Source organism: Bufo gargarizans, chromosome 5 (genome assembly GCF_014858855.1).
Source record: "Bufo gargarizans isolate SCDJY-AF-19 chromosome 5, ASM1485885v1, whole genome shotgun sequence".
Lineage (NCBI taxonomy): Eukaryota > Metazoa > Chordata > Amphibia > Anura > Bufonidae > Bufo > Bufo gargarizans.
This window is the reverse complement of record NC_058084.1, coordinates 33,945,157-34,089,335: the sequence shown is the minus strand read 5'-3', so window position 1 is coordinate 34,089,335 and position 144,179 is coordinate 33,945,157. Positions and strand designations below refer to the sequence as shown.

At 43.8% G+C, this 144,179-nt stretch overlaps 1 protein-coding gene across 1 annotated transcript; it reads right to left on the bottom strand.

Moving 5' to 3' along the window:
- Nucleotides 1-46,254: 46,254 nt before the first annotated feature.
- On the bottom strand, nucleotides 46,255-137,118 carry CDH17 (cadherin 17). Its single transcript, XM_044294564.1, has 18 exons — nucleotides 137,004-137,118; nucleotides 113,087-113,152; nucleotides 100,662-100,745; nucleotides 94,285-94,422; nucleotides 92,110-92,248; nucleotides 89,153-89,311; nucleotides 82,139-82,326; nucleotides 70,823-70,954; nucleotides 69,453-69,603; nucleotides 63,974-64,192; nucleotides 62,959-63,035; nucleotides 59,653-59,844; nucleotides 59,327-59,571; nucleotides 59,077-59,207; nucleotides 56,650-56,886; nucleotides 52,844-52,960; nucleotides 49,592-49,708; nucleotides 46,255-46,510 (listed from the first exon to the last, which is right to left on the bottom strand). Exons 2-18 carry the CDS (start codon nucleotides 113,129-113,131, stop codon nucleotides 46,407-46,409), a joined length of 2,475 nt encoding a protein of 824 aa, XP_044150499.1. The 5' UTR covers nucleotides 113,132-113,152; nucleotides 137,004-137,118; the 3' UTR covers nucleotides 46,255-46,406.
- Between the last annotated feature and the right edge of the window lie 7,061 nt (nucleotides 137,119-144,179).

Sequence of the window (144,179 nt, the reverse complement as noted above, 5' to 3'; positions counted from 1 at the left end):
TTGACAGACAAGGACCAGAAGTCCAGTGAAGATAGCCCAAGGGCCATGGAGCTGAAACAAAGTCAGATTAACCATAGCTTGCAAGTCAGATCGACCTTCCCTCTACTGTTGTTGAACTCCAAAATTGTAAAGATGTGTGGCTGGTAATTAAGGCTCCATTGTTGGTAATTGGTCATTGTGGTTGAAAATTGGGGCAAAAGGAGTCATGAGGCAGTAAGTGACACTGGTTCAGGGACACTAATGCTAGCACTTATGTGTCCACCAACAATAGCGGACTACAAAGGTGTTAGGGCATTTGGTATGGAACCACTGTGTCAACCAATAGATTTGGGCTAATCCTAAGGACATTTGTGGCGAAACCAACCTCGCCACTGGGTTTTGGAGAGGGCTGTTTAAAAGCCTCTTGCCTCAGGATTATGGCCCATAGTAACTTTAGAGGAGAAAACAGACCGGCCGCACAGCTTAAATCTGTCTGTAGAATTGTATTTTATGTTATTATGCGTTCGGTTAAATTGTATGTTATGTGAGGGCACCCAGATAGCTAATATTATTGTATTCGTGTATTCTGAGTGCCATTCACCTAATGATATGCACTCAGACTTGAGCTATCTGGGGATATGTTAAATGTCTGTGTTTGCTGTGGGGGTGTGCCATTGTGTGTTTAAATGGTGATGTCTGTCCTTTTGTCTCCACATGTGTATTGGTGATCTCCCTTTGTCCTGAGAGATAATTGGATTGCCTTTGGTTGTCTCTGGGACAGAGAGGAGGAAACCATGATGCATTGTGGGGATGTGTTGTATCTGTTCTGTATTTGCAAAACTGTAATAAAAACCAGGCTGGGTGTGCCAGCACATCAGACCACTGCTGACCCTCAAGACGGAGCCTTGTCTCGTTATTGGGGGGATTCCCTATATGCTGTTAGAGACTGATTGCCAGGAGTGTAAGCTGACTGTACGCTTTTCCTGTTCGTCTGCCGGCAGCTATTCACGAGGTTCCAGTTTGGAGTGCTATTTTGTATCCAGTTCGGGAGGTTGGTGTTCTGCAGTAGCTGTGCCTGTCTCTCAGAAAGGGGCATATTGCCTAAACGGATTTTAACCCCTTGTCTGCTGAAACGGTCCGTTACACCATTATTCTGGCAGTCCCCTGGCATTCACCCTTTAACTTCAATACAAGGATCTGGACTTCCCTGCAGGGAACCACCAATCTGTTATCTCCTTAAGTAGAGTCTGTGTGATTGACAGCTCACCCACAGGGGGTCAAAAGACACCGAATGGTCAGGCAAAACCATATTCAGGGACAGGCCAAGGTCAGAGCAGGCATCAGAGTGTCAATGCATAGGTCAGGCCAGGCAACAGAGGGTCATAAGATGGTAAAAGGGCAGAAAGTCAGTACAGAGGCAGACAATAAGAAACAGCACACCTTTGCAGGCACTTGCAAGCTATGAAAGCTATTATTCAGGCACCCTGCCACAGGGGAAGGTGCCTTAAAGGGGTTGTCTCACCTTCTGCCTTCCCAGCATCTCTGCTGGCTTTGTTCTGAGCTGGAGCGGGGCTTCTCCTCCTGACAGTAACCCTTGCCTCTCCATGTGCGCTCACACAGGCAGCCCTCCTAGCTCACTTCATACTGTTATCGCTATATATTTGCATATAGAGATAACAGTGGGTCCCAGCAAGGGTGATGTCTGTCTCCTGATAAGGCTACCAGGAGACAGATAGGATCGCTCTGCCAGCCGCTATAGGAAACTTTCAGGTTAGACCTGAAGCTTTCCTACAGTCATCTTTCACAAGATGACAGCTGGCACTTGCGATCTGTATATTACAGGTTTGGGGCTATTTGTGCAAGCCCCAAACCTGTTATTAAGGTTGCCACCCGTACGGGATTGACTCGGACAGTCTGGGTTTGTAATCCTGTGTCCGGGTACAAGCCTGTCTCAGACACGGACACAGGATTAATTTCAAACTGCAGTGCAGACTGTCTGACTTGCTCACTCACAGTCCTGACAGCTGGCGGTGAGTGAGCAGCGGCGAGCTGTAAGCGGCCAGCACTCCGGGACCGGCTCGAACCTGAAGAGGACGAGGTCGCCGGTCAGGATGGATTGGAAGCCGGAGAGATGGGGGCTGCGAGTGGTCAGAAGCAGGAGCACAAAGACACTGCTGAAAGAGAGCAGCAAACCCTCGCCCCACAGCATGGCGGCTGCGCCAGGACTGAGCTGCTCTCACTCACAGATGAGGCGGTATAACAATGAGACGAGCCGCGGGCCTGCACTCCTCCCGTCCCCGGATCTTCTGCTGTGCTCCTTTTCTATCACGACACCTCCCCTCTCCCCCGGTGTCCGTTACCTAGCCCAGGAAAGCTGCCAGACTCTCACACAAAACTCTACAGTCAGTGTGCCGGCCCCAAGTGACGGTTCCCGGGGGATGAGGGTCACATTACTCTAACTGGGGGTCACTAATGGGGGCATTATTCTTAATGAGTGGCACTAATGGGGGCATTATTCTTAATTGGTGGCACTAATGGGGGCATTATTCTTACTGGGGGGCACTAATAGGGGGCATTATTCATTCTGGGGCACACTAAACACCACAGGGTCAGGAAATCCCGAACCCCTTCCCCCCCCCACGTCGACACATATGGAATCCAACACAGAGGCACCAGCATACACGACAGCACGACTACAATTTAAGACACCGTCAAGTGACGCACGAGAGATGGCAATTATCAGGGTCAAATCACTCATTGGAACAGGTCACCGTTGAATCAAATGTCCCAACATTACAGCACACAAAAAAGACACGGAGAGGGAGACATTCACGGAAAAAGGCACAATCCCTATGCACACAGGACATATTGAGTATAATCAATATTAGTAAAATTCAACTCACGGAGGCACAGATTTCATTGTTAAATAAGGGATTAAAATTTGCTCCCACTAAGCCAATTGACAAATTTTCCACCTACATCGGGATAGAAAAGTTCATTAGGAAACTATGCCTAAAGAAATATTTTCTAAAGAACCCTGGGTTCCCACACAAGCCAGTGGACACTAGACTTGAAAGATACCCTCACACTACCCTAAGAGAGAGATCGAAAAAATACCCTAGGCAGGAAACAAGTGGCAAAATGATGGCCTTAAGGGCAAATGGGAGTTGAGACAAATAAAACCAAGGAATAAAAACAATCTGAGCAGAAAGGAGATTGAAGCGATTCAACAACTGCAGAAGACAAACGACATCACCATACGCCCAGCAGATAAGGGTGGAGCTGTAGTGATCCTTGATACAGAGGCATACAGAGATGAGTGTCTTCGACAATTGAATGAAGACTCCACATATAAGAGATTGAGAAGGGACCCGACGGATGATTTTTTCCAAGTATTAACTGAGCTAAGCCGGAAGAGCCTAGAGGGAGGCTTTCTATTGGAACATGAGGCCCGTTTTATCGTGTTTACTGACAAAAGGATTCCTGCCTTTTATTGCATCCCCAAGATCCATAAGGATTTGAAATCCCCACCAGGTAGGCCGATTGTATCAGGGATTGAATCTATCTCTGCCAATTTGTCGCAATACATAGATGAATGGCTACAACCAGTGGTCAAAAAAGTCCCGTCGTATATCAAAGATACGACTGATATAATTAAGACTATAGAATTGTTAAAATGGGAGGAACATTGGATTATGGGGACTCTTGATGTCAGTTCGTTGTATACGATAATTGAACACACCAAGGCCTCGAGGCCCTGAATAGTCAACTCAGAAGGAACAGTGGACTGGAGGAAGCGCAGATTGGGCTCATTTTGGAAGCAGTTCAGTTCATTTTGTCACATAATTACTTCATGTTTGAGGTTTTTTCTGCAGCTAACCGGTACCGCCATGGGCACCAGATTCGCCCCCAGCTATGCCAATATTTTTTTTGCCCAGTGGGAGGATGACATCATCCGTCCCAAGCTGGGGACGAGTCTGGTGCTCTAGCGCCGGTACATCGACAATGTGTTTTTTATTTGGCAGGGTGACGAGGAATCGTTAAATATGTTTTTAATTGATATTAATCAGAATGATAGGAATTTGAAATTTACCCCCGATATTAGACATGGAGAGGCCACATTTCTGGATGTCAATTTAAAGGTTGAGGGGCAAAAAATCATTTGCAGTACCCACTTCAAAACGGTTGCTTAAAACAGCTATATTAGATTCTCTAGCTGCCATCTGCCTAGATGGCTCACCAATATACCGGTCAGCCAGTTTAGGCAATGAGGCGCAGCTGTACTCATAGGGGTCAATTTGAAGTGGAGGCCTCAGTACTAAGGGACCAGTTTCTGGAGAAAGAATATCCGCCGACAATTATCACGGAAGCCTTGGAGAAAGTAAGGGGAATGGAGAGGGATTCTTTTTTTCACACCAAAAGAGGCCACAGAACAAAATGAAATCTTGAGACTCACACAACACAAACAGGTAGACAGGATTGTCAGAAAATATTGGCATTTCTAATTAGAGGATAAACTTTTGGGCCCTTTTTTTTATCAGGGTTCCCACAAATAACATACACCAGAGCCAATAGTTTGGCCCCGAAAGTAGCCCCCACTATTAAACAACAACAGACCACAACCGGCTCCCTGTGGATCAAACCAAAGGGGTTCTTTAGATGTGGGCAATGTCTAAATTGCAAGAATACTTCCTTCCCTAAAAAGACTATAAAAGTAAAATCTTCACAAAATGATTTTGAGATTGAGATCAGGGAAACATTAACATGTGAATCCCAAATGTCATTTACCTCCTTGAATGTCCATGCCGTAAACAGTATGTAGGCAGAACCAAAAGGCCCCTGAAAAAGAGGGTGAGGAAACACATTTTGAAAATTATAAAGGGAGACGAATTACATTCGCTCTCCAAACATTATAAAATCTTTCATAATTGTTACCCATCCTCTCTTCGCTTTACAGCCATTGAAAAAGTACATCAATCAAAAAGAGGAGGAAATCAGATCATTCGTATGTGCAGACAGGAATCCCGTAGGATATTTGAGTTTAACACGGTCCCAAAGGGGTTAAACGCAGAAATGAAGTTGTTTGGGTTCTTGTGATCGAACCAAATATATATAAAAAAGGGTGGTTGTCTGGTGGGGACATGGGATACAAGTCAGGCTGTTGTTTCCAGCACTTGGATGCCCTATCCCTGCCGGACCACCCCTCAAGATTACCTCCATTCTGGAACCCACCTCTCTAGCAATATTCTTAGAGTCCCGTCAATTTTGAGGTCATTTACATGGTTTTTTAATGTATTTTAATGTTTTGTAGGCCATTTTTATGTTTTTTGGCAACAGTCTGTGATCTAGCATTATGGCTCCAATAAACGCACCTGGGCATTAGAAAGCGCACCGATACCGCATGTGCGTCTTTCAAATTCAGGAGGCGCATTCATGCCACATGTGCATTTTTTGGGGGCAACTAAATTTGTATGGGGGCAACAAAATTTAGCTATGTAATGAGGTCACAGGTTGTCTGTGATGTCATTTCAATGTATGGGCGCAGCAAGCAGTTTTATTTTATATGATATATACGTTTGCAAAAATTGACCCAATGAGACAGAAAAAGTAGGAATACCGCATTTGCGGTTGTGAAAAATAAGAACATTGCCCGTAGAAGTGATCCATATCGGGATTTCAATGCAATTGAGGTCCCAGAATCCCTCGTTGAAGGAATGGAGGGCAAATAGAATGTAGATGCTGCCATTACCGCTGAGGATTGATCCCCGAAACGCGCCCGGTATACGACAGCAAAGCTCTCGCTTAAGTCCTTGAGGTGCCGACATCTAAAGGCAGCCCCCTGGACCCCGGCTGAGTGGATTTATGCGTTATTAACATCGCACAGTCCGGACTCTAGGAACCAACATACTTATCTGTTCTTCAAGGAGCCGCGTGGATCACGTGGTGTGCCGCTAGGTCACGTGGGACAACGCGTATGAGACCTTGAGACCACACGGGACGCCGATGTGAGTCCAAGCGGCGGAGCAAGGACACCTTCTTATCTTCATCCAGCCTAAGAAGAGGGGTAACGTACTCTGCCCCACAGGGCTGCATCTATCTATACATTGTCTATACGCCTTACACGGCGATTAAGTGCGGTCCTACATTCGGACCAATATCATCCTATACCTCCTTAGGATAGTATAGCTGGACTCGGACTGCCCACATCGGGATCGGGTCCACAGCCTGCATCTGCGGTCATACTGTGCATTTGCACCATACAGGTTTTAGGTTCTATTGGGTGCATGTTGCACTTTTTTATGTATGTATAGTTTTTTATGTATAGTAAATAAGGTTATTGACACCCTATATTGATGTTTTACAGGTAATTGAGTGCCCTCCAACAATCTATACATTTTGCATTTTTCATTCCGGATTTGGGTGAATCCGTGGAGTGAGCACCGGGTCCTTTGGGAGGGTTTGGGGTGAGCCGCTGAATACCTATACACTAATGGGGGCATTATTCTTACTGGAGGGCACTAATAGGGGGCATTATTCATTCTGGGGCACACTAATAGGGCCATTACTCTTACTGGGGCACACTAATGGGGCATTACTATTACTGAGGGGGCATTACTATTACTGGGTGCATTACTATTACTGGGGGCGCTAATGGGAGCTTTAATATTCCTGGGGAGCCACAGTATGACAGCGACTTCACACCCTGTGTTAGGCCACGCCCCCACAACCACACCTCCGTTGGGGTGTGGCTTAACTTGCCCAGTATTTTTTGTTGGGAAAGGTGGCAACCCTACCTGTTATACTATTTACCCTCCTAGCATAACTGTAGAGAACAGGGCTGCAGCGCATGCCCTGAAGATGCTCTATAGCAAGAACGAGGTGGCCGGGTGCAGGAGCTAATCCAAGAATACATAGGTGGCCGGGGACGGGAGCGAATGCACATACACTGGCCTCTATGTGCGCTCGCCCCCGCGATTCCCAGCCACCAGAAAGGCCGGATATTTCTCTACAAGTGCGCAAGCGCAGCCACCGCAAGTTCATTCCAGCACTACAGCGGTGGCCGTAACCCCTAGAGACCAGCATGATCTAAAGGAAGATATAATGAAAGGAAACGGGGAAGAGAAGCCATATAGAAAATAGAAGTACATTACAAAGTGACTGAAAATAACATCATATACACAATAACTATGACTTTATCAGGTGAGACAACCCCTTTAAAGGGGTTGTCCAGGTTCAGAGCTGAACCTGGACATACCTCCATTTTCACCCCGGCAGCCCCCCTGACATGAGCATCGGAGCAGTTCATGCTCCGATGCTCTCCTTTGCCCTGTGCTAAATCGCGCAGGGCAAAGGCATTTTTCTGAGTTCCGGTGACGAACCGGGCTCACCATGGGGCTGACAGGCAGCCCGGTGACGTCACCGGCACTGATGGGCGGGATTTGGCTCTGCCCTAGCCAGTAAAACGGCTAGGGCAGAGCTAAAGCCCGCCCCTCAGAGCCGGTGACGTCACCGAACACACTGCTGGGCGGAAGTTACCGCCCGGCAGTGTGTTATTGAAAACACAAGAGCCTGTGCCCTGCGCGATCTAGCGCAAGGCACGGGAGCGCATCGGAGCATGAGATGCTCCGATGCCAGGCTCAGGAGGGCTGCCGGGGTGAAAATAAGGGTATGTCCGGGTTCAGCTCTGAACCCGGACAACCCCTTTAAGTACCCCAGGCTTGCCAGCCATTGGCTGGTGAAAATTAGGGTACGTGTGCACCGGCCATTTAAGGGACAGAGGGAGGAGATGCATTTCTGGCTAGCAGGCTGAAGTCTATGTGGAGGGACAGAGCAGGCCTGGCGGCTGGACCCACTGAGAAGAAGACAATAGGAGGCAAACTCGTGCGGCCAGGCTAGGTACGCGGGACAGTGGCAGATCTCAGCCGCCCCTGTAACAAGGCTGAGGACATAAGCACTATAATACTGTCAACACATACAAGAATGTCTTGGATCTTCTGGTCTCCTTGGAAATAGATGATTCACTGTTGAGATCCCCGAGCTGTCAACAAGTTATTAGACTGTTGTGACATTAGAGAACATGTCCTTCTAGAGGTTTTCTTACACTTGCAGTCCAGTCACTTGGCATTCATTGTGGATTAAAAGTAAGTTACTTTTCATCATGGATTAGAGCAATATTCCTGCAGCAGTTTCTTGCATCTAAAATAGTTTATACCAGCTAAACCAGGCATCCTCAAACTGCAGCCCTCCAGCTGTTGCAAAATTACAACTCCCAGCATGCCCGAACAGCCTACAGGTATCAGCCTACAGCAGGGCATGGTGGGAGTTGTAGTTTTACAACAGCTGGAGGGCCGCAGTTTGAGAATGCATGAGCTAAACTATAGACACCCATCTGCAGACAGCACTGTTTTCGGAGTTCTTGCCTCTTATCAGTACATACGGAGTACTGGCCGGCCAGGTGAGATGCCTTTGATGCCTTCAGCTCAGGTGGGGGTACTGTTTCTCATTGAAGTTGCACAGTACAGTGTGAAGAAAAAAGCCCCTATATATAGGTTCCTGTATACCAGAAAACTGGCACCAAAACGTCCAAAAAATGGGCTGAGCAGGGCGAGGAGTGAGCAGCATATTTATTAGAAATCCAGGAAACTGGTATAAATTGTATCTGAAATCTATGCCTGCTCCCTTCCTTGCATAGATTTCAATTTTGGTGCACAGAACTGTAGAGATGCATAGTACCCCAGAGAGCTACTGCAAATGGTTAATTTGGGTTAAAGTTCATTGCTAATGTTAATGCACTTTTTCTATGTGATATTTGTAAGATTTGAAATAGGAGCACTTACATAGTTAGTTTCATAGTTAATACGGTTTAAAAAAGACATAAGTCCATCAAGTTCAGTCAAGGGATAGGTCGGGACGCGAATCCCAGAAGGAAGTGAGACTCAGATTTCTACACGTTTTCATAAGCATTAGGGTCCATTCACACGTCAGTATTTTTCTATATCCCGAATTTCGGTCCGTTTTTTGCGGATCCGTTGTTCCTGAAAATGTCATTCGTATGTCATCAATTTTTTGCGGATCCATTGACTTTGTATTGTACCAGGATCCGATTTTGCGGATAATAATAGGACAAGTTTTATATTTTTTCGGACATGCGGAACGGAACAACGGAAATGGACAGCACACATTGTGCTGTCCGATTTTTTTCAGGACCTATTGAAAATGAATGGGTACGCAACTGGTCCAGATCTGTTCTGCAAAAAACGGAACAGATCAGGAAAGAAACAACGGACGTGTGAATGGACCCTTAAAGTTGTTTACTTTTAAGAATTCACTTAAACCCTTTTTAAAAATGTCCACTGTTCCTGCTGTGACCACGTCCTGAGGAAGTCTATTCCACAGATTCACAGATCTTACAGTAAAGAAGTTTTGACGCTTCCGGACACTAAACTTTATTTTTTTTTTGTCTTTTAAGCGCATTTTACATGGAACAGTTTTTCACCATATTTTGTGTATGGCCCATTTATAGATTTGTATGGGTTAATCATGTCCCCCCTTAGACGTCTCTTCTCAAGACTAAATAAATTAAATTCTTTTAATCTTTTTTCATAACAAGACCCTCCATGCCCCTTATCAGTCTAGTCACTCTCCTCTGTACTTTTTTTCATCTGCAGAGCGTCTTTTCTATGTACTGGTGTCCAGAACTGGACTGCATATTCCAGATGAGGCCGCACCAACGCTTTGTAAAGTGGTAATATTACATCCCTGGCCCGCGAGTCCATGCCTCGTTTAATGCATGACAACATCCTGGTGGCCTTAGAAGCAGATGATTGACATTTTCTGCTGTAATTTAATCTACCATACACAAGGACACCCAAATCTTTCTCTATAAGTGACTCCCCCAGTGTTTCATCCCCTAGGACAGCAGTCCCCAACTGCTGGGCCACGGCCCAGGACCTGGCCCTAGAACATTGTTTGCTGGGCCGCAGCAATACAGAAGAGCGGAGACGCCAGGCACATGCGCACGATGCGGACATCACACACAGCGGGGCACTGTACAGCGGGAAGGAATCAGAGCGTTCCTTCCTTCCAACTGTGATGCCGGCCAGCCACTGCCACCAATGAGGAGAGAGTGGGCGGAGGAGGGGAGGGACTGTGGCCACTGTGCCACCAATGATAATTAACCAGAGGACCTTTCATGGGTCTGGACTTTATTAACTAAGTAGCAGGACATGTAGAGTGGTGCCCAGGGATCTCCCTGCACTTACTATTATTTCTGGGCGCAGCTCCGTTTTCCCGCTGTGGCCCCCATTACCATCTCCCGCGCTGTATGCTAAATGCTACTATTGGAACACCAGGGAGGAGACATCAGCTTCTCTCCCTGGGCGTCTCCTTCTCTCTGGCTGTAGCACTGTCCAATCGCAGCGTGTCACAGCCAGGGAGAAGGTGAGCTATTTTATTTCTCCCTGGCTGTGACGCTCTGCGCAGTGATTGGACAATGCTACAGCCAGAGAGAAGGTATGCCCAGGGAGAGAAGCTGATGTCTCCTCCCAGTAGGCGGGTGCGGCACCTGAGGGGTTAACTGCCGCTGATCACAGCTCCCTGTCAGAGGTCGGGTGTCGGCTATGTGATTCTGCCGCACCCGCCTCCTGTATTAAAGGTTAATTATCATTGGTGGTGCAGTGCACCCCCCAGTATTAAAAACATTAGTGGCACAGTGCACCCCCCCAGTATTAAAATCATTGGTGGCAGTGGCCACAGGGTCGCTTCTCCCCTACTCCTCATTTGTGGCAGTGGCAGCTTCTGATCGGAGCCCCAGGTCACGGCTGAGGATGGGGGAAACCCTCAGCCGTGCGATGACAGAAGATGTTGGTCGCTGCTAGGCAAGGACAGGAATCAGGGAGCAGGTCACCTCCTAATACATCCCTAATTCTGACCCTGACTCCTAGCTGTATGAGCCAACCCTGATGGTAGGAGGGCTCATACTCTGGAACCTAGGGTCGCTACTAGCCCTCAGGGTAGCCCTGGATTAGGAGCAGGGTAAGACGACCTGTTCCTCCTAGACAAGGACGAACAGGAGTCTCACTGGCCAAGCTGCAAGGAAAGGGGGACATATACAGCATATAGAAATGGCAGGTAAGTGAAACAAGAACCACACCTACCTGCCACAGACACACAGCCTGGAACACATGTACAAGATCTGCTGTCCCTAACAACACAAACGGACACAGCACACACCACACATCACACAGGAACCCAGGAAACCATAGCTGCAATAAACAGAAAGACCAAAGAAACATCTTCATAACATCAAACTGAACTTTTATGACCACAAGGGTGGCCCTCACTGGCAGATGGTATATAAACCAGGAGGATGACTCCAGCATAAACATGGCAGGAGTACCCCTCAGCTACAGGCATCCAGCAGAGGCTAAGTAGCCACACCCACACACAGACACACACTGGAAAGGGAATTAACCCTTCCAACACCAGACAGGGTAGTGAAGCCACTTAAAGGGGAATACACACACTCACACAATAATCCCCGTGCACACCAAACAGGGAAAGTGCACACATATAAACACACACGTTGCCAGAGGCAACCGCATGCCGTGACAGCGAGCCGCCTAGCCAACAGCTCCAGCTGCTACACTGCCAACAACCATATGTTGCCAACGGCAACCACACGTGAGGCAACAAACCCAAAGCCCTCACCTGTGGTTGACAACATAGAACAAACCGCTGACAACTGCATGCAGGTCAAGGAGTCACGACCATAACCATGGTCGTGACACCCCAGCAGTGTAATCCCGGGGCTCAGATCGGTTACCATGGCAGCCAGGATGCTACTGAAGTCCTGGCTGCCATGGTAAGCTCCCTGCTGTTGTGTGTACTATGCACAGCTCAGCAGGGACAGTGTAAAGTCCTTTTTACCCTGATAGAGCTCTATCAGGGTGAATAGGACAAGGGATGAAAAGATCACAGGTTTTAGCCCCTAAGTGGGGAGATAGTTATTAAATTAAAAGTTTAAAAAAAAACAAAATATTAAGTATAAATCACACCCTTTCCCAATTTTACATATAAAATATATAAACAATAAATAAATAAACATTACATGTAGCCACGTCTGAAAAGTCTAAACTATTAAAATATCAAAAAATCTCCTATGTGGTGAGCGCTGTAACAGAAAAATAAAAACCCTAAGCCCCACCCACCCCTAAGCACCCCCTGAATTTTGGGGTACACCACTTATAACCCGGGACCATTCTGAATAGGAATCATTGACCGCAGCTCTCTGGACACAGTCCTTCAGCCAGTTTTCAATCCAATTACAAACTATACTTTCCAAGCCAATAGACCTTACTTTACCTATTAAACATCTATGAGGGACAGTATCAAAAGCCTTTGCAAAATCCAGAAACACTACATCCACAGCCGCCCCTCTGTCCAGGCTACTACTCACCTCCTCATAAAAACAAATCAGGTTAGCCTGACAACTTCTGTCCTTGGTAACCCCATGTTGGTTATCACTTATAATTTTATTTACAGTCACACACTCCTGTATATAGTCCCTTAAGAGTCCGTCAAACATTTTTCCCACAACAGAAGTAAAACTAACTGGTCTATAATTACCTGCAATCACTTGGTACTGTACCAGTACCTAGAGAATCTTTAAAAATTATAAACAGGGGCACAGCAATAACTGAACTGAGCTCTTTAACCTCTTCAGGACACATGACGTACCGGTACGGCATGTTATCCTGATACTTAAGGACACATGACGTACCGGTACGTCATGTATAGTTTCGATCACCGCCGCCTTGGCTAAATGCACCAGGGGGTCCTGTGACCCCCCCATGTCGGTGATCGCCGCAAACCGAAGGTCAATTCAGACCTGCGGTTTGCTGCAGTTTCGGAAGTTTCTGATCCCCGCTGTCTGTGACGGTGCGGGCAGTGCTTGGGAGGCGGGCAGGCATGCGATCATCCGCCCGCCCCTTCTCTCAGGATAGCCCAGCGGTTTGCAGAGTGTCAGCACATTGCTGACACTCTGCTTGAAACGCCTGACATCTGTGCTGGCACAGATGCCCTGTGTATAACTGCTTCCATGCCGTGGTCCGTAGGGACTGCTGTATAGAAAAGGTTAAGAGGGAGGAAGCTCCCTCCCTCTCCCATCGGGCTGCTGTGCCTTTTCAGCCCCCGATGGGAGAGGGAGGGAGCCCCCCTCCCTCCCCATCACCCACTGCTCTGCTGTGGCAGCGAGTGATGGGTACCATGGCAACCGGACGCCTTCACAGGCGTCCGGCTGTCCATGGTACTGATCAGAGGCTGTCCATGGTGCTGATTAGACTTCTGCTAAAGGCAGAAGTCTAATCAGACTTTGTAAAGTGAAAAAACAGTACAGTACACTATATAGTGTACTGTACTGTATTATACAGACATCAGACCCACTGGATCGTCAAGAACCAAGTGGGTCTGGGTAAAAAAAGGTGAAAAAAAGTGAACAAAAAAGTGAAAATCAAAAAATACATTTATCACTGATTAAAAATGAAAAAGCCACAGCAGAAGCCACCCAGCGAAGTGAATATTGATGAGCTGGGCGGCGCTTCAAAACGGCGGTTGGGGCGCAAGGCGGCTGGCTGGGCGCAAGTGGAGCTGAAACGCCGCCCCTTGGGCAGAAAGAAAAGCGATTACTGCAGGTTATAAAACATGAGTTTTCTGTATTTATAAGGTGGACAGGGGTTATACTTATATGTTTTGAAAGCACATTAGAAGACCTGTGCATGCATATATATAGATAATTATGCTTATTGGGCCTGTCAGTGTCCCTTTAAACTACCTCAGTAAAGAAAATTGGATTTGTTACTCCTACACTGGCCTTGTTATTGCCTTGCACAACTGTTGCACCTCTGCTATGATTCAGCCCTGCACCTGCCCTACTGCTTTGCACCCTGCCAACCATTGACACCATCAAGGGCACCCTAACTACCACCAAGTGAGAGTCCCCAAATGGCCGAGAAAGTGCCCGAGGTAAGTAAATGTGTGCCCTCTATCAGTGGCGTAACTAGAGTGCTATGGATCCCAGGGCAAACTTTGGATCAGGCAGGCCCCCTTCCCTCTATGCAGTGCTTGGTTGCACCCTCTGTGACTTTGATTGTTACACCACTGATCCCCCAGTATAGCCTCTGGTAATGTCTCTCACTGCCCGCAGTAATGTTCTCCACTGCCCCTAGTAGTGTCCCCCACTGCCCCCCAGTAGTGTCCCCACTTCCCATCTGTAGTGTCCCCCATAGCCCCAAATTAGTGTCCCCCCGCTGCCCCAGTAGTGTTGCCCACTGCCCCAAGTAGTGTCGCCCACTGCCCTCCAGTAGTGTCCCCCGCTGCCCTCCAGTAGTGTCCCCCACTGCCCCCAGTAGTGTTGCCCACTGCCCCCAGTAGTGTCCCCTGCTGCCCTCCAGTAGTGTCCCCTGCTGCCCTCCAGTAGTGTCCCCCACTGCCCCCAGTAGTGTTGCCCACTGCCCCAAGTAGTGTCGCCCACTGCCCTCCAGTAGTGTCCCCGCTGCCCCCCAGTAGTGTCCTCCACTGCCCCCCAGTAGTGTCGCCCACTGCCCACCTGCTTAATTTGTGACTAGTTTTAGTAGGGCAGCGCCGAGGCCTGATGCTGGAGTCCTGGAGTGCACGATGCACATGAGCTGAACGTTCTGACGGGACGCATTAAGTACAGTGACAATGCTGGGCCCCGTTACATGTGAGCCTACTGGGCCCCTCCCCTCACCAGGCCTGGTCACGGTCGCAGAGAATCGTTATGCCCCTGCCCTCTATCCACTTCTACTCCTTTGTGTGTCATCACTGCAACTCCTTTCCTCCTCGTAGTACTCCCTGGCGCGTCCACTGTGCATAGCAAATATTAAAAGGCACACATGCGGCACATCTCATGCCAAATGCCAATGGGGCAGAGATTAAGACCGGCATACAAGACACTGATCTTAATAAATGCCCCGCTTAGTCTTCAGGCAATGCTCTATGCTTTTTCCTATAGAGTATTGCCTAAAAAATAAGTCTCCATACATCACTGTATCCCTTTAATGAGTGACAGTACCCCTCCCTGGGCAGTTTTTATATAATACGCGTATGGTTTGTTTTCTATGTATTTTGCCATTATGTGCTTTTTCATTAAAAACAATTTCATTACATGAACTGAGCACAGGTTATTACCCTCTGCTTAACCTTACTACAGCAAACTAATATGTCTCTAATCCTACTTCCAATGGGAGCATTGCCTTAAGCCATGTAATGTAATTTACTATTCTATTTTCATAAAATGTTATTTTTGCTCTGTTTTCTTTTCCATTAGATCTTCTGGTCTCCTCAGAAACAGATTATTCACTATTGAGATGCAGTAGTTGTTGACAAATTAGACTGCTGTGGTCATCTCACTGAAGCTGGTCATTGGCTGCAGAGGAGCATACAAGCATGCCCGTGTTGCACCAGAAGTAAACATAGCCGGAGACTGGAACATGGACAGAATGGGAGTGATTGGGAGCAGGTAAGTATGAATCTTCTTCTTAATGAAGTAAAAGCAAACACAATGCAACAGCACATTTTGATCAAAATTATTTGTGCCCATCCACTACAGCAAGGTGACCTCTTTCTGGATGGAAACCTACTCTACATGATACCTCTCACTGTGCCAACTAGCCTCAAATTAATTCAGGGAGAGAAGGCTCTACATGTATCCTGAATTTGCTCTTTTGCTTACTGAGGAAGGCTGTGAGCATTATTCCTGAACAACACCTTCAAAGGGTGTGACGAATACCGTACCCCGACTGACGTCGGATGTCAAATACATAGAGCCAGCGAGATACGGTATAGTCACTGGTTACCAAGGCGTGATGTTACGCCGTCCCTGAGGAACAGGTAAGATCAGCTTGGTACAGTGTTCACAGACTCCTCCTGTCTACACGGGCACAGAGAAGCAACAAGCTGAGGGAGCCCTTTTCACTACACCAGTGAAACAGCCTTTTCACAGCCCGGGAAGACTGTCGCCAGCTTCTTGTTTGATATAAGCTCACTAATGGGATTATATAGGGTAAGAAACCCTGGTACAACAGGGTTAAGCAGAACAAAAAGGTCAGTTTACCAGGTGTATGTGTCCTTTGGGTTGTGGTGAGTTCTTAGCTGTAGTCACATGGGGGGCAGTGATGTCAGCCAGTTGCAGGTCCCTCTAAACACATGGCACGATGTGACCTCCCTTCAGAGAAAATACCCGCCTGCTTGCTGGCACAAGCCTTTTGACCTGTAGCCGGCCCCTCCCCTCCCAGCCTCTGGGTTTCAGCTACAGTAGAGTCCAAGCATGGTATCATTATTTGGTTTCTGTGGGGAGATATGTATATCTCCCCTCCCTGGCATCCCACCACCAAACTACCTGTTTATTGTGGCCACAGGGACACAAATATGCATCTGGTTTATGTCTGTGATGGACAGGCGATTCATAATTTCTTATGAATCGCCGGTTCCATGATGTCTGATAATGTTAATTGAACTGGGGAATTGCCTAGACCCCCTGCAGGGAAGCTTTCCTGAAGGATTTGTGCTATCTGAATGAAGGTGAGAAATTGTAAACAAAGGTGGCCTGCTAGAAGTTCTCTGCCATTTGGCTGGGCTTTGAAGCAGGGCCCCCTGTGGAGTTCACTACCTCTGCTATCTGACAGCAGATGGCTGGCATATTCCTCACAGTCCCTTAACAAGTGGGAGGCACATATGCAAACTGTTGTAATTCCTACACCGTTCACCTGATTTCGATGTAAATACCCTTAAATTAAAACTGACAGACTGCAGTTAAAGCACATCTTGTTCGTTTCATTTCAAATCCATTGTGGTGGTGTATAGAGCCAAAAATTTTAGAATTGTGTCGATTTCCCAATATTTATTGACCTGACTGTATATCCTGTTCATTTGCACTGTATTTGCAAGGATCTGTGGAAAGGGTTAACGAATACTGAGAGACCTTTGGGACTTTTAATGAGGAGCTGGTAATTTTCCACAGCTACAATAGGGTTTAAAGACTTGTTTACCACCAAAACTAGACAGGCTGACCTTTTAAATGTCTGGTTTAGCTCTGTTGTTATGTCTGGAAACTTGTTTTTGTCTGGGAAAACTGTTGTGTGATTTCTATTGAGTATCATTGAAGCGCTAAGTTAAGTCTATGACAGACAGGAGTTGTAACTTTGTAATTGTGCTGAGTTTCTAAACTACACCACTCCCACTAGAAGGTTGTAGTTCAGCTAGAAATCGATATAAGGAGAGCAGTCAGAGCCCTAGTGTTATGTAGTTAGGGAACAATTTTCATATATTCCTTACATGTATTTTTATGTATCTTTATGTATTAACCCCATTGCCCTTGTATGTTAGCTGTTTTAATTATACTACAGTGTATACCAGTTGCCTATGTATACTAGTGGATCCACTAACTCATTTTCCACTATATCTTTTCGCACAATTTAATATTTATGTGCTTTTCCTTATGACTTTATATGTCCATATATATATATATATATATATATATATATATATGAGGATTCGCTCTCGTAGGCAGGGTAAGCCAAAAAGGCAAAAGAAACAGTTTGTAAAACAAAACTTCAGTGTTTATTCACACAGGAGAAAAAAAAAAAAAGCAACATTTTTCAGTCTTAGTGTTTTTTCACACAAAGGAAAGTCCAAAGCACAAAAACAGTCACCTTGTTAGCAGGTTCTTTTAGAGTCCACAACAGGCTTTAGGGGGCCTGTTTCCCCACATGCGGCTCTCAGCCCTCTGACTTAAGACAACCTATTATTCATTTATTTAGGACACACAAATAGCAATTATTTACAATTCAGACGCTGTATCCCTACAGAGCATGCGCAGCTTTCTCTAGAACCTATGGGCACTTGCCAGCACCTCGGCAACCTTTTCAATATCTAATTCGAATGCAGTGACTGGACATGCCGTCATACGCCGTCCGGCCAGTACAACTAAAGGCGGATAGCACATTCCAGTGATCGATAGCCATCCTCCTTAGGCCTCATGCACACAACCGTTCCGCAAAAATTGCAGATCCGCAAAACACAGAAGTCACCCGTGTGCTTTCCGCAATTTGCAGAATGGAACAGGCGGCCCATTGTAGAAATGCCGATTCTAGAATAGGACATGTTATTATTTTTTTGCGGGGCTACCTAACGGAGTGCTCTCCGCATCTTTTGCAGCCCCATTGAAGTGAATGTTTCCGCACCCGAGCCGCAAAAACTGCGGCTCGGATGCGGACCAGAACAACAGTCGTGTGCATGAGGCCTTACAATGATCCATATGCCGATACTATGGTAGGTACCCACTGTCCACCAATGCTGCTGCCAGCCTTTAGCTTATATTTACGCTTTATATTGTAATCCTTATAACAAACTGACCTATAGTTAGGTCAGAGTATACCATCCCACACATAGATTGCGCTACATGCATGGGGACCCTCACGCCTCCCATTACTTTTGGTTCCTTAACAAGTGGGAGGCACATATGCAAACTGTTGTAATTCCCATTTCATTTCAAATCCATTGTGGTGGTGTATAGAGCCAAAAATGTTAGAATTGTGTTGATGACCCAAAATTTATGGACCGTGACTGAAGTATTACTTTATATACAATCATGGACTAAGATATTATGCTATGTTATAAGGCTATTATATGATGCTATGGACTAATATATGATGCTACACTTGATGTTTTTCTTGTATAATGTGTATTTATTATATTCCCAGTATTCCTCACCACCATACCTGTAAAGTGACTCCTGGGATGACCATTAAATTTTGTTGAATTTAGTTGTACTATGGACTAATCTTCTATTATATATCACCTTATAACTATATTTTGTGATCTATGCAACTTATGCATTATGGACCTTAATTATGCACCATCATTTATAATTTACTTATATATATCCAATAGGCAATGAACAAGGTCTAGGTTAGACCAAAACATTGGCCAATGGCTCCTTATTAATTTTGGATGGAATAAAGAACCCTCAATACTTATTGCTACAATTGAGTGCCGTGGTTTACTCTATTTGATTTTAGTCTGCATGAGTGACCAAAAGAAGATGCTGAGAGTGAGAGAGGGACAGCTAGCTCAGGCCTTTCCCTTACTTCTGCCAGGGAGGAGACTGGAGAAGCCAGCCCTTAGATTGTTTTGCTCTTGAATTCCTCCAGTAAAGGAGCTCACTGGTTTACTGCAGATCCTGACTCTCTGGACTTATTTCCCATTGGGGGTGCACCTTACCACCCCCTTTGGAGAGCAGCTAAACATGGTGACACCTCAACGGTGTCTGGGGGACCCAGTGACCCCAAACCAGGCCACTGCACCAGCTCCTGGGGACTCGTATTCAACTGCAGAAACCAGTCTTAGCCCATGGACAAGAGTGGTGCTGTTTCTAGAATCTTTTTCTACAATCCAAGAAGTGGTATGGATTTCTATATGGACTACACAGGTACTTTTATGGGTACAGCCACACGGTCAGGTTTTCTGATACAGTTTTGGAGGCCAAAATCAGGAGGGGATCATAAAGGGAGAGAAACTATAAAGGACAGATACAACTTCTCCTCTTTTTTGAATTCACTCCTGGTTATGGTTTCCAAAACTGCATCAGAAAACTTGACTGTGTGGCCATATCTTAACCCTACTGACCCGTGACTCACTGTGAGGGATGTTCCCTGAGTAAAAGATGCTGGTGAGTGTTTTCGGAATTCGTATCCTCGAGTTCATTGGGTTTTGTTGATACAAGACATTCTCTGATCTCACTTGCCAAATGAACCCGGTATAAACAGGGAGTGCAGACAAATTTAACTGTTACTGCTTGAGCCGGTCTGAACGTGATCATGTCTCTGTCAATGGATTATCTTGATGTCCCCTAATTGACTCATCTGATGTGGATAAACATGTCAGGTGGACAGAGGGGCCACAGGGACCGATGTAAAAAAATCCATATATACTTGGATATTAATAACTGCTGTTTTCCCATTAACAGAGAGCGTTGCATTCTGGGATCTCAGCTGCTAGTCACATAGAGTTAAAGAGGACCTGGGCGCCCTCCTGACATGTGAATACATTGACAACTGGGTGTTACCAGTTGGGGTGTGTCCCTGTATTCTCCAGTATTATCCAATCAGTGCTGACAGTGTCAGACTGTGTAGGAAACACAACAATCTGTGGGATGTGGGAGGGGCATAAAAACCAGATTAAATGAAAAGTTTTTTAGTTACATGTATCCTTAAAAATCGTCTCAAGTCGTGTGGGATGACTGTGCAATATTTCCTGTTCGTTGAAGTGCCAGTTATCAACACTTGCTCAAACCGAGAGGGACCTAATCCTTGAACTGAGAGGCCTTGTTTATCACTCCAGCAGATTGCTAAGCATCTAGGCCGGGGATGGCCAACCTGAGGCTCTCCAGCTGTTGCAAACCTACAACTCCCAGCACCTACAAGACTGCCTACAGCTATCAGCCTACAGCAGGGCATGGTGGGAGTTGTAGTTTTACAACAGCTGGAGAGTCGCAGTTTTGCCACCCCTGATCTGGGCCGAGATGTCAGCGCTAGTCAACGTTGCATGACCCATTGGTTGGGAGAACAATGATTTACTGGAGTGACAGCAAGAGGAGAACCTTTGCCTGGATGGATCCTCTGATTAGAAGAATAGCACGTAGTGATCAATTCTGTCGAGCAAGTGAAATTGGACGTCACATCCCAAGCCTAAGGTGGCAAACAGTCTCTACACAAACCATCAGAAGGCATTTGCACAACATCGGGCTATGAGGCAGGCATCCAGCTACAGGTGTTCCATTGACCTTACATCACTGCTCTCAAAGGCTATCATGGTGCACAAGATAGAAATGAAGGTTGGAATGGAGTTCTATCCTCTACAGAGATGAATCCTGCTTTTGTCTCGTATGCAATAATAGTCAGAGATTGAACTTAAGACCATGTGGGCAACTCCCTGAAGAAGCCTTCACAAGGGAATGTCACACTGTCCTACTCCCAGGGTTATGGTGTGGGGTGGCATAATGTGTAGTAGTCAGACCTCCTAGTCTTCATTTCAGGTACACTAACAGCCACCTGTGTGGTGTATATGTGCTACCATGGTCGGCAGCATCTCCGGACTTGTCTTCCATCAAGCACATCTGGGATTTCACTGGTTGTCAATTGCAAAGGGATCTGCCAGCAATGGATCTTGATGATTTGAGTGCCTAAGTGCCTTCAGCATGTGCAGCGAGCTGCAGCCACAGTTATGATGCTCCCTGGGCCGTGCAGCATCTGTTTCTCCCTTCGTGGCACTCCCTGATGTCGGGGTTCTGATGTATAGAAGTGCCCTTGGTGTTAGCGATTTCCTGAAACCTGGGTCAATAATAAAGCCAGGTTTCAAATAGCAACCAAGTTTCAATAGGTGATTCACATAATGCGGTCTTTACAGAAAGCATATGCAATTCGCAAGGCTGTGTATGAGAGTCTGGTCTCTCCTTTCTTCAAACAGTACAATCTTTCCTTTCCTGGTCTAAGAGGTACACTTGCTCTATATTAATTTAGCTTTCCAGTATCCTCAGATTATCAGTTGGATACAGTCTCTGAACAGAGGGCGATTTCTGTCCTTTTTATATGATGGGGAACCTGAAGCTTGCTCCCACCACGTGCAGTGATATCTGTAGCCGCAGTGCAAATATATTAGCCCTTCTGTGACAAAATGCTCTGTAATCCTCTTTTGCGGCTGCTCAATTGCCGCCTTCTGTAACTCTTTCCGTCAAGAGTTGGCACGTATCCTGTCGCTTTAGCTTTGGTAATCCACAGGGTAAGGTGATTTCCCTGTCAGCACTGCTCCTTAGTTGTTTACTCATCTGCAGCTCACACTAGGCTGAAGTTCACTTCCTCCTAGAGAGGAAGGGGCGGAGCCACCCCTGTATAGCCACTAGGGAACCTCCCACCCTCTCCCTCCATACACAGCCTATAGGACATAAAATACAGGAATATAATGCATGATATACAGTGACATTAAAGGGGTTCTCTCACTTCAGCAAATGGCATTTATCACGTAGAGAACGTTAATGCAAGGCACTTACTAATGTATTGTGAGTGCATATTGCTGGCTTGATTCATTTTTCCATCACATTATATACGGCTCGCTTCCAAGGGTTATGGCCGCCGCTACGAGGTAGTGGAACGGGAGCTGCTGCGCATGTGTGCCTATGTGCACTCCCACGGTTGTATATTCTTGGATGTTGTAACGTGTCCTTTTTTTCCCTCATCATAAGCCATGAACATGCATATTATCTGTGCTGCACATTGCATGTATGCTATTGTTTTTTATGTTTATCTTAGGAAATTGAATACAAGGAATTATGTCTAATGGATTCAGCAAACACGTAGAGTCCCAGCCCTGGAGACCTGTCCTTCCAATGAGAAATGTGTCATCAATAAACTATTCTGTATTTTAACAACTCTTTTTTCTTAAAACGCATTGAAATCGAGCCACAGACAATTAACTGTAAAGTAGAGCAAGACACTAAAAAGCAAGCGTGCCTTTTGTAATTATTACATCCTCGCTCATAACAGTAAAGAACTATTTCACAAAGTCTACTCAGAGTTATGGCTGCTATAACTGAACCCTAGATCTGGTCCTGGGTTCATAAAATGGTTCTACCTCTGTAGTCACACACTGTGTATAAATGTAATGCCCCAGAGGTGTATTATCACTTTTGCACCCCACTACTATTTCTAATGTGCTAACCTAATGTGATTCTATGTATTTATTACCAGGTGCTGCATAATGTGCATCCCCTATTTTGCAAATGTTTGTGTTTAAGTGTAATATGTCTGGTTTACCAGCAGGTGGCGGCATAAATGGCAGAGCTATCTCACAGAGAATGGAGCTTTTCCTTCCATTCTAACACCCTCCTCTGTGGTGTGGTAGGCGTGTCCCACTTGCTGCAGGGAGGGAGGAGTCCTTGTTAGAGTTAGTCTAGCTTACCCCCTGCTAGGGTAAGGTCTAGCTTACACCCTTCTAGGGGAAGGTTTAGCTTATCCCCTTCTAGGGGAAGGTTGCAGTGTAGCCCCTCCTAGGGGAAGGCAGCAGGAGCACATCCCTGTTGGACGAGCCCTGTCCAGACCAGCTGGAACACCTTCAGCCCAGATGGACATGGAGGCAGAAGCTGGAAGCCTCAGAAGCCAGGAGTAAAGTTCCCTGGAACAGTTTAGAGACTACGGAACAAAGTTACAGCACACAGCTAAAGTTAAAGAGGTTCTGCATTTTTTTTTCAAACTGATGATCTATCCTCTGGATAGATCATCAGCATCTGATTGGCGGGGGTCCAATACCGATCAGCTGTTTGAGAAGGCAGCGGCGCAGGCAGTAGTGCCACGGCCTTCTCGCTGTTTACTGCAGGCCCAGTGACGTCACGACTAGTATCAATGGCCTGGGCGGGGCTAAGCTCCATTCAAGTGAACAGAGCTTAGCCCCGCCCATTGATACTAGTCATGGCATCACTGGGTCTGCGGTAGACAGCGAGAAGGCCACGACGCTACTGCCAGCGCTGCTGCGTTCTCAAACAACTGATCAGCAGGGGTCCCGGGTGTCGGACCCCCGCCGATCAGATGCTGATGATCTATCCAGAGGATAGATCATCGGTTTAAAAAACTGCAGAACCCCTTTAAGCTATATAGCTATCCTGTCAGCACAGCAGAGCTAGAGAGCAGAAGACACAGCAGAGAGTAGTTTGCCTGCCACAGTCAATGATAAGCCTGCTGGAAACCAAGGCAAAGCCTGTAAATCGTTTGAAGAAAAGTTTATTCAAGTAAAGCTGTTATCAGCTTCACTGCAACTGGCGTCACGACAAACATGTACTTTAAGGGACCCCAAGTAGTGCGCCGACGACTGCATAAAGTTCATAAAAAGAGCATACAATGAATTTATTATTACTTTACATGTTCCATGAGATACCAAAAGCCTGCCACATGAGATCTTACTTTTATGGCCACCCTACTCTGTATTCATTAATAATACTCAGTTTGGGTAACGAGAAGATCATTCGTCCCCAGTGCAAAATTCTTAATGGTACCCAAGTATAACATGGCTTTTAGAGTACTCAAAATGGAGCAAAAAGGGCCCCATAAAGCTCCAAGGCCCACCTGGAAGTAACATCTGCACGTCTTATTGTTACACCACTGATTACATTGAATTGCAGATCATCAGTAGCCTTGAGCTAACCGAGCTTTGGACCATAGATCCGAAGTCGATTCGTTCAAACACTTTGTTTTAATACTGTCCGGAGACCTGTCTCCGTACAGCATTAAAATGTATTGCCTCTGTGGAGGCAAAATTTGTTTCAGCCAAAGTCGCATAAGACTTCGGTGAATGAATTTGGTAATCATTTCTGCATCTTTAAAAACATTTTAAAATATCAAATACTAAACCAGACTTCAGATTAAACCAGTCATTCACCGAAGTCTTGTGCGACTTCGGCTGAAACAAATTTTGCCTCCACGGAGGCAATACATAGACAGGTTTCCGGACAGCATTAAAACGAAGGGGCACATTTATTAAGACTGGCATTTTAGACACCGTTCTTAATAAAGCCCTCTTCATAACTTTGGCGGATCCTGCGCCAGTTCTTAATGTAAGACAGCTTCTTTGCTCTCTCACATTTAGACTTTTTTCTATGCCTGAAACAGGCGTAGAAAATGGTGAATGAGACGGGCCTGATGGCCTATCTGCTTCCCCGCCCATGCCACGCCCACTTATTTATATTTGGCGTGAGCAGGGCAAAGTCGCAGATTGCAGCGCAACTAGCTGTTGCGCCCCAATCTGCATCTGAAATACGCCTAATATATGCCTAAGCTTCATAAATGACCTATAATCCGAAGCTCGATTCACTCAAGCCTAATCATCATTATAGTGAATACGACAAGATTAGTAAGCTTATCCTGTAAAATGAATGCATACAGTGCAACAGCACTCTGCAAACATAGATCATATAAACTAATGCTATATTCACTATATAAATCAATATGAGGTACTTAGCAAATAGTTTGATCAAAATTATTTTGGGCCCATCCACGACGGCAAGGTGACTTCATTCTGGATGTGAACCTATTCTATGTGATGGGGCAAATAAGTATTTGATACACTGGCGATTTTGCAAGTTTCCCCTTCTACAAAGAATGGAGAGGTCTGTATTTTTTATTGTAGGTACACTTCAACTGTGAGAGACAGAAACTAAAATAAAATCGAGAAAATTGGGACTGTGTTCTTGGGGTTTCCTCCAAACACAGCGAGTAGAGTTGATACGAAAAAGTTCTATTTTGGTCTCATCTGACAACATGACCTTCTCCCATGCCTCCTCTGGATCATCCAGATGGTCATTGGTGAACTTCAAACGGGCCTGGACATGTGCTGGCATGAGCAGGGGGACCTTTTGTGCCCTGCAGGATTTTGATCCATGATGGCGTAGTGTGTTACTAACGGTAATCTTTGAGACAGTCGTCCCAGCTCTCTTCACATGATTGACCAGGTGCTCCTGTGTAGTTCTGGGCTGATTCCTGACCTTTCTCAGAATCATCCTTACCCCACAAGGTGAGGTCTTGCATGGAGCCCCAGACCGAGGAAGATTGACAGTCATCTTGTGTTTCTTTCATTTTCTAATAATTGCGCCATCAGTCGTTGCCTTCTCACCAAGCTGCTTGCCTATTGTCCTGTAGCCCATCCCAGACTTAGGTGCAGGTCTACAGTTTTGTCCCTGGTGTCCTTAGACTGCTCTTTGGTCTTGGCCATGGTGAAGAGGTTGGAGTGTAATTGATTCAGTGAGTGGACAGGTGTCTTTTATACAGGTAACAAGTTCAAACAGGTGCAATTAATTACAGGTAATGAGTGCAGAGTAGGAGGGCTTCTTAAAGAAAAACTAACTGGTCTGTGCCAGAGCCAGAATTCTTGCTGGTTGGTAGGTAATCAAATACTATTTCATGCAATAAAATGCAAATTAATTATTTAAAAATCAAACAATGTGATTTTCTGGATTTCTTTTTTTGATTCTGTCTCTTACAGTTGAAGTGTACCTATGATAAAAGTGGGAAAACTTGCAAAATCGCCAGTGTATTAAATACTGTACTTACTTTTCCCACTGTATACTGCACGTCTTAAAAACGGCCTGTTGAAAGAATGGGTTAGTTAGGAGTGCACGACCAAGATGGAGGTAGCTGCATCTCCAAGTGCATGGGAATATATAAAGAAAAATTATATGCTATTACACATACAAAATAAAGACAATCAGTGACAACTGGATAGTTGATAAATATTGACCATGGCCTTCCTTATTGACAATTCAATTTATATAACCAAAACTTCAACTTGAATTACCTTCAAATACACCTTAGGCTACTTTCACACTCGCGTTTTGGGCGGATCCGTCATGGATACAACCGCATGCATCCTTCATGAACGCATCCATTTGTATTATCTATAAGGCTACTTTCACACTGGCGTTGTTTAAATCCGACGTTCAATTCCGACACCGGAACTGCCCGCCGGATCCGGAAAAATGTGTGAAAACGGATTACATTTGAATCCTGATCAGGATTTTGATCACAATGAAAAAATGCATTGGAAAAAACGGATCCGCCATTTATGGACTTTAACTTTTTTTTCACATTTTTCGGGTTTAACATGCAAAAGCCGGATCCGGTTTGACTGAACACACGGCGCCGGATCCGGCGTTAATGCAAGTCAATGGGAAAAAGACCGGATCCGGCGTTCAGTCAAAGTGTTCAGGATTTTTGGCCGGAGGTAAAAATACAACATGCTACGGTTTTCTGAAAAGCCTGATCAGTCAAAAAGACTGAACTGAAGACATCCTGATGCATCCTGAACGGATTACTCTCCATTCAGAATGCATTAGGATAAAACTGATCAGTTATTTTCCGAATTTGAGCCCCTAGGACGGAACTCAGTGCCGGAAAAGAAAAGCGCTAGTGTGAAAGTACCCTAACATAGCCAAGATGGATCCGTCATGAACTCCATTGTAAGTCAATGAGAGACGGATACGTTTTCTATTGTGCCAGGTTGTGTCCGAAAAAACTGATCCGTCCCCATTGACTTACATTGTGGAATGGTGACTGATCAGAGGCAAACTGATGCTTTCTGAGCAGATCCTTTTCCATTCAGAATGCATTAGGGAAAAACTGATCCGTTTTAGACCGTGTGTGAGAGCTCTGAACGGATCTCACAAACGGAAAGCTAAAACGCAAGTGTGAAAGTAGCCTTAAAGTCCAGCCATAAGCTTGAATTTCAATTAAAAATCCTTTTTGTCTAGTCCATTCAAGCATGGATGACAATTTACCACAAACAATAAAAAAAAAAATGTTACAAACTTTTTTAGGGCTGGGAGGGCGGGCGGAACAGCAGTAATTCCTTTGGGCTGAATATCGACATACACATCTGGTCGGTCCAAAATGCTCATCTTAAGAGGCTCTACCCTGACAGAACCTACCAATAACATGCTGTCACTGAACCAATACCTGTACTCCACCTTCCCCAGAAAATCTGCCTGGAGATGGTGGAGCAGAAATAGTGGCAACATTTTTCGCCCAAACTGTAAAAACTAAACCAGGGATGTCAATAATTCCACGGGGGTCCCTCCTTATGGATCCTCCATGCTGCAAAAACAAAAGACAAAGTCAGTCCCCACATCCTGTAAGATGAAGTAAATGCCCAGGTGCACGTCCTCATGGCTGAAAAGTTAGAAGCATTGCTCCTCCTGCTTCCTCTGCCATCCCCTACCTGTCCTTGATGAGATGACCATGTAGAACCTGGCCCTGACAATCAAGAAGGAGACAGGGGGCATTGTGACTTTTATTTTTTGCAGTGAATTTCCTGGTGACAGACACCCTTTAAATACAACACATACATGGCCCACATTTGTAATACAGATTTATGTCCTGGCAATAACACAATACAATAAGACAAAATACCAGGAATGTACCCAGAACAACTGTCTTCATAGTCTTGAGACACAATGAGCTCCTTCGTATTTCATGAAGTAAATCATATCCAGCTGAGAGTGAGTGCCGAGACATTTTGTTCTTGTTAAAAATGGTAAGAGACCTCAGCGGAGGATTCACCATATAATGGCCCCGTGTAAGAAATGTTCTCACTACCGTTGCAAAATACAATTTCCAAAGAAATTTCTTTCTAGAACGTACACATGAAGAAAATCTACTAAACCCACAATTTTACATTAGAGAATACTTGACGAACACATTCTACTGAATGAATCCAGGATTCAAAAATCATGTAATACACCGCTGAGCAACATGAAGAACGTATTATTATAGTCTTGGATGTGGTTATTCTGGTTTCGTTCGATTCCAGATAAACTATATGGACAAAAGTATTGGGACACCTACACAGTACACCTACAGGAGCTTTTATGACATCCTATTCTAAACCCATAGGCATTAATATGCAGGATGAGAGGGTCTGGCTCACAATCTCCATTCCAGTTCATTCTGAAGGTGTTCATTAGGGTTAAGATCAGGCCTCTGTGCAGCCAATCATGCCTATAAGGACCTTGCTTTGTGCAATGGGACACAGTCATGCTGGAACAGAAAAAGGCCTTCCCCAAATTGTTCCCATAAACGTGGAAGTATACAATTGTCTAAACTGTCTTGGTATGCTTAAAGGTTATGAACACCTTTGGAGGCCATTTTTTTTTTTAGGATTGCATTTTACTAATTTTTTGCTAAAAATCTTTTTTTCATTTGGCCTTTAATAAAAATATTGAGCGGTTCTGTCACAAAGGGTTAACTGTTTTTCCAGCTGTGTGATTGGTATGTTTATATTGTGCTGGTCATCCAATAAACCTTATCTCTAAACTACTAAGAGGTCATAAATACTTATTTAAGCCGCATTCTTATCAGTAAGATAATATCTGATCTATGAGTGTTTCTAATGTCAGAGAGCAGAGATAAGGAGCCCGTCAGCTCCTCTACTGACGGAAAAGAGAGAAAATCCTGAGGCTGCTACTAGAGCATCTCAGCTCTGTACAGAAAAAAGGGCTCCATATTTTTAATAAAGACCAATTGAAAAAAAGATTTTTAGCCCCAAATAAGTACAATGCAATAATTTAAAAAACTGGCCCCAAAGGTGTATATAGCCTTTAAGCTTTAAGATTTCCCTTCAATGAAACTAAGGAAATGAGGCCAACCACAAAAAAATGAAAAAATTATAGGATTATCCCTCCTCCACCAGACTTTACAGGTCAGTAATATTCTCCTGGTATTCACCAAACCCAGACTTGTCTATCAGACTGCCAGATAGCGAAGTGTGATTCCTCACTTGACAGAATATGTTTCCTGGTGATGTGCTTTACATCACTCCATCTGACGCTTGGCATTGTGCTTGGTGATGTAAGGCTTGCATGCAACTGCGTAGCCATGGAAATCCATGCCATAAAGCTCCCGATGCACTTTTTGTGCTGATGTTGAGTCCAGAAGACATTTCGACTCTGCAGTTATGGAGTCAGCAGAGTGTGTATTTTATGCACTATGTGCCTCATCGTTCAGCGACCCCTCTCTGTTTTGCAGTTCGTGGCTGAGTTGCTGTGGTTGCTTCCACTTTCAAAGTTATCCACAGTAGAAGTCTTATATATATATATTTTTTTTTTTAAGTAACTGGCTATACAGCTCTCATAGCTGTGTGGGTAAATGCCTTGCCTCTGATGTGAAAGACATGCTAAATGAGACTTAAATACACCAGGGTCTTGTAGCTCAGAGTGTGTGTTGCTGTTGCTGCTGCCTCAGCCTGTCAGCTGCGTGCCGCTCTGAAAGGGTAGGGGGCGGCCGGGCTGCTCGGCACACAGGCTCAGTCGCCGGCTTCCCCCCTTCTCTGCGCCCTCCAGCTGCCTTATGATAGAGCCGGCCCTGATAGCAATGTATTTTATGTCCATCCAAATATCTGTTTTGGGGGGGCTGGATATAGAATTTGGCCCACACTGCCAAAGCCTGGCCCCAGACTTCAGGTCACACTGTGTGTGTTCTGAATTCTGGGGCCTCACACCCATCTACTACATTATCTATACTCAGAGAGTTATCTGTGTGTTATCTGTGGTGTTACATAGGACTGCAGATGACATCTACTACATTATTTGTAAAAAAAAAGGGGCGTGGTCACAGGTTGGGGGGGGGCGCAATACTTGGCTTGCCTTGGGTGCTGGCAACCCACGCTACGCCACTGGTAAGGACTTCCTTTATCTGTCCTAGTTATGTGCCTATTTTTCTTAAATATTAATTTCCTCTTATTTTGGATGATATTTATGGGCTTTGGAACCAATTACTAATTTTCCATAAAGTTATGGACTCAAGTTACAATGGTTTCAACTTATGATGGTTGTCCTGGAACCAACTAGTACTGTAACTTGAGGGACCACTGTAATACTCTACATTGTCATCTGATGATGACATCTGACACAGGATGGTCAGTGGTTCATCTGTGAAGGATTCATGTTTTCTCTGTGTGTCTGTTTTTTGCCCTCTGTGTGTCATCCATATTTCACATACACTGCTAGACTGAAAATTAATTTCCAATGCATCTCTGACCGATAGACTGTAAAAATCATTGAGAGAATATGGATGCCATCCTTGTTGTGTCAGTGGTTTTCAGAGACCCTCATGCAGATAGAGTATTTGCAAATTGTTTGGTATATAATACTGTGGTAATGTTTTACTTATGTCATGTATGTCAGATGGCGTATAAGTGGTACTGGAAGTAAGTGGGGAGTACTACCACCATCATTGCCGCTGCCTAGACACAGCCATTGGGAAAACGCAAGCCATGTGTACCACCTCAGAACTGTGCCTGACTTATATGCTCTACTATGGTGCTCTGGAGCAGTGGTACTTTGAAGTCTGAACATTTGTGGATATTTGCCTGTTTCCCCTATGCAAAGTCATCAACTCCTTACTTTATTTCACTTTAAAGGGTCAACTTGCATTGAGTTATACTGTTTTATATGTTGTATTATATGTCCTGTTCATTTGCACTCTATTTGCACAGCACTGCAGAAAGGTTTAACGAATACTGAGAGACTTTTGGGACTTTATAGCTGATAATTAGAAGCTAGTAATTTTCCACTGCTGCCATAGGGTTTAAAGAAGAGCATGTTTTTTTTTTTTTGGGGGGGGGGGGGGGGGGCAGACTTTTTTACCACCAAAACCAGACAGACTGACCTTTTGAATGTCTTGTTTAGCTATGTTATTATGTCTGTAGACTTTTTTTTGTCTGGAAAAACTGCTATGTCATTGCTATTGAGTATTGCTGAAACTCTAATGTAAGTCTGATACAGACCAGAATTGTAACATTGTATCTGTTTAGGCTGTGCTTTTCAACTCCACCCCTCCCACTAGAAATTTCTAGTTCAGCTAGAAACTGTATTTAAAGGGGTTCTCCGTGAATTAAGAAAATGAAAATACTTAAATATTACTTTATAATAAATATATTCTCAAATACCTTTAATTATTTATAATGGCTCATTTTGTCTGGGGAGCAATCATCAGGGGAAACAAAATGGCCACTGTCCCATTAGTTCACACAAAACCTGTTATGATCACACAGGAGGACAAGTTACTTTACAACACTGAGGTAAAGAGCTGCTGTCACGTACCGGCAGGACAGGTAGTGGATCCTCTGGACCAGAGAGGCGATGGCGCGGGTTGTACTAAAGGACCGGTTCTAAGCAGTTACTGGTCTTCACCAGAGCCCGCCGCAAGGCGGGATGGATTTGCTGCGGCGGTAACTACCATGTCATGTCCCCTAGTAACAACTCGACCTCTCTGGCAGCTGATAAGGCGTGGTACACAGGGAGAAGGCAAGAGCGTAGTCGGACGTAGCAGAGGTCAGGGCAGGCGACAAGGTTCAAAGGTGAGTAGACGGTAGCAACGGGTTCGGCAACAGGCAAGGCAAACTAACACAGTGGAACGCTTTCTCTGAGGCACAAGGCACAAAGATCCGGCAGGAAGCTGTGGGAGGAGAAGGTATAAATGGGCAGTGCACAGGTGCAGCCTAATTAAGTCAGCACTGCCTCTCACAAACCTTAACCCTTAATAACCCCTTTGGACCAGGCACCAATCACTGGTGCACTGGCCCTTTGAATCTAAGAGTCCCGGCGTGGAGTGCTGGAGTGCTGCCTGGGGGCATACGCTGTGAGCGCTCCAAGGCCAGCAGGGGACCCGGAGCGCTCAGCGTAACAGCTGCCTCATCTTCCTCTCTACTTGTTAGGGATTTTGATCCTGAATACAGATGATAAGAACTTTAGCTGAATCTCTGGGGAATTTAGTTCATGAGGAGACATGAAGTACAGAGAGGACGGACAGGACAGACTGTGGTAATGTGTTGCTGTGGTAATGGAATGGAGACTGTAAACAAGTGCTGCTGCTCATTAGACACAACTCACCGTCCTCTCGCGTCTCCTCATCATCTCCATTCACAAAGATTCACCTGTATTCAAGATCATGATCCCTGACAAGCAGAGCAGAGAGGAGGATGAGGCAGCACTATGGCTCATTGTGGTGAAGTAACTTGTATATACTGATAGGACGGCGGCCATTTTATTTCTCCTAATGATTGCTCCCTGGACAAAACAAGCCATTCTAAGTAATAAAAGGTATTTTGGAATATATTTATTATAAAATAATATTTAAGTATTAAAAAAAAAAAAATTCCTGGAGAACACATTTAAGGAGAGCAGTCTGAGCCTCTAGTGTTCTGCAGTTAGGAAACAGTGCTCAGAAGAGGAGCCTCTGCCAGACTATTTGCATGACCAGAAGAAGACGCTGAGACTCTGCCACAGACCCTGGATCACCAGCTTTTGTCCAGTGTACCAGCCTTCTGAGAGAGAGAGGGACAGCTGCTCAGGTCTTTCCTCAGCATCAAACCCTTATATTGCCCAGGAGGAGACTGAAGAAGCCAACCCAGTGCCTTGCCTGCATTGTTTTGCACTTGGGTTCCACCAGTAAAGAAGCACTCTGATTTACTGCAGACACCTAACATTATTATTGGAGTGCAGTAACACGCGGACACACCTCAATTGTGTCCGGGGAACCCAGCATAGCGTTGGGGCCGCCTCAAACCCGGCCACTTCTGTACCGCCTCACGCATCCTCTTCAGTAAAGAGACTGCTGTTGGCCTAGCTTTTTCCTCGCTCCACTATTGCTCAGCACTACTGTATCACAACACTGTCAGCACCACGAGGGAGCCTTGCCTTGTGGTTCTTCACCTCACAACATCAAGGACATCCCAACTAACATCAGGCAAGGACCCTAAACATCAAGAAGTAACCCGAATGGAAAAAGGGTTGCACCCTTCATTCACTGCTGCACAGCCCCAGGGAGCGCCAGAGTGACAACAGCCACTGTGATTTGCTACTATGCCTATCACGCCACAACTACCTCTCCCACCCTACTTAACAGCACTCCTCCTGTGGGTCACTGCATGGGCATAGTAGAGAATTTTTTAGGAGCTCATTTGCATCCCTCCTATTATTTCAGTTGCACTTTCATACAACTGATAATACTATAATGAATCCCATAAGAGCTTATTTTTCCAGAAACAGCACCACTGTTGTCTATTGTCTATGTCTGGTATTGCATTTACTTGAAAGGGTCTAAGCTACAATACTAGACACCGCCTATGAGCAAGAGTGTTACATAAGTGTCACATAAAAAAAAAATGCCTAAAATGGTGGACAGGGCCTCATTTTGTAAAATATTGGACTTGGATGTGGTCTTGTCTTCTTGTTGCTCAGTGCAGTGCTGAGAATTCAATATCGTGAGCTGTGTACAGTACACCTTCATGATAATATCATTGCACTTACAAAAAAAAAAAAAAGAAAAAAAACAGGAACTTCTTAAGATTGAAATATTTCTTAAAGGAAATGGAAAATATTTCAGTAAAGTCCGGTTTAAACATCCCAAGGTTATCCAAAGGGCTGGATAATTTCCAAAACAATTCCGTCTTTTTTCCATCTGTAAGAGGGAAGTAAGTTTACTTTACAGAATGGGGATAGCTATATAATCATTATCCATTTCCTTCGTTCTCTATATAAATTATCTTCATATATTATCCTTCATTAAAGGGGTGTCATAAAACACTTTTATGGGAAACCCCTTTAAAGAATACTTTTCCCTACAGCAATATTTAAAGTATTTGACTTTTATGTGGTAGACACAGCGCCACTCTTGCTCATAGGCGGTGTCTAGTATTGTAGCTTAGACCCTTTCAAGTAAATGCAATACCAGACATAGACAATAGACAACAGTGGTGCTGTTTCTGGAAAAATAAGCTCTTATGGGATTCATTATAGTATTATCAGTTGTATGAAAGTGCAACTGAAATAATAGGAGGGCTGCAAATGAGCTCTTAACAAGCTCTGCCTCTAATGCCACCAGATGTAAGGCAGCTATCCTATAAGTCAATGTTCAGCTCTTAAAATAAGCCTTGAGACATGACTTGGATATTAAATAAGCCAGCACCTCATCTGCAGACAGCTGTTTCAGGGCCTCTCACCCAGTTAAGCCAGTACTCTCTACTCTGCACTGATGAGGGGCAATCACCCCGAAACAGCTGTCTGCAGATGAGGTGCTGGCTTATTTAATATCCAAGTCATGTCTCAAGGCTTATTTTAAGAGCTGAACATTGACTTATAGGATAGCTGCCTTACATCTGGTGGCATTAGAGGCGGAGCTTGTTAAGAGCTCATTTGCATCCCTTACCTCCCAGAATTCCAGAGGAGCATGTATGCCTATAAATCTCCTCACGCTGATTAAGGTGCTCTCTCCCTAAGGAGAGTTAGTTCCCCCCTGACTCAAATAATAAACACTGTCCGGGTGCCATCTGCATTGTTTTGTGGACTCATTGACTTTAATGGGTCTGTAGACTGCATTTTACAGGCCAATACACAATAGGAAATGTTCTATAATTTGCAGACTAGACATAAGGATGTATCCATATTTTTTAGATCCATGGTTTGTGGACTGCAAAAGAGATACAGTCATGCATGAGGCCTTATAGTCAGTGCGGTCCATCAGGGGATGTTCATTTCCATCATTTAATGGAGACAGCACTTCCATTATTTTAATTGTTCTCCTTCTATAATGGAAGGTTTTGTGATTATTGTAATTTAGTTTGTTTGTGATTGCTAAAAAAATATTAAATGTCCTGATATATATTGAAAAAACCATACAATGTCCTGGGATATATAGAGATATATCTGTATATTCCAGTACATTGTACTTCTGAATACATAATACATGGGAAAAATACTACTGAGATTTTTAGCCATAGAAAATCTTTCATTTACTAGCATTGAGCTCTATAGCTCACTGGTTAGTGCCTTTGCTTCCCAGTTAGAAGGTTGTTGGTTTGGGAGCTAGCAGAAATAATTTAAAAATAGAGACTGAATAAAAGTTAAAGGGGATTTCCCAGACTTTTTTTTTTTTTTACTGATGACCTATCCTCTGGGGTTGTCTGAAGGTTTAATACTGATGACTGACCTGCTGCGCTTTAGTGACATCACATTCCTCGGTCACATGGCCTAAGCGCAACTCAGTTCCAATAAAGTGAATGGGGCTGAGCTGCAATACCAAGCACAGCCGCTATGCAAAGGATGGCACTGTGCTTGGTAAGCTGCAGAGAGCCATGTCACCTGAACAGTTTAATAGCAGGGGTGTTGGGTGTCTGGCCCCCAACGATTAGATACTGATGACCTATCCTGAGGATAGGTCCTCAGTATTCAAGACTTGGACAACCTCTTTAATGCTTTATCAAAGTTAATGTTATTTCTAACCTATGACAATCAAAATTTACTTACCCATAAACAATTTACTTTTTTTGTGGCGTTTTTTTTTTTAGCTGGATCCAGTAGGAAGGAGAAGTTTAAGTCTTTCCTTTAGGTTTTTTAATTCTATTTTGGCTTTGGCAAAAAAAAAAAAGGCTGCCACAAAAACATAAATGTGAACCCACCTCTAGTGCAACCTGGTGCATGACCATAAAGTGCACTAGCCACATTACTAGAAATGCATCCATCATCTGCAACCTTCTGCACTTATTTCCCTTGTCTTTAGTACAAGTATATAGAAAATAAGAACTGAATTTCAGAATGTGAGAAAGGTCACAAATGCAATCTTCATACTTTCCATGGGCCTCATAATTTTAGCAGTTTGGCAGCATGTTTCTTGGCAGGCGTCCTCCAAGCAATAATTTGTGCAGCTAAAGAAAACTATCAGAGGTGTTTGAAAAGATACAGTTTCACATCCAGCTAATGAGCTGTAGCTCTGGTGGGAACTTTTTTCCACAACACATAGATACTGGGGTTTACTCTTGTCGCGTCGGGCAATGTGCGCGTGTGGGTGTGACGTTCCCGTAGTCATTATCTGGATACTAGAAATCCACATGGGTGAATGCCAAGTGCACTGCTACTGCTCTGAGCTAAACAAAAAAAGAGGTAAGAGGGCACAAACTACAGCAAAAAAAGAAATAAAAAATCGGGGAAGCTGGTAAAAAAAAAATCTAGATTTTTTTTGCAACAGGTAATGTTATTCACACATTCGTGCCCGAAACAGTGTGCATGAAAGGTTTGTTGTTGTCCCATGCCCTCCATGTGTTATCCGTGTTCCACGTGGACTGCTAGGCTGACAGGAAGATTTCCTGAGCATCTCCTTCCAATGGTCAATGAAAACCACTGACAGAACGCGGATGCCATCTATGTACCGTCAGAGGTATTCACGGACTTAAAGATTTCAATGGGTGTGTTTGGTCTGCAACACGTGCCTTGTTCTTCCACTAACAACGGTCAGTGGAAAGACAAGAATATATGAATAAACACATTAATATCAATGGATATGTGTGCTGTCCATGACAAACTCAGACAGCACTCAGGATTCACTCATGTGTTAACTTTTGTAACTATAATACAGTGACAGAGAGACCAAATACGTGTATCATTTTATGTTTTGAGACATTTATTTAATAATAATAATCGTTTCTTTAAAAAACAATTGTGTTAATTGTTTTTTTAAAGCATACCTGATTTTTCAAAAAAGTTTGCCTGACGGCTGTGCTTCTTTGTACAAACATAACTGTGAAGGAACAGTTATGTTTGGGCTTTCCTTATGTTTTCTTCAACCATATTATTCCCTGTTTCAGCTGCACAGCTAGGTACATTTCACTCAGAAGCAGAGGGTGTCTCCCTTCAGCTAGCATTGTACTGCTGTGACATCCTTTCCCTTATTTCCCATTATGTTTCTTTTCAGTTCTGGAGCTCACAGAACAGATAAGGAAGGATAAATCACAAGTTCAAACACATAGGAGGCTCCTGTCATATTCAGAAGTTGTGTAGAAGCAGTTGTATAATCAGCTTCAGGATCTGAGCTAGGCCTGACAGGCCCCCACTTCCTCTCTGCCATCTTCTGAGTCTCTGTCACCAGGGATGGATCTTGCCAGACAACAGGCAGTGCACTGAAACTTAGGTGGAAGTGAGACCCCTAGTGGCCATGACTTTACAGCTTTTTTTCAGGTGGATGTAGGCAGATTTAAATAAAGTAATTTAGAAATATTCTCTATTAAATGAAATGAAATTGTGTGAAAGTACAGTGATTCTTTAAGTTAAAGTGTAGTTGTCTGTTTGGTTTATTTTTAATATAGTGTATGAAAAGGGATGTTATATACTTTATTAGGGAAAGGTGTTTTTTTTTGTCCTAAAAACAAGGTATTAACGTGTGCTGTCCGCATCCATCTGTCCATTCTGTGGCGCCACAAAAAAGAACATGTCCTATTCTTGCCCTTATTTGTGGACAAGAATAGGCATTTCTATCATGGAGGAGGATGGTCTGTTCCGCAAAACGCGGAAAGCACACGGCTGGTATGTTTTGTGGATCTGCAATTTGCAGTCCACAAAAACTAATATGGCTGTGTGAATGAGCCCTAAAGTTGTCATGTCATTTGTAGCATGCAAAAATTTTTTCCCCCATTTTTCTACGCAACATATGGTAAATTAAATATAAAAATACAAATATCCTTATATAGCAATGTGAATGTAAAATGTAAAAAGTTGTGGCTCTAGGAAGGCAGTGAGGAAAAAAACTAAAACCCCAAAACATAAATTGTCCTGGTCCTTAAGGGGTTAAGACTCACCAAAAGATAGTATTCCTATATATAATACTTCATATTTTCCTCCATCTCAACCTCTTCACACATTGTCGTTACCATGTACCTGGACTAGTTCAGTTCACTCACCTGGCCAGTCTGTTGCATCAATCTTTCTTTTATTAGCATAGATACATGGAACAAAAATCAATGAAACAGAAATCCCCACCCACAGAAACCAACCCCCCTACTGTGAAGATACAGCTGCGGTCAACTCGGTATACTCAAGCATCATGAGATACCCTGAAATGCATCGGTCAGCAAGCCCACGGAGAGTTTAACAGTGGCTTTTTAGTCTATAATATAGTTACGCTGAGTTCCTAAGATGCCAGATCCCATACATACTAAAGGTATGCACACTGCAAGTACAGCAACCCATCAGCCCTTTCTGCGCCCAGAAGACCCCCTCGTATTCCCATGTGTAAAAGTCTCCCAACTACCGAACTTCAAGAATGCAACCAGGTATTAAGAAATGATTAGGAACATACAGCTGGCGCTGTCCCCACCCATACCATAAGACCTTGGGTGTGGACAAACTTTTTCTTTTCACATATATTTCCCTCTTAAAGGGGTTGTCCGGGTTCAGAGCTGAACCCGGACATACCCTTATTTTCACCCCGGCAGCCCTCCTGAGCCTGGCATCGGAGCATCTCATGCTCCGATGCGCTCCAGTGCCCTGCGCTAGATCGCGCAGGGCACAGGCTCTTGTGTTTTCAATAACACACTGCCGGGCGGTAACTTCCGCCCAGCAGTGTGTTCGGTGACGTCACCGGCTCTGAGGGGCGGGCTTTAGCTCTGCCCTAGCCGTTTTACTGGCTAGGGCAGAGCCAAATCCCGCCCATCAGTGCCGGTGACGTCACCGGGCTGCCTGTCAGCCCCATAGAGAGCCCGGTATGTCACCGGAACTCAGAAAAATGCCTTTGCCCTGCGCGATTTAGCGCAGGGCAAAGGAGAGCATCGGAGCATGAACTGCTCCGATGCTCATGTCAGGGGGGCTGCCGGGGTGAAAATGGAGGGATGTCCAGGTTCAGCTCTGAACCTGGACAACCCCTTTAACCACTTCAGCCCCGCTAGGTGAAACCCCCTTCATGACCAGGCCACTTTTTACACTTCGGCACTACACTACTTTCACCGTTTATCGCTCGGTCATGCAACTTACCACCCAAATGAATTTTACCTCCTTTTCTTCTCACTAATGGAGCTTTCATTTGGTGGTATTTTATTGCTGCTGACATCTTTACTTTTTTTGTTATTAATCAAAATATAACGATTTTTTTGCAAAAAAATGACATTTTTCACTTTCAGCTGTGAAATTTTGCAAAAAAAACAACATCCATATATAAATTTTTCGCTAAATTTATAGTTCTACACGTCTTTGATAAAAAAAATATGTTTGGGCAAAAAAAAAATGGTTTGGGTAAAAGTTATAGCATTTACAAACTATGGTACAAAAATGTGAATTTCCGCTTTTTGAAACGGCTCTGATTTTCTGAGCACCTGTCATGTTTCCTGAGGTTCTACAATGCCCAAACAGTATAACTACCCCACAAATGACCCCATTTCGGAAAGTAGACACCCTAAGGTATTCGCTGATGGGCATAGTGAGTTCATAGAACTTTTTATTTTTTGTCACAAGTTAGCGGAAAATGATGATGATTTTTTATTTTTATTTTTTTCTTACAAAGTCTCATTTTCCACTAACTTGCGACAAAAAATAAAAAATTCTAGGAACTCGCCATGCCCCTCACAGAATACCTTGGGGTGTCTTCTTTCCAAAATGGGGTCACTTGTGGGGTAGTTATACTGCCCTGGCAATTTAGGGGCCCAAATGTGTGAGAAGAACTTTGCAATCAAAATGTGTAAGAAATGACCGGTGAAATCCGAAAGGTGCACTTTGGAATATGCGCCCCTTTGCCCACCTTGGCAGCAAAAAAGTGTCACACATGTGGTATCGCCGTACTCAGGAGAAGTTGGGCAATGTGTTTTGGGGGGTCATTTTACATATACCCATGCTGGGTGAGAGAAATATCTTGGCAAACGACAACTTTTCCCATTTTTTTATACAAAGTTGGCATTTGACCAAGATATTTTTCTCACCCAGCATGGGTATATGTAAAATGACACCCCAAAACACATTCCCCAACTTCTCCTGAGTACGGCGATACCAGATGTGTCACACTTTTTTGCTGCCAAGGTGGGCAAAGGGGCACATATTCCAAAGTGCACCTTTCGGATTTTGCAGGGCATTTTTTACACATTTTGATTGCAAGGTACTTCTCACACATGTGGTCCCCTAAATTGCCAGGGCAGTATAACTACGCCACAAGTGACCCCATTTTGGAAAGAAGACACCCCAAGGTATTCCGTGAGGGGCACGGTGAGTTCCTAGAATTTTTTATTTTTTGTCACAAGTTAGCGGAAAATGATGATTTTTTTTTTTTTCTCTTTTTTCCTTACAAAGTCTCATATTCCACTAACTTGCGACAAAAAATAAAAAATTCTAGGAACTCGCCATGCCCCTCACGGAATACCTTGGGGTGTCTTCTTTCCAAAATGGGGTCACTTGTGGCGTAGTTATACTGCCCTGGCAATTTAGGGGCCCATATGTGTGAGAAGTACTTTGCAATCAAAATCTGTAAAAAATGACCGGTGAAATACGAAAGGTGCACTTTGGAATATGCGCCCCTTTGCCCACCTTGGCATCAAAAAAGTGTGACACATCTGGTATCGCCGTACTCAGGAGAAGTTGGGGAATGTGTTTTGGGGTGTCATTTTACATATAACCATGCTGGGTGAGAGAAATATCTTGGCAAACGACAACTTTTCCCATTTTTTTATACAAAGTTGGCATTTGACCAAGATATTTTTCTCACCCAGCATGGGTATATGTAAAATGACACCCCAAAACACATTCCCCAACTTCTTCTGAGTACGGCGATACCAGATGTGTCACACTTTTTTGCAGCCTAGATGCGCAAAGGGGCCCAAATTCCTTTTAGGAGGGCATTTTTAGACATTTGGATCCCAGACTTCTTCTCACGCTTTAGGGCCCCTAAAAAGCCAGGGCAGTATAAATACCCCACATGTGACCCCACTTTGGAAAGAAGACACCCCAAGGTATCCAATGAGGGGCCTGGCAAGTTCATAGAAATTTTTTTTTTTTCGCATAAGTTAGCGGAAATTGATTTTTTTTTGTTTTTTCTCACAAAGTCTCACTTTCCGCTAACTTAGGACAAAAATTTCAATCTTTCATGGACTCAATATGCCCCTCAGCAAATACCTTGGGGTGTCTTCTTTCCAAAATGGGGTCAGTTGTGGGGTGTTTGTACTGCCCTGGCATTTGAGGGTCTCCGCAATCATTACATGTATGGCCAGCATTAGGAGTTTCTGCTATTCTCCTTATATTGAGCATACAGGTAATGAGATTTTTTTTTCCGTTCAGCCTCTGGGCTGAAAGAAAAAAATGAACGGCACAGATTTCTTCATTCGCATCGATCAATGTGGATGAAAAAATCTCTGCCAAAAAAAAAAAATGGAGGGGAAAGGCGTCTGCCAGGACATAGGAGCTCCGCCCTACATCCATACCCACTTAGCTCGTATGCCCTGGCAAACCAGATTTCTCCATTCGCATCAATCGATGTGGATGAATAAATCATTGCCGGGATTTTTTTTTTTTTATATATATTTATATATACAAAATGCTTGCCAAAGCATAGGAACACCGCCTCCTCCTCAGCTCGTATGCCTCGGCAAACGTATCTGTCACTGCAGAGGAGAAAATCCCGTCTTGCAGCGCCGCATACACCGACTTGCGTGTAATCTGACAGCAGCGCAATGCTTCTGTCAGAATGCACATCGGTGCTGCAGCTAGTAGATCGGTTGGTCCACCTGGAAGGTAAAAAGACCAAAAAAAAAAAAAAAAGAAAAAACCAGGCCACAACGCAATAATTTTATTAACTTTGGAACAGAACATGTAACTTTAACTTTTGGAACTAAACATTAACCTGTTTGCTTACCTGTTTTTTTTTTTTGTTTTTTTTTTGTTTTTTTACCTTTATAGAACAAACCTCTCCTTCCCCATGGGTCAATGTGCAAAGCGCAAATCGCCCAAAGATGTGGCGAAGTGCGTTATGCACTTTGTCCCATGTGAAAGGAGACGTTTGCAGCAGCTGTGAGTGAATGGGCCCTAATAGCCCTGTGTGCCTATCCTGGTGAGATGTGATCCCTATGCTAGGTGTACCTGTGTGTGGTACTTTCGGAAACACTCCCCTAAGCATAGGGCAGGGTGGTCGGGACAGTCAGGACAGAAATAACGGGTGTCACGCCTTATTCCACTCCTGCTACAGACACGACATTTTTTTCGGGGTGGCGGTCGGTTTGAGGTACCAGCAACGACACTGGGGAAGTGTCGCTCGTGTAGACGGCTAACTACACTGGTGGATGGGGCCACGGAACCTCCTGGATACAGGAGGTTCGCGATGATCTCTTCCTGAAATTTGAGGAAGGATCCAGTTCTCCCAGCCTTACTGTAGAGAACAAAACTATTGTACAGAGCCAATTGAATTAAATATACAGACACCTTCTTATACCAGCGTCTGGTGCGTCGGGAAACTAAATACGGAGCCAACATCTGGTCATTGAAGTCGACCCCTCCCATGTGGAGGTTATAGTCGTGGACTGAGAGGGGCTTTTCAATGACACGGGTTGCTCGCTCAATTTGGATTGTCGTGTCTGCGTGAATGGAGGAGAGCATGTAAACGTCACGCTTGTCTCTCCATTTCACCGCGAGCAGTTCTTCGTTACACAGTGCGGCCCTCTGCCCCCTTGCAAGACGGGTGGTAACGAGCCGTTGGGGGAAGCCCGCGCGACTAGTTCGCGCGGTACCACAGGCGCCAATCCGTTCTAGAAACAAATGCCTAAAGAGGGCCACACTTGTGTAAAAATTGTCCACATAAAGATGGTACCCCTTGCCGAATAAGGGTGACACCAAGTCCCAAACTGTCTTCCCACTGCTCCCCAGGTAGTCAGGGCAACCGACCGGCTCCAGGGTCTGATCTTTTCCCTCATAGACCCGAAATTTGTGGGTATAGCCTGTGGCCCTTTCACAGAGCTTATACAATTTGACCCCATACCGGGCGCGCTTGCTTGGGATGTATTGTTTGAAGCCAAGGCGCCCGGTAAAATGTATTAGGGACTCGTCTATGCAGATGTTTTGCTCAGGGGTATACAAATCTGCAAATTTCTGGTTGAAATGGTCTATGAGGGGCCGAATTTTGTGGAGCCGGTCAAAAGCAGGGTGGCCCCTGGGACGGGAGGCGGTGTTGTCGCTAAAGTGCAGGAAACGCAGGATGACCTCAAATCGTGTCCTGGACATAGCAGCAGAGAACATGGGCATGTGATGAATTGGGTTTGTGGACCAATATGACCGCAATTCATGTTTTTTTGTCAGGCCCATGTTGAGGAGGAGGCCCAGAAAAGTTTTAAATTCGGAAACTTGGACTGGTTTCCACCGGAAAGGCTGGGCATAAAAGCTTTCCGGGTTAGCGGTGATAAATTGTGTGGCATACCGGTTTGTCTCTGCCACGACTAAGTCTAAAAGCTCCGCAGTCAAGAACAGCTCAAAAAATCCCAGGGCCGAACCGATCTGAGCCGTCTCAACCCGAACTCCAGACTGGGCGGTGAAAGGGAAAACTACGGGTGCGGCTGAAGTTGGGGACTGCCAATCAGGGTTTGCCAGCACCTCTGGGATTCTAGGGGCTCTACGGGCACGTCTTTGCGGTGGCTGCGACGGGGTCACTACTGCACGTGCCACCGTACCAGCTTCAACTGCCCTTCTGGTGCTCGCTACTTCACCAGGTTGTACGGCAGTGCTGGTACTAGGTCCAGGGAGGGCTGGGCTGCTGGTGTATGCCTCACCACGTAATCCGACAGCACCAGCCCCACTCTGCTGCTCTTGAAGCGGATCCTGCGCAACCTGTGGTCTAGCGACACGGGGCCGGGTACGCCTGGTGCTATCAGGGACCTCAGCCTCCTCGTCCGAACTTTGGGTCAGAGAGCCACTGCTTTCTACAGGTTCGTATTCTGACCCGCTGGATTCATCAGATGAGGGTTCCCACTCCTCATCCGACTGGGTCAGAAGCCTGTAGGCCTCTTCAGAGGAATACCCCCTGTTTGACATGTGGGCAACTAAATTTAGGGGTATTCCCTGAGACTACCCAAGAAAAAAAAAGCAAGCCTGTCTTACAAAGGGGAGGCTAGCGAAGTACCGGAGGCTGCTGCGGTTGATAAAAAATATCAAAACTGATTTTTTTATCGCCGCAGTGCGTGTAAAGTGAATGTGCAGTGATCAAAAAAAAAAAATTTTTTTGTCACTCCGGTGGGGCGGGTGTGGGCGACCGATCAGGCCTGATCGGGCAAACACTGCGTTTTGGGTGGAGGGCGAACTAAAGTGACACTAGTACTATTATAGATCTGACCGTGATCAGTTTTGATCACTTTCAGATACTATAAAAGTACAAATGCTGATTAGCGATACGCTAATCAGCGAATAACGGACTGCGGTGCGGTGGGCTGGGCGCTAACTGATCGCTAACTACCTAACCAAGGGACCTAAACTATACCTAAAACCTAACGGTCAATAACAGTGAAAAAAAAAAGTGACAGTTTGCACTGATCACTTTTTTCCTTTCACTAGTGATTGACAGGGGGGGATAAAAGGGGTGATCAAAGGGTTAATTGGGGTGATCTGGGGGCTAAATGTGGTGTGGTGGGTACTCACAGTAATGATGTGCTCCTCTGCTCCTCTGCTGGAACCAACCGACCAAAAGAAGGAGCAGAGGAGCACAGCAGCCATATAACCCCATCATATTTACTAATATGTGGGGTTATATGGCTGCTGATTGGATTTTTTAAAAATCAGCAGCCTGCCAGCCAATGATCGTGGCCAGCAGGCTGCTGACGAAATAGTCTGCTGCGAAATGCCGGCCCGCGATGCGCATGCGCGGGCCGGCTGTGACGTAATCTCGCGTCTCGCGAGAGGACGCGCCGATGCGTCCAGGAGGAACTAAACAACCACCTCCCGGACGCATCGGTGCGTACAGCGGTCGGGAGGTGGTTAAAGAGAACCTGTCACCGCTCCTGACAGGCCTGTTTTAATAGCTTCATGCATTCCTCATGTAATGACAATTCTGGAGCATCTATTCCTATGTCTGTATGCTGTGCCGTTCCTTTATTATTTCTACTAGATGGATAAATTGCTAGCAGTCTGCAGTAAGGGTACAGAGGAGTGGTAACCAGTTGGGGGGGGGGGGGGGTGTACCTGCACAGTCTAGCTCTATCCAATCAGTGCTGCCATTTTCAAACTGTGCAGGTACCCCCCCCCCCCCCCCCCCCAACTGGTCACCTCCCCTCGGTACCCTTACTGCAGACTGCTAGCAATTCATTCCTAACTTCTAGTAGAAATAATAAAGGAACAGCACAACATAGAGCCATAAGAATAGATGCTCCAGAATTGTTATTTCATGGGGGATGCGTGAAGCTATTAGAACAGGCCTGTCAGGAGCGGTGACAGGTCCTCTTTAAGTCTAATTATAACATTAATTTTATTAATGAAGTCTTGTTTAATGGGAGGGTATGGTTGGATCCAGTGTCAAGCAATGAATTTCCATGCCTGGAAAGCGTTCTTTGAATACCTAGCGTGAGCTGCGCATGCCCCACCTGAGTGTCAAAAATCCCCAAGATGCAAACTCAGGGATCCAGAGGGATAGATATTATGTAATAAAGAGCCATCACCCGTGCCACATCCGGGACACCTCATGTCACTCCTGACCACGATCTGATGTAAGAATACAGGAGTAGCTGTGACAATTGATCTTTCGATGTCAATCCATAAATTGTCCCTGCAATGGCACATTACGCAGCTGCCTACTCTGCCTGCCTCTTTTTCTGGCCCTATTGTTCTTCTTCTCACATCTGAATGTACTCAACAATTAACAATTTAACACGGTGGAAAAACTCAATATGTTCTAATTTTCCTCCAAAACAATTTTCCCTTTTATTGAAACAGTTTAATCTCTAATAAGTAAAAACATCCACAGTAACAAGCTGTCTTGTAGCGCACAGTTTAGGTTTTGGGAATTGAGGATGGAACTTTGGAATCTTCAAAAAATTCTAACATCTTCTCAGGTCCTCAGGTTTACAGTCTCTGCAGCATTGATCGCGTCGCCACCACTTGTCTTCTTCTTCTTCTTGTTGATTGATATGAAAACAGCCGCAATTATTATACCTGAAAAACATAACTAGTTGAATACTGGATCTCTTGATCTACACAGTGCCACACCAAAATGTATTAACTGTGCGCACCTCAGATGTTCTGTAATCTATAGTCTGTGATCCACACCAGCTAGGAGCTGGTATAGGATATCTGTGCAGGTCCCATTCCTTTTTACTACATTGCTTTTTAGCAAAGTGGCAAGCATGGCGTAAAGGAGGAAAAGTGGCAAAAGTTTTTGCCTGGGTTAACAAAATATCAACCTCCTTTTTCCCATGAATGTCTAAAGTGAGATTATAAATACAAGTGGGATGGACATGGACGAGTGAGCTGGTGGCTGCTGCTGGAGACAGATACAGTGTTATAATGTTTCAAATGACCCTCTGCACCCAGGAGGTCAAGTTTGATATTTCAATAGTCTGCGACTATAAATTCCTGTTTCTGGTCTTATCAGTTAAAATATAACTTTTATTCTTTCTTTATTAAACAATACATTGCCACGAAAACATAAAGTGAAAATGTTAAAAATACATATGGAGGGCTACTATATTTGGGGCTGAGGGTGCAATGTCTCTATTTTGTTGGTGAATCAGAGGGATATTACTCCATATCTTGCTGAAGCTACGTGCAGGCTAGTTAATGATGTAACCTATATCACTGTAATTTTATGTCTGCAATGTCGGCCAACACCAGGCATTCTGTCCCCTAGACTGCACTCTGTTGGCTGATCACCCTATAGAGGTTGCTTCTTTGATTAATATTATGTCTCTCGGTAGCTGTGCTAATTGCACTTTTCTATCTACACTGCCCCTATCTTATATTCAGGTGTATTCGGCGTCTGCAGATTGCCTTATTCCTATTCCGTTTTTTGCCCTGCCATAATTTTTAAAAGAATTGTTAAAGATGCAGCTCCCCCGACATGTTTCACCGCAAGATGCGGCGTCTTCAGGTAAAAGGAGCTACTATCAACACGAGCACTTCCTATAGGAGGTCCTTTATACCCTTAGGGCGGATCTCACCTTTTCAATCACCTGTAAGAGTTCGGTCTCGTGTTGAGTGATGTCCGTTCAGGCCAATCATCTCCATCCATTATCACAGTGTCGGCTATCTAGGCAAATCGGGTAAGGTATTTCGCGCCTGCGTTCGAAACTTAGATGTTTCTTCTACTTCGGTAGGTGAGTGTGCATACGTTAGAACTTATAATAAAATCGTGTCTGTATCCAAGGACTATATGCGCATGCGCTAAAACTTAGGATTTTCAGCGCTCTGATTCAGATCGATGTATATACATTCGAGGTGCATGCGCTAGAACTTAGGACTCTTCCCTTCAGGTCACATAGTTTCCACGCCTGCGCTCAAACTCTATCCCTACGATCAACCGTTCTCGGTATTTATAGATTCAGTCATTTAGCGCGCATGCGTTGGTAATTAGAAAAAATCGCATCTGTGTCTAGGGATTAGAAGCGCATGCGCTGAAACGTAGAAGATTTCAGTGTTCGGATTCTATCCGTGTCTATACATTCAAAGCGCATGCGTTAAGACTTCAATGATCGAGCACGCATGCGTTCGGACTTAGAGTACATTTGCGACTGTGTCCAGGAATAACAGGCACCAGAACTCAAAGATTTTTTTGGGGGTATTCAAATTCAGTCAGTATCTATAAGTTCCAGGAGCATGCGCTAAAACTTAGGTAATTTCAGCACTCCGGTCACTGCACTCGCTTTCAGACTTTATCTCAGAGGTCATGCACCCTCACTACGCGCAGGCGTTAGAACTTAGATATTAAAAGGGATTTATGTCCATTGTCTGTAAATTGTGGACGCATGCGCTGGGACTTAGAAAACCTGTTGCAGTGTAATCATCATGCTTATACTCAGACTTTTTTTTTCAAAAATAGGCACAGGTATAGACCAAGATGAAAATTGTTATACCTATACTCGAGAAGCCACATTCGCTTTTGCTCGGGCCTGGTGGGTTACAGCATCCCATCTGATTAATGCGTCTGCATTCGTGCCTGATATACACTCAAATCAGAGAGGTACTAAGAGTCCTGATTTTCCTGCAGTTAGTGAAGATTTGCATGTACATAGGAATTATATACCATATATATATTCACTAGCCTGATATTCATCTGTCTTTTTTATGAAATACCTCCACTTTTCTTAGTAGCAGTGCACAGTCACTGGCCCACTTTTAGCCTAGACTAAACACTGACTTAAAGTGGTATCTACCACCTAGGCTCGTTTTGCTTTCCGATTTTATTTTTTATTTTTTCAAAGCACTGTTTTCTCAACTATATGTCTATTCTTTACCGTTCCTAGGACCTGTATCCTAGACTATATGCCTATTCTTCACCGTACATCTGGATATTTGTGCCCTATGTTTCCCTGGACATATTGGCTTTTATAACTTATTAATAATATTTTATTTCCTTAAACTAAGAAGAGAGAGGGAAAATCAATTGTACTATAAGGTTATGGGGGATTCTTTGGACTCAACACCATTAGGTTGTCATCTCCTTCTTAAGTATCATATAAATGCTGTATAAGTAAAGCCTTCATTTAGGCCAATTGGACAAATAGAGACATTGCACCCTCAGCCCCAAATATAGTAGCCCTCCATATTTATTTTTAACATTTTCACTTTATGTTTTCGTGGCAATGTATTGTTTAATAAAGAAAGAATAAAAGTTATATTTTAAATGATAAGACCAGATACAGTGTTAAACACCTTTAAAGGGGTTATTCAGTTTTTTTTTTCATTTAACATACATGTTTTTTTATTAAATTGATATCCATAAGATAGCATAGGCCATCCAAATTAAATCTTTGTGTTTCCAACTCCTGTCACCCCCATCAATCAACTGAAGGGGCGGCCATGCTGAACCGCTGAAGCCTCATTAATGTTTTCTTTGAGGTTTACAATGGTTCTGCTAAGGATAAGCCATTAATGTAAGGATCCATGTGAAATGTCTATCTGCTCTGGGCCTATCCTATACTTTGGCGTGCCTTTGAATTTACACACCCAAACATTCTTTCCATGAGAAAAACTATTTCGATATGCTCCAATGTATGACAATTATGGAGGGAGACCAACCTATTACTGCCAGAGTTCCAAATAAAATTCCAAGAGCCATTCCAATAGATGTAAACCCAACGTGGTTTACTGCCTCGTTCTCACACTTGCCCTTAGAGTTACAAGTGCATATCCGAACTGCAAAATAAAACATGTTATCAATACAAGGTATTCATCTAAACAGATAGATAACCACCCCAATGCCTCATCTTGTATTAGACGCTTGATTCTAAACTTTATCTGACGGAGCCAGTAAATTGCAGGTGGGTAGACATCTCTGACTTGGCAACCAATTTTTGTTTGTTGTCCCAGTTAGAGATGAGAGAATCGATTCTAAATGAATCAAATTCAATCAAAATTTTTTTTTTTTTACTTTCAAGTTGCATCCAAAAGAGAGAGAGAGAGAGAGAACATAAAAAAATAAAATAAAAAAAGTTTGAAAAAGTGTTAGACAAGAGAGACCTCAGAGTGTCGTACACACATCTTCAGGCTAATTGGGGCACTTTCGATTCTGGTAGAATCGATTCGGAATGAAATTGGTCACCTGGTTCGGCTGAATCGAACCTGAATTGAATTTTAAGCGATTTGCTCACCTCTAGTTCTATATCCGAAATGAAAAATGAAACCAACTTTACAATTAGCCTTGATATCAAAAATGTCCTTCTGTTTTGTGTTTAAAGTTCCTATGTAGGTCAATGTGTCTCCATGGTAACAGACTACTAACTGTATAATCCGATCCTGTAGTCATAATCCATCCCTTTTAGCCCTACTTCTTTCTAAGGTACATCTGGTAGGTTGTCGAAAAGTAGTGGACCAATGACTGCCGAATGAGATTGTGTGCAAAGTGATTGGAGATTTTAAATCAAGACTATTTGCAAAATTTCTTTAGGTGCATTTGGACAAATAAAGATCTGACTACCCACAATTTACTGGGCATCCACACAGTATAGTGGGGCCTTACATATCTAAGCCTGTCCCCACAAACAGGTTTATTTAGGATTTTACTGGTTTATATTGAGCAAGGTCTCTGCCCTTTCGGTCACAGTTAGCATTATCATATAAGGTCATGTTCACATGATGCGTAAAAATCCATTTCCTTGCATTGTACTGAACCTTGTCGCAGATTTACATGAAATCTTCACCTCAAATATGCAGCAATAAACCACATGTGAACATACTGTTGCAACAGAGGATGGATGCTACATTTCTGTGTCTACGTGTGTGGGTTTATGTTTTTATTTTGGGTCCAGGCAGTAGAGGGAACCCCTGAAAGAACAGTATGTAGGTCCCCTGCACTCAAATGGCCACCATTCCCTGACTCCGGTGTGATCCATGAAACGCATTAGCCCTTGCATGCAATGTAACAGTAGGAAGCTGCTTTTAAGGTGACAGTGGGCCGCGTTACCCACTGTACCCATAGGCAACAGCACAGGTTAGGCAACTTTCACACCTGCGTTTTACTTTCCAGTATTGAGATACATCAAAGAATCTCAAAACCGGAGGAAAACGCTCCAGTTTTGTCTACATTCATTGTCAATGGGGACAAAACTGAATGGAACAAAGTGCACTAGAATGTATTCAGTTTCGTTGTGTTCCCATGCCGCAGAATTTATGTGTGCGTGAAACACAATGTTAGGCTACTTTCACACTAGCGGCAGGGGAGTCCGGCAGGCTGTTCCGGCGGGTAAACAGCCTGTTGGATCCATCCTGCCGCTAGTTCACGTGAGCCCCCAGACTGCCGCTCCGTCCCCATTGACTATAATGGGGGCTGGGCGGAGTTCCGGCGGCAGCACGGCAGCACACTGCGTAGTTTTAGTCCGGCTGCCTCTCGTCGTGCGCTGCCGTGCTGCCGCCAGAACTCTGCACCACCATTATAGTCAATGGGGAAGGAGAGGCAGTCCGGGGGCACACGTGAACTAGCGGTAGGACGGATCCGACAGGCTGTTCACCCGCCGGAACAGCCTGCCAGACTCCCCTGCCGCTAATGTGAAAGTAGCCTAAGTCAATGGTGCCGAATCCGTTTTCTTTCGTGTCTTGGTCATTTTAGAGATAATACAACCAGATCTGTTCAGAATGGAAGCAACCGGTTGTATTATCATAACGGAAGCGTTTTTGCTGATCCCTGCCGGATCCAGCAAAAATGCTTCTGTGAAAGTAGCCTTACACATATGGTATTTTTGAACAAGCTGGTGTCAATATGTGACACTTACCTGGATGACATATTCTGTTACATACACAGTGGAAAGGATACTTAAGGATGGGGTAGCTCTGAGTCAGGGAGCTTCTCTGTTCATCATTCTCTCTGATACGCTGACAAAGAGTGTCTTTCACTCTGAAAGACCATGTATTACAGAGGCAAGCTACTCATTTTAATGGGAACTGTGTAATGCTTCATTTTTCCTGTGGTGGCGCTGCTGGGAAATTGAACACTTCCAGCTTACGTTCCACCACAAAGTGCAACTGATTGCTGAGAGTCCCAGCAGCAGGAGACCTACTGATCAGCTTTGTGTTGTTGTGCTCCCCCAACGAAAAGGGAAGGGCCAACGTGTAAATTCAACAATAAGAACAGGACTCTACCTAGAATCGTTAATTACATAATATAGATATATAGATCTTTGCCATCTGCTTCAAGAATGGTAGGAGTTTGCTGGAAGAGAGGTCACCCCAAAAATGTATTAATATAATATCATACAGAGGCTGATTGAGAACTTAAAAAGGCCCTGGAAAAAAAAAAAAAGTGGCCCCATGTTGTAGGTGGGTTAAAACTGACAGAAGACAGGCCAAAACAAGTAGGCGGGGACAACCGAAGTAGGCAGGGCCTGCAATACTGTAGTGCAGAACCAAATACCACCCCTGCAGAACCAAATATGACAGAACAGCACAAGATACTGCCTCCCTCATCACAGTATTCAACTGTATCACCTTTATGAGGACAGTAATACAGTTGAGTTCAGGAAAGCACCTGTGGCCGTTAAGCATCAGATCATTATGTACCTGGCCTGCGGCCATAAAGAGGGCTTGGATGGCCCACTGGGAAATTTCCCTGTAGGGTCTATATCCAATCCGCCCCGATACCATAGCACCAATAGAAGCCCTGTCTATAATCACAACTCTACCGGTATGGTACTGGAGACCCCTAGCACTTTCTCTGTCCTTACCGCTCTACTCTCTATACGATATTTCATTGCTGACTGAGCTAACACAATAATATTATCAAAAAAATAATTATCAAAGTCATTAAATATAATTAACTTTTTTTTACATTTATCATACCTGGTACAGAAACACTTGATTCCAATGGTGGACGTCCAGCATCTCTAATAATGACTGGAACATAGATAGTTTCCTTTGGAAAATTGTAATGCTGCATAGTCAGACGAGCAGAAGAAGCTGTGAAAAATGTATAAATGAACCTTTAGTCTCGTATATGTATTTGCTGCAATATATTGCATATAGGGTTTTTCAGGTCTGGTCAGAGTCATACAATAATGAGTGGGACTCATAACTACCATATCTTCTTCGGAAGTTCTCCACATGTCAACATTCCCTCTAAACCTACTATGTATGCCTACACACCACCAACCCATGATTTGCCTTCCTGCCTGTCTTGATGCTTCTGTCAATTTGGTTTCTATACTTTGTTTTATAATATATATATATGGCTTGACAAAGGCTCCATGGAGTGAGCTGAAACGTTGCTGTCTTTCACATGGGTGAATAAAAATACTTTTTTTCACGAAGACCTGAGTGCTGCCTTGGCCTTTCCTGTATATATCTCATAAGACCGGGTCCGTGGTCTGCTTCAAGGAATTGCACCGCTGTGGATTTGTGTGCTGCTCATCAACTTTTCTATACACATATATATATATACAGTACAGACCAAAAGTTTGGACACACCATCTCATTCAAAGAGTTTTATTTATTTTCATGACTATGAAAATTGTAGATTCACACTGAAGGCATTAAAACTATGAATTAACACATGTGGGATTATATACATAACAAAAAAGTGTGAAACAACTGAAAATATGTCATATTCTAGGTTCTTCAAAGTAGCCACCTTTTGCTTTGATTACTGCTTTGCACACTCTTGGCATTCTCTTGATGAGCTTCAAGAGGTAGTCCCCTGAAATGGTTTTCACTTCACAGGTGTGCCCTGTCAGGTTTAATAAGTGGGAGTTCTTGCCTTATAAATGGGGTTGGGACCATCAGTTGCGTTGTGGAGAAGTCAGGTGGATACACAGCTGATAGTCCTACTGAATAGACTGTTAGAATTTGTATTATGGCAAGAAAAAAGCAGCTAAGTAAAGAAAAACGAGTGGCCATCATTATTTAAGAAATGAAGGTCAGTCAGTCCGAAAAATTGGGAAAACTTTGAAAGTGTCCCCAAATGCAGTCACAAAAACCATCAAGCGCTACAAAGAAACTGGCTCACATGCGGACCGCCCCAGGAAAGGAAGACCAAGAGTCACCTCTGCTGCGGAGGATAAGTTCATCCGAGTCACCAGCCTCAGAAATCGCAGGTTAACAGCAGGTCAGATTAGAGACCAGGTCAATGCCACACAGAGTTCTAGCAGCAGACACATCTCTAGAACATCTGTTAAGAGGAGACTGTGTGAATCAGGCATTCATGGTAGAATATCTGCTAGGAAACCACTGCTAAGGACAGGCAACAAGCAGAAGAGACTTGTTTGGGCTAAAGAACACAAGGAATGGACATTCGACCAGTGGAAATCTGTGCTTTGGTCTGATGAGTCCAAATTTGAGATCTTTGGTTCCAACCACTATGTCTTTGTGCGACGCAGAGAAGGTGAACGGATCGACTCTGCATGCCTGGTTCCCACCATGAAGCATGGAGGAGGAGGTGTGATGGTGTGGGGGTGCTTTGCTGGTGACACTGTTGGGGATTTATAAAAAATTGAAGGCATACTGAACCAGCATGGCTACCACAGCATCTTGTAGCGGCATGCTATTCCATCCGGTTTGTGTTTAGTTGGACCATCATTTATTTTTCAACAGGACAATGACCCCAAACACACCTCCAGGCTGTGTAAGGGCTATTTGACCATGAAGGAGAGTGATGGGGTGCTGCGCCAGATGACCTGGCCTCCACAGTCACCGGACCTGAACCCAATCGAGATGGTTTGGGGTGAGCTGGACCGCAGAGTGAAGGCAAAAGGGCCAACAAGTGCTAAGCATCTCTGGGAACTCCTTCAAGACTGTTGGAAGACCATTTCAGGTGACTACCTCTTGAAGCTCATCAAGAGAATGCCAAGAGTGTGCAAAGCAGTAATCAAAGCAAAAGGTGTCTACTTTGAAGAACCTAGAATATGACATATTTTCAGTTGTTTCGCACTTTTTTGTTATGTATATAATTCCACATGTGTTAATTCATAGTTTTGATGCCTTCAGTGTGAATCTACAATTTTCATAGTCATGAAAATAAAGAAAACTCTTTGAATGAGAAGGTGTGTCCAAACTTTTGGTCTGTACTGTATATATATTTAAGTTCTTGCCAAGCCAATGGGTTTTTTCGAGCCCATCAGGAGCCATGGGGTGTGTGTATATATAATGGATATAAAAAAGTCTACACACCCCCGTTAAAATGTCAGGTTTCTGTGATGTAAAAATATGAGACATTTCAGAACTTTTGTGGGGTGATCTGAAGAGGGCTGTGCACAGGAGACGCCCTCGCAATCTGACAGATTTTGAGTGTTTTTGCAAAGAAAAGTGGGCAAATCTTGCCAAGTCAAAATGTGCCATGCTGATAGACCATACACACAAAGACTGAGTGCTGTAATAAAATCAAAAGGTGCTTCAACAAAGTAGTAGTTTAAGGGTGTGCACACATACAACCATATTATTTATTTTTTGTTTTCTTTCCTCCACCTAAAAGATTTCAGTTTGATTGAGTTGTACAGTTTATAGGTCACATTAAAGGTGGACAAAGTTCTGAAATTATTTATCTTTGTCTCATTTTTTTACATCACAGAAACCTGACATTTTATCAGGGGTGTGTACACTTTTTATATCCACTGTATAGTTATATTATAAAGCCTCTGACCCAGAAAAGTAATTCCAGATCCTCAAAATAGCCAAAAAAGAAAGAGAAATCAGGAGCTCCATAAGAGCAATGGTCATCCATTAGGCATAAAAAGATCATTCAGCAAGGTTAGGCTACTTTCACACTCGCGTTTTGTGCGAATCCGTCAGGGATCTGCACAAACGCATCCATTCAGATAATACAACCGCATGCATCCGTTCAGAACATATCCGTTTCTATTATCTTTAACATAGTCAAAACGGATCTGTCTTGAACACTATTGAAAGTCAATGGGGGACAGATCTGTTTTCTATTGTGCCAGTAAAAACAGATCCGTCCCTATTGACTTACATTGTGTGCCAGGACAGATCTGTTTGGCTCAGTTTTGTCAGACGGACACCAAAACGCTGCAAGCAGCGTTTTGGTGTCCGCCTCCAAAGCGGAATGGAGGCTGAACGGAGGCAAACTAAGGCATTCTGAGCGGATCCTTTTCCATTCAGAATGCATTAGGGCAAAACTGATCTTTTTTGGACCGCTTGCGAGAACCCTGAATGGATCTCACAAACGGAGACCAAAACGCCAGTGTGAAAGTAGCCTAAGTCTACCAACCAAAGAATCTAAAGTCAACTTAATCTAGAAGGGGATCTGCTCATAAGAGAATACTCACATAAAATAGAAGTAGGATGCACGCAATATACGTATAGGCAAGTCTAAAAATTCATTTGGCAAAGCATTTCCAAAAATGTTACAACTACACACCAGCAGGTCAAATAGGCCTAAGCCATATGTGTATACAGTATACAGTAGTATTGGTCCTTAGGTTCAACAACAGACAACTGTATTTGGAGGTAACTTTGGAGACAAAAACTTGCTACTAGGGTGTAGATTTTATGGTTAATTTGTCCTGTGTGAACAATAACAACAACGTTTTCGATGGACCTGTTCTGTAAAGATAGATGGTACACCCACAGAATAATTTCCTCTGATGGGCCCAAGATCCCTCAGTCCAAAAGTAATCTGGTTTCTTGACACTTACCATTCACATACAGAATGGTCCAATCCTTTGCTGTTGTTGCATTACCACCAAGACGAAATCTCAGTGGCATTTTAGGCTGATCATCGTCTATACCACTGAATTCAAAGGACTCCGTTTTTGTCAATGGATAACAGAAGACGATATCGTCATAATAGTCCTTGGCTAACCGGGGATAGTTGTCATTGACATCATCCAGAAACAATTGGAAATACACAGATGAACTCATTGTAGGATTTTCTGTAAAAACATAAAAGTGGTGAACACATTTGCAAGGTGAAGATTTAGTTTACAGTATGTAAAGGGATTTTTGCATCTTAATTACTTGTGGCATATCCACAGACTACACTATAAATGGCCAATAGCTGCACTGGCAGTACTGCATTCAGAAGCCCAGCTACTTCGGGTTTCTGACATCGGTAGTCTCATTTATATTAACTTCAGTGTGGCCCTTCGGCTCAATATTGGTTGGGGGAGGGGCCCTCTCCCGGCACACAGACTTTTACAGGCCTTTATTTGGATGTGGACCCCAGGAACTCTGTATGGCAGGCAGAAGATTAACCATTACACTATAGACCTGCCCTACTGGAGGGACTGAAAAGTTATTTTCTTAATAGGCATGATATTAAATAGATAGTATATAACTGAAATGAAGGGAATAGAATTTGCGGCATTATTATTTACGCTGTTTCATCATGAATAATAACTACCGTATATTGTACAGATTATTATGATCACAGGATACCAAATAATGTGTGATATTTATTAAAACAGATTTATTGTAATGATTTTTGCTCAGTTATTGTTTTATTAGTAACAATCATTTTGCAGAAAAATATACATTTTACCATAAAAGAAAACCTGGAAAGTAAAAGTTATATTTTTTTCTGCCATAACTTAAAAAAAATATATATATTTGACAGATCTTAGCTGGGAGTTGAACCCTAGCCCTTTTAGTATTGCAAGCAGCAACCTTCCCTACTACACAAACAAAATCTCTACTATAAGGCCCCGTTCACACAACCGTATTTTTGGTCCACATCCAATCCGCATTATTTGTGAATTGCACATGGACCCATTCATTTCTATGGGTCAGCAAAAAAACTTGAAAGCACACCGTTTGCTGTCCGCATCCGAATTTCCATTCCGCAGTCCTGCAAAAAAGATAGAACATGTCCTTTTCTTATCCATTTTGTGGATCCGCAATGGGTCCGGAAAAAAAAAAAAAGAACCATACAACACAGACGTAAGACGGATTAAATCAATTTTTTTGTGCGGATCTGTGTTTTGCGGACCGCGAAATACATACGGTCATGTGAATGCAAAGGTGGGATGGCTAAAAAGCTTCTTATAGTATTACTCTTTTCTTCACAATATTAAATAAATAGTAACACTGTAGCCTTTTAGCACACAAAATCATGCCTTTATAACAGAGCAGTCCTATAGAGTAGTGGTGAGTATTTTGCCTACTATACTAAAAGGTCTGAGGTTCAGTTCACAGCATAATTATAGCAAGTCATTTTCTTAGTAAAAATTTTGGCAGAAAAATTGAACTTTTATTTTCCCGCTTTTATTTTCTGGTAAAAGATAATTTTTTCTGAAAAGTTGATGTTACTAAAAAAATTATCGAGCAAAAACCATTATAATGTTTTTGTAACAATTATTAAATATCTATCACAAAACAGTGAACGCGTTACGGTGCAATTTTATTTCTCTTCATTTAACCCATAAGAAAAGTTGATAGAAATTTAAAATCTTACTTATGTGTTTGGTAAAATGGCCTGATGGAAAGAAAAGTTATGGATGTTATGGCTATGAATGTGAGAAGGCCTGGGGGGGAGCATATAATTTGCCTGTATGGGGCCTGGAAATTCTTGATAACAGCCTTGCCCTTACCTATTGGCTTAGTCAGCTCTTTCAATAAATCCCAAAAACCTAATTGAAGAAGGCACAGCCATCTCTAAATGGAGAATGCGACTGGCATGAAGAGGTGAAGAACGGTTTAGAAACCTACAAACCTATTAGACATTCTTGGCATAAACGGCAATGAATCCATTAATGCATAGGATAGGTTACCCCACGAAAATTGTTTTTCACCTAGCCACAGGATAGGTCTGAAATATCGGATCATGGGGATTCTAACTGCTGGGACCCTGCGATCTTGAGTCCCCTCTCTGAGTGGACCAGTAGTGCACATGTTGGTCTGCTTCTCCATTCAATTCTATCGGGCTGACATAGACAGTGCTTCTTCAGTCCCATAGAAGTGAATAGAAGAAGCTTGTGGCACATATGATTAGTTGAGGTCTTAGTCAGGGGCATTCCTCTCCAAAAACCTCATGAGCTGCTGGAATTACATATATACAGTGACTAGAATTTTGTTAATCACCTATTCTATATACGAGGATATTGAGGATGTATGTGGGTACTTACTTGACTCTGCAGCAATTACTTCCACTTCGTAAAATGTTTTCCGTTCACGGTCCAGATTGGCTTTGCTGAAGATATCTCCAGTGTCTTCATTAATTTTGAGCCAATTAAACACATCTCCTCTCAATGAAAACCTGAGGAGAAATATTCAAGAAATGGTCAATACTAGTGAGAGTTTACGTCTATATGATATCTAAAAAGACTAAAACGTAATATTGTAATACAAGTCTAGTGTGACTAGCAAGCTACTTACTGTATTGTATCACCTTCTGGATCTGAGGCATTTATTTTTATCAACTTGGTTCCAATAGGAACATCTTCACGGACCTGTGCATGGTATATCGTATTCCCAAAGATTGGCCTCTCATCCACATCAGTGACTATAATCTTTAAATATGTGGTGGAACTGTCATTATAACTGATTCCTGTAACCAGGGGCTCGGGATTTCTCGCTTCTATCTTTAGTTTATGCTCCTTGTAGGTTTCATAGTCCAGTGGCTGCAGGACAGAGAAGGAAGGTAAGGTCAGCAAATGGCATGAGCAAATCCAGCAAGAGGTCATCAGAAATCCGTCACTTACAGCGGCCACTCTGACGTATCCACGATTATTTTCCAGATTGGTTTCAATTATGAACCTTTTATCTGGATCTCCTTCGACTATATTGTAAAGAATAAAAGAGCTCCCTGTACGAGGGTCGTCATTGTCTGTGGCCTCTATTTCTTTCACCAGTGTTCTCAAAGGAGCATCTTCCCGCAAGGTTACATTCCCATACTAGAAATATAAGAAGAGGTTTAAATGTTATAAAGCTCCTGGGTCTTGATTTCACATTTATACAAGATACCATAGCTAGCTAAAAAGATAATAGATAGACAGACAGACCGATGGACGGGCAGACAGATATTAAATAGACAGATAGATATCCAGAGGACGATGCACAAAAGCAAAGAGGAGCACATCCCCTCCTGGAGGAACAACATAAGAACATCACAAAAGCTGACTGTATACCAGAGCCTGCAGAGGGAGTACAAACTGGCCCCATATCTGGAGAAACTCCCCAACCCCAGAGACAGACCCTTAGCCGGTACAGACTGAGCACCCATAGCCTGCTCATCGAATCCGGGCGGCACCGACAGAGGTCCCAGCCCAGGGGGAGCAGACTGTGCTAGCAGTGAGACCGGGAGGCCGTGGAGGATGAGGCTAGATAGATAGATGATAGATTTGAGATTGAGATGGATATGAGTTAGATACCTAGATAGATGGATAGATAATAGATTTGAGATAGATAGATACAGTAGATAGAAAGATTTGAGATGGATATGAGTCCTCAAATATAACATTACTGATAGACAGTTGTGTGAGCGTACATGTGCCAGTCTCACATAACTGGTGTTTTAACCCGTGCTTATATCAGCACGTATGGATTTTTTGGGGATGTGAATTAAAAGGCTTTTTCTGGACTTATACCCTAATAAGAATAAGCCATATTGAGTGTTATTATCAGTGTATTGCCAGGCCATACAACCTCTAATAGCACAGTAGGCTACAGCAATAATTTGCTGTATATTTGTACAGTGAAGATAGTCATAAGCCTTGGTGCTGTTTTCCAGTAACCCTTTAAGTCTGGCTTCACACTTTTTTTGTGTGGCAGTGTCTTAAAAAAACAACAACCAGAAGCTGATTATGATGGACTAGTCCACAGATCATATTTATTTCTATAGTCTTCATCAGTTTCACACTTGGTTTTCTCTAAACTGGGCCCTTGAAAGAGCAACGTTTTTGATGGCCCTTGTGCAGTGTCCTGAAACACACTACTTAATATTGTGATTGTGTTTCATGAAAATGTGCTTGTGCCTGAGTTCCCATAAAGTTGCACAGGAAGGGGTAGGTTCTAACAAACCTCCCAGGGCTGACTCCTCCCTGCTCTCTGAGAGAAGAGAAGAAGGAGGAGAGTGTGATGTCTGTGGGAAAAGCTGCATCTCAGCAGCCATTTTGGAGAGTTATCTAAACTCCAGAGTTAGTTCCATGTACCAGCCCACAGAAGAGACAGATTATAGAAGATCCAGGCGACCCAGAGAGGGAGGGAGAATATTGGCAAAGGAAGGTAATTGTCATTTATCAGGTTCTAGTCTCCTTTGCATTAGGTGGATAAATTCTAAGCTACCAGCTGCCCACCATAACCAAAGACAGAAAGGCCATCTGTCAGAATATAGTATTCCTAGAGAGGATACAGAAGTATATGACTATACAGTACAGCACAGATAGTCCATCCCTCCAGCCTGGAGAAACAAGGTATTGATTGTTATAGAGAAAAACTACCCCTTATGCAACTTTTGGGAACTAAATTGAGCCATTGTAAAAGTTACCTCGCTGTAAGTGACTTTTGCGCACATTGATGACTTTGGATCAGCTTCAGTAAAGTACTGGGAATTTGTTAAGAGGACCGGTCTCCTTATTGTGCAAACTTATCACCTATTTGCACCTTGTGGTGCTGTATCACTAACGCCAGGGACCCTGCCTCCACGGCACCTTAAACCCATTCCACCAAGGGCACCTCAACCACTATCTGACGGGAATCTCTGGACAACAGAGTGTGCCCCGAAGGAACTGGTGCTATCCTTCCCATCACTGCACGCCGGCCCAGGGAGACTCCGCTAACCGTAAGTGAATTAACTACTACCCTCATCGGCCCACCGTACCTCACTTATTGCCCCTGCAGACCCGGTTGCGGCATTTTATGATTTTATGCAGTGACCAGACCGCAGGGGGCAATGTGAGTGTAGTGTATGGTGAGACGATGGGTGTAGTAGTTAATTACTCACTATTCTGTAGCTCCCTGGGCCAGCGTGCAGTGAAGGGAAGGACGGCACAAAGTCCCTGGGGGCGCTCTCTATTTGTCCAGGGATCCCCAGCCAGATGGAATTTGAGGTGCCCTTGATGGTGTAGATGCTTTGGGTGCCTTGGTGGCAGGGTCCCTGGTGTTCGTGACTCCAGCACCATAAAGGTGCGCTGAGAGGTGTTGGTAATGCAGTTACCAGCCTGTTATAAGGAATCAGCAGCCTAATACATTGCAATTGATAATGTAAATTAATGACATAAACACAAGTTTGAAGTGTCCCCTTTTCACACATAGTGGGACACTGCACTTGGCACATGTGAAGGCACCTCTATACTTTAATTATTTACAGATGGTTCATAAGACCAATGGACGCCTTTTTTGTTTCATGTGCCAATTCCTACTTTTAAAACATAACATTTATTAGATCCAAAATATAAAATATCTACCACCTAAAGAAAGATGTTTAAACATGTCAGCTTGTGTCACATAGTTGCTTTGCATCTTTGAATACTGACTCACAGTGTAGATTTACTAGCTAAGAGATATAGGGAGCCGGTTACTTACTGGCTCACTACCATTCTGTCCCTATGCTATAATGGTGTTCATACACACTAGATTCTTTAATCCTTCCCTATGTGCACTTGCTGTGTTAAAATCGCTCAAACGCTACCCCCCAACATGTTTCACCAGCTAAACTGGAGTCCTCAGGGGAATTGGGCCCAATTGAAGGAAATGGGGCCCAAGTCAGGGAAGAGCAAAGAAGAAGCCCATGTTTTGTTCTGCATGAGATTGGTAGAAGGATTGTGGATGGTATGGTGACATGTACCAGCATCATGAGAAAGCCCCATTTTGTAATTACTAATAAGACCTGTTCTCCTGTATGTCTGCTTGTGGATCCATCATCAGTTCTTCAATGAGCCTGAATCAATGCCACAGCAAATCTAGCGTAGTGATATAACATAAGTGTGAGGCCGGCTTCAGTGTGTGTTATAATAAGACCAGAAATCGGAAGAAAAACACAAGATCTGAGGATAGCTAAAGATACTCACATCAAAACTCTCAAAAATTGGAATGTGGTCATTCATATCAATGACATTTACCACCACAGAACACACTGTACTATAAGCTGTAAAGACATAAGACAGATTAATGCAATTTATCAAGTGAATGGAAAAGTAACTGGAGGACATTTATCAAAACTGGTGCAAATGGAAACTGACTTAGTTGTCTGTAGCACTCAATCAGATTCCCCCTTTCTTTTTCAGTGCTCTTTTGGAAAATGAAAGGATCAATCTGATTGGTTCCTAGAGGCAACTAATCTAGTTTTCCTTTAAAACTGTCTCAATAAATTTCCCCCCCGCTGAATCTTCAAGTAATACTCTCCTGTGTCATTTTTACAATTGTTTAGGTTGGTAAATCGGGCACCCAAAACCCTTCCCGGAAATGATAACTTATGAGCGGGGTTATCGTTAACCCCCCCATTTTCGCCCCGAGACAGCCCGAATTTACCAGGACTGTCTCTGAAAATCAGGGACACTCAGTGCAAATTCAGGACAGTTCGCTCCGTACAGTATTCTAACAAAGTTTTATCCGAAGTCGATTCGCTCATCCCTAGTTATAACAAAACAAGTCTGACTTATTATTGGCGTGCATCATTTTTGTGGTGCAAAATATTGGTGTATAGTACGGCAGTTATGAGGTGCCATAAGAAGACTGTCCACCGCCAAATTGACCCAAATATCAATCGTAAAAACGTATGTCATTTTCAATGTCCCATAAAAAAAAAATCGTTGATGGGATTTATCAAAACTAACCGAAAAGAAGCTTTGTTGCCCACAGCAGCCAATCAGCGCTCAGCTTTTCTGTCAAACCACTATGAAAAAATAAAGCTGCAATGTGATTGGTTGCTATGGGAAACAAGGTACAAGTTTTTATTTTAGATATTTTTGATAAATATGGCTCATTATTTTCTTTTCTGATTGAAACCACATTACGTTCCCTCCAGAGACAAATCACGAAATTCAAAAGATTTTGAATTTTTTGGGATTATTCAGGGATACTTACAAGGCTTCCCTTCATCTGACACCTGCACATTCAGATTGTACTTTCTGAAGGTATTTAGGCCGGCATTGATCAGCTGAATACTACCATCATACAAGCCGATATTAAAAAGGATTCCAGTGGATGTTTCAGGCCATTGATCACGAAGTGAATATCTTAGCACTGAATTTGATAAATCATGCTGGTCCATATCAGTGGCTTTAAGTATACCTATAACGCTTCCTGCAGGACAAAAGAAAATATCTGTGACAAACATCATCCACCACACTACTGCGTCCTTATGTCTAAATGTCTCTAGATGCAAGTCTTCAACCCAAATGGACCTTGTGTCTGATATGACTTTATTCTATGGATTCCAATACCAAAGACTGAAACAGGGAATTTCTCTTAATACATATCTACCAAAATCCCCATTTTGAGGCACATTTACACAAGGAGGACCATTTTGCAGGCAAATTCCTCAAAAATTGGACAGTTGGTAAGTACATTAATATCAATACAATTTATTCTTCAGTTGTCCCGTGGGAAAACTTAAAGGAATACTCCGGTTAAAACTGGTAGATTGTCTAATGCATGGCACAGAATCTGAAGGGTGGAGCATGACTCATGTGTCAAAGAACACCAAAGAGATTAGTCATGCTCCACTTACCCTGGCCCGGCAATAGCTATAACACAGTGCTTGGAATCTTCCTTTAAAGGGGTTGTCCCACGAAAATGATTATACATTTTTCAAACCAGCAACTGGATCTAAATATTTTTGTAGCTCCATGTAATTAACCCCTTCTACCCCGGGCCAGTTTTTGCCCTTCTGCCCAGGCCATTTTTTGCAAATATGACGTGTCACTTTATGTGGTAATAGCTTTGGAACACTTTTATTTATCCAAGCCATTCTGAAGATTGTTTTCTCATGACACATTGTATTTCATGATAGTCATAAATTTGAGTCAGTATATTTCACCTTTACTTATGAAAAAATTCAAAATTTACCCAAAATTTAGAAAAATTAGCAATTTTCTAAATTTCTATTTCTCTGCTTATAAAAAAGAAAGTGATACTTCATAAAATATTTATTACTTAACATTCCCCATATGTCTACTTTATGTTGGCATTATTTTCTAAATGTCATTTTATTTTATTAGGACGTTAGAAGGCTCAGAATTTTAGAAACAATTCTTACAATTTTTAAGAAAATTTCCAAAACCCACTTTTTAAGGCCTCATGCACACGGCCGTTGTGTGCATCCTGTGTCCGTTGTTCCGTTTTCCGTGATTTTCTGTGGACCCATTAACTTTCAATGGGTCCATTGAAAACTCGGAAAATGCACAGTTTTTTCATCCGTGTCCTTGATCCGTGTTTCCTGTCCGTCAAAAAATATGACGGACCCATTCAAGTCAACGGGTCTGTGAAAAAACACGGAGGCACACAAGATTGCCATCCGCGTCCGTGATCCGTGTCCATAGGCTACTTTAGCACAGACAGATCCGCAGATCCGTCTGCATACAGCTTTTTCAGAGCTGAGTTTTCACATAGTGAAAACTCAGATCCGACAGTATATTCTAACACAGAGGCGTTCCCATAGTGATGGGGACGCTTCAAGTTAGAATATACTAAGAACTGTATATATGACTGCCACCTGCTGCCTGGCAGCACCCGATCTCTTACAGTGGGCTGTGATCTGCACAATTAACCCCTCAGGTGCCGTACCAGAGGGGTTAATTGTGCGTATCATAGCCCCCTGTAAGAGATCAGGTGCTGCCAGGCAGCAGGGGGAAGACCCCCCCCCCTCCCTCCCAGTTTTAAATTCATTGGTGGCCAGTGCGGCCCCCCCCTCCCTCCCCTGTATTAAATTCATTGGTGGCCAGTGCGGCGCCCCCTCCCTCCCCAGTTTTAAATTCATTGGTGGCCAGTGCGGCCCCCCTCCCTCCCTCCCCCCTGTATTAAAATCATTGGTGGCCTGTGCGGCCCCCCAGCCCCCCCTAATTAAAATCCTCCCCCCATCATTGGTGGCCGCACCTGAGGGGTTAATTGTGCGGATCACAGCCCCCTGTAAGAGATCGGATGCTGCCAGGCAGCAGGGGGCAGTCATGTACACAGTTCTTAGTATATTCTAACTTGAAGCATCCCCATCACTATGGGAATGCCTCTGTGTTAGACTATACTGTCGGATCAGAGTTTTCACGATGTAACTCAAATCCGATGGTATATTCTAACATAGAGGCATTCCCATGGTGATGGGGACGCTTCAAGTTAAAATATAACATCAGATTGGAGAAAACTCAGATAGGGACTCCTGACTTTAGATTGAAAGTCAAGGGGGGACGGATCTGTTTGCAATTGCACCATATTGTGTCAACATCAAACGGATCCGTCCCCATTGACTTGCATTGTAAGTCAGGACGGACCCGTTTGGCTCCGCACAGGCCAGGCGGACACCAAAACGACTTTTCTATTAACTTTCCTTCATGTCTGGTGATCCTCCAAAAATCACGGAAGACACACGGAAGAAAAAACGGACAGGGATCACGGAACAACGGAACCCCGTTTTGCAGACTGTGAAAAAATACTGTTGTGTGCATAAGGCCTGAGGACCAGTTCAGGTCTGAAGTCACTTTGTGGGGCTTACATAGTGGAAACCCCCCATAAATGACCCCATTGTAGAAACTACACCCCTTAAGTTACTCAAAACTGATTTTTACTAACTTTGTTAACCCTTTAAGGTGTTCCACAAGAACTAAAGGGGTTGTCTCATCATAGACAATGGGGGCATATCGCTAGGATATGCCCCCATTGTCTTATAGATGCGGGTCCCACCGCTGGGACCCGCACCTATATAGAGAACGGAGCCCTGCAAGGTGGTGGCTGGAGGACTCCGGTCTGGCCACCACCAAGCCGGCTCCCCATAGAAGTGAATGGGAGCATACCGCGCATGCATGGCTCCCACTCCCATTCACTTCTATGGGGCCAACGAAAATAGCCGAGCCAGCGCTCGGCTATTTTTGCCGGCCCTATAGAAAATGAATAAAGGGCTGCTGCGCATGCGCAGTGCGCCCTCCTTCACTTGTGGGGCTCCGTTCTCCACTAGGACCCACACCTATAAGACAATGGTGGCATATCCTAGTGATATGCCCCATTGTCCATGATGCGACAGCCCCTTTAAAGGAAAATGGAGATTACATTTCTAAATTTCACTTTTTTGGCAGATTTTCCATTTTAATCTATTTTTTTCTTTAACACATCGAGGGTTAACACCTAAACAAAACTAAATATTTATTACCCTGATTCTGCGGTTTTCAGAAACACCCCACATGTGGTCGTAAACTGATGTAAGGACACACGGCAGGGTGCAGAAGAAAAGGAGCGCCATATGGTTTTTGGAAGGCAGATTTTGCTGGACTGGTTTTTAGATGGATTTGAAGCCCTCCTGATGCACCCTTACAGTAGAAACTCCCAAAAAGTGACACCATTTTGGAAACTATGGGATAAGGTGCCAGTTTTATTGGTACTATTTTGGGGTACATATGATTTTTAATTGCTCTATATTATGTATTTTGTGAGGCAAGGTAACCCAAAAATGGCTGTTTTGGCACCGTTTTTATTTTTTACAACATTCATCTGATGGACGCGGTGATATCAAATGTCTACTTTCTTTGTTTGTTTGTTTCAGTTTTACATAATAAAGCATTTTTGAAAAACAAATTACGGTATGTTTTTGTGTCTCCATTTTCTGAACGCCTAATTTTTTTAATTTTTCTGACGATCGTCTTGTGCAGGGGCTCGTTTTTTGAAGGAAGAGTTGACGTTTTCATTGGTACCATTTTTGGGTACATATGATTTTTTGATCATTCATTATTACACTTTATGAGGCAAGGTGACCAAAAAATTTATTGTTTTGGCACAGTTTTTATTTATTTATTTTTACAGCGTTCACCTGAGCGGTTAGGTCATGTGACATTTTTATAGAGCAGATTGTTACGGATTTGGCAATTCCGAATATGTATACCTTTTCTTATTCATTTAGGTTTTACACAATAATAGCATTTTTTTAAACCAAAAATCATAGTTTTTTTTTTGACTGATTGTATTAGGTAGGGTCTCATTTTTTGCAGGATGAGGTGACGGTTTGATTGGTACTACTTTGGGGGGCATACGCCTTTTTGATCGCTTGGTGTTGCAATTTATGTGATGTAAGGTGACAAAAAATGGCTTTTTTGGCAGTTTTTTTTTTTCCGGTTAGGTCGTATGATATTTTTATAGAGCTGGTTGTTACGGACGCGGTGATACCTAATATGTATACTTTTTTTTATTTAGTTTACTTTAACACAATAATAGCATATTTGAAATAAAAAAATGATGTTTTAGTGTTTCCATGTTCTGAGATCTATATTTTTTGATAGCTATTTTCTTATGTAGGGGCTCATTTTTTGTGGGATGAGGTGACGGTTTTATTCGTACCATTTTGTGGGACATACGCCTTTTTGATCGCTTAGTGTTGCACTTTTTGTGATGTAAGGCGACAAAAATTGCTTTTTTTGACACGTTTTTTTTTTTTATGGTGTTTATCGGACGGGGTGGATCATGTGATATATTTATAGAGCCAGTCGTTATGGACACAGCGATACCTAATCTGTGTGTTTTTTCCATTTTTTTTCTATTTTTTATTATAAAATCAGGGGAAAGGGGCGTTTTTTTCTTTTTTATACTTACAAAAAATGTTTTTATATTAAAAACACTTTTTTTTGCTTTTTTTTTAAACTTTATTTCTGTCCCACTCTGGGACTTCAACTTTTGGGGGTCTGATCCCCTCTGCAATACATTACAATACATCTGCATTGTAATACATGAGACATGAGGACTTGATTCTGGTTTTCTCCCCATCTCCTTTCCTGACCAATGTAATGTGCTGATTTTGCCACAGATTATTACATGAATTTACCTGAAATCACAGTGACAACTTTATCTCATTGTGATTTCGTAGTAAAGAGGTCACAGAGAGGCACGGAGCATTATCAGTCATGTTAATGCTCCGTTCTTCTGCTGTCCGCATCGGGTCTTGGCTGTCATTCACGCAGCGGATGTCACGCACGGCATCCGCTCGTGTGAAACAGCCCTAAGTCTTTCATGGAAGCATTTATGATTGCCACTTATGGACTTTGTCTGGCTGGCATTGTCATGAAGGCATCTGTGGACAGGCAACTGGGCAGGCAGCACAGTATTGTAGATATGTCTGATGTCGGGCAGACTGGTTACTGGAGGAAATGTTCAGCCAGGAGCTTAGTTCAGCAAGGTCCTCACCTTCCATGCGCTTTTTGTAAGACTGATGTCCTCTTAAGTTGCAGAGAGGGTCCTTTGGACCAAGGTATCAAGGCTCAGTTGAGACTGCTACCTCTGCAGCACCTATTGCTATGCTCAAAAAACTCAAGTCTAAAATTCACATGTGAAACGATTTATTGAAGATAATACATATAAACATATTGCATCTTACCAATAGCTTCATTGTTTTGGATTTCAAAAATGGTCTCTGCTGCTGGACACACTGGAGGGTTATCATTGATGTCCTCAACATTGACTTCAATTGTCAGGGGCCTCGCCACAGGAACACCATTAAAATTTTTTGCTAATGCATAGAAGATATACTGAAAAATAGTGTGAAAATTGTATGTGAGGTCTACGAGATCCATGAATGACAATAAGTTCTCTTCCACTTTACAAAAAGTAACATAAAAGGGTAAATTGAGGGCTGACCTAAAAGTTGGTTGAGGCCCCTGTGCAAGAAATATATGTGCATATGGTCTTCTCCACTGAAAGTTATGCGGCATGCTTAAAATGCTGGTTCACTTTTGGATGCCCTTCACCAGACCCTCCTACGCGACTGGACCTGCGTAGGGAAACATACTTACCAGCTCCCTACCACTGGATTCCTGCTGGGTTCCCACTCATCAACATCTGGTTTGACAGGGGTCACGTGTGCCACTGCAGCAAATCACTGGCTGCAGCAGCAAAGTGAACTACTGACGTATGGTCTGACCATGTGCAGGCCCGGTGCTATAATAAGGCAGACCAAGCGGCCGCCTTAGGGCGCTGAGAAGGGGGGGGGGGGCGGAAAAATAAAACTTTTATTTTTTTTCATGAATCACTTGCATGCCGCCGGCCTCCTGTGGCTGTTCCTCTGTGTGGTGGTCCTCATATCTTCTCTCTGGGCTCCCGAGTCCTGCAAGTTGTTTGAGGACCTTTCCCACTCTGCCAATCAGTGGCCGTAGCTGTGTCACGTGTCAGGGCAGTGATTTCCTGCTGAGCCAATCACTGGTCTGACACATGACACAGCTGCAGCCACTGATTGGCTGAGTGGGAAAGGTCCTCAAAGTCTTGTCGGGAGCACAGAGAGAAGATACCAGGACCACACAGAGGAGAAGGGGAGCTGCTGCAGATGACCAGGGCCAGGTGAGGAGCATAATGTTTTTTTTTACACAACATTAATAGAGGGGAGAAATATGCCATAGAGGGGGAGAAATGTGACATGGAGGGGGAGAAATGTCACATCACCCCCCTCCATGTCACATTTCTCACCCCTCCATGTCACATTTCTCATCCCCCTTCATGTCACATCACGGCCTCCTTTTTACATCACCCCCACCGAGTTGTGTGTGTGTGGGGGGGGGGGGGGGGCAAAATGTAGCTTCGCTTGTGTGTGCAAAAATCCTTGCACCGGCCCTGACCATGTGGGATGTTTGGCTGAAAGGTCCCTGAAGGTGAACCACCTCTTTAATAATAGAAAGCTTGGACAAATCCTTGAAAACACACAGTAAGCTATCACTTATTACATTTTCTACAATATTGTGACGCCTTGTCGATTACCTGGTCCTGTTCCTCTCTGTCCAGTGGTTCTGTCACATTAATATTTCCGTTTTGGTCAATAGCAAATGGAAACCTCGGATATTTTTCTCTTTGATGCAGTTCATAAATCACACTGTTATCGTTCCATGTGACCTGAAGTACATAGAAGACAATAACATAGTACAATTCAAAAGCCATGCAGAGATCCGTGTTCTCCTCCTCACAACATTATACTCTTTAAAGGGGTTATCCAGAATTAGAAACAGAAGGATCTCCTACCGTCACACCATCCTAATAAACAATTGCCCTAGAAAACCTTGACCTCCTGGATGAAATTGTGGCGATTAGGGGTGCTTACAACCTCAGTTCACATTTCTGAAACCCTGATTATTTATTTCAAGAGATCCTATGATAAGCTAGTCCTTGGGGAACCCTTCTGACAAAAACAAAGTGCTAAAAGTGGACAACCCCTTTAATAAAATTGAATCATACATACATTTTCCAAAGTAGAAACCCATTGTAATTTCCACCGTTCAGATTCTTCCTCTCCCCTCCATATTTAGCAAATACAGTATGCTGGAAACTGATAGAGTGAAGAGCACAATGGAAGAGTAGATGCTCTAGTCTCCAACCATGGAGGGGTTAAATGCTGTTCTTTTCACACAGCATTAATAGAATCAGTGTTCGGCCGCCTTGGCTCTTGAAACACACAACGTCTGGTTATATTTTCCATTGCGTGGATTATTTTACAAACTCCACTTTGAAATACCATAACATTACTCTCCCTGGCCACGTTCCCCTTGTATGTAACACGTGGTCTGCCTTCCTTTTCGGTTCCCTCACTGCATTATTTAATGAACTGTGCAATAGGAGTTTTCATTTTATCCTACTTATGGAGGAATGATTTTATGATATGTGATGAGAAGTTGCCTCATGGAGCATTAACTTGTCTAAAGAACTAATGACGCGATCGGAGCACATGCCTCATACTTAGGGCTCAAGCACACAAACGTATTTTCTTTCCGTGTCCATTCATTTTTTTTGCAGACCGTATACGGAACAATTCATTTTAATGGGTCCGCAAAAAAATATGGAAATTTCGTTTCCATATGTCCGTATTTCAGTTCCGCAAAAAAATAGAACATGTCCTATTATTGTCCACATTAACTGACAAGCATAGTACTGTTCTATTAGGGGCCAGCTGTTCCGTTCCGCAAAATACGGAAGGGTTGTGTGCATGAGGCCTTAGGCTCTGTATGCAATATCGGAATCCACTGGCTAGACTTTTAAAGGGGTTGTGGCACCATTAAATGTTATTTTAATACACTTTAGCATGGAAACCTGGTTGCTTTTCTCATTTACTTTAGATATATAATGGCCAACCATCTAATGTGTACAAGACCTCCCGCTTTCCCCCTGACAGCTGTAGTTGGGTAGAGATAAGGATCGGGCATGTTGGATTTCAGCTGCCCTCACCTTTTTTTTGAGGGGGGGGGGGGGCAGTCTTGCAGCACCTTTCTCCCCTATCCCATTCAGTACACATGTGGACCTGTCCTTGTAATATGACTTTATACCTGGTCTATAGATCTGCTTTAATCCATCAATACACAAGGGGAAGGTGGGATCAAAGTTTGGCACAGCGCCACTCCTCGCCCCTCTTTTACCATCTATAGTACGTGTGCAGCTACAAATAAGCAGATGTCATGTCACAGAGGGGCAGTAGGGTATAATAGTGTTTAAACCCCTTTGGAATAAAACCGCGTTATAAATGGCCGGTTCCATGATTGGAAAAGTCTAAATGACGCTGAAAGAGGCTAGGTGCTTTAAAAGTCTGGAAATCTGCAGGGGGCTAGGCTCAAAACAAGCAAATGCAGAGGCGGACTGTCCATAGACCCTACAGGGAAATTTCCTGGTGGGCCGATGCCCAGGAGGCCACTCAAGCCCTCTTGATGGCTGCAGGCCAGGCACATACTGATCAATGGCCAAAGGTGCTCTCCTGAACTCAACTGTACTTAAAAGTGATACAGTCGAATACTTTGGTTGGGGTGGCAGTATTTTGTACTGCACTGTGGTATTTGGTTCTGCTGGGGCGGTATTCTGTACTGCACTACGGTATTAAGGGACCCACCTACTTCTGTTGACCCTGCCTACTTGTTTTGTCCAGTCTTCTATCAATTTGGACCTACAACATGGGCCAACTTTTGGTTTATTTTTCCAGGGCCACTTAAAGTTCCCAATCCACTGCTGGGCAAATGTGATCCGTGATGTATCTCTATGACATGACAGACCACTAACTAGGCCAATTTAGATAAATAGCCAAGGTAATAATTTGCTAACTAGTCTGACTTAAGTAAATCTGCAAAGAGGAAAAAAATATAGGATTCCCCGGGGCGTTGTTCTTCAAAAGTATAAAAGTGTAAGGATAAAACACTTGCAAAACTCTTTTTGAAGGGGGTCCCCCTTCGTCCTCAGACACAGGGAACTAACTAACCGGGGGACAGACCCGATCCATTACCCTGGTAACCTAAACAGCCTGCTAAGGTTAATCCTATACATGGCTATTAGGTTTACACAGTGCACAGAAACATAAGTGTTAACAATAAATAACAGTTAACTCGGTAACATTAAATTACCCTTTTGGGAATAATAAACCCTTTGCAGTAGTCCTCTGGGTACTGCAGATGTAAAAAAATATATATACATATAGTACATGACAATCTCTTTTTAAGAAATCTAGAACTAGTCATGTACCTCACATTATCCAGAGATTCCCTATTCATTGCTCTGCTAGGTTTTCTTTAGGCTGGCAGCTCGGGGGGGGGGGGGGGGGATGTCCTTTCTCAGGGGGAGTGTCTTTTCTGCTGTAGCTCAGGGGATGTGACTTATCTCAGCAGGCATGTCCTTCCTGCTGCAGCTCACTCCCTGTAACTGTCACAGCTTCTAGCAGTTGAAGGATGGAACTGAGCATGTGCAACTAGAGATTGCCTTGCGGTTCGACCGGCGTTCACGATTTGCCGAACATGCGAACATATGGCGATGTCTGCCGGTGCCATATTCTTTTGCATTGTGCTGAACTTTGACCCATGACACATCCATCAGGTGGGACAGGACAGCCAATTGAGACATTTCAGCACATGGACATACCCCCACCCTATAACAGAAGCCAATCTGGCAGCCATTTTACATTTTGTGTTTTGCCAGTGTAGGGAGAGGTTGCTGTGTGGAGCAGGGACAGGCTGTTAGAGACACCAAACGCTAGCTAATAGGGCCACAAAAGTCCCTTTAAGGACTGGTAAAGGTGTGCTATCGATAGGTGTGATATACAGAGGGGTGTAATATACTAATAATATACTTTATAGCATTGTATTGTGCAGCACTTGTGTGCGTTTCTGCTGCGATACTGCAGCTATATAGAGGGACAAGCGCTATTGGAACAACTATTTGCAACGGGTGTGATATACCTGTTGCCCCCCAAAAAATAATTAAGGGGTGTGATATACCTGCTTCCACAAAATACTGATCAAGGGGTTTGATATATATGCTTCCACAAAATACTGATTGAGGGATGCGATATACCTGCTTCCAAAAAATACTGATTAAGGGCTTTGATACACCTGTTTCCACCAAATATTGATTGAGGCCTGCGATAAACCTGGTTCCACAAAATACAGATTAAGGGGTTCGATATACCTGTTTCGACCAAATATTGATTGAGGCCTGCAATATACCTGCTTCCACAAAATACTGAATAAGTGGTTTAATATATCTGCCTCCACAAAATACTGATTGAGGGGTGCGATATACCTGCTTCCACAAAATACTGATTAAGGGGTTCGATATATCTGTTTCCACCAAATATTGATTGAGGCCTGCGACATACCTGCTTCCACAAATACTGCTCTTCTCTAGGGACTTAGGCATAGGGTCATTTTGAAAATGACAGCTAGAGGAAGAGGCAGGCCATTCCACAGGAGTGGTAGGGGTCGGGCAGGTGCACCAGGCCAGGGCCTAGGTGAAAAGTTGGAGAAGGCGCATGCGATTACTTCAAAGGACTCACCAGAGTTGGTTGAGTGGCTTATTCAGCCTTCTGCTTCTGCACCCTCCTTATCCTCTGTATCCGCACCCTCCTCACTCTCTGCTGTGTGCACCCCCAAAGACACCACCACTACCACCATAGCCCCTCCACTCGAGTCAGAGGAATTTTTTTCCCATTCCATTCCCAGACCTTACCGATGCGCAGCCATTCTTGACATCGGATGAGGAAGAGGAGGTAGCAACGGCCGCCACCCAGCGGTCTGACGACAGTACCCAGATAAGCCGAAGGAGTGAGGTCACCGCTGTTGCTGCCTACTCTGAGATCTCAAATGTCAGTGGTGGTGAAGTTGACGATGATGACGTGTCGATTGACGTCATCAGAGAAGAAGGAGAAGGAGAAGAGGCAGGACTGCTAGCCCGCCAACTACTGTCATATAAACTGGTGGACTAAGAGGCCTTTGGAAAATTTGTGGCCATTGGCACACCGCAATGGAAGGTCCCCGGAAGGAAATATTTCTCCCAGAAGGGCATCCCAGAGCTATATGGCCAGGTTCAGCGGCAAGTGAATATATCTCTGGCACACAGTGTCGGTGCCAAGATGCATCTGACCACTGACACATTATCTAGCAAACACGGGCAGGGAAGGTACATAGCCTTTACTGCCCACTGGGTGAACCTTCTGACGGCAGTCAAGCATGTATCCCAAGGCTCCTGTCTGGATTTGGTGTTACCACCACGGATTGCATGCAGGCCTGCCTCTTCTTCTGCTGCGAGAGATGCTGCATTCTGCTATTGCAGGTGCTGGCAGAGGAATTTCCACCCACAGCTAAACAGGTGCGGGTACCAATCCTACCGCTCCTGCAAGAAGAGGGCGGTTTGAAGATGTGTTGGTCACTTCGGATATGAGATCATTCTTGCAAACAACCCATCGACAGCCACCCTCCGGATCCAGCCTCAGGGAACGCCTACACCGTCAGGTGTCCGAATACATCGGGTTAACGGCCAATGTGGATGCTCTGAGAAGCGAGGAACCCCTGGACTACTGGTTTGCCCCTTGTCGAGTGTCCTGTCCGAAAGGACGTTCAGCGCAGCAGGGGAGATCGTGACCAATAAGGGCACTCGCCTAGCTCACGAAAGTGTGGACTACCTCACATTTCTAAAAATGAATGAGGCATTGATCTCTGAGGAATTCAACACCTGTGACGACCACGTTTAATTGAATTTCTTCATGCCAGCCCACACATATCCGCCACCACTCAGAACAAAGAACGGTCCTTGTCTTATGTATAGACAGCGGCAAAAAAGGCCTATTCTGTCAGGTAAATGCCTAATTTTTGGGGCCTCTACACCAGTGGCCTACAGTAAAAATTTTATCCAGTGACCGCCGAATGTACCTCCAGCCACATCATCACAAGTTATTTTCTGTCAGGAGAATGCCTAAATTTTGGGGCCTGTACTTCCGTGAACACAAAAACTCACCGAAAAAAGTGGCCTAAATGGGTGGAAATGCTCCAAACCCAGACACTGTAGCGTGTCTATAACCGGGGGAGCAATTCCTCAGCATACGGTCCGCAGATAACGCCAATCCCCAGCAAAAAATGCGTACAATAGAGGATGCCGTGAGACACCGTGACGTGGTGCATGAGGGGCTACGATATGTTCCTTACTGGAAGATATTGGCAAAGTTCTCAGCTTTTAACATCGGCTTGAGGAATTAGCTAGTATTGTCAGTTGCGTATCATTTTACACTCCCTGATCACCCCCTGTCATTGATCACCCCCCTGTCATTGATCACCCCCTGTAAGGCTCCATTCAGACGTCCGCATGATTTTTACGGATCCATGGATACATGGATCGGATCCGCAAAACGCATACGGACGTCTAAATGGAGCCTTACAGGGGGGTGATCAATGACAGGCGGGTGATCACCCATATACACTCACTGATCACCCCCTGTCATTGATCACCCCCCTGTCATTGATCACCCCCCTGTAAGGCTCCATTCAGACGTCCGCATGATTTTTACGGATCCATGGATACATGGATCGGATCCGCAAAACACATGCGGACGTCTGAATGGAGCCTTACAGGGGGTGATCAATGACAGGCGGGTGATCACCCATATACACTCCCTGATCACCCCCCTGTAAGGCTCCATTCAGACGGCCGCAGGTGTTTTGTGGATCCGATCCATGTATCCATGGATCCGTAAAAAATCAAGCGGATGTCTGAATGGAGCCTTACAGGGGGGGTGATCAGTGACAGGGGGGTGATCACCCTGATCACCCCCTGTCATTGATAACCCCCCTGTAAGGCTCCATTCAGACGTCCGCATGTGTTTTGTGGATCCGATCCATGGATCCGTAAAAAATCATGCGGATGTCTGAATGGAGCCTTACAGGGGGGGTGATATCAATGACAGGGGGGTGATCACCCTGATCACCCTGATCACCCCCTGTCATTGATAACCCCCCTGTAAGGCTCCATTCAGACGTCCGCATGTGTTTTGTGGATCCGATCCATGTATCCGTAAAAAATCATGCGGATGTCTGAATGGAGCCTTACAGGGGGGGGTGATCAGTGACAGGGGGGTGATCACCCTGATCACCCTGATCACCCCCTGTCATTGATAACCCCCCTGTAAGGCTCCATTCAGACGTCCGCATGTGTTTTGTGGATCCGATCCATGGATCCGTAAAAAATCATGCGGATGTCTGAATGGAGCCTTACAGGGGGGGTGATCAGTGACAGGGGGGTGATCACCCTGATCACCCCCTGTCATTGATAACCCCCCTGTAAGGCTCCATTCAGACGTCCGCATGTGTTTTGTGGATCCGATCCATGTATCCATGGATCCGTAAAAAATCATGCGGATGTCTGAATGGAGCCTTACAGGGGGGGTGATCAGTGACAGGGGGGTGATCACCCTGATCACCCTGATCACCCCCTGTCATTGATAACCCCCCTGTAAGGCTCCATTCAGACGTCCGCATGTGTTTTGTGGAGCCGATCCATGTATCCATGGATCCGTAAAAAATCATGCGGATGTCTGAATGGAGCCTTACAGGGGGGGTGATCAGTGACAGGGGGGTGATCACCCGGATCACCCTGATCACCCACTGTCATTGATAACCCCCCTGTAAGGCTCCATTCAGACGTCCGCATGTGTTTTGTGGATCCGATCCATGTATCCATGGATCCGTAAAAAATCATGCGGATGTCTGAATGGAGCCTTACAGGGGGGGTGATCAGTGACAGGGGGGTGATCACCCTGATCACCCCCTGTCATTGATAACCCCCCTGTAAGGCTCCATTCAGACGTCCGCATGTGTTTTGCGGATCCGTTCCATGGATCCGTAAAAATTATACGGACGTCTGAATGGAGCCTTACCAGGGGCGTGATCAATGACAGGGGGGTGATCCGGGAGTCTATATGGGTGATTACCCCCCTGTCATTGATCACCCCCCTGTCATTGATCACCCCCCCTGTCATTGATCACCCCCCCCTGTAAGGCTCCATTCAGACATTTTTTTTGGCACAAGTTAGCGGAAATTTTTTTGTTTTTTGTTTTTTCTTACTAAGTCTCATATTCTACTAACTTGTGTCAAAAAATAAAATCTCCCATGAACTCACCATACCCCTCACGGAATCCAAATGCGTAAACATTTTTAGACATTTATATTCCAGACTTCTTCTCACGCTTTAGGGCCCCTAAAAAGCCAGGGCAGTATAAATACCCCACATGTGACCCCATTTCGGAAAGAAGACACCCCAAGGTATTCCGTGAGGGGCATATTGAGTCCATGAAAGATTGAAATTTTTGTCCTAAGTTAGCGGAAAGTGAGACTTTGTGAGAAAAAAACCAAAAAAATCAATTTCCGCTAACTTATGCAAAAAATAAAAAATTTCTAGGAACTCGCCAGGCCCCTCATTGAATACCTTGGGGTGTCTTCTTTCCAAAGTGGGGTCACATGTGGGGTATTTATACTGCCCTGGCTTTTTAGGGGCCCGAAAGTGTGAGAAGAAGTCTGGGATCCAAATGTCTAAAAATGCCCTCCTAAAAGGAATTTGGGCCCCTTTGCGCATCTAGGCTGCAAAAAAGTGTCACACATCTGGTATCGCCGTACTCAGGAGAAGTTGGGGAATGTGTTTTGGGGTGTCATTTTACATATACCCATGCTGGGTGAGAAAAATATCTTGGTCAAATGCCAACTTTGTATAACAAAATAGGAAAAGTTGTCTTTTGCCAAGATATTTCTCTCACCCAGCATGGTTATATGTAAAATGGCACCCCAAAACACATTCCCCAACTTCTCCTGAGTACGGCGATACCAGATGTGTGACACTTTTTTGCAGCCAAGGTGGGCAAAGGGGCACATATTCCAAAGTGCACCTTTCGGATTTCACCGGCCATTTTTTACAGATTTTGATTGCAAGGTACTTCTTACACATTTGGGCCCCTAAATTGCCAGGGCAGTATAACTACGCCACAAGTGACCCCATTTTGGAAAGAAGACACCCCAAGGTATTCCGTGAGGGGCACGGCGAGTTCCTAGAATTTTTTTATTTTTTGTCACAAGTTAGCGGAAAATGATGATTTTTCTTTTTTTTTTCTTTTTTCCTTACAAAGTCTCATATTCCACTAACTTGCGACAAAAAAAAAAATATTCTAGGAACTCGCCATGCCCCTCACAGAATACCTTGGGGTGTCTTCTTTCCAAAATGGGGTCACTTGTGGCGTAGTTATACTGCCCTGGCAATTTAGGGGCCCAAATGTGTGAGAAGAACTTTGCAATCAAAATGTGTAAAAAATGACCGGTGAAATCCGAAAGGTGCACTTTGGAATATGTGCCCCTTTGCCCACCTTGGCAGCAAAAAAGTGTCACACATCTGGTATCGCCGTACTCAGGAGAAGTTGGGGAATTTGTTTTTGGGTGTCATTTTACATATACCCATGCTGGGTGAGAAAAATATCTTGGTCAAATGCCAACTTTGTATAAAAAAATGGGAAAAGTTGTCTTTTGCCAAGATATTTCTCTCACCCAGCATGGGTATATGTAAAATGACACCCCAAAACACATTCCCCAACTTCTCCTGAGTATGGCGATACCAGATGTGTCACACTTTTTTGCTGCCAAGGTGGGCAAAAGGGCACATATTCCAAAGTGCACCTTTCAGATTTTGCAGGCCATTTTTTACAGATTTTGATTGCAAAGTACTTCTCACACATTTGGGCCCCTAAATTGCCAGGGCAGTATAACTACCCCACAAGTGACCCCATTTTGGAAAGAAGACACCCCAAGGTATTCCGTGAGGGGCATGGCGAGTTCCTAAAATTTTTTATTTTTTGTCGCAAGTTAGTGGAATATGAGACTTTGTAAGAAAAAAAAATAAATAAAAAATCATCATCATTTTCCGCTAACTTGTGACAAAAAATAAAAAATTCTATGAACTCACTATGCCCATCAGCGAATACCTTAGGGTGTCTACTTTCCGAAATGGGGTCATTTGTGGGGGTTTTCTACTGTTTGGGCATTGTAGAACCTCAGGAATCATGACAGGTGCTCAGAAAGTCAGAGCTGTTTCAAAAAGCGGAAATTCACATTTTTGTACCATAGTTTGTAAATGCTATAACTTTTACCCAAACCATTTTTTTTTTTTGCCCAAACATTTTTTTTTTATCAAAGACATGTAGAACAATAAATTTGGCGAAAAATTTATATATGGATGTCGTTTTTTTTGCAAAATTTTACAGCTGAAAGTGAAAAATGTCTTTTTTTTCTGCAAAAAAATCGTTACATTTTGATTAATAACAAAAAAAGTAAAAATGTCAGCAGCAATAAAATACCACCAAATGAAAGCTCCATTAGTGAGAAGAAAAGGAGGTAAAATTCATTTGGGTGGTAAGTTGCATGACCGAGCGATAAACGGTGAAAGGAGTGTAGTGCCGAAGTGTAAAAAGTGCTCTGGTCATGAAGGGGGTTTCACCTAGCGGGGCTGAAGTGGTTAATTTGTTGGTAACATTCTTTTGCACCTGGTAGCTTCTGTGTCACATGGTCTGTTGAGGGTGCGGCTTCTGTGTCACATGGTCTGTTGTGGGTGCGGCTTCTGTGTCACATGGTCTGTTGAGGGTGCGGCTTCTGTGTCACATGGTCTGTTGTGGGTGCGGCTCACAGCTTTATCCTACCTCACAGTGCATTGGTGATACCACTATGGAGGCATGGGAGAGCCTGGCTGTGAGGTAATTTCTAGCATTGTTCAGACCCTGTTCACACACCACAGGCGTTTTAGTGGTAGGACCCCATGCGTGCTGAGACACCGTGACGTGGTGCATGAGGGGCTCCGATATGTTCCTGACTGGAAGATATTGGCAAAGTTCTCAGCTTTTAACATTGGCCTGAGGAATTAGCTAGTATTGTCAGTTGCGTATCATTTTGATGCATTTTTTACAGTGATTTGTGCCTGTACCCTCGTGGCCTAAAATAAGATTTTTCTGGGCTCCAGCAGGGCACATTTTTGAGAGTTTCCCTTTAAGACACATAAAAATGGCCCCTGATTAAAATACATATTTTTGGTGGGAATTTTTACCAGTGATCCCCCTCTGGTATGTCACTGTCCATGTTGTGGGACAATTTGTGCACTTCTAGTAAGTATTTGGTGGCTGCAAATATGACCTGAAGGTTTTTCAGGTTCGCCTGCCATTAAAGTCAATGGGGCCTGCCACAAACGTGCGGTTCGCCAACATTTTATCGCCGTCCAGGCTGATGTTCGTCCATCACTATGTGCAACCACCTCAGTAGAGAGTGACCATCTCACAACATAGAAAGTATATCTCACAGCTGAAGCATTTTTGTAACAGAATGTGTATGGCCACCAAAGAGCACCTGTCAGCAGGACCAACCCTATTTAACCAAGAATACTGTCTGGAAAAGTTGATTCTGATGATTATGGAATTGTGAAAGTCAGTTGTGGCACCCCCACCAAAAAAAAAAAAAAGATTTAAATTTTTTATGCAAATGAGGGCTACAGTGCTCCAATACTGGAAACCAGAGGAGCTGAGGTGCACTGGGGGGTTAGGCCCAGTCCCTGGGTGCACTGAAGTCCTCATTTGCATAAAGAATCAACCACCACAACCGATTTTAACAAGACAGGTATCATTGCAATCAGCAGGATCAACTCTACCAGGCTGTATACCTGGTTTAAGTTGATCCTGCTGAAACGTGCTCTTTAAGAGGGGTGTATTGAGGAGCATAGCTTGAAATATAATGATCCATTATTCCCACTATTTTTCACATCAGTACCTTGGTGATGTTGTATGGATGAGATCTTGTAGAGTTTTCCACAATCGTAACTGGTTTTGGTGGTTTCCAGAGATTTTCTTTTATAGAAATAGACACCTTTGCAAAGTTGCTGAAGGGTCTCTCTGCAAGGTCAGATACCTCCAAGACAAGTTTATAAGGCCCATCCCCAAACATCATATGCATAGTTCCTGCAATAAAAAACGAAAAATGATTACTTGCTGCAGATAGTCCATGACCAACATAGCATTGTTACTTTCATTTTATAGTGTTTTGTTTTGCTTTTTTTTGCATTTTTTGAACAATCACCACTGTAGTTTTTCATACAGTTTTTGAGCCAAACCCAGAAGAAGATCTATCTTGGAGAAGTAGAAGTCCTTCTTTTACATTTCTCATTTCCTTTGAATCGTTTTTTGCAACAAAAAAATAGAAACTGCCTGACAAACTACCTCGATGCATGTTTTCATATTATAAGTATGGTGGTTCACTAGCCCATCAAACATGGCCCTGGTGAAATGCTATGATTGCTGGGGAGCGTTTTTACGAATTGCAGTCCTTTAACCAGTTTTCAATCCAATTACAAATTGGACTTTCATAGGCTTAGAAAGTATAGTTTGTAAAGGGAAAGAAAACTGGCTGAAGGACTGTGTCCGGAGAGTTGTGGTCAATGATTCCTATTTTGAACGGTCCTGGGTTTAAAGTGGTGTACCCCAAGGTTCAGTGCTGGGTCCTCTATTTTATTATTTATTTATTAATGATATAGAGCAGGGGTGGGGAAGCTCCAGCCCGCGGGCCACATACCGTCCACAGGATCATTTCATGTGGCCCCTGGCTCCCTGCCCCCTGCCAGAGCATATAGTCCAAATGCTAATGACCGCTTCCATTATTAAAGGGGTCACTAGCAGGCACAGAAAGGTGAGAACAGTGCTCCGCTGGCTGTACAGCTCCGCTGGCTGTACTCACCTTCCCTGGTCTTCTTCTGGGCCTGCGTCACGTAGGCGCACACTATGATCTGAAGCTGTGTGCCGTCATGTTACAGTACAGCGCGGCAGGAAGAAGACCCGGGAGAGTGAGTGAATATGTCGAGCGGCAGCGCAGTCCGGAGCTGGAGAGGTAAGTTTATTTTTATTTTTTAAACGTCTAATCTGAGGTCTGATTGGGGGGTGTGATCTGAAGTTCAGGCTGGGTGGTCTGATTGGAGTCTGGGGGTGATCTGAGGCTGATGGAAGCTGGGGGATACAATGGGGGCTGATCTGAGGCTAATGGAGGCTGGGAGGTCTGATGGGGGCTGATCTGAAGCTGCTGGGTCTTATGGAGGTCTGATCTGAGGTTGGGGGATCTGATGGGGGTCTGATCTGAGGCTGGGGGATCTGAGGTCTGATCTGAGGCTGGGGGGTCTGATCTGAGGCTGGGAGTTCTGATGGGGGTCTCATCTGAGGCTGATGTAGGCTAAGGGGTTTGATAGGGGGTTGGTGGGGGGGGGGCTGATCTGAGGCTGAGAAAGGGACAGAGGCAGAGACAGTGGAAGCTGGGTGAACCCCTCTCTGGATCCCTCTGGAATGGGCTTGGCTGCCATTAATGCCCAAAAAATAATAAATAATATATAATATATATAGTGCTGCAAGAATACAGCGCTCTGAATATTTTTTTTTTAATTGAAGCGCAATTTCTGTAATTTACCCAAGTCTATGTTTGATCAAATATATATATATATATATATATATATATATATATATAGTATATGAAATCCGGCAGCACTCACTAGAGGTTATCAGGTGCAAGCTTCTCGCCTTTGACCATAGGCTTGTATATTCAAGGAAAATTCAACGCAGCACTCTTCTTGTAAAAAAACGCAGTGTCTTTATTCACACATGTGACACAAAAATAGGCAACGTTTCAATCCCCTTCCGGGATCCTTCTCAAGCCAAGTGGCACTTGGCTTGAGAAGGATCCCGGAAGGGGATTGAAACGTTGCCTATTTTTGTGTCACATGTGTGAATAAAGACACTGCGTTTTTTTACAAGAAGAGTGCTGCGTTGAATTTTCCTTGAATATATATATGTATATATAGTGATTTTTAAGTTGAGACCCGCAAACAATAAGTCTTGGCCAGCCAACAATGTTACAAGTATCGAAATGGCCCTCGGCAGCAAAAATGTTCCCCACCACCAATATAGAGGATGGGATTAATAGCACCATTTTTGCAGATGACACCAAGCTGTGTAGTACTGTGCAGTCTATGGAAGATGTCCACAAACTACAAGCCAACTTGAACACTCTGAGTGATTGGGCATCAACTTGGCAAATGAGGTTCAGTGTGGACAAATGTAGTTATGCATCTTGGTAGTAATAATCTCCGTACTTCATATGTCCTAGGAGAGTCACTTGTGAAGAAGGATTTTTGTATGTACTTGTAGATCACAAAAAGAGGCATGGTCTAGATCAGGGGTGCACAACCTTTTTTGGTCTGGGGGCCGCATTGTCACATCGCACTATTTCAAGGGGCCGCAAAAAAAAAGTTAATCAGCGCTTGTTTGCATCAGCCTATTACACAGGCTAATACAATGTGACTGGGGAGGAATGATCGCTACCACAGCCATTCCTCCCTCATTCACTTCTACCGATTATCGGTAGCACATTCCGGATTACACAGTGAGATGTGCTGACGATAATTGTACATCTTTCATCCTGATAAAATATGCAAATCGGCCGACAAACGAGCGATTCCTTGTTTATCGGCTGATCAGCGGCACGATTATACCGGCCAGATATCAGGAATGATCGCTCCTATGAACACTTGTTCCCAGTAATTGTCCAGAATATCGTGCCGTGTAACAGGGGCTTAGAGATTTCCTGGTAAAAAATATTTTTTAATACGTTCCTGCAGTGTGGGCCTGAAACAGAAGATTCATACTTTCCTGCTCCCTGCCGCTCCCGCTGTCTCCATCTTCTGGTTCCGGCACTGTTTAGATCCGGTTGGATATGGGCATAGTCACTTGTACCTCTGCAGCCAATGACTGGCTTCAGTGGTGATGTGGCCACAAGCAGCCTTTCACCGCTGAAGGCAGTCATTTGCTGGAGAGGTGCTCCGGGACCGGAAGGTGGAGACAGTGAGGTCAGGAGCAGGAAAGTAGGAATCTTCTGTGTCAGGGGCCATGCTGCAGGAACTTGTTAAAAATCATTTTAATTAGGAAACTCTTTAAGTGGCAATGTTTTCTTCCTGCCTCCTATTCACAAATGAGCGCTTTACTTCACTGCAGAGGACGGCGCTTACTGGTTATTACCACCTTCTGCACCCTCAGATATACTACAGGTGCCCTGCAATAACCAGCAAGCATTTTCCCTGAAGGCTCACAGACACGAACATTGTTTTAGTCCGCATCTGAGCTGCATTTTTTTTATGTGGCTTGGATGTGGACTTATTCACTTCAATGGGGCCGCAAAAGATGCTGTCCGCATCCGTTACTCAATTCCGCATAATGCAGAACACACATGGCTGGTGTCCTGCGGACCAAAAGAAAAGGTACGGTCGTGTGTATGAGGCCTTACTAGCCGGAAAAGCACCTATTGGTTAACCCTTTAATGACCAGGCCTGAAAAGTTCTTAATGGGGTTGTCTCATCATGGACAATGGGGGCATATTGCTAGGATATGGCCCCATTGTCTTATAGGTGCAGGTCCCACCACTGGGATTCGCACCTATATCGAGAACGGAGGCCCGCAAGTGAAGGAGGGCGCACTGCGCATGCGCATGCGCAGCCGCCCTCCATTCATTTTCTATGGGGCCAGAGAAATTAGCCGAGCACTGGCTCGGCTATTTACGTCAGCCCCATAGAAATGAATGGGGGCGGGAGCCATGCATGTGCGGTACGCTCCCATTCACTTCTATGGGGAGCCGGCTTGGTGGTGGCCGGACCAGAGTCCTCCAGCAACACCACCTTGCGGGGCTCCGTTCTGGATATAGGTGGGGACCCGCGCATATAAGACAATGGGGGCATATCCTAGCGATATTCCCCCATTGTCCATGATGAGACAACCCCTTTAATGACCAGTCACTTTTTTGTGATTTAGCGCCCGTGGCTCAAACACTTTTTTATTTTTTGAACGACCAAAATAACTTTTGCAGCTTTTTATTACATAACACAGGGTTTTTTAATATATTTTTTTGTTTTATTAGGGGGAAATTGTACAGTTTTTCTTTTTAAAAGTCATTTTTATTCAAACTATAGTTCATTATTTAAATATGCAAATTATTATAATTAGTTCCCTATATGTTTTGGATCGTTTTATTATACAATATGTACTGTATAATTTTACATGAATGGGATGATAATTGTAATTTCTTTTATGTATTTTAACATTTTTTCTTTTTTTTATATATTTCTGCTACAAAAAGACCCTTGGGGGACACTGACTTTTTTATTTTGTATTTTCCTTTTTTTGTATTTTATTTATTTAAAATTTTTTGATCATCACTTTATTATATATTATTATTTTTTTATATATATTTTTGCCACATAATATGACAGTACACAATTTTTCCTTTTTACAGTTTTCTATTGTATTTTATTTATTTATTTTACATCTTTTTGCTAACATTTTCTTTTCTTTTTTTTTTTAAATACATTTTTGCAGCACTGTATGCCCCCCAAGAGGTCTTTAAAAGACCTCTGGGGGACACTGACTTCTTTTTTGTTTGTTTTTTTGCACAATTTTTTTCCTTTTATTTGTATTTTTTTATTATGTTTTAATTTTTTTTATTTTTTTATCTTTTAACATATATATATTTGCCACATAATTTGTCCCTTTGGGGACACAGACTTTGTCCCTTGGGGACGCATCCAGTTACAGGGAAAACCAGCCTGCTTGGGGGGGGGGGGGATTTGTACAGGGCAGAGCTCTGCAGTCCTCTGCCCCTGACACCCGGCGATCACGTGATCTAAACTGCACAGCGCACCACTCACCTGTGTGAGGAGAAGGCAGAAGCGCTGATACACTGCTTCTGCATTCTCCTCTGGTCTCGTGCTGTCTCTGACAGCCGGGGAACCGTCCTGCTCATGCTACAGTGCAGGAGCTGTAATGCTCCATCGTGCGGGGCTACGTTTATGTCCAGGAGGATGGGGGCCGCAAACCTTGGCACTGCGGGCTGCAGGTTGTGCACCCCTGGTCTAGTGGGACAGGGATGTAATATTACCATTTTACAAAGTGTTTGTGCGGTCACATCTGGAATATGAAGTTCAGTTCTGGGCACCAGTTCATAGTAAGAATGCCCTGGAGCTGGAAAACGTACAAGGGAGAGCGACTAAACTAAAAGGGGCATGGAGGGTCTTAGTTATGAGTAAGGATTAAAAGAATTACATTTATTTAGTCTTTAGAAAAGGCGCCCAAGGGTGGACATGATTAACCTATACAAATATATAAATGGTCCGAGCAAAAAATATAGTGTAAAGCTGTTCCATGTAAAATCCCCTCAAAAGACAAGGGGGCACTGCCTCCGACTGGAGAAGAAAAAGTTCAGTCTCCAGAGGTGTCAAGGCTTCTTCACTGTGAGAACTGTGAATCTGTGGAATAGTCACCTCTGGATGTGGTCACAGGAACAGTGGACAGTTTAAAAAAGGCTTAGATGAATTCTTAAAATTAAATAACATTAATACTTATAAAAATGTCTGGGTCTTATTTCCCCTTTGCAAAATTCACGTCCCCTCTTGGTTGAACTTGATGTAAGTATGTATTTTTTACATACATACACCATATTGAATATGTAACTATTTAACCACTGTGGAGAAACACAAGTACAAGTGCCCATGCCTTCCATATGCACCCTGAAGCAGAGACTATTTAAGATAGCATTCCCACCATGGGAGGTTGTTTCTGTTGTGCATGTGGACTGTTGAGCTGTGTCTGTTCCCATGGAGCTTGTGAACTTGGGGCATAAACGACTGAGAGCAGCCTGCAGTTAGAAGAGAGCTGCTGTGAAGGCCCATACCAACGGCAGATCTTATGGAGATACTGCCAATATATTTTTGTGACCCCACATAGGAGAGAGACCACCCCACCGGTTGCGGGTGCCAAGGCAGTTGTGGATTATCTGCGCGATCTTCAAGGACTTGCATAGAAGTGAGAAGAGTTCAGTTGGCTTTTGGCAAAGACGACAAGAGTGTTCTATTTCTGCCCCATGCTGGGGCTGATCGGCCTGACTTTACTTCTTCTACTCTTAGAGGATCATCCCTTGCTACTTTTGTAAAAATGACTGACTATGAATTTTTTGTAAACATGTCATTTGAAATAATCAGGATTTACATAATAAGATTATGACACACACAAGATTTCTGACACACATCAACACTATTATTATAGGAACTGGTAACCAAATGCAATCACTTCTGTTTCTGTAAACATTCATTTTATGAAATGTTTCCAAGAAAGAAATGAGGGGTAGAAACATCCGGCTGACTGAAGCACAAGATCACTGCTGCACGCTGAGGTATAACAGCACCTGGGCCGCAATGCCAAATCTGAATAGGAACCTGTATAACCATACTGATGTCTTCTTATGGGCCAGGAGAGCTTTTAAGCCCCTCAGGCACCAGGGCACATATGTGGCTGCTAACTTCTTCACCCCTAATACCTACACCTCAGGCTGCATATGTCTAAATATATCTATAGATATGTTAAGTTTTGTGTACATTCTAATTTCAGTCTAAATTTACCTTTCACTGCCATGAGCATGGATGGTGAAATACACTTTAACTGCACCTCCAATTTACAATCCCTCCATCATTTATATGTAGACTCTGAAAGACTGACTCTGTTCCTGCATCTTATAATAGTGAAGCACAATAAGATAATTACAGTGGTGAAATGATTGGTTGGTGCAGATGACATTTCTTTGGAAAAGTGGCAAGAGTCACAGAGTTTCACACAAAAAGACCTTCCACAAAGTTTGTGGCTTTCCTACTGCCTTTAGTATTAAGCTGCAAGAAGCCTTCATAGAATCAACTGATTGTTCTGCACATACCATTTATGGTGGTAGAAATTTCTCCTGTCTGGTTGTTGATCTGGAAAAACCTGACATTGATTGGGTCTGGGAGCTGTTGCTTGATACTGTAGACAAGTTGGGCGTTGGGTGTTGCTGGGTCATCCTTATCAGTTGCAAAAACTTGGATAAATGGCATGCCTACATTGGTAAAAATACAAAGAAAATTAGCAAACATATTTTTGGTAGAACTGTAACTTGTCTTTAACATTCTTCAAATTGTTTTGTTAAAATAAATGTAGTAGAAATATGGCTATGGGGATACATGGTAGTTATCCATCTATGTAATCCACGTTTTCTTTCTTGAAAAAGAATTGACCCAAAAACTTCGGGGTTGAACTGGCCCATCTAGATTGTCACTACAGTCAAGACTGGAAGATAATTTTTTTTTTTTACTCTTCCCTATTGGCCACATGTTTTAGATATCTGTAAGCTAGACAGGGGTTATCTCCTCTTAGAACAAAAGTATTGGGCATGTTGAAATCCAACTGCCCAATCCTTCTTTGGTCTGACATCTAACATCAAGATGGGACACTCCCATACAACAGTCAACTGGTCGTAAATTCAATGTGGCATAGAAAAGGATATAGCTAGGGATAGATTTCTTGCATGGGCATAATTTGAAAGGAGGTTGTCTCACTGACTTTAAAATCTTGCTCAGACGCATATTAACACTGGCCCATCTGAGCATTATAATACTTACTGTAGGCATCAGAATCAGAGTATGTAATGTGCATGCGTCGCCGAGCTGCGCACTATGGGACCAGTGGAAGAGGAGGATGTGCGTGCTCTTACAAAAATTTGTGCAGAAGGGTGACATAAGTAGGAGAAGCAGAGGACATTCACGGGCAACTCAGAGGAAATGGCATACTAGCAGAGGGCTTGGGCACTTTGAGCACTGGCAACGCCCTCTGGGTACTTGGGGCCTTAATTAGCATATTGATTCAAATGTCTTCTTCTGAGGAATGGAAACGCTACAAAGGTCAGCTTTTCAAGCTGTATATGTGGACTGGAACCAATGACAATAGTTTACTATGTGATAGACTCTCACTGCCAGAACTAGAGGGAGCTTGAGAGCTTACTGCATACTGTCTTATTATTGCATTCAATGTATACACAGTATACAGTAAGTGCCCACTGCTAATAGCAGCCTGCTAATTGTCCTATAAAATCATTTTTTTATGCAGGGAATTTGGAGCTCTGAATCAGATACATAAAGATATTAATCAGCACAAAATTACGAAACTATTTAGATAAACCAATAAAATGATATTAAAGGGTGGAGATATATTTTAAGGAAAAAAAATAGGTCATAAAAACGTGCTAATTATTGATTTTGTAAAACTAATGAAATCATGTATGTAGTATAGAGAGAATGTTAAGAAAAGTATACAGTGCCTTGAAAAAGTACCCCCTTGAACTTTTTCAAATTTTTTCGTGTTACACCCACAAACGTAAATGTATTTTGATGGGATTTTATTTGATAGACCAACACAAAGTAGCAAGTATGTGTGAAATGAAAAGAAAATGATATATGGTTTTCAAAATTGTTAATAAATATCTGAAAAGTGGCGAGAATTTGTATTCACCCCCTGTACTCTGATACCCCTAAATAAAATCACATAAGAAGTCACCTAATTAGTAAATAGAGTCCACCTGTGTGCAATTTATTCTCAGTATAACTATAGCTGTTCGGTGAAATTCTCAGAGGTTTGATAGAGAACATTAGTGATCAAACAGCATAATGAAAACCAAGGAACATACCAGACAGGTCAGGGATAAATGTCTGGAGAAATGTAAAGCAGGGTTATGTTAAAAAAAAAAAAATCCTACGCTCTGAACATCTCATGAGGGACTGTTTAGTCCATCATTCAAAAATCGAAGGAGTATGGCCCAACTGCAAGCCTACCAAGATATGGCCGTCCATGTAAACTGACTACCCAGACAAGGAGAGCACTAATTAGAGATGCAGTTAAGGGGCCCATGGTCACTCTGGAGGAGCTGCAGAGATCCACAGCTCAAGTGTGTCATGGTCTTACCTTCTTGCTGTTCTCCTTCGTTTGACATGTGCTGGCGGCCATCTTGGTTTCTGGGTTTCTTGTAGCCTCCCACCCTGCGGCTTCTCCTTCCCACTGGGAGGAGCTGGATGCCTAGCTCATATATATAGGAGGTCTGTGGCTTCAGTTCCTTGCTTGGTCCTCCTGTGTTCACATGCTTCTAAGACTGCTGCTGCTTCTGGTTCCTGATCCTGGCTTCGTCTGACTACCCTGCTGGTTCCTGATCCAGGCTTCGTCTGACTACCCTGCTGGTTCCTGATCCAGGCTTCGTCTGACTACCCTTCTGGTTCCTGACCTCTGGCTTCGCAAGACCCTGCTTCGGTTTAGCCATCCGTTTGGACTTTTGCCTTACAGCTTGATTTTCAATAAAGCCTTCTTATTTCCACTTATCTCTTGTTGTACGTCCGGTTCATGGTTCCATGACAAGGTGGGAGAATCTGTCCACAGGACATCTTCTTTTCACTTAACACATACTTGCTACTTTGTGTTTGTCATATGACATAAAATCACAATAAAATACATTTAAGTTTGTGGGTGTAACGTGAAAAAATTTGGAAAAGTTCAAGGGTTATGAATACTTTTTTAAGGCACTGTATATTGGGTTTCCAACCAGTAAGGGTATACCCACACATGCTGCAGAAACACACCCACGATGCAGCCAAAAACTGCATGCCATGCAAGCCACGGATGTTGCTTATTGCTAATGGCTGCATGGTTTGGCAAGAAATGCACAATTGTGCTGCCATTAAAAATAAACATGCAATTGACTTTAGGGTGGCTGTGCACTTTTCAGATGCATCTTCAATCACCCCCCAAGTCTGATCCTACCCTAAAGAAAAAGAGGCATTACTCATATACGAATAATGCCCTTTCATGACTTACCTGGCCTAGATTGTTCTCTGACTTCACCATTATATTCTTCCTGGCTGAATTGTGGTGCATGATCATTGATGTCCTGTACTATTATAGTAATATTATATGGACCTTCAACCAACGATCCGTCATGGCCAGTAGTTTTCACCTACAAATGAAGAACATACATAATCACTTATTATTATTAATTTTTAATGAAAGTGCCATTCATTCCTTGACGCTGTACATATGATAATTGGGTGCACATACACGATACTACACAAATGCAATAAGCATGAACAAGACGAGTTACAAACTGGTACAGAAGGAGAGAGGACCCTGCCCACGATGGCTTAGATACAAATTTCATCCATAGGTTTCCAGAATTGTAGCCATCAACTGTACAAACTGTATTGAACCCATCAAGATATCTTCCAGACATTCGGAAGCAGTGATTTGTCCCTCATCTCAGTGACCATCTACATGGCATAGGTCACAGAGTTAACCCAAGTATTCCACTGAGCCGTTAAGTGCACCAAAGGCAGGCCCAAGACACTCTGTGCACCCTAGCTCCCCCTGCTTCCTCTGTCAGCCCCTCCCTCTCCTTCTTGAATAGCAGGGCCAGGCAAGAAGACTATTCATGAACCTGGCCATGTCAATCAAAAAGGAGAGGGAGGGGCTGGCAGAGGGAGCACAGAGTTGCTTGGGCCCGCCCTTGGTGCACTTAAAGTATAACTGTCATCTTTTTTTTTTTTTTGTATTGGATTGTGGTGATTAATATCTCCTTGGTGGCCCTATTTCAACTTTTCACTGTGTACTCAATTACCCCTTAATTCCACAGTTTTGTTCCCTGTACTGCCTACTTTTATCTGTGCTTAAAATCAGGTTGCTATGCAGGGTCCGTCTATGTGTTGAAGGACGGAGGACGCAGAAGCACTCAGCGTACAAGGTCAGATTACAGACAGCCAGGGACTGTAAGTAAATGCTTAGAGCCAGGTCCTCCCCAGCAGCTGATAACAGTGCCTGGGCTGTGTGCACTTCTCCCTGTCCCTGCGCTTGGCAGACGCTCCCTCACTCAGCAGACTGGGACAATGCAGAGTCGAAGCAGCGCAGACCAGGGAAGGGAGATCTGCCGTCTGCTCAGTGTATAAATGACAGCAACATGTGGTAAGAGGGCCCCTTTGTGCTGCAGGGGATTAACCCTTTAGGGGGGAGGGCTCTGGTTACTGACACTTTTGGGGGCTATTGTTACTGGCTAGTGAGGGCAGGCGGGATTAGCCTCAGGGGGAGGGCAGTGGCGGCCATCTTAACTGAATAGAGAAATTGCAGTTTTATGCAGACTGGTTGCTAAGGGCTGAATCTTATTAAATATGGGGTAAGCCAGTCTAATAGTAACGGATTCTGGAATATCATGTTATTAGTGACTACATATATGAAAATTGAAATTAGGGTCTAAGTGTGACAGTTATCCTTTAACTGCTCATTTGCATATGGATTAAAGGCACTTTTTCTCCCATATCAAGCAGCAGTTGGCTAAGTGAAAGTTAACATTTCACTCAGTCCTACAAGACATTGTGCCTAGTTTAACACTAAATTTCCTGGTGACGGGCTGCTTTTAAAGAGGTACTGCCATCCAATCAGGCTATTGCATATTGCTAGGATTGTGATCAGTTAGGGTCTACCCTTTTGTACATCTGTCAAAAAAGAAGGAACAAAGGTCTCCTGCACAGCGCCACTCCAGATCTTATATGGAGCAGTAGGGTGGGTATGCACACCACTACTTCATTCAATGTCTGTGGGACTACCGGAGATATGCTGCTATCTCTGCAATTCCCATGGAGATGAATGGAGCTAAAGTGTGCATGCTTAACCTACTGCTCCATTCATACGGGTGCAAGGAACCCCCATTTTTGTTATCAGTGGGGATCCCAGTGGTCATACTCCCAATGATCTAACAGTTATTTCCTATCAACTGGATCGGGGATACCTTGTTCTAACCAGAATATCCCTTTAACTACTGTTGCGGCTCCTTTATTATGAGGATTGGTGGAGGTCTGGAAGTCAGACTCCACCCACAGAGAGTGTTGACATATCCAAACCATATGCCACCACTCTCTGTATCACATGACCCCTTCAAGGCTGTTGCCCCATGGAAACATGTATAATATTCCGAGTTAGGAAAGAAACTCTCCATATTCTCATTACCCATAATGTGTAAAGTTTTTTCTTCTCCCAGTTCAGAGAATCTCTTGTCTTTAGAATTCCATCAGGTTCAATGTTAATGAGGTCATCCTTCACACCTTCCTGTTCAAATCTTACAGACCTTGAGTCGCTTTTCGTAAACTAGAAGAAAACTGAAGTTTATTAGATATTCTTAATGGCAAATTCCATCATATAAGACATTTGTTGCCTCCACACACACACCTACACAAGTCATAGAAAAGAGTTGTAGTTAGGCAGAAACCCTTATAGTTGCTAAAACAGACTTCCTGGACAGTTTCCAAAAAGTACAAGATATGATGACCAATAATCTATCAAGCTTCGATGTCTTCCTAATAGAGGTTCTACAGTAAGTGACTGGAGGATGACTTTTCTAACACTGGCACTGGGCATGGAGATGGTTTACCTAATTAACTGGCTGTTATGGTTCCTATCTGCTTGGCAAGTGGCCATACTGCTCCTTCTATGAACACATACAAAAGTCTCAAATTTGGCATTTTGCTTAAAAACAAGAGACTTTTTTTCAATTTTAGTGGGTATTGATTCACATAAAGGGCTCAAACTCCTGCGGCCCAACAGATTTACTATAATTTATACCAAGAACTGGCATAAATTATAGCGCAAATCTACTCAACCTCATAAATAGGGTAAGCGATTAGCTTTTTTGGTACACAGACTGCCAGGAGAAACTGGCACCACTTAGTAAATTTGGGGCACCTTACTCCAGTATGCTTCTTACTAAGACTAGCATATGAAATACCATTCTTAAGGGAAAAGTGTGGTCAGAAAATGAACTATTGTTTTAATCACGTTTTTATGTTTAAAGAATTTTTTATATAATTTTTAATTTTCCATGTCAATATTTATATTTAAACAAAACCCATAAAACCCTGCAGTTTTGGCACTGGACACTAATAATAGACGCCACTTCTTCTTCTGTGCAGATCACTTTACTGCAGTTACCTGCTTATCTATACACATAGGTGATATCATTACAGGCAGGATTAGAATGACAGACAATAGGTGATTGTCAGAGCTTATCTATTCTTTCCTTGTACAATGACCTCTGCACAGGTCACAGAGCATGCCCAGAAAACTACCATAGAAGTCAACAAGGTCCCGTCCTGACCATTGTGTCTATGGCCCATGGGGCTGCCGCAAAGTTATTTTCTTAATGCTTTCTAAATGCTGTTAAGAAAAGTTCAGGCAAGATGGCCGCGCCCATAATCATTCGCAGATATCTGCTTATCTCCACAGCTCTATTAAACCACATGAAGCAGTTTCACCCCATCCCGTGAGCAGCCATTCACCGCGGCAGGAGTTCCATCCTTCTCTCGGTTCCCCTTGCACCAGCCAGGCCACATGCACGAGCAGTATGGTGTCTCTCACATCGTCATCATCCCTTTCCGTTTCTCCTGCTTACACTCCTCCTCCTCCGCTCCATCATCACTCATCGATAACAGAATGTGTGCCCAAGAAACATCTCTACATACATAGCACTTCGACGGTGCTCAAGCTTAATTCCTACCAGGCCAAGTTTCTGGCGGTGCAGTTGCTGCCGTACCATTTACTTGAGTCTGCTGCCAGTATTTGCTTGGAGTCGGGTTCTTACCCCATGTATAATAATGAAATGAACTCCAGCGGTTAAGATGCAAAAAAGGTGAGTCTTATTGAAGTGCGGCCTTTATATACAGTGACGTTTCGGCTGAATATGGCCTTTATCACACTGCTGCCGCTTTTGGGAGGATGAGAAAGTATAGAAGATAGCTGCACTCAATAGACAGGGGTAGCGTGCAGTTGCACGGGTCGGTAGATGCGCGGAGGGAGTTAATGGCGTGGGCTCAGCCTTGCTGGAAGATTTCTAGCCGGCATTATTTCTCCCAAAAAGCGATCCCTGCATTGTACTCTCAAGTAGGGGACAACGTGGGCTGCTCCCTGCAATTCTCGCTGTATGTCAAGGTTTACACCATGGCGGACACCGAGAGCAACTCTTATGGGCAGGGACTGGGTCAATGTTTTTTCTGGCAGCGGTGAGGCAGAACCCCGGTAATGAGGCCAGGTCCTTTTGACCCCCCATGATTTTGTTGGCCTGGCTCCCACACCAGACAATTATCTGCCTCCTTCTCCTCCATGAACATGTTCTCATCCCCAAGAGCAGCTGGGCACAGGGTCTCTCGCACTACCCCTGCTACCTATTGTAATACCCCAGAGTGGCATTACCACCTCCTTTTGTACCCCCCACTATCTGCATTGTGTGATCCTGTGTCATCTCAGATATTTATTACCATTTCCTGCAATGTGTGTATGTATTTTCCTATGAAACAATGTTAAAGTGTAATGTGTCTGGTTCACCAGCAGGTGGCAGCAACATTGGCAATGATAATTTCCCTGGAGAGGAACCTTCTAACTCCCTTCCAGCCCACTCTAGAGAGGGAGGAGTTAGTTAGTGATTCAGTTCAGAGTAGCCCCTGATGGACAGGCCTTGCCTGCAAGTTCTACATAGTTGGATGTCCACTCCTGGGCTTGCATTGCCTATATCCAAGCTAAAGTGAGCTTGAAGCAAGGAAGAGATTCCTAGGATTAAAGTGAGAGACAGACTACAGCTAAGTAAAGTTCCAACAGAAGAGGAAAAGTTCCTATTTAAGCCAGCCAACATAGTAGAGCTGAGAGAACTACCGCTTAGCAGAGCTGAGATTGTTGCAGAAGTATTTGCCTGCCAAAGTTAAGCTTCAGTTAATACCTGCTGATGACCAAGATAAAGTCTGGAAACCGTTTGGATTATCATTTATGCCAAATAAAGCTGTGTTCAACGTTACTACAAGTCTGGACTCACTTATTCCTTCATCATCCAAGTTATTCACCCCCTTGCACTTGTTTCAGACTACACCACGTCTGGCATCCAAGGATATTCAGGTAGGAGCACCGTGACACGTGCATACAACATCTACAGAGACATTGTAGGCCACTGTACACCACTCTGGAAATCCTGCATCTGGGTACCAACACTACCATCTACGAAAGGGACTCCATGTGCTCGTTGCTTAACTGCAACTGGCATCATGTTTACTTGCTCTATAAGAGGGACATATTTCGTAGAAACCTCCTAAGGGGCAAGGCGATACCCCAGACGCTGGCAATAGGCCGCTGCACTATCACAGGTGTCAGGTCAAGTGTTGGCTCGCCATGTTGGAGCTGCTCAGCCTGGGAGAGAGCAGCCACACCGGCGAGCAGTTGCCCAAGTACATCAAGCAGCAAACATCTCGATGGCTGTCATCCTGCCGACTCCAAATGGGCAATGTGGTCAGCGACAATGGGCGCAACATTGTGGCCGCCATGAACCTGTGCGAATTAAAACATGCTCCCTGCCTGGCGCACAATCAACCTAGTGGTGCAGTGCTTTCTAATTAGTACACTGGCTTGTGCAAGGTGCTGACAAAGTCCAGGGGATTGTCCAAGCACTTCGACCACTCTTATGTGGCGAAGAATGCTCTCCTGGACCTGCAGTAACAGAATGACCTGCTGCAACACACTTAATCCGTGACTTGCCATCTCGCTGGAATTCGACATTGCACATTCTCGAGCGTCTCTAAGAGCAGCAGAAAGCCATAAACAATTTTTTTTTTCATGCCCCACACAGCCTCAGCAGCAGGGAGCATGTGTTGCTTCTAGGTCAAGCAGTTGCAGATCACCTGAGATGCCTGTTGGGTGCTGAAGGCCTTCGAAGAGGCCACAAAGTGTCTCAGCAGGGACAACTGCAACATGAACAAAGTCACCCCTTTCATATTAATCTTAGAACAGACATTGACGATCATGCAGCAGGGGACCACGGCAGAAGATGTGAAGGTGATGGATCTTGCTGTCTGCCCTAAAGCTGTTGGGGACACACAAAGGTAATCTGCCATGGAAGAGGAGGATCACGAAGATGAGGATGAGGAAGATGACTAGCGAAGTCTGATGTGGAGAAGCAAGAGGACGATGATGAGGATGGCATGTGTGTTTAAACATCATCTGCCCCTGATAAGGGACAATTTTTGAAAGCTTTGGAATATGAAAAACCATGAGACATGTGCCATCTTTTGTAAACACACTGTATGATAAGACCGTCAAATGTGTGTTTACCCACAGCTATGTAGTCAGAGTCACTCAGACATTATTTACTATTGCTGCCATTGTGTTCCAGAGCTTGGGGAGGGGAAGGAAAAATTCAAATAAACGAAAAGAGATAACAGGTTTATATACCAACTTTCAGGGCAATTAAAGCAACTTCGGTTTGGCCTGAATCGATTTCGGTTTGAACCGAACTTTAAAAAACAATTTGCCGAATCAGACCCGAAACGAATCTCGACTGTTTAGCTCATCTTTAGGATAGTAATTTGTAGCCATATGGGTGGGGGGTGCCAACAGAAGGTACCACACAGGGCACCATCTGCTACAAAGTCAGTCTGCTCTGGTGTTTAGTGACTAATGCGGTAACCGGCCCTCAGGCCCTAAGTTGTTTTCAATTTGTTTCTACCTCGGTTCACACCTACTACTGCAAAACAAATATATGGACCTCCTTTTCCATTTGTCTTTGTAATCTACGTAATGTGTGTGATCTTGTGCCAGGTTACTGACAGGAGCTTGCACTTAATTTTCTTACCCCGTAGGGCTGGATTTTATTACGGATTCTATAGAATTGGAAGTGCCATATTAACAGTGATGTCACATTAACTAATAAATTATTATACAAACTGACAAAAGTGATTTTTAGAAGGCTTTCAGCAAATATCCTTTGAGCACAGAGTGGGATGGGTCACAGAAGAGCAAATATATGGATGTGTTTTATGTATCCTATTTCCCAAGACCTTTCCCTCCACATTTTTCTCTTAGTACCAAGCAGGAACAAGTCTGCCACACCCAACATTTATGAGGCCAATAAATAAACCCGCCATACACATGTCACAACCGCCACTTTCATAAAGTGATCTAGCACAGCTTACATAATACATCGATATGGGTCATGGTCACATTGATTTTGCTTCTTGACCTGCTCTTGATGAAGGGAATTTACAATTCACCACTACTACGCAAAATAGCATAGTGCCGGATTTTGGGGATGAGAGCCCCAGTGTTGAAATGTCTGTTTTTGATTGAATTGATGTGAATAAAGGAGAAAAAGGAATGGTGAGAGAGCTATTCTATTTGGAAATTACAGGTATGATGCTATTACCGAGACATAGGCTGCTGAATGAAGCTTGTTGGTTTTATTGCATAGAGGCATTGAAGCGCACTGGTTACAGTTCTCACAGTAGACTCAAAGGCACAGAACTTGAACATGTTATACACAAAACAAGGATGGCAGCTATTCATCCATGGTCTGGGACTCAAGTAACTCTGGGCTGAACTGGGGCTGGCTGTTCCACATGGTGCTCTGAACCCTCCATACTTCACAGCAGCTGCTATATTTTAATGGTTCTCCTGCACCAAAACATCTGAGGTGACCCTTCTACAGGGCCAGGCAAGTTGACTATGTAGGAAAGGGAAAAGCAAGAGAAGCAAGGGTGCACAGAGTGTCTGGGACCAACCCTTGGTGCACTTAAAGGGGTTCTGCACTTTGTTTAAACTGATGATTTATCCTCTTCATTAACAGTACAGCCTCCGTCCTACCGTAAAGTGTATGGGCTCCGCGGAAGTCTTTGCGAACTTGCGGCAAATATCGTGAGACTTGCGTCTATGACGTGACACTCCATTTATTCGCATAAATTACAGTGTCGAAATCTGAAGTTGAACTTGGCTTCGTTAATGAGGCAGGGAGCTGAGCTCAGCTTTGGATTTTGACACGGTAATTTATGAAAATAAACGAAGTGTCAAGTCATAGACGCGAGCCGCAAGTTCTCAAAGACCTCCATGGAGCCCATACATTTTACAGTAGGGCGGAGGCTGTATTGTTAATAAAGTTTTCAAAGGAATTCTCTCAACACTAGTCATGATGTAAAGTGGATCAGGTTTACGCCGCCACCAGTGATTGGCTGAAGGTGATGTCAAACTGGATGTTTACAGTGAGAAAGCCCAGTGCAGCAACACAGGCCTGGAGGAGAAGGAGCGGGGAGCACGGACGTGAGCTTCCCTTTACAGGTACAGCCGGGGGGGGGGGCCCATTGTGCACAACCCCTTTAATGTTTTTTAGTGGTTTTCTTCCATATCACATTCATTTTAGTTCTAGTCTATTTGTTGTAATTCCTAGAAATGTTAATTTATTGTTTATATTTTCAGGAAAAATAAATAAATAAATTTGGTGAGTAACAAATCAGTTTTGACAAAATCCCCTATGTACTTACCACTCAAAATACATACAAAATATCATACAAATGCCGCATAAATACCTCATATATTGTTAATGGACCGCCGCTTTCTGGAACATCAAAAGTCTTGCTCGTGAGAGGGCCGCTCAGGCCTGCTACAAATGTCTGAAAAAATGTACAAAAGAAATGAGCTTACTATATGATTGTTACCACATGTTCACAGTATATGGCAATGTAATTACCTGAGTTGTTAAAGGGAACCTGTCATGTAGATATTTGAATATAATCTAACTAATTATATACAATCATTAACTACTAAAAAGTGCCTTAGATGTATTCACTTACTGGTGTGACAGATGGTTACCTCATAATATACACACAAAGATGCCGCATGCTAATGAGCTGATTTGAGTCCAGCGTGATGTCAGTGAGTCCAGCGTTTTTTTAATTCAGTGCTATAGCCACTCCCCCGCCCACCTGCTGATGATTCATATGGAAAATAACTGTCAATCAGCAGCAGGTGGGTGGGGAGAGTCAGGAGCTCATGAATATTCATGACTCATCATTATCAGCTGGAACTTTTCAATACAAGATGTTGGCAGATTGACTGGGTCAATTAAAGAAAGTGACCCAGCATTTTGCTAAGAGAATCAGTCACTTATTTATGTTGCCCTTAGTTAGGACACCATAAAACTGGTGACAGGTTCCCTTTAACTTTACATATATATATATATATAGTAATTTATTATCCAGAAATATGTCTATATTAGTCATAATCTGGTGCAGATTGTGGCGCAAAGTTTATTTGCGACGCAATCTGTGACTTTTCCCCCACTCACGCCAGGTCTAAAAAAGTGGGCGAGGGGCTGGCAGGCCCATCTCATTCATCATTTCCTACACCTGTTTTAGGCGTAGAATATGGTCTAAATGTAAAGCAAGGAAGCTGTCTTACATTTAGAACTGGCGCTGGATGCGCCAAAGTTATAGAGAGGCCAGCGCCTCTTCATAATTCCAGCGGATCCACCCCCAGCTATAGGGGTTATTAAGGCCGGCGTTGATGTTATTGGGCTCGTAATCTAAATTTCAGATTAACCTATTACTATGTCTTTCAGAAACTGGAGTACATCAAACAAATATAATGTAGGACGTTAAAACTCAAAACAACAATGTTTTATTAGGCTACTTTTACACTTGCGGCAGAGTGATCCGGCAAGCAGTTCTGTCGCCGGAACTGCTTGCCGGATCCGTCAAAGCGTATGCCAACTGATGGCATTGGTAAGACTGATCAGGATCCTGATCCGTCTTACAAATGCATTGAAATGCCGGATCCGTCTTCCCGGTGTCATCCGGAAAAACAGATCTGGCATTTATTTTTTTCCCCTTTTTTTCAGTCTGCGCATGTGCAGACCAGAAGGACGGATCCGGCACTAATACAATCCTATGGGGGAAAAATGCCGGATTTGGCATTCAGGCAAGTGTTTTTTTGGCCGGAGACAAAACCGTAGCGTGCTGTGGTTTTATCTCCGTCCTGATCAGTCAAAAAGACTGAACTGTAGACATCCTGATGCATCCTGAACGGATCGCTCTCTATTCAGAATGCATGGGGATAAAACTGATCAGTTCTTTTCCGGTATTGAGCCCCTGTGACGGAACTCAGTGCCGGAAAAGAAAAACGCTAGTGTGAAAGTACCCTTAGTCATCTATATAAAAAATACAGAGAAGGGTGCGTGAACAAAAACGTGTGTGTAATGGGCTGACTATGAGGTCAAATAAACAAAATGTGTAGCTCACTGTGACGGCATGGGTATAGTACTTGTTTTGCACTCTATTATTTGTCTACCAGTAAGATGGACACAGTCCTCTAATTTGAATAGTCCAACATTCCAGAGGTTGAACCACAAGTAGTGTATGAGTCACACTGGGCACTGCGTGGCGTATGGTATGTGCTGCGCCACTGTATTGTAAATGGCCAATGGAATCAAACCTCTGAACAAAAAACTAAGTATCCAATACCGGGCTCAGTGACCGCAACAATGTTGCAGCTGGATACAGAATAATCACCCAGAAGATGGCCGTGCACTTGTTAATTGGTGCCTCACTAAAGCCAGTGTAGTGAGCGGATGATATGGCTCATAAGCAGCCAAACATCAGCAAAAGCTGGCAAAAGTGTATACCATCAAGAGCTCGACGCGTTTCTGTGCACTCTATTAGCGCACTTCCTCAGGAGCAATTACTTCATTTAGCACCAGAAACTAAAGTCTGCCTAAGCCGCGCTTCTCTGGTTTGAGTCGGCGTGCTAGTGTGGCTCTGAGATAAGCCTCGGCACGAGGGAAACCCACAAAAACAAGCAAACTCCAAGCAGATGTTGCATTTGGTCAGATTTGAACCCAAGACCCCACTCCACGTTGCTCCACTTTGACACATATGGCACCATTTTTGCACAATTTTGCTATGTTATAAAGAAATGCACTTTATGATTACATTGATAAATCTGGTGCAGGACTAGACAGCCGGCCTAAGGCTGCGTTCACACATGAGCGTTTTACAGCGCGTTCGTTGTTCTATTCTATTAGATGAGCAGAACTATTATAGCGAAGTTATAAAGTCCAGTCTAATATGGCGGATCTTCCCTGTACTTTACCACTTGCATTCACTACATACTGCACCACATACTTGTGTGTGATGTATGTAGTGCCGCGTGTGATGTATACATGTGTGTGATGTATGTAGTGCAGCGTGTGATGTATACATGTGTGTGATGTATGTAGTGCCGCGTGTGATGTATACATGTGTGTGATGTATGTAGTGCAGCGTGTGATACATACATGTGTGTGATGTATGTAGTGCAGCGTGTGATGTATACATGTGTGTGATGTATGTAGTGCAGTGTGTGATGTATGTAGTGCAGCGTGTGATGTATACATGTGTGTGATGTATGTAGTGCAGCGTGTGATGTATGTAGTGCAGCGTGTGATGTATACATGTGTGTGATTTATGTAGTGCAGCGTGTGATGTATACATGTGTGTGTGATGTATGTAGTGCAGTGTGTGATGTATGTAGTGCAGCGTGTGATGTATGTAGTGCAGCGTGTGATGTATACATGTGTGTGATGTATGTAGTGCAGCGTGTGATGTATACATGTGTGTGATGTATGTAGTGCAGCGTGTGATGTATACATGTGTGTGTGATGTATGTAGTGCAGTGTGTGATGTATGTAGTGCAGCGTGTGATGTATGTAGTGCAGCGTGTGATGTATACATGTGTGTGATGTATGTAGTGCAGCGTGTGATGTATACATGTGTGTGATGTATGTAGTGCAGTGTGTGATGTATGTAGTGCAGTGTGTGATGTATACATGTGTGTGATGTATGTAGTGCAGCGTGTGATGTATACATGTGTGTGATGTATGTAGTGCAGCGTGTGATGTATACATGTGTGTGATGTATGTAGTGCAGTATGTGATGATCACACACACTGCACTGCATACATCACACACATCGTTACGTTACCCGCTGATGTCACTTTGGTGTGCGTCCCTCTTCATGTCTGGGCCAAGTCTTTAGCTCCACTGCCGCCAGGGTCCTTGTGCAGCGCCCCCCAGCACTCCATACTCAAACATCCCCCGGGAGCTGGCCCCCTCCTCCTTCCAGCGCTCGCCAGCTCCCCCTGATGTAGGACCTGTATCGCTCCTGCGCCCACCCAAACTAACCAATAGCAAAGCTCCTTGCTGTCCGGAGCTTTGCTATTGGTTATTGCGGGCACAGGCAGCTTCGCTGTTCACAGTGCGCCCCACGCTGATGAAAAGCTGAGAAAAGTCTAAGGGGTACTGGTACGCCTTAGACTTTTTCCAGGGAGTAAAATGGCCTGAACAGGGGTCTATGATGCTTGTACAGGCGTTAATGCAACCTCTGCCCACTGGAATGTTTAAAGAACATATGTTGGTAGGATCAACCCTATTAAATCGAGCATACCTCCTGGTGGGGTTGATCCTGCTGATTAAAATGATACTTGTCTTGTGAAAATCGACTGCGGCGTTCCCAAGAAAAAAGACTATTATTCCCTAGGCCAATAAGGGCTTCAGCGCACTGAGGGGTGTGGCCAGCACTGGAAAACTAAGGAGCTAAGGTGCACTGAAGGGGTAGGCCCCACCCCTGGGTGCACTGAAGGACTAGGCCCCTCCCCTGGGTGCACTGAAGGACTAGGCCCCACCCCTGGGTGCACTGAAGGGCTAGGATCCACCCCTGGGTGCACTGAAGCCCTTATTTGCATTTTCTCAGGAACGCCTTAACTGATTTTCACCAGACAGGTATCATTTTAATCAGCAGGATCAACCCTATCAGGCAGTATGATCCTACTAATAGGTGCTCTTAAAAGCAGTTTCCTACTGTCTATTCGATTGAGCAGAAGGGACTGAGCTAGCTCATTTTTTGTTTATTAGGTCACATGTTCAGTATTTGGTCAGTATTTGTAAGCTTAACCCAGGAGTGGAAAAAGTAGAATAGAAAGAGTTCTGGCTCGTCTGTGTGTTGGAACCACTCTTGGTTTTGGCTGATGAAAAACACTGACGAGATACTGACCAGGTGATGGTTTGTTGGAGAGTCCTAGGACATGGTCTATGATGAGCTATGAGCCTCACACGTTGCTTTTGCCCTGGGACCCTCTGCCGTCAGTGCCAACCCCAGCTTTGTGCCGTTTCCACTATCTAGAAAACCTCTTCACCATAGTAACATAACAGAGAATTATTCTTGAGAAAACATTTCTCTTGTTTCGACTGCAACATGACCGCCACTGGGGTTTATTACCCATGATGTGGATGTGTTTATTGCACTGCCAGCAATGGCGAAGATCAATTGTGGCCTCCTCATCCTTTAAGTATGTTGTAGATTAGAAAGGTTCAAAGTCCAAGACTGGTATCAAGGCAACACGTCTTCCCCCTCTCTCATAGTAGTGTCAGGCTGTAAAAGTTTTAATGCTCTGTTTGCCTGTTACTCACCATGAATTTTTACAGATAAGACTACCGTTTTTTGCAGCTGTAAATCCATATTCCAGTTTCAACAACAAGTATTTATACAAAACTGTCAGAGGCGTAATGATGATTCATAGGGCCCCATAGCAAAATAAGATCAGGCCCCCACCACCTAGTGTAAGAAAAAAAAACTGCAAAAGTAGCAATAATTGAAGGGATGTATAATAGCACCATAGATCAGAAAATCCACAATATAGCAAAAAGCTACTATACAGGGCCTCCCCAATCTCTGGGCTATGGCGACAGTTATACCCGTGATGGGTCACAACTCCAACATCTTTGGTGGAGATTCTGTAAGGATTGTCCGTTATAGATTCCGGCAAAAAAGTGCACCAAACGCCATTGCATGCAGTGATACTTTGTTCAACAAAATGACGGAAACCAAACATCCTAGTCAATGGGGCCTGTCTGGTGTCATTGGTGTCCAGCATATACAGTACAGACCAAAAGTTTGGACACACCTTCTCATTCAAAGAGTTTTCTTTATTTTCATGACTATGAAAATTGTAGATTCACACTGAAGGCATCAAAACTATGAATTAACACATGTGGAATTATATACATAACAAAAAAGGGTGAAACAACTGAAAATATGTTATATTCTAGGTTCTTCAAAGTAGCCACCTTTTGCTTTGATTACTGCTTTGCTCACTCTTGGCATTCTCTTGATGAGCTTCAAGAGGTAGTCACCTGAAATGGTCTTCCAACAGTCTTGAAGGAGTTCCCAGAGATGCTTAGCACTTGTTGGCCCTTTTGCCTTCACTCTGCGGTCCAGCTCACCGCCAAACCATCTCGATTGGGTTCAGGTCCGGTGACTGTGGAGGCCATCACTCTCCTTCATGGTCAAATAGCCCTTACACAGCCTGGAGGTGTGTTTGGGGTCATTGTCCTGTTGAAAAATAAATAATGGCCCAACTAAACGCAAACCGGATAGAATAGCATGCCGCTGCAAGATGCTGTGGTAGCCATGCTGGTTCAGTATGCCTTCAATTTTTAATAAATCCCCAACAGTGTCACCAGCAAAGCACCCCCACACCATCACACCTCCTCCTCCATGCTTCATGGTGGGAAGTAGGCATGTAGAGTCCATCCGTTCACCTTTTCTGCGTCGCACAAGGACACGGTGGTTGGAACCAAAGATCTCAAATTTGGACTCATCAGACCAAAGCACAGATTTTTGGTCTAATGTCCATTCCTTGTGTTCTTTAGCCCAAACAAGTCTCTTCTGCTTGTTGCCTGTCCTTAGCAGTGGTTTCCTAGCAGATATTCTACCATGAAGGCCTGATTCACGCAGTCTCCTCTTAACAGTTGTTCTAGAGATGTGTCTGCTGCTAGAACTCTGTGTGGCATTGACCTGGTCTCTAATCTGAGCTGCTGTTAACCTGCGATTTCTGAGGCTGGTGACTCGGATGAACTTATCCTCCGCAACAGAGGTGACTCTTGGTCTTCCTTTCCTGGGGCGGTCCATGTGAGCCAGTTTCTTTGTAGCGCTTGATGGTTTTTGTGACTGCACTTGGGGACACTTTCAAAGTTTTCACAATTTTTCAGACTGACTGACCTTCATTTCTTAAAGTAATGATGGACACTCGTTTTTCTTTACTTAGCTGCTTTTTTCTTGCCATAATACAAATTCTAACAGTCTATTCAGTAGGACTATCAGCTGTGTATCCACCTGACCTCTCCACAACGCAACTGATGGTCCTGACCCCATTTATAAGGCAAGAAATCCCACTTATTAAACCTGACAGGGCACACCTGTGAAGTGAAAACCATTTCAGGTGACTACCTCTTGAAGCTCATCAAGAGAATGCCAAGAGTGTGCAAAGCAGTAATCAAAGCAAAAGGTGGCTACTTTGAAGAACCTAGAATATGACATATTTTCAGTTGTTTCACACTTTTTTGTTATGTATATAATTCCACATGTGTTCATTCATAGTTTTGATGCCTTCAGTGTGAATCTACAATTTTCATTATCATGAAAATAAAGAAAACTCTTTGAATGAGAAGGTGTGTCCAAACTTTTGGTCTGTACTGTACATGCTAGTTCAATTTCTATTAAAGCTTTATTGCACCTTAAAGTCAATGTATCATCAGAAAACAACCTATTGTTTAAATCACATTTTTATGTTTAACTCATTTTTAAAGAATTTTTGATGACGTTACTTTAAATTTAAACAAAAAAACATAAAATCCTGCAGTTTTCCCACTGGACACTAGGTCTAATAAAAAGCACCACTTTTTGCTCTGTACAGTGCAGATCACTTTACTGCAGTTATCTGCTTATCTGTCATTCTAATCCTGCCTGTAATTATATCACCTCTCTGTTTAGATAAGACGGGATCCACCATTCACAATAGGTGATATCACAGCTTATCAGCTCCCTCCTGACCTCTGCACAGGTCACAGAGCATGCCTCGAAAACTCTTACATAGAAGTCAGTGAGCTCCCCTCCAAATCATTTTGCCTATGGCCCCCACTGGTCTAAATGCTGTTAAGAACAGTTCAGACAAGATGTCGGCCCCATAATAATGTACAGGAAATAGAATAAATACATCTGCAATCAGAAAATAAAAACCGATTAGAAACAAGGATATGTGTTTGTTTTCCACTTTTAAATGGCAGATAACATTTTTGGTGACACATTTCCTTTAATCTTCCAACAGTCATAGCAAAATTGGAAAAACCCTCTATTAATTTCACTTTTTTATTGCCAATTTTTAATTTGTGTCTGAATTCAATATACTTGGAGCAGAACTCCAGCTGTACGAGACCTTGATTTTTGCAGGACGAGGGGAAGAAGATAAAAAAAATACCCTACATCTATTTCAGTTCTGCCTCTATTCCATGCAGCCCTGTGCCAAAGTGTCACGTGCTGGAGGCACAAGGCAGACCTCCGGGCCGTCATGCAAACAGGACACCGGCAAAACAGACCAAGGACCCACAGAGAACTTTATTACAAGTGTAGACCAGAGGCAAAACCCAGAGTGCGGAGAGCCAGTGAGCCCCGTTCTTCACAGAGCCCCTGGTGGTGGGGATGAACTAGGCAGAGGGCTCACTGGTCGCACCTCCAGGAAGGTCCAGGTACACTTGGCCCCTACCTGCAGAGAACCAGGCTGATGAAACCACCAGCGGAAAGACAACAAAACTAGAACCCAAACAAACACAGGACATGGAACAGACAACAAGACAAACGGGAACCAGCACAGAAGCAGATGCCTGGACCCCAAGCGTAATGGAAGCATGGCGGTCCAAGGCAGAGCTGCACACAGACTAGAGATCCTCCCTCCGGAGAACCCAGGGGCCCTCTCACGAAGGCAGGATAAACACAGGAACAGAAGCAGAAAGGAACTACATACAGGCAGACAAGGATCAGAAGCAGTAGGCACTGCCAGGCAGGACATAGGACAGACTACAATCAGAAGCAGTTTAGCACTGCTAGGCTATCAGATGCAGTAGAGGCTAGAGCACTGCTAGGCTATCAGATATAGTAGAGCACTGCTAGGCTATCAGATATAGTAGAGCACTGCTAGGCTATCAGATATAGTAGAGCACTGCTAGGCTATCAGATACAGTAGAGGCTAGAGCACTGCTAGGCTATCAGATATAGTAGAGCCCTGCTAGGCTATCAGATATAGTAGAGCACTGCTAGGCTATCAGATGCAGTAGAGGCTAGAGCACTGCTAGGCTATCAGATGCAGTAGAGGCTAGAGCACTGCTAGGCTATCAGATACAGTAGAGCACTGCTAGGCTATCAGATATAGTAGAGCACTGCTAGGCTATCAGATATAGTAGAGCCCTGCTAGGCTATCAGATATAGAGCCCTGCTAGGCTATCAGATATAGTAGAGCACTGCTAGGCTATCAGATGCAGTAGAGCACTGCTAGGCTATCAGATGCAGTAGAGCACTGCTAGGCTAACAAGGAACAGACAAGGATAACATAGACATCTTACAGGACAGGTACAGATCAGACAAGGACATAACATCAAACACCATCACAGAACAGGTACCAATAACATCAGACAAAGCAGCAACAATGCATTACCAGGTTATACCATAAACAAGGGCAGATAGGAAAAAACCCTGGGTCAGCAGCAAGGGGCTACACCCAGTAAGGCACTGGACAGAGATAGACTGACCCCAAGCCCCACAGCTCACAGGTAGATATAGCTACATAATGAGGGCACCTGATAAGCCACACCCAGGAACGGACCAGGGTAAGTTAACCCCATCAGAACCAAACAGGGAGACGAGCCTGCATGAACAGAGAAGTGAACACACAGGCTGCAGTACTGGACGTTGCCTCTGGCAACCAGCATACACGGAGTCCACTGCAGCCAGTACGCCAGAGCACAAACAACCCCTGCCACAACAGAAATTCATCCATACTAAGGTCATGTTCACACACAAGGCCGCAGCCAGCATGGATCGCAGAACCAGCATTCATGGGGATACCCACAGCCAGTACCCAAAGCGCATGCAGCCAGTCTGCACTGCACCAGAGACATCAGCCACAGAGATGCAGACACAGGAATCCAGTACGCGAGGGAGCCTGCAGCCAGCCTGCATGGCAACAGTGATAAGAACTGCACAGAGAAGCAGACACAGGGAGAACACACATTCATGGGCATAGTTCACACAAGACACCACAGCCAGCATGCAGCCCCAAGCAACCAGCACACACAGGTTTTTTGGCCTGCAGCCAGTATGCAAGAGAGCATGCAGCCAGCCTACGCAGCCAGCCTACGCAGCCAAAACTGTTACAGTAAACCTCACCATGACACAAAGCCTACTTTGCCCTGGTTTATAATATTTCATTGTTTAGTAAAGGTAACTGAAAGCATTGCTGTATGGTGACTTTCTGACTTTCAGACTAAAGATCCAGTATAGACAGGATAAGGACAGTGTAAAATGGGAACTTTATTCATGTTTGTGTGAGTGGGGTGAAAATGTTTGGTGCGATTTGTTTGACAGCATGATTCGGATGCTGGGTCATGGTGACAATGAATGACCTATTTAGGCATAGAGGGGGTGACTAGATGAACAAGCACTCATATTCTCATGGCTTTTCTTGACAAAAATGTCTCCCATATTTAACCGTCCAAGAGCAAATATGATTGAGGGGTGAAGGGGGATTCATAACATGCACAGAAGTCCATGTTATTCTAGCCCTGGGCCCGTATACAGTTATACAGAGAGAGAGAAGGATCTATGTCTCTTCCCTCTTGCAGACTGTAAGCACATCCACCACTGGCCTCTCCTCTCCTGCTCCAGGCTGACTGAGATCACAGCAAGCTGAAGGATGGGCTGATTTAACCCTTCATATATTGACTGTGTAGATCCTGGTCTTGTTTTCAAAGCTGATCATCTAAGCTTTTAAACAAGATCAAGACTTCCTTTAAAAAACGGATTGGGAGTGAAACCCGCAGGTATCAGCAGCTCTCCCTGGTACAGATCTGTAAGGGCTGTAACTGGTGATGTATTGAGGCTAGTGCTGGTCTTGTTTTAAATTTTAGATTGTTAGCATTAAAGTAAGACCAAATCACCCAATCACAGCGTAAGAAATAGTCCTCAGAATTGGCCCCCTTCTGTAGCCACACAGCCCCAAATGGTCTTTGTTTAAAACAATATTGTCCTTTCCTGCCTAAGTGAACAAGGTTCAAGATGATCAGTAGAAAGCTAAAAGGGTTCTGCACTTTCAACAATCCATTTATTGATGAGTCCCTTAACAAATAGCAGATCACAATATGCCACCCTGCTGTGACCTCAGCAGTCAGGGAAACCTGGCAGTAGGTGATTAGATTCCCTACAGCGCCACCACAGGGGAACCTAATCATTACATAATGCCCATTGAAATAAATGCATTGTGTGTGTGTGTGTGTGAGAGAGACACTCTTTGTGAATGCAATTTCTGCAATTTCTGAGGAACCTCCTGTATTAAAAAAACAAGCATAAAAAAACTAACGATTTTCTAATCTAGACATTTAAAGGGGTATACCCATTTGAACATTTATTGTATATCCAGAGGATATGCCATAAATGTCCAATAGGTGTGAGTCCCACCTATAGGACCTGCCCCTGCCTCAAGAACACAGCCCGTCTCACACCGCTGTGAATGGAGATGTGGGTGTACACGTTGTGCTCTCTCCATCCACTTCTATGGGAGGTCTGAAAATAGTTGAGTAAGTGTGCTCGGAGGTGGGACCCGCCCTTATCAGATATTTATGACATGCCATTTATGCCATAAATGTCCAAAAGGAAATAACCCTTTATGGTCAAAATATGCATTAGATAGAAATCTAACTATTGGTCTGTACTGCTTTTCAATCTAACTACTAACATTACATCAGCATACATAGTTAGAAGTTTTTTTTTAACCAACTGATTGGCCGTCAATCAGCTAATTATTTGGTAAAATCCAACAAGACAATAAAATTTCACATAAAAGTCCATATCGGCCGATTCTTATCTAATATTTGACTATTAAAGTAGACAATGTTGATTAAATGAAAAGAAGCAAGCAATAGAGAACAGCCTTTAGGCTAGGGGAGAGGTAAGAGATGACTCACCTATCAGCCACACCTTATTAAGTGCACTACAAATCTATATGGTCTCCTTCCCTCTGGCCTATAGTTCATTGCATGATCATGCAATATGAACGTCCTTCTGTCTAAAATGGTCTATATTAAGCTGGGATAGGAGTCACACCCAGGTTCTGGTGCCTAAACTCTGTTACAGATAGTTCATTGTGGATCTGGGGCTTCGTTACTCCTCTGAGTATAATTGTCGCCAGAATAAGTTATAATTGATGAGAATTTTGCTTCCAAATTATAGATCAAATTACGATGAAACCTCTCCGAAAGACTACCACTACGAGAAGACCTCCCCTGAACTAGACTAGATTAGATTTTCTGTGAGAAGTTTTAAGCTCCATTCTATCCAATGTATATTAACCACCTTTTTCGTGTGGACTACCCTCTAGAAAACTATTTTTGGATGTGATTTCTGGTCCACTCTGGACCAGTAGACATGAGGAGTGTGGTACATTTGTAAAGGGATTAAACATGGTGGGCTGTGGACACTTTTTTACAACAAAAGAAAAGATCATAAAGCAAAACGTGGTGTTCTTCTACTCTGGCATTGTTCTATTTTATAACTATAGCTTCAGGTTCCCTTGGTGGTAACAAAGGGGTTAAGCACAATATTTCAAAAACATTTAAAAAACTACAGTTCTGTTGCTATACTAGGGTATAATAAGGATTTAAGGAGGGAGACATTATTCGTTGTAAATAGCATAAGTATAGAATTTGAGGAAGTCATCTCAGGCAGTACGATAGTCAAGTCCATTCTTGAATCATAAAAGAAACCAATGGGTCAAAGTCTGTTCTGCTCAACAAGAGGCGAGGAATAAAAATACCTGCTATTCAACACTCTACTAAATAAATACATAAAAGAAAGTAAGAAAAAAATAGATAAATTACCTGAATACAGCATAACAGAATAAGAAAATCTTTGAGCTTCGTCATCTTAGGTCCTAAGTGGAAGTCCTAAAGAAAGAGGCATAGGTTAAGGGTAATCCACAGACGTGTGCCTTTGGACGTTGACTCAACAAATGATACCCATCTATTGGTGAATCACAAACGACAGCCCAGAGAGAGGTTGGGTGAGGAGCTATGTCTTCACAAAGACAGCTATAAGGAAATGACAGTAAACGAGTTCTATGAACCGATGGTATTCCAGCCCAGTTTGTTAGTTATCCATTAATCTAGACGTTGGGTGTGATCTGTATAGCTCTTGACCTAGCAGCTCTACATGGATGTCTCTTCTATTTACTAAATTAGAATATTCTAATCATTTCAAGAAAATTTCTGGAAAAAAACACTTTTTTATTTATAAACTATGACATGGATAGAGATTATTGAAGTTATTGTGTTTTTTAGTGTTGTGCGCGAATATTCGAATATTAATCGCAGATATCGGCACTTCGAGAATTTGCGAATATTTAGAACATTGTGATATATATTTGTATTTTCGAATATTCTAGATTTTTTTTCATCTGAACCCATGATCCCTCCCTGCTTCTTGCTTGTGGGCCAATGAGAAGGCTGCAATGTCTTTGTCTGAGCTTAGCAACATTCCTAGCAACCAATAGGAAAGCAGCCTACCCCTTACTATATAAGAACCTCCCCAGCAGCCATTTTCTGTAGTTTTATGGAGTTCTGAGAGAGAGAGCAGTGTCATTGCTGTGCTCTGTGCTTCCCACACTACATTAGATAGATAGCTTATATATATAATACAGATAGTTAGCGGGAGATAGTCAGTGTAGGTTATATCCTGATATAGTGTAGCTGTTGCAGTGCAGGGTGTTAGGTAGTGCTGTCCATACATACATGCTACATACATAGTGCTGTAATGTCACAACAATACATAGTGCACCAATCAGTAATATCTAGTCAGACATGAAAAATTTGAAGTTTCACGTATTGCGCCAAAATAATCACATCATTAGTGCTGATTTCGCATTTGTGAATATATTGGAGCACTCTATCTGCATATAAAGCTATTGTAATGTTCTGCCGGGCCAACCATTTTCTCCAGTCTCAGGAAACTTCTAGCAGCTTGAAAAATGTAGCAAAAGTGACCCACGCCTGTATTGCGTGCGCATTACGTGAATATTACATTGCTGATTTTTCACGATCAAGAAAATAATCGCAAATTCGCGAATATGTGACAAATAGTCTACAAAATATTCGCAAAATATCTCGAATTCGAATATTGCCCCATCCGCTCCTCACTAGTTTTCTTCCCTCCTACAGTTTCAGTGTCTTGTGATATTTTTTTTGACCTTTGGATCATCCACTACTTTGGCATGACTGCACATTATAGAAGATAATAAAAGAATAATAATAAAAATAATAATAATATATTAGCATTGAATGAACATAAAATGATATGTTATATAAGTTCTGTTCAATGTAAAAAGAGTCAGATTTGATGGCTAGAATACCAGCGTTATTTTAGCCATTAAACAAAGAGAAACCACCACAGAACATGCCGTACAATGGATCCAGCATAGCTTTCTCTTTTCCGTTATTAGGCTTGACCTAATCTTCCCTAAGATGAAGAGTGACAATCGTATCTACTCCGATGCCTCTACCCTGTGCTGTTCACTGCACTGGTTGTACAGTGTGGAACAGCTTGACCTAATCTTCCCTAAAATGAAGAGTGTGCTCATTTCGTCTTTCATGGGACTATGGGTGGGACAAGAGGTGACAATCGTATCTACTCCAATGCCTCCACCCTGTGCCATTCACTGCACTGGTTGTACAATGTGGGATTCACTTTAAACCTTTCACCTACAAAGCTCTCCACAGTGCTGCACCCTCCTACATCTTCTCACTCATCCCTGTCTACCGCCCTACCCATGCTATCTGCTCTGCCAAGGATCCACGACTAACTTCCTCCATAATCCGAACTTCTCACTCCTGTCTCCAAGACTTTTCTCGAGTTGCACCAGTTCTCTGGAATGCCCTACCCCAGACTATCTCACAGTTTTATGGGCTCCCTAAAAACACATTTGTTTAGGGTGGCCTATCACATCCCCTAATGTAACTCTTCTCCATTCACCTCCCTTCAAGATTATTCCTCAGAACCTGAGCCTTTATCCAACAGTGTACACCACAATCCATGGACTCAAAAGTACTACTGGACACTGACCCCTATTTTGTTAAGATGGCAGGACCATTGTATAGCACGAGCACTTTTTATCTTGTAATTTTTACCTACCCCTCTCCCTCCTGCAGGTAGCAAGGAAGGCATGCTCTAAAGCACGGGTGTCAAACACAAGGCCCGCGGGCCGAATCCGGCCCGCCAGACCTAGTCATGTGGCCCGCGTAGCCGCCGTCGGCCGCCAGCCTTCACCTTTTATTATCACTTCCTGCAGGCGGCCCCCGCTCCTCCCGGCTCCTGTATCGGGTGTATCAGCTGTGAGGGAGGAGGGGCTGGGGGCCGGCATCTGCTTTTATAATGACAGCGGGGCCTGCATATTACCGGTACTTACAACTACAAGCGCTCGCCGAGAGGAGGGAGGAGGCAGGCTGGGAGGACAGGCGCTGGCAGCGTGAGTCATACGTCACGCGCCTGCGCCGCCCACTTTATGAATGAAGCAGGTGGCGTGGGCGCATGACGTATGACTCACGCTGCCAGCGCCTGTCCTCCCGGCCTGCCTCCTCCCTCCTCTCCGCGGGCGCTTGTAGTTGTAAGTACCGGTAATACACAGCGCTCCTTATGCGATTATATACATACGGTAACCATTAACTATTAGAGATACGATTATACAGTGAGCGGGGCCCGTGTAGTAGAATAGTCACTGCACGGGCCCCGCTGTCATTATAAAAGCAGATGCCGGCCCCTAGCCCGTGTATTGAGGGTCATTCACTACAGGGACACTTATGGAGGGGATCTGTGGATGACACATAGCATAAGATGCTATATATGTGTCATCCACAGATCCCCCCCATAACTGTCATCCACAGATCCCCCCCATAACTGTCATACACAGATCCCCCCCATAACTGTCATACACAGATCCCCCATATAAGCCACCCACAGATCCCCCATAAGTGTCACCCACAGATCCCCCATAAGTGTCACCCACAGATCCCCCATAAGTGTCACCCACAGATCCCCCATAAGTGTCACCCACAGATCCCCCATAAGTGTCACCCACAGATCCCCCATAACAGTGCGTCACCCACAGATCCCCCATAACAGTGCCATCCACAGACCACAATTAGTGTTGAGCGCGAATATTCGAATTACGAATTTTTTTCTCGAATATCGCAATTTCGAGATTTCGCGAATATTTAGAATATCGTTCTATATATTCGCGAATTCGAATATTCGTATTTTTTTTTTTATTATAATATTTTTTTTCTTTCCCACTTCTCTAAAGTTGTTCTTACCTGTCCTTTGGATTCCTGGCTTCCTGGCTGCTCCAGTCAGTGGCGTTTTCAACTTACTGCTATATTCCATATTAGCTAAATTACAATCTAATCTATATATGTATTTTACGAAATTTCGCAAGTTGCGATGCGAGTAATATAATACGAAATAATCGCATGAAGATTTCAACTTAGCACTGCTATATTCCATATTCTAGCCTAATATGGAATATAGCTGTGCTAAGTTAGCACTGCTCTATTCCACACTAGGCTAGAATATGGAATATAGCAGTGCTAAGTTGAAATCTTCATGCGATTATTTCGTGTTATATTACTCGCATCGCAACTTGCGAAATTTGCAAATGTTCTTAATATTGCTCTAACTTCGTCTTTTAGAATATTACGAATATTCTAAAAGACGAAGTTAGAGCAATATTACGAAATTTCGTGAAATACACATATAGATTGTAATTTAGCTTATATAGTGCTATAATCCCTTTTTTTTTCCTCTAATTTTTTTTGCCTCTTCTGAACTTAAGTTTTGTAAAATATGTACACTGTTAAAAAATATTACTATAGCAGTATATTAGCTTAAATACAATCTATGTGTATTTTACGAAATTTCGTAATATTGCTCTAACTTCGTCTTTTAGAAATTTCGTAATATTGCTCTAACTTCGTCTTTTAGAATATTCGTAATATTCTAAAAGACGAAGTTAGAGCAATATTAAGAACATTTGCAAATTTCGCAAGTTGCGATGCGAGTAATATAACACGAAATAATCGCATGAAGATTTCAACTTAGCACTGCTATATTCCATATTCTAGCCTAGTGTGGAATAGAGCAGTGCTAACTTAGCACAGCTATATTCCATATTAGGCTAGAATATGGAATATAGCAGTGCTAAGTTGAAATCTTCATGCGATTATTTCGTATTATATTACTCGCATCGCAATTTCGGCTTTTGCAAATGTTCTTAATATTGCTCTAACTTCGTCTTTTAGGATATTACGAATATTCTAAAAGACGAAGTTAGAGCAATATTACGAAATTTCGTAAAATACACATAGATTGTATTTAAGCTAATATACTGCTATAGTAATATTTTTTAATAGTGTACATATTTTACAAAACTTAAGTTCAGAAGAGGCAAAAAAAAAAAAGAGGCAAAAAAAGGGATTATAGCAGTATATTAGCTAAATTACAATCTATATGTGTATTTTACGAAATTTCGTAATATTGCTCTAACTTCGTCTTTTAGAATATTCGTAATATTCTAAGAGACGAAGTTAGAGCAAATCACGAAATTTCGTAAAATACACATATTAGCCTAGCCATAGTCAATTAGCATAGGAACGTTGCCTTATACTATCAAGATAAATAATCGCAATACGCGAAAAAAAAATCGTATATTATTCGCGATAATTGGAATAATTACGAATATTCGATTTCGACGAATATAACACGAATATTCATTCGAATATTCGCGAAATATCGCGAAATCGAATATGGCACCTCCCGCTCATCACTAACCACAATTAGTTCAAAACCCACCAAAAGCACACCTTTTGGTTAAAAATTTTTTTTTTCTTATTTTCCTCCTCAAAAACCTAGGTGCGTCTTATGGGCCGGTGCGTCTTATAGGGCGAAAAATACGGTAACCCTTACAGTTCTGGAATATGTTGGATAACACTGACAGCATTATGTCAGTGTTATCCAACACATTCCAGAACTGTAAGGGTTACATAGCATCATAAATCAGTATAATGCTATGTGACCCCAGTCAGCGCTTGCAGGTCAGGCTTTCAGAGCTAGTTATTACTTACATTATTACAAAAAACAGTAATAATTGAATGCAGTGACAATAATTTATGATAATAAAGAGTGGACACATAGTCCTACAGATACCACCGGCCCTTTGAGGGTGACCAAACTGCTGATGCGGCCCCCGATGAATTTGAGTTTGACACCCCTGCTCTAAAGGAACACAAGGACAGATAACATTATCATTGTCCTGATTGATCTAACACACCATAGATCTACAGGAAGGGCCAGATTTACCTCTAAGAATTCTTCCCAGGCCAGTGTGACATATTTCATAACAAACTGAGCAGCCATTAAACTGTTTTAAGAGGACAGGATGTTGTATAATGCAGGAGAAGGGTCTTCGGTGTCCCAAGTGCAGGTCACATACCATTTAGAGAACAGAGTCTTCTTGGACAGTTTCCATCATACTATTACACTCTTCACTGAGAGTATGAAGTTTGTGAGGAGATAGAAGGGGTGTAGTAGAGTTTAGGGTGTATGGAGAATAAATAAAAAGGCAATAAAAAAGGGCTGGGTGTGTTAGGCCTCATGCACACGACCGTTGTGTGCATCCGTGGCCGTTGTGCCGTTTTCCGTTTTTTTTCGCGGACCCATTGACTTTCAATGGGTCCGTGGAAAAATCGGAAAATGCACCATTTGGCAGCCGCATCCGTGATCCGTGTTTCCTGGCCGTGAAAAAATATGACCTGTCCTATTTTTTTCACGGCCAATGGTTCACGGACCCATTCAAGTCAATGGGTCCGTGAAAAATCACGGATGCACACAAGATTGTCATGCCGCGTCCGTGATCCGTGTCCGTGATCCGTGTCAGTTTTTTCCTATCATTTCAATGGCAAACTTGACCCACTGACGAAAAAACGGACGAAAAAACGGTCACGGATCACGGACCTACGGACCCCGTTTTTGCGGACCTTAAAAAAAAACGGTTGTGTGCATGAGGCCTAATTCTGAGCTTCTGAGGAGGTGTAGTGCTGTGTTTAACCCTTAGAAACACAATATACTCATAGACGTATGGAGCAGATTTACCAACCCTGTCTAATATTTATACAGTAAAAATAGCAATCCGGCCAGCACTCGATCCTCAGTACACGCTGCAGAGGGAAGGAGCGGACTCCACGTATGCAGTATTATTTATACAATGTGACCTCAAACTTCACAGTGGCTCACGCTCTATCACACATTTGGTACATCTCAGAATGTAACTAACTTTTTCAACAACTTTATTAAAAACGATTCTAAATGGCCTTTGATTAATTTTTGTAAAAGGCTTTTTTACTGACAAAATAGTTCAGGTTTCTAAAGTGCTTTGGAATCTGTACACCAGTGCACCTCTGACGGTGTACAGACGTATAGATTCCAAAGTACTGCAGGCATCGGGGCTTCAGCAAGCAATGTACAAGCAGGAGCACATACAGTTGCAAGAAAAAGTATGTGAACCCATTGGAATGATATGGATTTCTGCACAAATTGGTCATAAAATGTGATCTGATCTTCATCTAAGTCACAACAATAGACAATCACAGTCTGCTTAAACTAATAACACACAAAGAATTAAATGTTACCATGTTTTTATTGAACACACCATGTAAACATTCACAGTGCAGGTGGGAAAAGTATGTGAACCCTTGGATTTAATAACTGGTTGAACCTCCTTTGGCAGCAATAACTTCAACCAAGCGTTTCCTGTAGTTACAGATCAGACGTGCACAACGGTCAGGAGTAATTCTTGACCATTCCACTTTACAGAACTGTTTAAGTTCAGCAATATTATTGGGATTTCTGGTGTGAATCACTTTCTTGAGGTCATGCCACAGCATCTCAATCTGGTTGAGGTCAGGACTCCTGTTTAAGCCATTCTGTTGTTGACTTACTTCTATGCTTTGAGTCGTTGTCCTGTTGCAACACCCATCTTCTGTTGAGCTTCAGCTGGTGGACAGATGGCCTTAAGTTCTCCTGCAAATGTCTTGATAAAATTGGGAATTAATTTTTCCTTTGATGATAGCAATCTCTCCAGGCTCTGATGCAGCAAAGCAGCCCCAAACCATGATGCCCCCACCACCATACTTCACAGTTGGGATGAGGTTTTGATGTTGGTGTGCTGTGCCTCTTTTTCTCCAGACATAGTGTTGTGTGTTTCTTCCAAACAACTCAACTTTGGTTTCATCTGTCCACAGAATATTTTGCCAGTACTGCTGTGGAACATCCAGGTGCTCTTGTGCAAACTGTAAACGTGCAGCAATGTTTTTTTTGGACAGCAGTGGCTTCCTCTGTGGTATCCTCCCATGAAATCCATTCTTGTTTAGTTTTTTACGTATCATAGATTCGCTAACAGGGATGTTAGCATATGGCAGAGACTTTTGTAAGTCTTTAGCTGACACTCTAGGATTCTTCTTCACCTCATTGAGTAGTCTGCGCTGTGCTCTTGCAGTCATCTTTACAGGACGGCCTCTCCTAGGGAGAGTAGCAGCAGTGCTGAACTTTCTCCATTTATAGACAATTTGTTTTACCGTGGACTGATGAACAGCAAGGCTTTTGGAGATACTTTTATAACCCTTTCCAGCTTTATGCAAGTCAACAATTCTTAATCGTAGGTCTTCTGAGAGCTCTTTTGTGTGAGGCATCATTCACATCAGGCAATGCTTCTTGTGAAAAGCAAACCCAGAACTGGTGTGTGTTTTTTATAGGGCAGGGCAGCTGTAACCAACACCTCCAATCTCATCTCATTGATAGGACTCCAGTTGGCTGACACCTCACTCCAATTAGCTCTTGGAGATGTCATTAGTCTAGGGGTTCACATACTTTTTCCACCTGCACTGTAAATGTTTACATGGTGTGTTCAATAAAAACATGGTGACATTAAATTATTTGTGTGTTATTACTTTAACAGACTGTGATTGTCTATTGTTGTGACTTAGATGAAGATCAGATCACATTTTATGACCAATTTGTGCAGAAATCCATATCATTCTAAAGGGTTCACATACTTTTTCTTGCAACTGTATTACTGCTCCTGCCTTTGCCCACCCCCCTCAGCTGGAACCTGGCACAGCACATTGGTGAAGGGTCTCGCGCACAGATGTGCTATGTCAGGCTTGAGCTAAGGGGAGTGGGCACAAGCAGGTGCTCTACACAGCACATCGCTGCTCCTGCCCCACTATTAATCTATCAAGTATTTCACAAGGTATTAATTCTCCAGAAGGCTGGTATTAGGGGAACTCAGTATTCTCCCCTCTTAGTCTCCCTCCAGCTATACCATGCCATCTTTCCAAATGACCACAGGTGTACAAATTATTTCTCTATATTACTGAAGTTCCCAGTCTGTGGGGTGCAGTCCTAAATAGCCAGTTTGCCTCAGTAGTGTGGCAGGTGCTAGGAGCAATAAACCCTAACCACATCCGGTAAGGTCTAAAGCCATATATGAGCATTACCTTTACTGTCTCAGTCCAAACACGGCATTTATGGTCCTCAACCTTCTGTATTGTCACGAACCAGCGGGTGTGAACCCACTTTGCCACGTGACCGACTAAGTGTCTAAGTGAACCCCTCGTTCTTCACAGTACCCCGAATGGTGGGGATAGACTTTCCCGAGGGGAACACTAGGTCGCTACCTATTGAGGAGGATTGGCACATGAGACAGCTGGACCAGGGGGTACCAGTGCAAGGTACCAGAGGTACAGTTGTAGTCAGCAGGCTGAGTCGTAACCAGGAGCGACAGTGCAGGACTGAAGGATGAGGCAGAGGCGTAGTCAAACAAGTAATGGGTCAGGGCAGGTGGCACAGGTACGGGTCAGGCAATCCGTGTCAGCAACAGGAGAGTCAAGACAAGCAGACAGGGATCAAACAGGTAGCGGAGTCCAGAAACGCAAGCAAGGGTCAGGTATACAGGAACACAAGCATAGACCTTGCAAGACACAAGAACCTTTGACACTCAGGCACCTGGGAAGGGGCTGTACCACTTATATAGGTGCAGGAGGGCTAGCACGGCCACATGTGCCTAACCCATAAATCACAGGAAGTGGCGCGTGTCGGCCCTTAAGGAAGTGCTACAGGGAACAGGCTGGAAAGCATGCTATGCCCAGGGCTGGAAGGAAACCGTGGAGCAGATTCCAGGAAGTACAATGCCTGCGAGGAAAGAGCCCTGAACTGCGGCAGTGAATGGGGAACACACCATCCCCACCGCGAAACATAGTGGTGGCAGTATCATGCTGCGGGGATGCTTTTCTTCAGCAGAGACAGGGAAGCTGGTCAGAGTTGATGGGAAGACGGGTGGAGGCTGCAAAACAGTTAAGACTGGGGGGCGGAGGTTCACCTTCCAGGAGGACAACAACCCTAAACATACAGCCAGAGGTACAAAGGAATGGTTTTGATCAAAGTATATTCATGTGTTAGAGTGGCCCAGTCACAGTCCAGACCTAAATCCCATTGAAAATCTGTGGAAAGACTTGAAAATTGCTGTTCACAGACGCTCTCCATCAATTCTGACTGAGCTTGAGCTATTTTGCAAAGGAAAATGGGCAAACATTTCAGCTTCTAGACGTGCAAATCTGATAGAGACATACCCCAAAAGACTTGCATCTGTAATTGCACACTACAAGGTATTGCCTGAGGAGGGCTGTATACAAATGCACACCACACTTTCCAGATTTTAATTTATTATAATCTATCGTAATTCAGTCTCAAAATTGAGTGTACAGTCTGTAAGTAAATGAAACATAAAGTGTTTATTGAAAGAGATAGTGACACCCGCGCTAAGGTCAGTGTCTTCCTCCCTCTCCCTGTCGGGAGCGGCTGCTGGGTATCTCCGAGGAGTCCGCTGCTCTGACTCACCAGCAATGTACACAACAAGGAAGAAACTTCCGATCAGAAAGACCGGAGTAAGATGTCCGCGCTGGTGAGAGAACTAACTGGGAAATGTAACCCTCAATAGAGCATGTAATATGCTTTACCTTCAAATAGGGTGGAGTCTCTTTTACCTGTCCGCCAATGGGGGGAGTGGTGTTAGTGTCTTCGTGCCTTCAGTATCCAGCTGAGTGGCTTTTGAAAGTTCTTGCTCCACTTTCCAGCACGGCGTCGCTCCGTCTGCTGCCGGCCAGAGCGACGCTGTGCTGGAAGGTTGAGCAAGAACTTTTAAAAGCCACTCAGCTGGATACTGAAGGCACGAAGGAACTGCAGTGGCCGAGGAAGGCCACTACACAGTGACGGAGCTGTGGTCTTCTGACACTGCACACAGTTTGCTTCTGGAACCTGCGGCTGCTGCTAACAGCTGACACGTGGTGGGTTGGGGGTTGGGCTCCATCAATCTCGTGTTGATAATTAATACTCTGGATAGGTCATTAATAAGTTGGTCCCGAAAAAAAAAAAATTAAAATGTATATCTCTGGAGGTACTATTTAATAGCACTATTTTTCAGCTGCCTCTCAGTTTAAGAAAAAAAGGCCCCCTTGCCCTCATTGTACACAAAATATCATGAAGGTAGAAGAGGACAATGCAATCATTGTCACATATTACGGGGATCAATGATGAGGCTTGCTAATGGTTTACTAAAGGGTTAGGAAAGAGGGACCATTAGTCATTAAAGAGGCTCTGTCACCTGTTGCACGTATACCATGCTTGATATATAGTGAGGTAGGGCTCCAAACGCTGATCACAAACATACCTTTAATTCCCTTATTTCAGGTCCAATCACACTGTAAAATCCACTTAAAAATATATGCCACTCTAGAGCGTTACAATCCCGCGCGTGCACACTCCAACGCTGTCATGTGAATGGAGGATGTTTTTATTACATACAGGCAGGAGGGCATCGGAGATGCGGTGTTCGGAAGCAATAAGAACGCCTCCGAGCGCTCCGTTTGCTCATTAGCATATTTTTAAAAGTTGTGATCGGACATGAAATAAGGGAAATAAAAGGTATGTTTGTGATCAGCATTTGGGGCCCTACCTCACTATATATCTAGCATGGTATACTTGAAACAGGTGACAGAGCCTTTTTAAAGAAAGAAATCGACCTGTATTCCACGCTAATCCTAGAACACCCGGCTTTAAAACATTGTTTGCATATCTAGTATTGCAGCTCTTAAAACTTATTATTACGCTATTATAAGAGATTGACAAAAATGTAATTTACCATACATGGCAGCAAGAGAAAGGAAAGCATGTCTTGCATACTGCCAACCTCCCCCCCCCCCCACCACCACCATGCTCAGTGTCAATTTAACCTTGAGTTTAAGACATGAGTAACATGATATAAACTGGTAACTAAGGCTATGCTGTCTGGTAGTCTTTAAAGTGTACAGGGATTTCATACTGATGACCTATCTTCAGGATAGGTCATCAATATCTGATCGTCGGGGTTCAAAACCCAGCACCCCAGATGATCAGCTGTTTGGAGAGGAGCCGGCCCTCCATGCGAGTGCTACTTCTCTTCATTACACTGCCTGTCACCTCGGAAGTGCAGTGCAATTACATTATGCCACCACTGCAAGGGAGACAACGCGTAGTGTAATGAAGAGCAAGCAGTGCTCACAGGGAGCGCCGCCTCCTCTTCAAACTGCTGATCACCCGGCATTCCCTCCGATCCGGTATTGATGACCTATCCTGAGAGTAGGTCGTCAATATAAAACCCCCGCCAACCCTTTTAAATTGTCTATACAGTAGCATGGTGTGATGGGTTTACATGGCGCAATTGTTGGGAAAGAATGTTATGAACAGTTGCTCTTGATGATCGGCCAGTGTAAAGGTGCCGCAGATCACTCGATGAACAAGCAAAACACTTGTTCATTGAGTGAAATTGTTATTTGTGTGGACTCTCAAATAATTGTTACTGGGCAGCAGATCGTGATCTGGTGCTCAGAAATGAGTATGAGGACGAGTAGCCATCGCTTGTGCCCCCTGTGAAGGTGATTGCAGTATGTAAATGCAGCTCTCAAGGAATGGTCCCTTCCCAATAATTGCCTGCTCGGTCGTCACATGTAAATGCACTTTTAGGGTCTGTACTACAGGTCTAACACCCACACATTGTGCAGATCTACTAGATGGAACTTAGATCACCACCTAACCCAATAGTGAACTATGGGTTTTAGGAGAACCTAATAATAAGAGCAATACGCCATATGTTGCCATTTTCTGTTATGTTAAAGAGGTTCTACAGGATCTTCTTCTTCTACAGGATCTTCTTCTTCTACAGGATCTTCTTCTTCTACAGGATCTACTTCTCCTTAAAATAGGTCATAAATATCTGAGTGGTGGGCAGTGGCATAGTGTGGGAGGTGGGCGGCTTTGCCCTGGGAAGCAGGCAGTTCATTATTTTTTTATGTATGTAAGCTAAGGCAGGCAGTACTAGGGGCACTAAGGGGGTGGTGGAGCAATATAAATAATACTAATACAGTACTAATACAAAGGGAGCCATTATATATAGAGAGAGAGAGAGAGAGGGGGGGGCAATATACTGTATATACTAATAACACAGAGGGGACAGAATATATCCTAATAATACAGAGGGGGCATTATACAGTGGATATAAAAAGTCTACACACCCCTGTTAAAATGTCAGGTTTCTGTGCTGTAAACAAATGAGACAAAGATAAATCATTTCAGAACTTTTTTTACCTTTTTTGGGGTCTTTAGGCTCCGTTAGGCTCAGTTAGGTCTCACTTATCTGCAGAATCCGTCCTTTCCGTTCTCCTGCTCCTCAATGGAGCTGGAGAACGGAAAGGAGAAACTGTGATGTGAACGAGACCTAATGTGACCTATAAACTGTACCACTCAATTGAAAAACAAACTGAAATCTTTTAGATGGAGGAAAGAAAACAAACAAAAACTAAAATAATGTGGTTGCATAAGTGTGCACACCCTCTTATAACTGAGGATGTAGCTGTGTTCAGAATTAAGCAATCACATTCAAAATCCTGTTAAATAGGAGTCAGCATACACCTGCCATCATTTACAGTGCCTCTTATTAACCCCAAATAAAGTTCAGCTGCTCTAGTTGGTGTTTCCTGAAATTTTGTCGCATCCCACAGCAAAAGCCATGGTCCACAGAGAGCTTCCGAAGCATCAGAGGGATCTCATTGTTAAAAGGTATCAGTCAGGAGAAGGGTACAAAAGAGTTTCCAAGGCATTAGATATACCATGGAACACAGTGAAGACCGTCATCATCAAGTGGAGAAAATATGGCACAACAGTGACATTATCAAGAACTGGACGTCCCTCCAAAATTGAGGAAAAGACGAGAAGAAAACTGGTCTGGGAAGCTACCAAGAGGCCTACAGCAACATTAAAGGAGCTGCAGGAATATCTGGCAAGTACTGGCCGTGTGGTACATGTGACAACAATCTCCCGTATTCTTCATATGTCTGGGCTATGGGGTAGAGTGGCAAGACGAAAGCCTTTTCTTACCAAGAAAAACATCCAAGCCAGGCTACATTTTGCAAAAACACATCTGAACTCTCCCAAAAGCATGTGGGCAAATGTATTATGGTCTGATGAAACCAAGATTGAACTTTTTGACCATAATTCCAAAAGATATGTTTGGCGCAAAAACAACACTGCACATCACCAAAAGAACACCATACCCACAGTGAAGCATGGTGGTGGCAGCAGGGGCTGTTTTTCTTCAGCTGGAACTGGGGCCTTAGTTAAGCTAGAGGGAATTATGAACAGTTCAAAATACCAGTCAATATTGGCACAAAACCTTCAGGCTTCTCCTAGAAAGCTGAACATGAAGAGGAACTTCAACTTTCAGCATGACAACGACCCAAAGCATACATCCAAATCAACAAAGGAATGGCTTCACCAGAAGAAGATTAAAGTTTTGGAATGGCCCAGCCAGAGCCCAGACCTGAATCCGATTGAAAATCTGTGGGGTGATCTGAAGAGGGCTGTGCACAGGAGACGCCCTCGCAATCTGACAGATTTGGAGTGTTTTTGCAAAGAAGAGTGGGTAGTCCTGCCAAGTCCAAATGTGCCATGCTGATAGACTCATACCCAAAAAGACTGAGGGCCAGATTTATCATTAGCTCAGGTCAGAATAATGGAGTGAAAAAGTCCCCAAAAAAGTCCCAAACGCAAAAACTGCGCACAAATTTGCGACTTTTTTCTGCTCTGCACTATGCTCGCCAGTTTTCTGAAAGTGGGCGTGTTTTCTTATATAAATGAATCTCTAGACAGATTTACTATTGGGACTATTTAAAAAGTCGCTAAAAAGTCGCAATTTCACTCCAGTGAGGACCATGCTTATCTTAGGAGACTTTTTAATAGAACATGCGACTTTTTCATAAAAACTTGCGACTTTTTCATAAAAACTTGCGACTTTTTCGTAAAGCTGCTTACTGACGGATAAACTGCTACCGTCAAACCACATTTCTTACAGTCTTAAAGGGCCGATCATAAATCTGACTTGGCTAAAACTGACTATAGCCATATACTAATAATACAGATGAGGCTATTATATATTCTAATAATACAGAGGGGGCCATTATATATACTAATAATACAGAGGAGACCATTATATATACTAACAATACAGAGGGGGCCTGTCACAGATGTTCCCGTGCCAGGTGCCAGGAGATCAGTGAGACTGGCAACACATGGTTTGATCTGACAGGTTCCTCGTGGATCAATTCGTGTCTGTGTTGTCTCTGGTAATGGCCACACCCCTTGACTCAGGTGTTGCTTATGTGGTTATTTAACCTTCACTATTTATTGTGGCTTCTCCCACCATGTTGTGCGATTTATAGCTTCAGTCTTGTTGTGGATTGCTGGTGTTTGGATCTTGGCGGAGTTCCTGTGCTTCCATAGCCATTTGAAGTTAAGTGTCTCCTTCCCCTGTTGTTTATTGTTGGGGTTTATCTTGTGTTACTCTTTTCACTGCCATTTGTGTTCAGGCCTGAGGGAGACTCCTGTTTGTCCTACCGTTTGGAGGTTTTTTTGCAATTCTAGTTTTGGTGCGCTTAGCGAGGCGACATCTCCTCATGAATCTGTAGCACCATGATGGGGATCCAGTGAACTCATCAATGCCTTTCTCTGCAGCTAGACGCTTGGTTTCATCTTTCACTGACTGCCATGAAGACTTCACCCACTCGCTGACTTGGGTGATAGTGGGCCTTTTCATCCGTCCACAGGGTGTAAGATTGTGATTCCCAGAAGCCATCCACCTATTCCACTCCTCTCGCATAAAAACCTTAAATGTCTTGTTGATTAACACATCCAAAGGCTGCAGCTGGCTGGTAAGCCCCCCAGGAATGACCGCTAGGTGAATGTTCACGTCCTTGAACCTCTTTTTTGTGGGTTCACCGATATGTGCCCTAAACTAATCAAGCACAAGTAGGGCCGGTTTCTTAAGAAGCCCTCCAGGGCATTTGGAACACACTTTGTCGACCCATATTCTCATGCCATTCTCGTCCATCCACCCTATGTCGTGTACATGCCCAATTACGCCTCTTGGAATCGCCTCTTTTGGCATGTTCTTCCTCTTGAAAATGAGCATTGGTGGCAGTTTCGACCCGTCTGCGCAGTTGGACAGCACAACCGTGTAATGGGTTTTCTCTTGTCCTTGAGGTCTTCACCCTTACAGTTTTTGCGCCTCTCACAACAACGGTCCTGTTTGATGGAACATCAAAGGTTAATGGAACTTCATCCATATTCCCATCTGGCCTATTTCGTAGCCATTTTTCTTTCTTGCATCCAGCACATATTTGTGAAAAGAAAGAATCTTGGACTTATAGTCTTTTGCAATTTTTTTTGCAATTCTAGTTTTGGTGCGCATAGCATGGCCACATCTCCTCATGAATCTGTTGCACTATGATGGGGATCCAGTGAACTCATCAATGCCTTTCTCTGTAGCTAGATGCTTGGCTTCACATATGATCACTTTTTGTACAGTCGTGGCCAAAAGTTTTGAGAATTACATAAATATTGGAAAAGTTGCTGCTTAAGTTTTTATAATTGCAATTTGCATATACTCCAGAATGTTATGAAGAGTGATCAGATGAATTGCATAGTCCTTCTTTGCCATGAAAATTAACTTAATCCCAAAAAAAAACTTTCCACTGCATTTCATTGCTGTCATTAAAGGACCTGCTGAGATCATTTTAGTAATCGTCTTGTTAACTCAGGTGAGAATGTTGACGAGCACAAGGCTGGAGATCATTATGCCAGGCTGATTGGGTTAAAATGGCAGACTTGACCTGTTAAAAGGAGGGTGATGCTTGAAATCATTGTTCTTCCATTGTTAACCATGGTGACCTGCAAAGAAACGCGTGCAGCCATCATCGCGTTGCATAAAAATAGCTTCACAGGCAAGGATATTGTGGCTACTAAGATTGCACCTCAATCAACAATGTATAGGATCATCAAGAACTTCAAGGAAAGAGGTTCAATTCTTGTTAAGAAGGCTTCAGGACATCCAAGAAAGTCCAGCAAGCGCCATGGTCGTCTCCTAAAGAGGATTGAGCTGCGGGATCGGAGTGCCACCAGTGCAGAGCTTGCTTAGGAATGGCAGCAGGCGGGTGTGAGCGCATCTGCATGCACAGTAAGGCGAAGACTTTTGGAAGATGGCCTGGTGTCAAGAAGGGCAGCAAAGAAGCCACTTCTCTCCAAAAAAACATCAGGGACAGATTGATCTTCTGCAGAAAATATGGTGAATGGACTGCTGAGGACTGGGGCAAAGTCATATTCTCCGATGAAGCCTCTTTCCGATTGTTTGGGGCATCAGGAAAAAGGCTTGTCCGGAGAAGAAAAGGTGAGCGCTACCATCAGTCCTGTGTCATGCCAACAGTAAAGCATCCTGAGACCATTCATGTGTGGGGTTGTTTCTCATCCAAGGGAGTGGGCTCACTCACAATTTTGCCCAAAAACACAGCCATGAATAAAGAATGGTACCAAAACACCCTCCAACAGCAACTTCTTCCAACAATCCAACAACAGTTTGGTGAAGAACAATGCATTTTCCAGCACGATGGAGCACCGTGCCATAAGGCAAAAGTGATAACTAAGTGGCTCGGGGACCAAAACCTTGAAATTTTGGGTCCATGGCCTGGAAACTCCCCAGATCTTAATCCCATTGAGAACTTGTGGTCAATCCTCAAGAGGCGGGTGGACAAACAAAAACCCACTAATTCTGACAAACTCCAAGAAGTGATTATGAAAGAATGGGTTGCTATCAGTCAGGAATTGGCCTAGAAGTTGATTGAGAGCATGCCCAGTCGAATTGCAGAGGTCCTGAAAAAGAAGAGCCAACACTGCACATACTGACTCTTTGCATAATGTCATGTAATTGTCGATAAAAGCCTTTGAAACGTATGAAGTGCGTGTAATTATATTTCACTAAATCACAGAAACAACTGAAACAAAGATCTAAAAGCAGTTTAGCAGCAAACTTTGTGAAAACTAATATTTGTGTCATTCTCAAAACTTTTGGCCACGACTGTAGATACTGAGAAGCCATTGTTTCTGTGACGTGTGATCCACTCTTTCATTTCCACGTCAATCTGTGGCCATTTTGCAGTACGCCCTCGAAAAGTGTGTTTGCTTTTATCTGCTTTTTGCAGCTGATCCTGAAATAAACGTTTCTCTAAACGGTTTACACACTTTATCTTGGTTCCAGCAGGCTTCAGCATTAACTCTGGCAGGCAAACAATCTCGACTCTGCTCTCTGTGGCTCTGCTGTACTAACAGACTTAAATGGAATCTCTACTTCTGCAGGATGCTGCAACTTCTCTCTGTAGTCTGACTCTGGATCATGCCAGGGAATAGGTTAGAATCCTGGCAGCTCCAACATGGAGTCTCAACCAGAACACACCAGAACTCCCTACCTCCTTCTGATAGCAAACAGGCCCACTTCTGACCAAGAAAGGAGGGAAGAATAGAATGGTGAGTTCCATTCTCTCTAAGTGTAGCTCTGCCATAGTTGCTGCCACCTGCTGGTGAACCAGGACCATTACATGAACAATTACATAACATTTTTTATAAATTTACAGTGCCTAGGGACCTGGAAATAAATGCATAAGATAACATTAAATTAGTATTCACAGATAGAAGCAGGGTGTAGGAGTGGTAATGCCAGTCGGGGGTGTTACAGATTCCTATGGATGAGGGGGGTTATAGTCATATTTAAAATAAACACTGTCCAGGGACTGTTCTGTAATTGGCATGTGTCTATATTAAATATGACTATAACCCCCCACATCCATAGGAATCCACCCATATACTGCAGCACATGGGTGGATTCCTATGGATGAGGGGGGTTATAGTCATATTTGCCACACATTTTTCATTAGGGTACCATATATTGCCCCTGAGCTGTCCTCACCAAGGGACTTAGGCAGCAATCTACTGTACCAGGACAGGGGAGAGCTCATATGGCGGGGGAAATGTAGGGAACTGATTGGTGGAGGCGGGGGGGGGGGGAGCAGGACGCACTCACCAACAATCAGCTGGATGGCCAGGAAGCACAGAGAAGGGGATCCTCCTGCTGCAGTGAGTGAAGGACGTGCGGGCTGGCGGCAGTACATCGTATACAGAGAAGCCGCCCGCCCAACGATAGTGAATGGCATGAATGCAAGCTTGGGCTGCCGACATCATTTAGCATGTAGTGAGGCTGCCAGCCCGCCCAAGGTGCCGCTTAGTGCCACGATGTATGTCCGGGCTGGAGGCTTCACTGAAGGCTAACTTCTGCTGCCCGCCTGCGCTAACTCCCGCCCGCCCACAGTTTCATGGCAGCTCAGGAGCCGTTAGTGAGAGTTCCTGAGCTGCCACAGCCTGCACATTTGGGGTCACCTTTCGTTTATAAGTACGCACTGACTTTTCCCCTCCACTTTGAAGGGGAAAAAGTGTGTCTTATATAGCGTAAAATACGGTATATATACTAATAATACAGAGGGGGCTATTATATACTAATAATACACAGGGGGCCATTATATATACTAATAATACAGAGGGGGCCATTATATATACTAATAATACAGAGGGGGCCATTATATATACTAATAATACAGAGGGGGCTATTACATACTACTAATACAGAGGGGGGCATTATATATTCTACTAATACAGAGGGGGGCTATTATAAATACTAATAATACAGAGGGGGCCATTATATATACTAATAATACAGAGGGGCCATTATATATACTAATAATACAGAGGGGGCCATTATATACTAATAATACAGAGGGGGGCATTATATATACTAATAATACAGAGGAGGACATTGGATATACTAATAATACAGAGGGGGCTATTATATACTAATAATACAGAGGGGGCCATTATATATACTAATAATACAGAGGGGGCCATTATATATACTAATAATACAGAGGGGGGCTATTATAAATACTAATAATACAGAGGGGGCCATTATATATACTAATAATACAGAGGGGCCATTATATATACTAATAATACAGAGGGGGCCATTATATACTAATAATACAGAGGGGGCATTATATATACTAATAATACAGAGGGGCCATTATATATACTAATAATACAGAGGGGGCATTATATATACTAATAATACAGAGGGGGGCAATATATATTCTACTAATACAGAGGGGGGCATTATATATTCTACTAATACAGAGGGGGCCAGTGGTGTAGCTATCAGGAAAGCAGGGGAAGTGACTGCTTCGGGGCCTGAGCTCAGAAGGGGCCCCAGAGCAGTACTGAATGTTTTCATTAGCTCTAGGGCTGCCCTTACTCACAACTGCTGCACTTTATAGAAGCAGATGGCACTTACAGCAGCAGTGCTGGAGATCCTCCCACCGAGGGTCCTTAGTGAGGAGCGGATACAGTATAATTGCCATCTTCTCCTCCTCCTATGGCCGCTCTCAGGCTTGGATCGGCAGTACTCGCACACCACTTGCCAGTACTGGTTTCTGTTTTCTATTGGCTGGCAGCTTACTATGACATCAACTGCCAGCCAATAGCAGAACTTTATGGGATCAAGCCCCACCCACCAGTGTGAAGCTACTGTAGAGCAGGCTGGCTGCTCCAGCACTCAGAGCTCTAGAATGCCCCCCACCCCCCCCATTTGTCCTGTTCTCTGACCCCCATAGTAGATTGCTGATTAACCCCTCCACTGCTGTCCCTGGATAGCACAGAGGAGTGATGGCACCTACTTCTCCAGGCTGCCTGTGAGGACCATACATCAGCTGTATACAGGAAATGTAAGTGTCTGAGATATACAGGTGTATAACTACTTGTATGTTTATGTGTGTGTAATGTGTGTGTATATATACACTCACCTAAAGAATTATTAGGAACACCATACTAATACGGTGTTGGACCCCCTTTTGCCTTCAGAACTGCCTTAATTCTACGTGGCATTGATTCAACAAGGTGCCGATAGCATTCTTTAGAAATGTTGGCCCATATTGATAGGATAGCATCTTGCAGTTGATGGAGATTTGAGGGATGCACATCCAGGGCACGAAGCTCCCATTCCACCACATCCCAAAGATGCTCTATTGGGTTGAGATCTGGTGACTGTGGGGGCCATTTTACATCCCCCACACCATTACACCACCACCACCAGCCTGCACAGTGGTAGCAAGGCATGATGGATACATGTTCTCATTCTGTTTACGCCAAATTCGGACTCTACCATTTGAATGCCTCAACAGAAATCGAGACTCATCAGACCAGGCAACATTTTTCCAGTCTTCAACAGTCCAATTTTGGTGAGATCGTGCAAATTGTAGCCTCTTTTTCCTATTTGTAGTGGAGATGAGTGGTACCCGGTGGGGTCTTCTGCTGTTGTAGCCCATCCGCCTCAAGGTTGTGCGTGTTGTGGCTTCACAAATGCTTTGCTGCAGACCTCGGTTGTAACGAGTGGTTATTTCAATCAACGTTGCTCTTCTATCAGCTTGAATCAGTCGGCCCATTCTCCTCTGACCTCTAGCATCAACAAGGCATTTTCGCCCACAGGACTGCCGCATACTGGATGTTTTTCCCTTTTCACACCATTCTTTGTAAACCCTAGAAATGGTTGTGCGTGAAAACCCCAGTAACTGAGCAGATTGTGAAATACTCAGACCGGCCCGTCTGGCACCAACAACCATGCCACGCTCAAAATTGCTTAAATCACCTTTCTTTCCCATTCTGACATTCAGTTTGGAGTTCAGGAGATTGTCTTGACCAGGACCACAACCCTACATGCATTGAAGCAACTGCCATGTGATTGGTTGACTAGATAATCGCATTAATGAGAAATAGAACAGGTGTTCCTAATAATTCTTTAGGTGAGTGTATATACTAATAATACAGAGGGGGCCATTATATATACTAATAATACAGAGGGGGCCATTATATATACTAATAATACAGAGGGGCCATTATATATACTAATAATAGAGGGGGCTATTATATATACTAATAATACAGAGGGGGCCATTATATATACTAATAATACAGAGGGGCCATTATATATACTAATAATACAGAGGGGGCCATTATATATACTAATAATACAGAGGGGGGCATTATATATACTAATAATACAGAGGGGCCATTATATATACTAATAATACAGAGGGGGCCATTATATATACTAATAATACAGAGGGGGCTATTATATATACTAATAATACAGAGGGGCCCATTATATATACTAATAATACAGAGGGGCCCATTATATATACTAATAATACAGAGGGGCCATTATATATACTAATAATACAGAGGGGGCTATTACATACTACTAATACAGAGGGGGGCATTATATATTCTACTAATACAGAGGGGGGCTATTATATATACTAATAATACAGAGGGGCCATTATATATACTAATAATACAGAGGGGCCATTATATATACTAATAATACAGAGGGGCCCATTATATATACTAATAATACAGAGGGGCCCATTATATATACTAATAATACAGAGGGGGCCATTATAGATACTAATGATACAGAGGGGCCCATTATATATACTAATAATACAGAGGGGCCCATTATATATACTAATAATACAGAGGGGCCCATTATATATACTAATAATACAGAGGGGGCCATTATATATACTAATAATGCAGAGGGGCCATTATATATACTAATAATGCAGAGGGGCCATTATATATACTAATAATACAGAGGGGCCATTATATATACTATCCATACAAAGGGCATTATACATATGGGAGCTATGGAGGAGGGGGTGTATCTTATAGAGTGGCACTACAGGGGGCATTGTAATACAGGGTACACTATAGAGGGTCATTATAACTACATGGGGCAGTGCAGCGGGTCTTTATAAATACTGGAACTACTACAGGATTCTTTATAAAGACTTGGACCACTATAGGAGGCATTATAACTACTGCAGACTCTATGGGGAACTTTATTACTACTGTGAGCTGTATAGGGATACCCTATAGAGGGGCCTTGTTACTGCTGGAGGCACTATAGGAGGTCTTATTTCTACTAGGGGTCCTATGGGGCATTATTAATATTGGGGGTGCTGTGGGGGCAATATTATTGAACACAATATTGCTATTGGGGTACTGCAGGGAACGCTATTACCATTAAAGACAGTTTGGGGTTAGAGGATGACCAGGAGGGAGAGGATGATAGTAGAGGGAGGATTCTCAAATAATTTTCTGTGATATCCTCAGCAACCCTCAGTCAAGTTAGACCTACAGTAGTAAGAATACATCCTTTGGATTCTGTGGACCTGGACTGAGATTAAGAGTAAAATGTCAGTTTTTGCTGATGATACTAAACTTTGAATTACAGTATCAGAAAAACCCAGCTTGATTGTCAAATATTACAGAAAGAGCCTAGATAAGGCTAGATTCATATCACAGAATGCATAGTACAATAGGGCTGGAGGGGTTAAAAAAATAAATAAATTATTTAACACACCTTAATCCACTTGTCCGCGCAGCCGGCATCTCTTCTGTCTTGTTCTATGAGAAATAGGACCTTTGATGACGTCACTACGCTCATCACATGGTCCGTCACATGATCCATCACTATGGTGATGGATCATGTGACGGACCATGTGATGAAGGTAGTGACGCCATCAAAGGTCCTATTCGTCACAAAAGAAGACAGAAGAGATGCCGGCTGCGCGGACAAGTGGATTAAGGTGAGTTAAAAAATGTATTATTTTTTTTTAACCCCTCCAGCCCTATTGTACTATGCATTCTGTATTCGGAATGCTATTATTTTCCCTTATAACCATGTTATAAGGGAAAATAATAATGATCGGGTCCACATCCCGATCGTCACCTAGCAACCGTGCGTGGAAATCGCACCCTACGCCAAGAGGTAGTAATGGCAGATACTATGTCAACATTTAAAAAAGGGCTAGATGCTTCTCTAATAGCAAACGGCATTGAGGGTTATAATTAATCTAACCATTAGCGTCATATAATTGACCCGAGAAAGGTTGACCTTGGTGAAGCCGAGTCTTTTTTTCAACCTATGTGACTATGATGAATATATTCTGCAGCTGACAACTCACAGGACAAAAGTTTTAGATGCAGTAAAAAAATATTTCTCCAATTAAATAAATATGATCTCAGACCTTCCTTATGCCCTACTCAGCCTGTCCCTATATGCTCGCCATCCGGATCAGCGGGCCTGCCATTATGTAGTATCTAAAATAAATCACCTACCTGAGATCATCAGAAATATCTAAGATGATGAGGCATCAGCCACAGCGAATGTCTTCTGTAGCCTGGCCAGGTTCAGACACATCCTCCCAGTGTTGTGAAGCACACAGTTCCTCATTCACATTCGCCTGACCCTTTGGCCTCAGTTGAGCAATTCAGTAAGACATCATTTTTGAATATTTTTGTGACCTTAAACTGACAAAACAGAATAGAAAACTGTGGTTTGCGTGTCCATCATATGATGTGAATTTTATCATTACCAAGGATCAGAAACCTATTAGTCGCCCATTTTTTTGCTTTTTAATGCTTACGTTTTCTTTTTGAAAATTTCAAAACTTGTAAAAAAGTAAGAAGAGATTAAAAGTCGCAGTGAAGTATGAGTGTGTTGTGTGTGTCTGCATGTTCTGCACACAGAAATGCTGCCCATGCAAAGTATATAAAGGTTGGAAAGTTATACTGCACCAGGGGACATGGGATCCTGGGGCCCACACTGTACCTCCATGTGCCTACAGTTTTATACAGCGCCACACACAGGTTTATTTTTGCATGTTCTATCGCACCACACAAGGAGACTATGGGAGTAATTTACTAAAGACTGGTGTTTCACATGCTGGTCTTAGTAAAAATGCCTCTGGAGGAATATCTGACCAGTGTATTAGCAGGAGCATTTGTCACATCTTCTGCTGTCCATGTGCATACCCCAGACCTCGGGGCACTACAACATTGTATATAGTCATTGTGTTATATTGTTATAGATTGTTATTAGAGTTGAGCGAATCGAAGCATCCGAAGTGGAATTTGATCCGAATTTTAAGAACAATTCGATTCGCAAGGAATCTGAATTTCCTCACGCGTCATGGTAAAAAAAAAAATCCTAAACGGCTACACGTGTTACAAAGTGAAAGTAAGAAGCCCAGGAACACTAGATCACCTATAATGCCGTGCCGCCAGTCAATCCACAGATAACCATCCCTTGTGATGTTACAGCCCTATAAAAGCCTGTGCGATCTCCGCCATTGGCCTGTGAGCTGAGCATAGGGAGAGACGTGACAAGCACTCATGTGCTAGGGACAGTGTTTCTACAAACAGTTAAAAAAAGAATATTAGAGCGGGAGAATGCAGGGACAGTTCAGGGAGATCGTAGGGAGAGTTCAGGGAGATCATAGGGAGAGTTTTTTGAGACTTAAAGGAGATCATAGGGAGAGTTTTTTGAGACTTAAAGGAGAGCATAGGGAGACTGCAGGGGCAGTGCAGGCTGGGCCATTCATACTTAATCTGTTCTGTTATACATAGACTTACTGTGCTTCAGACTTAGTCTAATATATTGCCGCGTTTATCTTGTTCACCTGCTGCGCCATTTATACTTAATCTGTTACATTACTGATTCAGTTACCGTACACTATAGCCAACGTACAGTTGCCTTGGCTCTCCAATGGAACCACCAGTGGCAAAAATGTAGCTGCAGCCGGCACAAGTAGCAGGAGAAGGATCAGTGGTAGCAGCAGCCGCAGCAACAGGCTAGAGCTGCCACTGTCATCCAGCCGTTGTATTTTGACCAACAATCCAGCTGTACTGAAATGGTTGACTTGCAACATCTTCAACATCACATTTGGTTGGCACGGCCCAGGAACTGCCTCTTTGCCCTCACCTGTCCTGAACCTGCCTCTTGCTTTTGCTGCTCCTTCTGCTAGCCAAGTAAGTTATGCCGCCGGCTCTGCTCTGCTTTTCAGCGAGAACTCGCCTTTCCTCCCAACTCCCAAAATGTTGAGAGACCAACCTTCATAAAGATGAATCAGGCCTGGATCAATTAGGATTTCTAGACACCAGTGCCTGATGCAACAGAATAGATAATTCTATCATGAATGATCATACTGTAGATATTCTGCAAAATGTGCTGTTACTTCTGGCCATTTGCTGTTGCCACCTGCCTGCTGCCTCTACTGCCATTCCTATAAAGGAGCTTGTAGCGGATTGTATTTAGCCTGGCCTGTTTGGATCATGTAGGACGACATTCGGTTGATTGTATGGCTATGTATTGTAAACTGTAATGTTTACTGTGTTGGATGCATTGCTTTTCTGTGCCTCCTCCCCTCCCCCTTTTTTTTCCTGTCCCATTCTTTTCCCAGCAGGGTGTGGTCTCAGGGACACTGGGAGACCAGTAATCTAGCTGTTCTGTCCCTCCTCCATCTCCCATCAGCCCTTGCTATTGTCTGTCCCCACCCTTCCTTGTACCATGGTCATCTATGTGCCCCATTGTATGTAAATAAGGCTGTTGGGGGGTTTAAAGTCTGTGCCATGTCCAAATAAAGTTAGTTCTGCTCCTGATGCTGTGTGTCGTCCAGTCATTGGGATTGCTGTTGGGATATTATTGGACTAATTTGCCTGCTGGAATTACTACTCTATGGATTTATGATACTTGTTCCTGAGCCTCACTGGGATCTAAGGTGGAGATTGGCTGTGGAATATCAGCTCTCCGCTACATTGGTGGCAGCGGTGGGATCCAGACTCACAGAGGAACAAGGATTAATGGAGATTGATTACTCCACTTTAAAACGATCCACACTTAAAGATCTTCTGGAAGCAAGAGGTATTTCAGCCAGCAACAAAACAAATCTCTGAAATAATGGCAGAAATCCGAACAGAGGATGATTCGGTCACTGCACAGAGGGACGAGACAGACGGAACAGAGCAAGCAGAGTTCCAAAGGCAGCTCTTATTCAGATTGTCATTTTATGGGGAGAACCCACCAGTGGAAATTATCTCCAAGACAATGACAGAGGTTCAAGAATTTATAACGCGGCAAAGGAGACCATAAACACCAAGCCCAGCAGTGTCTATGGTGCAAGAGGGTAAGCCAAAAATTTCATACCAGGCATTTAAAATGTATGTAGAAGCGGAGGAAGATATAGATGCATTCCTCCAAGACTTTGAAAGACTATGCACGTTACATAAAATACATATGGAAGATTGGGTACCCATCTTAGCAGGACGGTTAACTGGGAGGGCAGCTGAAGCCTACCGTACGATACCAGATACGGAAATTAGGAATTACAGCCGTGTCAAAGAGGTTATCCTGGCCCGATATGCTATGACACCAGAGGCATACCGGAGACGGTTCAGGGAATTGAAAAAAGCTGAAAAAGGCTTGCATGCAGAATGGGCTTGCCGTTTACAAAGGGCAGCCCTCGGATGGGTACAGGCGAACCAGGCACGGTCCATGGAGGACCTATTACAAATGCTGCTACTAGAACAGTTCTATGATGGGATACCCGCAGACCTGCAGGAATGGGTGAGAGACCGTAACCCCACGTCTATCACAGAAGCAGCTAAAAAACCAGCTGTGCGACCTCTAGGGGGAAACCAATTTTCAGCTAGCACCAACACACCACTGAGACCGCTACCCCCACCAGCTCCTACAGCGGCTCAACCGAGGTTTCGCCCACCCTCCTCTGTGCAATGCCACCAGTGCCAGAGGTGGGGACACTACAAACGGGAATGCCCGCAGCTTATAGACCGATCCACCTGGATTCGACCAGGACCACCACCACCACCAAGAGCAGCAGCACACCACTATCAGGAGGAGACACCCACCGCTTATGGCTCTGCAGTTCCAGTCACCACTATAGAACAGTAGGAAGTACTCCACGAAGCCAACCCACTACAAGCACAGGCGGATAATCAGCAGCACCACAGGCAAACAGTATACCTGGAGGGGAAACCTTTGCAGGGACTCAGAGATTCGGGAGCAACCATAACCTTGGTCCAAAGCCACTTGGTCGCGGACAAAGCTAAAACCAATAAGACTGTGGCTGTCAGGGTTGCTGGGGGAGCCGTATATCGGCTGAATACAGCAAGGGTTCATTTGCATTGGGGTGCGGGGTCAGGGACTGTGGAGGTGGGGTTGATGCCCCAATTACCCGCAGAGGTGATACTGGGAAATGACCTGGGAAAGCTCACATCTGCATTTGAGCCACAAACCACAACCACTGAGGAAGCACATCCAGTGGTCACCAGGCAACAGGCCCGCACCCAGGACTACAACACACTGCCGGAGGTCCAGGTAAGACAACCATCCCCTTCCCTAGACTGTGTCCCTTGGGCCCCTCCCGACGAATGCTCCATGTGAACATGATGAAGCCGTACCAGGAACGCTCAGAAGAGGTGACCGCTATTTGTGCACCCAGCTTTGAAGAGTTTGACAGTCTTCCCCTGCCGGATCTACTGGGGGACGGTCAGCTGTCTGGGGATTTAGGAGAAGTTGTACTGGGGGACCGGCTGAGCCCACAGGAACGTACCGAGGTACAACAGCTGCTAAGAGAGAAGCAGGAGACCTTCTCCAATGTGCCTGGGTACACTCCTCTGGCCACTCACAGAGTAGAAACCCCAGGGCAACTACCCATGCACCAGACCCCGTACTGCATCCCTGAAGCGGTGCGAGAGAATATGCGTAAGGAGATCGACGAGATGCTCCAGCTGGGGGTGATTGAGCCCTCAGACAGCCAATGGCCATCTCCGGTAGTCCTCGTACCAAAGCGGGACGGTACAACCCGCTTCTGCGTAGACTACCGGAGGTTGATTGCAAAGACTGTATCAGACGCTTATCCGATGCCCAGGATAGATGAACTGCTAGACCGGATGGCCAGAAGCCAATACCTCACTACTATTGATCTGTGTAAGGGGTACTGGCAGATACCCCTGGCTCCGGACGCCATCCCTAAGTCAGCCTTTGTCACCCCATTCGGCCTATACCACTTTAAGGTTATGCCATTTGGGATGAAAAACGCTCCGGCTACTTTCCAGCGGATGGTGGACCGACTTCTAGATGGGTTCCAGGACTACACCTGTGCCTACCTCGACGATATTGCAATTTTTAGCAATACCTGGCAGGAGCACTTAACCCATATAGGAGCAGTTCTAGACAGGATTAGGGAGGCCGGTTTGACGTTGAAACCGGCCAAATGCAGTATAGGAATGGCCGAGGTACAGTACCTGGGCCATCGAGTGGGTTGTGGGAAACAGAAGCCAGAACCAGCCAAAGTAGAGGCTGTAGCCCAATGGCCTACCCCTAGGACTAAGACTCAGGTGTTGGCATTTCTAGGGACCGCAGGATATTACAGAAAGTTTGTCCCCAATTATAGCGCCCTGGCCAAACCCCTTACTGACCTGACCCGTAAGAACCTTCCCCGCCAAGTAACCTGGACCCCGGAGTGTGAGCAGGCCTTCCAACATCTGAAAAATGCACTTATTAATGCCCCTGTCTTGGCAGCTCCCAATCCAACTAAATGGTTTCTTGTTCACACAGACGCTTCTATGTTTGGATTGGGGGCAGTGCTGAGCCAAGTTGGGGCCGATGGCGGAGAACACCCCGTGGCTTACATCAGTCGCAAACTGTTACCCAGAGAAGTAAGCTACGCCGCCATCGAGAAGAAATGCCTGGCTGTGGTGTGGGCCCTAAAGAAGTTACAGCAGTATTTATATGGACAGGCTTTTTCCCTGCTCACGGATCACAACCCGTTAGTATGGCTGAACCGGGTGGCTGGGGACAATGCCAGGCTGCTGCGCTGGAGTTTGGCGCTGCAGCCTTTTGACTTTAATATTCAGTACCGCCCGGGCAAACAAAATGGAAACGCTGACGGGTTGTCGAGACAAACTGATTTGGAGAAATGATCCGTGAGCACCCCGGACATCCCCAAGCCGATCCGTGCTGGATCAGACTGTGTATGCCGGCTTGTGGGCAAGGGGGAGCAGTGTAGCGGATTGTATTTAGCCTGGCCTGTTTGGATCATGTAGGACGACATTCGGCTGATTGTATGGCTATGTATTGTAAACTGTAATGTTTACTGTGTTGGATGCATTGCTTTTCTGTGCCTCCTCCCCTCCCCCTTTTATTTCCTGTCCCATTCTTTTCCCAGCAGGGTGTGGTCTCAGGGACACTGGGAGACCTCCTCCATCTCCCAACAGCCCTTGCTATTGTCTGTCCCCACCCTTCCTTGTACCATGGTCATCTATGTGCCCCATTGTATGTAAATAAGGCTGTTGGGGGGTTTAAAGTCTGTGCCATGTCCAAATAAAGTTAGTTCTGCTCCTGATGCTGTGTGTCGTCCAGTCATTGGGATTGCTGTTGGGATATTATTGGACTATTTTGCCTGCTGGAATTACTACTCTATGGATTTATGATACTTGTTCCTGAGCCTCACTGGGATCTTAGGTGGAGATTGGCTGTGGAATATCAGCTCTCCGCTACAGAGCTTCTTGGCCTACTGATATGTACATGTTAATAAAAAAAAAGATATGCATGCCATTGGGCCTTGCTACTTCACTGCTGCTGTTGGGTTCTGCTGCTACTGTGATCTGCCACCATCTTGTGCTGTATGCCACTGCTGCTGCCCCCCATCCCCACACTATCATGGGGCCACAATGGTCCCTGTTACTGCCACTGCTGTTGCCCTTCTTCCCATACTGTCATGGGGCCACTATTGTCCCTGTTTGACCAAAGACTGACAGTCTGAAAGAGACAATTAAAGTCTTGCACGCAAGACTTTTTTTTTCCTTGTTAAAAACACTGATTTCAGACATAAATGGCCAAAACGGATGCAAATTGATCATAAGGCCTCTTTCAGACAGTCAGTATTTGGTCAGTGTTTTGCATCAAATACTGACCGTCTCAAACAGGCTTTATGGATGCTCAAAGTACAGGATACATTTTTTTATTTTTAGTTTTCTGTTCTTCTGACAGATCAGAAAAAAACGAAAAATAAACAGTGATATTAACACAACATTACTGCCACTGCTGCTCCCGCTCCCCACTCTGTCATGGGGCCACTACTGTCACTGCCACCATCCCCACTCTGTCATGGGACCACTACTGCTGCTGCCACCATCCCTACACTGTCATGGGGCTACTACTGTCACTGCTGCCACCTTCCTCACTCTGTCAAGGGGCCACTGCTGCTGCTGCCACCATCCCCACTCTGTCATTCAGCCACTACTTGAATCTTGGAGCATTGCATGGTTAAGTCCACAGCGATAAATTAGACCTGATGCTAAGATTGACCTATAATACTGACACACAGTGATTCAATAGCTAACAGAAGGGATTAAAAAGCATGTGTTTGAACTGCCACAACATGCTTTAAAAGAACATTTTGTGTTCTGCACTACTTTTTTGGCGCCGCCTCC

Coding starts and splice junctions, on each gene's coding strand:
- CDH17 (XM_044294564.1), bottom strand. CDS start 113,131: ATGACGAAGCTCAAAGATTTTCTTATTCTGTTATGCTGTATTCAG. Junction 89,312..92,109: donor CAGAGAACAATCTAGGCCAG/GTAAGTCATGAA, acceptor TTACCAATGTAG/GCATGCCATTTATCCAAGTT. Junction 59,845..62,958: donor CAATTTTTGAGAGTTTTGAT/GTGAGTATCTTT, acceptor TTATATTTCTAG/TATGGGAATGTAACCTTGCG.